Source organism: Pipistrellus hanaki, assembly GCF_964339955.1.
Source record: "Pipistrellus hanaki genome assembly, chromosome: 13".
Taxonomy (NCBI): domain Eukaryota; kingdom Metazoa; phylum Chordata; class Mammalia; order Chiroptera; family Vespertilionidae; genus Pipistrellus; species Pipistrellus hanaki.
This window is the reverse complement of record NC_140515.1, coordinates 45,208,517-45,352,695: the sequence shown is the minus strand read 5'-3', so window position 1 is coordinate 45,352,695 and position 144,179 is coordinate 45,208,517. Positions and strand designations below refer to the sequence as shown.

Below are 144,179 nucleotides of genomic sequence, written 5' to 3'. Positions count from 1 at the left end.
GTTGTTCTATAAAAGACAACTTTAAAGCTATTATAATGCTACACTAATCCTAATGTTCTGAATCGCCGCTAATATCCTATCAGTTATCACTAAGTTGTTTAAAAATGTGTAGGGATATTCCCATTAGTGATGATGGGATAATAAATGACTGAAAATTAGTATACACTCCAGGTCCCACAAGGTCTACTAGGAGGCCTGGCAGAACTCTCCCTAAGGTTCCCTTACAGCATAGTGAATTCTTCTGGACAATTCCAGGGAGAAGGTCTTAGTCTTTGAGTTCCATAGTCTCCTGAATTAAAACATCAATTCTGCCATATACTACTGGCTGTGTGACCCAAGAGTTTGGCAAACATTCTGAGTCTCAACATTCTTATCTTGAAAATGGAAAAAACAAAACTTATGATGTTTTTGTTAAGATTCATGAGCTGGCATACCTAAAATGCTAACATAGTACCTTACTGGTGCCTATTTACCTCTTGTGGAGTCTTTTCCCATATATCAGTGGTCGGCAAACTGCAGCTCTCGAGCCACAGGTGGCTTGTGAGCCGAGGTTTGCTGCTCTGTTGACTAATGAGTGTGCCAGCCACTGCTGTAAGGCATTACCCTCACACAGAAGTTTTGACTTCAGGTTAAAACATCAGTACATTATTAAAATGTTTTTAAGTGTTTTTCCCTAAGGCAGTGGTTGGCAAACTCATTAGTCAACAGAATGGCAAACTGTGGCCCTCGAGCCGCATGTGGCTCGCCAGCACAGTTTGCTGACCACTGGTTAGACCTACCATTTATCAGGTTGTTTCAATGGGTGAGTGCTTTGGTCCCCAGGAAAAATGAGGCAGATGCAATCTCCATTCACTCAAGGACAGGTCATGAAAAAGTGGAATAAATGATCAAAATCAATAGAAAAGAGTGCAAAAATAAGATAGTTTGAGAATCTATAATAAAAGAAGTGTAATATGCTAATTAGATGACCTTCCAGATGAAGCCCAGGTCCCGGGTGCCGGAGGGAAGTTGGTGCCTGCATCCTGGGAAGGAAGGCCTACTCTTGCCCGAATTTTATACATTGGGCCTCTAGTATAATGTATTAATGTTCTCATTAACATTCATTATGTTGACCTTTGCAAAATAGAGTGATATTGACCACATAATTTGTACCATGAGTTTTAATGACTCCCTTGAAAGTTTCTGGATTCTTAAACTATATAGAGTAAGACTGGATGGCAAGGTCCTTCCTTTGTCAACAGCCAGATGTATAGGGTTCCAGATTTCAGCTGTCCTTTTCTGTACCTTTTTTTTTCCCAATTGGTTTGACAGAATAATATTCTAATAATTCCAGTTCTTTTTGCCTTGTCTTTTCTGATTAGGTTGTTTTAGTTTCTGCTGCATGTCACACAATATAGATCAAATTATAGTGGCATTACTCTAATCTGTTCTCCACATAGGCAGTCACGGTGATTTAAAAAGAAAAAAATCAATAGAGGAATCATGTTTCCCTGTGTAAAACCTTCAAATTGATCCACTAGCATGAAAAATAAAATTCAGCCCAGCTGATGTGGCTCAATGATTGAGCATCGACCTCTGAACCAAGAGGTTATGGTTCGATTCCCTATAAGAACACATGCCTGATTGTGGGCTTGATCTCCAGTGTGGGGTATGAAGGAGGCAGCCAATCAGTGATTCTTTCTCATCATTGATGCTTCTATCTCTCTCCCCTTCTACCTTTCTCTCTCTAAAATCTGTAAAAACAAAAAAACAAATAAACAAAAACAAAAACCACACACCATATAAATAAAATAAAATAAAATTCGAACTTCTTATCATGAACATGATAGAGCTTCTCTCTCTTTGACCTCATCAGCTTCTACTCTCTCCTTCAGGCACCACACTCTAGCCACATTGGCTTTTCTCCTCCTGGATTACTTGGTCATACTCATTCTGGATTCAGGCCCTTTGCCTCCATGCTCTAGAGTGGGCTTCCCCAGAGCCGCCCATAGCCAGGTCCTTGTAGTCATTCAACTTCTATGGTAAGAGTTTATGACTTAGAAGGACTTCCTTTAATCTAAAGTAGTCACTCTCTCCCTTTCATTGTTTTATTTTTTTCTTAGGATGAATCAACATGTGAACTTATTTGTTATTATTTTTTTTAAATCATCTGTCTCCTTCTTCCCCTCTGAAATTCAAGGCCTCCCTACCTGGAACAGCATGTGTCACTAATTCAATGAATGAATAAAATGAATGAATTTTTTTTCTTTCTTTCTATTGTAAGCATTCTTGCTAGAGTTTTTGACTTCAGAAAGACTGATTCATAGATACTTAAATCAAAAATAGTCTAGTGAAAGAACAAAAAACTGAATAGTTATCCCAAACTTGTACCGCTCCCCCCCCTACCCCCCATAACAGTTAAAGGGCCTTTGGCGTGAGATCAAAGGATCTGAATTCTAGCCAGTGATCTTGTATGAGTGATTTTAGACACTTCAGGCAAGTCACTTCACGTCTCTACCTTTCTGTTTCTTCATGTCAACGAGGAACCAGAAGATTTCTGAGATATCTTCACTTTCTAATATTTTATCATCGTCAGTGGAAATATTAGATCTGGGTAGTCTGATATACCTAGTAAATATTATAAAATTTTGCATGAGGTTGAAGTTTATGGACAGGCAAACTATTGTTGAAATCTCTAAACTTTGCTTTAGGTTTATGCCATAAAAGTTTTTTAAAAAAATCCTTAATTCCAGAATGGATAAGGGATTCCACCTGTCTCCCATTCTTTTAACATATTTCCAATAATTGTGACCCCAAGCTTTTATTTCACACCATGGCATGCTAAACTAATTGTCTGGGATAAATACCTAGTAGCTGTTCTAATTATCTATTGCTTTGCAGCCAATCATTGCACAATCTAGTGGTTTAAAAGGACTATTTCTTTAGGCTCATGAATCTGCTCCATTAGCTAAATGACTGGCTACATTTGTTTCCCGCCATGTGTTTTAGCAAGTGTTTGGTCTCACTGTGGCATATTTGCCTTATGCCTGCTGAATAAACTTGAGGTTTTTCATATGGAAAGATTTCTTTTGAAACTCTACACAATACACATACATCTGCTACCTGACTCCTGATATTACCACAGGGCCTTGCTAGTGCAGGTACTTCTCCTAACAGGTCACAGTGATGGTGATGGTCCGCTATTGGCATATGTTCATCCCATTGGCTTATGTAAGCACCAGATGGCTCTTATACATAGGTGGCAACTCTAATTCTTATAAAAAAAAGGTTCATGAAAAACTTACGGGTGCATAACACTTATACCAAAGTTCTTACTTAGAGCTCTATTACTTAAAGTTAAAAACTCCTAGGAAGAATGTAGAGTTTATTTTTTTAAGTAACCAAGTAAACTGGGAACAACAGGAGCCTTTATCTCCCTAAACAAATTCTCTGTTTAAATTTTTAGATTGATTAAGAACGTTTATTTATAAAGTGTAAGAGGCATTCATTCTATTTATCATTTATCATCTATCTCTTATGAACTCGCCTCTCCTTTTCACTGATGTTAATTAAATGCCTCATTTACTCTGAAACTTAATATTGCAGTAAAGTAATTAGTATTTATTCTTATCTTAAAACTCTTTTTACATAAAGTGTAACACACAGCATCTTTCTTTTTGCTTTTCTAATTTTCCAGTTCAAGCACAAACAATTGAAAGGAGAAGCTAGGATCTACCAGTCCCAATATTATCTTGGACATTTTAGCTGTATTATTGATAAACCATGAAGAATGTACAATTTGGAGCCTTGATAGATACAATAATTACATTACTCTCATTACCATATTTTACAAGTATTTCAAATGATCAAAAGCACTTAGAAATCAAAAGGAAAATAAGCACACCAAGATCAAACCACTTTTGCCTGGCATACCACCCTGTTTCCCCGAAAATAAGACAGTGTCTTATATTAATTTTTTCTCCCAAAGTTGTGCTAGGTCTTATTTTCAGGGGATGTCTTATCTTTCCATGAGCTAGGTCTTATTTTCAGAGGATATCTTATTTTCGGGGAAACACGGTAGTATACAACATAGGGTACCACTAGTTACTGTTAATCTAGCCATAATATAACTCAGTATGGGGAAAGACTAAACACCAGCTAAAACCCCTGGTAGTGAATGATTTATTATCTTAGTTGCAAAGCTTACGATAAAAAATTAAATATTTCTTTATTTGGTGATAGGCAAACCTTTGGAAGTGCAACTGAAATTTAATATTAACTACATTTTAATATCTCTTGCAGATCTGTATGTTTCCCTCAGATGGAACAATTTCTTTATTCTTTTGACACACCAAATCTGAATCAAATTTTCAAGATACCCCTTCGTTCTTTGATATACAATGAAGTCACATGCTGTTATTGAGATTCTTGGTTAAAAATATGGTAGAGCCCGGCCAGCGTGGCTCAGTGGTTGAGTACTGACCTAAGAACCAGAAGGTCATGGTTTGATTCCTGGCCAGGACATATGCCCAGGTTGTGGGCTCGATCCCCCAGTGTGTGGCATGCAGGAGGCAGCCAATCAAATTATTGATGTTTCTATATCTCTCTCCTACCTTTATCTCTGAAATAAAAAATATATATACATTAAAAAAATAAAAACACGGTAGATTTTTTTTATTTTAAGGGTAAGAAAGTACTTTAAAGCATTGATTTTTGACTTGGGTTTCAGTTGTGATTGGATGGACATATAACCATATATATATATATATATATATATATATATATATATATATATATATATATATATGATGACCCTATTTTTAACTTTTTAAATTTAAACTCTTTAATTTAAATTTTTAAAATTAAATTAAATTAGATATATCATATATATCTCCTTTTCCCCCCATTGACTTCTCCCTGGCCACTGCCACCCCCCAGCACGTGCCCTCACCCCCCTAGTGTCTGTGTCTATTGGTGATACTTATGTGGACTCATACAAATCCTTTGGTTGATCACTTAACCCTATTTTTAAAAATATATATATTTTATTGATATTTTACAGAGAGGAAGGGAGAGAGATAGAGAGTTAGAAATGTCGATGAGAGAGAAACACCAACCGGCTGCCTCTTGCACACCCCCTACCGGGGATGTGCCCGCAACCAAGGTACATGCCCTTGACCGGAATCGAACCTGGGACCTTTCAGTCCGCAGACCGACGCTCTATCCACTGAGCCAAACCGGTTTCGGCAACCCTATTTTTAAGGTAAGAATTTTTTCCTCTACAGTCTAGGTTTTGCTTCATTAGATCATTTTAAATAAATCTCTGTTTTGGTTCTTCTTCTTGACCCTCAGTGTTTCTCAAACAATTGACTTTAAAAAAAATTATACTATTGATTTAGTCCACTGACCCTATTTGACTCTTTCTAAGACTCACTGCATGAGTAAATGTTCAAACTCTTAATGTTTTTCCCTTAAGGCACAAGAAAAACATTTTGTCACCAAATATGTTAGACTCGCGTAGATTAAATAAAACTACACGCTACTGGTTTAAAAAAAAAAAAAAAAAAAAAAAAAAAAGCACAGCTTCCACAGAGAAATGAAGGGCTTTTATGTCTTGAACATGATTTTACAGCAAAGTAAGTCAGACCATTACCTTAGGTCTTTATTCTCTCCTATTGTAAAAACAAAATTCTCTACAGAGAATCCACATAGCACAGCACATCCTCAGATCATGCTGTTTGCAAACCTGGGAGGACTGTGGTACTCAGGATGTCTGAGGACTTTAGCCAACATTTTTTTTTTTTAACTAGAAGCCTCTGTCAAACATGGTAGTTTCATCCAAATGCTTCTCTTTGTTCCATCTCGAATTCCCACTAGAATGACCTAAAAGAAATTAGTAAGAAAGGAATAAGACTACAAGAACAGAGAGAGCTGGAGAGGACAACTGCAGGAGAAGCCCAGGAACATGAAACCTAGCAGTGTACAGGGTGGATATTAAGGAGAAATCAATGTCTTTTCCTCCAACCTGGGATGTTCCAGGAACTGGAGAACCAAAGCAATATGGATAAAGGCATGGGGTTGAAGGGAAATATTAGTTAAATTAATGTATAAGACACTTTCAATTATTTTCTGTGAAATTTTCCCAATATTTAAAAGTATATTTTAAACAATCTGATCATAAACTTTCTCTTCTCTTAACTAGATCACATTTTTATTTCCAGAAAAATAATATTTAAGATAAAAGATGGTGCTGGTCCCAACACTGCCTTTACTTTAAATATATTTTTATTGACTTCAGAGAGGAAGGGAGAGGGAGAGAGAAACATCAATGATGAGAGAGAATCATTGATCAGCTGCCTCTTGCATGCCCCTTACTGGAGATTGAGCCCACAATCCCTGGCATTTGTCCTTGACCAGAATTGAACCTGGGATTCTTCAGTCCACAGGCTGATGTCTATGCACAGAGCTAAACAGGCTAGGGCCTGCCTTTATTTTAAAATAAAAACCTTAGAATCTCTTCATATAAATAGAGGCAGAATCTGAGGGTAAAATAAAACTAGAGGAGGAAAGGAACATCCCTTACTAATACTGGGCCAAGATGTGCACAAGATAATCAGTTAAAAGTCTTTGCAGGTTTTGAGGTTGGGGCAAACAGCCTACCTGGAAAAGACTGATTTATTATGGCCCCAGCACACATAAGACACATCCGATTTTTAGCTGAGAGCAATAGTGTTTTCAGCACATATGCCTGTATTTATTTCTTGTCACTGATTATACCCTAGATTAGAGTTGGGTTATTTTTCATTATAGCCAGGCAGTGTTTCTCTCTCAAAATGAAATTTATAAATTTATTATTTGGATTAGTTGGTGCTTGGCTTGTTTTGCCTCTATATTTTGAGGCAGGATGTTAGATTATTTCATGAAATATTTTGAAGTGTTACAAATGTTTAGAGTTATTCACATCTTCATCATTTTAAGGCTGTTATATAAATTTTTTTTCTTTTCCATTTGCTAAATTAATTGCCTGTTTTGCATTGGAATCATTACTTCAAAAAATAAATAACTTCTCTTAGCTCATTCCAGGTACTTTTCCAGGTACAGAATTATACTCACCCTTCCATTTTTTTTTTTTTTGGCTTAATTTGATATCCCATAGGAAGGTGTGTTTAAAGTGTTTTATTATGTTATTTTAATAACACAATAAAACAAAATCAATGACTCCTCTCCAATGAACTCAAGGTTTTGTGTGTTTTTTAAACCATTCATTACTACTTGTTATGGGTTGAATGTTTCTGTCCCCTCATCCCCAAATTTACATGCTGAAGCTCTAACACTCCAGTGTAACTGTGTTTGGAGATAGGATCTTTATGGAAGGAGTTAAGATTAAATAAAGTCATGAGGCTGGTCCTGATTCAGTCAGATTGGTGTTATTAGAAGAAGAGACAGCAGAGAGCCCTCCTTCTTTATCTTTGGTTTTCTGCAGTTTGACTATGATGCTATTTATTGTGCTTCTCTTTTAATTTATCTAATTTAAGGTTTATATGATAGAATGGGCAACAAGGCAGATGTCACAGAATAAGTAGCTTAACAACAGACCCATATTTATATAGATAGTCCCTTGATCTTATGAAAAGGGTGCCACTGAAGGGGAAGTGGGAACAGGTGTTCTTTTCAATAAATGGTGCCAAGACAATAGAATACCCCTTGAGAAAATGAAATATCGACAGTAACTTATAACACACAAATGCACGCATGCACTCACACACTTGATAATTGGAGCTGCACTATACAGGAATAGCACCTAAAAAGTGGAATTTTATGCTAGTGAGGGGCAGGTGGTGGGGCAGGCCAGGAGTAGATCAGTCCTTTGACAGGATGAAGAATGAAAAAGATAGAGCCAATAAGGTAGAAGAAAACAGGAGAGAGTAAAACATGATCCTTCCACATCCTTCAAGTTTTCATTAAAGTTAGGAAATTCTGAGTATGATTTAATACCTTAGGGGAAATGGCTACAGGATTTACACCCGTCTACTGGTTGGCATGGGTCTGAGACAATAAGAGTGCAATGATGCATGAATGCAACCTCAGAGAAAATGAGGAAAGAAGTATTGGAAGTTATTGGAAGGATTCTGAAATGAAATTGCAATTGAGATTAATTAAGTTTTCCAATTACACGAGGCTATAGCAGATGCTCAGATTTCATTCATTGCCCAGTTCCTATCACATTAACTGGCACAAGGTGGGCAACTCAATGTAGGTATGTTAAATTGAGTCACTGCTGAGAAACAGTAAAATAAAGCATTCCATCCTCTTTTACAATGATCAGTGGATTCTGTAAAATGAATTGTTGAATGAATTCATTCTCTCTTAGTCCCTTTTAGTGCAAACAAATAGTGCATCTGCTGATATAACATCCTTAAAAAACTGAGTGTCAGTCCTAATGACATTTTCTTCTTTCACAATTTAAGAAAATTTGCAATTCATGCTACCTTACAGTTTGATTGGATTCATCTACTTGGTTATATTCTGAATTATTTTTATTCCTAGCTATGAGGGCTATACAACTCATATCTGTGTCTGATTCCACATATTTCTAAAATCTTTATAATGGCATGAACAAAAGAGGTTGGGGCTGTACAGACAGAGAAAAGGACTTAGGAAACTAGAATCAGAGTCTAGTTAGCTAGTTTACCCTGAGGGTGTTTTTACTCTGTCAACCTCAGAACCACTGCTATATTATGAAAACCCATCCTCTTTTCATTCATACAAACATCCCACATTGACACAGTTAGTATTGGGCCAAACCAGATACAAACCTAGTAATGACTGCATCTAAAATGTGTAGACTTTGCCTCCAGAGAGGAACACATCATTGAGGGAATGGGAGATGGCAGTGACAGTGAAAAGAGAAAATACATAGAAAATAGAATCTGGAAAATGAGATGCTCAATGCTTATAGACCTTGCCTAAAATTCAGATTGAGGGGAGTGTGTGTTGTGCCTCTGTTTCACACTGTCAATGGGAAAATAATACCTACTTCATAGGTTTACTATGAGGATTAAGTAAGCAGCTATATTCAAAGCATTTGCAAGCATGCCAAGTGTGTAACGAGTGCTAGACAAATATTCATGATGAGTCTTATTTTATTGGAGCAATGGTGGACACAGGTTGAGTAGAGAATGTTAACTTTAGGCTAAAGGGTGCTGCTGTGGATTTTCCATTGGCCTGTCTCTGGACCATGAGGCCATGATTAAATGAGCGTCAGTTGTGAATTTAGTTGCACTCCATTAGAATGAAAAATGTGCCAGAATTATTTCCACTGAGCCTGGATCCTTATCACCTCTCAACAGTGCCTCTTTTCTATGCTCACAGCTTTCTTTGACTCAGAAATTAAAAATCCAAACAACCACAATAGCAACCAAAAGTGAGCTGTGTCCCAGAAAAATATAGAAACTTAGTGGCCAAAGAATAGGAGCTGAGTGGCTGAAGGTATCTTTTTGTTTGTTTGTTTTTAAGATTTTCAAATTGATTTTTAAAGTGAGAGGAAGAGAAAAAGCGAAACATCAATGTGAGAGGGAAACCTCAATGCAAAAACCAAACACCTATTGCATGCCCCCCACTGGGGATCAAACCCAAAACCTGGGCATGTGCCATGAGCAGGAATTGAATTGGCAACTTTTTGGTGCAGGGGATAACACCCAACCAACTGAGCCATATCAGCCATGGCTGTAGGTACCTTGATCTGCTCTGTCAGCTCCACATTCTGAGGCCCAGAGATAACGATGAGTTGCATTTTCATTTTCCTTGAGGTTTGCTGAGAAGTTGAATCTATAATTCTGGCTTCTGTGGAGCAGGTTCTTTTAGCATTAAGCATGTTTTAATTGTGACTCATCTTGAGTTAGCAAATTATTAGTGAGTATGCAATAAAGCCCTTGTTCTCTGAGGGCTGGGTCTAACATTTCTGCCCCTTCCTGAGGCTTGACCAAGTGGGAGGTTTGGGAATGGGGATCCAGGAGCGCCATCTGGCCAGCCAGCTCTCTCTTTTATTTCTCTTTGGTGGGGTTTTCCGTTGTGTTCCTTGTTGCATCTGCTTGGTGGGTGAATACTGATCCCAGCCAATGTCTCCCTATTCTCTTACAAATGCCATCCTCATTATCATGTTTAGCAGACAAAGGCTACTGTTCTAGGCCAGAAGTCCATGCCTTGTCATCCTGCCTTACACAGATGGTATGTGGGCATAGATTCAGAATTGTTGTGTTAGAAAACACCGGATCCATCATCTCTACCAGCATTGTTCCAAAGAACTCTCTGTGATGATGAAGATGGTTTCTAATCTGTGCTATCAATATGGTAGCCACTAGCTACATGTAGCACTTTAAATGTGACTGATGTTACTGAGAATGGACATTTGCATTTAATTCACATGTAGTTGGGAGCTATTGTGTTGGCCAAGTCAAAACTCTTCTTATTTTATAAAGGAGAAAGCTAAGACCCAGAGAGAGGAAAAGTGACTGGCCCACAGTCACAGAGCTGGTGAGGGGCAGAGCTAGGGGACAGGAGATTAGGTCCCCATACCTCCAGCTACTGCTGTCCCATTTTATCCTCTGGAAGCCAGGAACACAGTTCTGGAATCCCACTGGCAAAAAAGAGCCCAGGATCCCTTACTGCTGTGATATCTAGCTCCCAGGAGACAGATCTCAATCTCCTCCATCCTCCTGACATGCTTTCCAAATTCTGTGTCCGTCAGGGCTGATAGGACAGCGTCTCCGTTAATTCTATTGAGAGACTTGATCAAAGGCTGGGTCATATGAAGCACTTGCTGACCTCATTGCAGCCTGATAGATTTTCTTTTTTTCTTCAGAAATAATGTGAACTCATTCACTTCAGGCCCTGCATCTGGGTCCTTGTGGAGAGTTCTAGATGGTGAGATGAGATCGTGGTCCCTAATACTTTCCCCACAGCATCTTCTGGGGTTTGTCAGCCTGGGCACTTCCCACCATGAATACAATCCTGATTGTTTGGCAGATGTTTTCTTGTCAAGTTTCACTCGCCTCTGGGTAGTTGCTTCTGAGAACATCCATATTTGTTGAAAGAGCCATTTTAAAATACTAGCAATTGGCTAAGGGCTCCATCTCAGGAAGGTTTCAGCTGCTGAGTAGAGAAGTGCAAAATAAATCAGAAAACAGTTTTTTAAAAGATTTCTTTCTGGGATTAGATATACATCCTCCCCGAGGTGGAATATTTTTCAGTTATCATGCTCTCTGGGGCACAAAAACCTTCATTCAGGATCTTTGCCCCTTAAACATGGCCCCTGCACCTGCCTTGAGGTTGATCAGCATTGACAAGTTGACCAGCACTGAAAGGCACTGAGTCCTCACAATTCACACTCCTCTTCCTGATTCTTGTTCTTTTGATGGCAATGCAGAGGGTCCCTGCAAACAAAAGCAACCACATCTCACACTTCCTGAGTTTTTATTGCATCATTTTTTTTCTTCCTGGAAACGTTTTATGGCCAAACCTATTTCCCCACCTTGGCATACAGTAAGTTCTTGGTAGAGCATTTTAAAATGTTGAACGCATGCAATTATTCTGTGTGTGTTTTAAATCACTTTCTGGGAAGTGGGGTGCCTGGCAAAGAGTAAGCATGCTTTGTGGAATTTCTTTCTCAACAAGCAGTTCCTTAGCGCCATAGTAGACTCTGAGGGTCTCTCCCAAATCACCTTGAGCCAAATGGAATGTTCTGCAAAGGCTAATATATAGGGAGTTGTTGCTCAAGGGACATAAAACTTCAGTTATACAAGATGAGTAAGTTCTGAAGATCTGCTGTACAACATAGTTCCTATCGTTAATAATCTATAGTGCACTAACAAATTTGAGAGGGCAGTTCTTGTCTCAAATTTCCTTCTCCCCCCGCCCCCCCATCCCCAACAGACAGAAGGAAATAGTGGTGGCATTCAAATTTCCCTAATTCTTACCCCTTTAGCTCAGGCCCTGAGAAGTATGAATTTCTAAGAGCCCTCCGGGGAAGGCCCCATACATTCCAGAATGCATCTGCATCTCCAGGCATTTTCTGGAATCTGTCATGTCTCTACTAGACCTAAGAGCCTCAGAATGACATGGCTGATGTGACATAATAAATCTTCAGCTTTCTTTAATACATGGATAAAAATAGTATCACACCTCCCATCAAAGTTGCCTAGATGGGTGAAAATCAATCAAATAGTCAAATCATCTTAGAATTTAGTTTTGCAAATGGATATACTCCTTTTCTCATGCTTCCCCATGGTGATGGCATTGCCTCCCACTAGAATCCTCTGGCATCTGTTCTATTGTAGTAAAAGAAGAATTGCTGCTTCTTTTGTGCTACACACTGTTAGAGCCTCACACAGTACTTCTCAGGTCACAGAGCTTCTAAAAAAAATTAGCCATCTTTACATACAACTCACACATCAACAGAAGGTCTGCTGCTACAGGACCATTGCACATACATGTGATTTAATACACAGTCCTAGTTGGTGCCATTCTCATAGATGATGATGTGAGTGGAACACTGTGGATTGTGCAGGGTACAGCCTGCCCAACTGTGCACAGTGCTCCTGCATGGGGCATGGACAAAAAGCTCCCCTCTCCTTTCCAAGATCTGTCCATGGTAACTATACACAAACCTCTTTCAAACCAATCTTATTCCGAGTAGAAATCAGTCCATGCAAATAGATGCTCAAGAGCTGATATCCCTAGTGTCTCCATGGACATAGAAATGTCTTACTACCCTCTACTACCATGCCAGTAAGAGTTTTGAAACCAATTTGCTCCCCCATTACCCAAAGAGAGATCTTAGCTGGTGATTCACAGATAAATGTGGCCTAAAGATAAGGCTTGTTTTGTCAACATAATGCGCACACATACATATACAAACACACAATCCCCCCAACCCCCCTCCCTGCAATTGGGAGAAGTTCATGGGGTCTTATGCTGTACTGTAGCATTCTATAAAATAAAAATGTTCACATAATATTTGCTCAAGGTAATAGTTTAAGGAGTCTATGTTTTAAAAACTTGACTATTGGAAATTTCCTTTAGATGCTTGGCATTGGACTTATATCTCAAAAGGGATTGATTTACAGGTTTTCCAATCCCCCCTACAGCATTGTAGATTGGAATACACATAATGAATTTTTTATAAAGCCAGTACTTATTCTGTACTTATTAGGGAAGGGAACTACTAGCTAATATGTATTGAGTACAAACTGTATGTCAGACTCTATTATTATATCTAATCTATGAAATAACCCCAGGAGTTAAGTACAAACTTACCCTTATTTTATACAAAAGTAAACAAATAAACAGAGTTTATGAATTTGCCTAAGTTCCCATCCTATCTATTGTAATAAAGAGGGAATATGCAAATTGACTATCACTCCATCACAAATATAGTGGTGCCCATAGCCACAAGATGGCGGCGTCCAGTCCCCTCAGCCCTACTGGAGTCCCCCAGTCCTGGGGCGGGGGATGGTGCGGCAGGTGGGCGGCACAGCCGGAACACCACCTGGCAGTCCAGCTATGCCACTTGCCTGCTGCTGGAGTTCCCCAGTCCTTTCAGTCCCGCTGGTAGCGAGCAGGCAAGCATCAAGCAGGCAGGCCCCTGCAGAGAGCAGAGAACCACAGGGAGTGGGTCTAAGCTGTCAGTAGGACATCCCCTGAGGGATGGGAGAGAGTTCAGGTCAGGTTAAGGGACACCTCCGACTTGTGCATGAATTTTGTGTACCAGGCCTCTAATATTAAGCATATAAGATGAAGCATATAAACCTAAGCAGTCAAATTCTAGAACCATGCTCTTAATACCAATGGTTGTCAGACCCTATTTTTATATCAGCTCATTTTCTTCAGAACCACCTTTAATGGTTCATTTGACTGCAGTCATTCTATACTTTAGGAAAATTAAATCATGCATCCAAATTCTATGTGCATAGTGCTGATCCAGAATTGAAACCTAAATCTGATTCCTAAGTTTGGACTCTTAATCACAGTGAGATATCCCTTCCTCAATCTCTAGACCTCTGTTTTGAGTCTGCCATTAACAACACATGGAAGAAGTGTCTCCCTATCTCATCTAGAATCTGCTCTGGCCTGTAGAAACAGAAGAGAATTTTTTTTTTCTTTGCTTCCCCAAAGTCATTCCAATAAACATGGAGCTTTGGAGGAAGTGAGGTGTCTCTAAAGAATAGTGGAAGAATAAGTGTGCAAAGGACATCTTCTCTTATTCATGCCCCCACACCACCCAGTGATAGAGTAGAAAGAATAATCTATCCACAGTGTGACATATCTGGGTGTGAATTTCATCTTAAACTCTTACCAGCTATGCAATGTTGGAAAAAAAAAATTCTAACCTCTCTGAACTTCAGGTTCTGTATCATACAGCTATTCCCTACATACTTTGTAACAAAACTCAGTTACAACAGAGAGTATTTATTCTAATGTTCATTGCCTGTAGTTCCACTGTGGATCGGCCAGGCTCTTTTGAGTGCTTCTGTTTCAAGTTTCGAGCTGGGCTTGCCTCCTCCCTGTGTCTTAGAATTTCTCTACAAGGGTCAGTTGTGAGACCTAGGCAGAAGGCACAGCAGCTATTTGGGATAAAACTCTTCACACGAAAATCGGAAAGGCACAAGAGGCATGCCCATATCACAAACTTGATTCATGGCTTTGCTTACATCACAGACAGTAAACATTTCATTGGCCAAAGCAAGACATGTGACCAATTCCGATATCAATAAGGATGAGATATATAAGAGAAGTTAAATATTTGACAGATAATTAAAACAATCATGGCTTCCTTTTAAATAAATGGGAATGATAAAACTAATTTTAAGAAATATGAGCATAGAGTGAAATAACATACATCAATAGGTTTGTAAGGCACAAAGAATTATTTAAAAGCCAAATATTGCAATTATTTTTCCAATGAGAGGCGTTGATAATGTCTGCAGAATGTATTTCTGTCTTGGGAGAAGTTGATATTTCCCAGAGCAATAGAGCAGCTAGTGCCTAAGCGATGATAGCTGCTGAGCCCTTTGAAGTAACTGGTGAAAATGCCATTTATAGACAATAGGCTGTGTCTGCCAGGCTTGGCATTTTAATAGTTCTTTTACTTTTTAGGGCAATTAAATGCTGGCAGTAAATATTCACACATTGCAGTGAACTGGCTAGATGATTGAAATTTAAAATTAGCCTTAGGTTAGATTGCAGGGAATCAAATTTGAACTTGCGCCTCGGTGTGCTGAGGGTGTTGGAGTAGCTGAAGATGAAGACATGAAATCAAATGGATTAAATCAAGTCTTGGTAGGGAAGATAAAGTAAGTGGAAGAATGCACTGCTTTCTCCATGAATCTAGCGGCCTCCATCAAGTTCTCTGATGGCTCTTCTGGCATTTCCTCACTTCCTCTTTGGGAACATCTTTCTGGATGATGAAACTGATGTACAAGGAGATTGACTTCTGAAACTCTTAAAGAAAATGCTTCCATCTTTCCTGCATAAGATTGGGGGAACCCTTTTAATGGGGAGAGAGAGAGTGGTTTCTGTAGGTCCTCTGAAGATCTGAGCCTTGGGCTGGCTGGGTTCTTGCCCTGTGTCCCTATCCCCAAACCCCACCTTATACCTACAGCATCCTCCATTCATTTGAATTTTGTCAAATGCTTTTTCTGTGTCAATTGATATGACTCTGTGATTTTTATCTCTCAATTTGTTATGTGATGTATCACATTTATTGATTTACGAGTATTGTACCATCCTTGCATCCCTGGGATAAATCCTACTTGGTCATGGTGTATGATCTTTCTGATGTACTGCTGGATCTGATTTGCTAGAATTTTGTTGAGGATTTTGGCATCTATGTTCATAAGGGATGTTTGGCCTGTGATACTCTTTATCTGGTTTTGGTATTAGGCCTCCATTCATCTGCAACCGGAGGACAACTGAATTGGGATCTGAGTTTGGGCTCCAGTTTCAGATTCGTATTTATACAATACATGTTGTGGGGAAAGTTCATAACTTCCTAGGAGTTTATACACACAGTTGAGGGCTAATACTAACCTCAAGGTTGATCAGTGCATATGAAAGTGTGGGGCTACTACTGTGTGCCTTCAATATGTGGTCCAGGAACCTGCGTGGAAGGTAGGGCCGTTTGATGGAGCGTTATGTCATGCCTGGGCCCTGTGGGGGCATCAGAACCCCAAGAGCCCCTTGCTGGTGGCCCCTCACCAACTCTGGAGGCCAACAATGTTGTGACGTGTATCCTTGCCTGCATGTCACCTCAAAGCCCGGCCACAGCAGACCTCACGAGGATGCAAGCCAGCATCCTGCCAGCCAGGTTTTCTAGGCTGTGGGCACTTTTTTATGATGTTCTGCTTCTGTTATTGTTATGACTTTCATTTTTAGTGTTTTTTATGCCTCCCAATGCTCTTGAGCAAAGGGCAAAGAGGAGCCTTTAAAAAAATGTCAAACCTCATATTTGTGGCAACATAAAAGAAAGACGACAGGAAAACAAACCCTGGTGATGCTTCGACAGTGCTTCCAGCACAGTCTCAGGGATTCATTTGGGACTTTGGCTGCAGAGTGTCTTAGTATGTCCTCCTTCTCCTCCTCCTCCTTCTCCTCATCCTCTTATTCCTCTTCCCCTCCCCCCCTGCCCCACCACTATTTTCTTCTCTCTCTGCTGCTTTCTCTTCTTTCATCCTTGTGTCATTTCTATCTTCCTCCAACAGGGCTCTCGTCCCCACAGTCCTCTGTTTGTGCCAGATCCAAAGCTAAACCATCAATTCAGTGCTGCAGAAAACTAACTCAAGCTCTTTACTAAATTATCAGCTAAGCAGCACCCCCTTCCTTGGTCCAAAGTTTTTCTGACCTCCTCTCTTTTCCATCACTTCTTAATATAGTAATAAAAATAAAAATTCATGCTTATAAGGGCTTCATGTGCATTTTTTCTTTTTATTCTTCACTAATTTAGTATAAGAAAAGCATCCTTTTCTCATTTTCAATTCAAGGAAGTGAAGGCCTGGTGTATATACCGAATAGCTTTAAATATTTGCTCTGTTTCATTAGTTAAAAGTTTTGAAGGTTCCAATTATGAATATGATGGATTCTTTAACTTTATTATTTTTCTCTGCAATCTATCTTACTCTTTCCTTCATTTCCATGTCCTTTCATTCAATGTTCTTATTTCTATCCTTTAGTTGTCCCCTGTGACTTTTGCAGAGTCTGTTTTCCATTTGCTTCTTCCAATTCCAACTTCATTTCTGTAATGGTTCTGCTTTGCTCTGTTTACTTCTTTCTTGAGCCCTGTCCGATCGCATCTCATTTTCTCCTTTTGCCTCAACATTGACTGAAGACTTCCCAGAAAGAGAGGTTCTGGGAAAGGAACTCTCCCTCTTTCTGGAGCTCCTCACCGGCCATCCCAGAATTAAATCCAACTTCCTTTCGCTCAGAGGTATACGTCCACCTAATCACCTAGAGTGGGACACCCTAGAGCAAAACTTGGGATCCTTGTTGGCTTCTCCTCCAGGGCAGCATGAGGGGAACTCCTGTGGGAAGCCACGGGACCCTCCAACACTGCTGTGAGGGAGATGGAGTAGAAAGCAAAATGCTAAGGAACTGCTCACACCTGGATTGATTTTTGTCTTTCAGCATTGAAGCTTTTTCACAAGTTAAATTCCAAGAGAGAATATAGACAGTGTGCAAGCCGTAGTGGAGGTTAAATTAGAGACAAAGCTTCCCCAACATTGAGCAATGCTGTTGTGAGGATAGGACGAGTTCCTGGGGTACTGAAGGAGAAGGAAGAAGTAATCCCCTAGCCTTGCGAACAAAACATTTGAGTACCAGCCTTTCAGAGTCATTCCTATTCTCTAAGACTTTAAATAATACTTTCTGAAAGTGAGGCGCCATCTATCTTTGCAACAGTAAATGTAGGTGCTTTTCTCTTTTCGGCTTCATTGTTATGTAAGATTGTACAAGTTTTCAGGATGCAAAGTTCTCTGAAAACTTTCTTGAATTCTGGCTCTGCCTGCTTCAGTGTCTGCATAACCTCGTGTGTTCATCTCTCTGAGACTTATTTTCTTCACCTGTAAATTAGGGAAATATTAACAGCCTCAAGGACTTTCTTTAAGGTTAAATGAAGAAAAATATTTCTTAAGGGGTTGCCTAATGATTCTGTGGCAGAGATGTCTCAGGGACAGTAATTGATGGAAAATGATTATCCATCAGGGAGTACATTTTCCAGCTCTCTTGCATCTAGAAAGAATGATAGGGTCAGTTCTGCTAATAGTAAGTGATGGGTCCATCCTTGGTCCTGGGCAGTTAAACATACCTGTGTACCCTCCTCACACTTTCTTCACTTCGTCTTGGGCTGGTCATGCCCCAGGAACATTGGAGCTTCAGGGTGGAAATAAATGTGTTCCTGAGTCAACCCTCGCATGATCATTACTCAAAAATTTTCATCATAATGGGCTTTTCAGAAATGAGAAGGAAAAAAAATGCCTTAAAGCGCTGAGGTTTTCAGGTTATCTGTTATAAAGTTAGCATACCTTGATTAATAGGAGTTATTATTCCACAGGGGAGTCACTAATCTATTATCCACGTAGTTACTAACATCATTTCACATTTTCTCACACAGGTAATAAGCTTTAACATACTTTAATGTTAAAAAGAGCTACCAGTAGGTTTTTCACTAAATATCAGAAAGAAGTTTAAGAACACTATACATTTTATGAGGGAAAAACTCATGTCATCTCTTCTTTGCCATCTTATTAGAGCCTAGTATAGTGAAAGTGCTTAATAAATACTTATTAAATAATGTATTAGGGAGGATAACTATTAAATAACAACATTCCTAAGATTTCAGTGTCTGACCCCATTAGAACTTTTTTTCTTCTTTGCTTATACATAATTCACGGGATCTTTGGTGAGCCACTTACCATGTGGAGATTCAGGGGAGCAGGATCCTTCCACAGTCTGGCTGTAGTGCCTCATAGAGTCTTAGAGATCTCTGCTGCATCATTTTCATAACTCTAGCAAAAGGAGATCATTAAAGATCACTGAAATGAAAATAGACTTTACTCCCCACAAAAAAATTCTGACTACATAAACTTTGCATACATATATAACTATATTACAATCATAAAATAAAAGGACTCTCTCTCTCTACTTTATAATATTAGAGATATTATATAGAAATCATTATATATATATATATATATATATGTGTGTGTGTGTGTGTGTGTGTGTGTGTGTGTATACACACTTAACAAAACAAAAAATACACACCTCATTTGACCTTTTCCAAATGTTTGGTTAAATCTGAATGCAGTGGTTCTTTTTCATTTTTGTAAGGATGCCATGATGGAGTACTCTTGCTTGAGGCTGTTAGTCACTGACAGCAGAAGCCACTGTGGCTATTAATCAGAAAGAGAGATGAGATGGTCGTAAGCAGTAAACAGGGATTCAGGTTTAGATGTCACTCAGTGCAGAACAATGCAGCCAAATGGATCAACCCATACCCAGGAGCTCTCTACTAGGAGCATCACTGCTGACTCCCCCTACCAGTCAGCAAGATGATGCCAAGGACTAGACCTTGAGCTGTCCCTATGGTCTACAATAACCATATATCTGCTAGCCCCAAACTGGGTCTTTCCATTGTGGGACACTGCTTTCATTTTCTCCCTTGACCTCTAAGACATATGACCTCTAAGACAACTAAATTCCCCTGAATTTAGTTCCCCTGTTTTAAAATGTAATTTTTACTTTGTCCAATTCTAGCTTAGGAAAGCAAGCTAGAATCTGTGTTGAGAAAAGCAATATATAGTATAAGCCATAAATATAAAGTTTCCCTCTTTTGGAGTCTCACCCCCTATCCCTAAAAGTAAAGAATTTTCTAAGCATATAAAGGCACGTACCTGGCATTATGTGCTTTTGCCAGGATGGAAGGTCAATACTACCAATAACATGGACCCTGGGTACCCTTGACCCCTGCCAGATCCACAAGGATTCTGTGGCATCTCTGTGAAACAGTGACTGGATACTGTTTCCACACTGAAAGGTTCTGTCTTCATTGCAGTGCAGGATTGTGTTCCTCTCAGTCCTGAAATTCTGAAAGCAGGAGGAGAGAAGAGGTTTGGGCCCCGATGGTGTAGAATACACGTGTCATAGGGTGCATTAGGAGAGCAGCCCATGGCAGCTCAGAAGAGCCTGCATGTGTTCTTCCCTCTGATTTCCTGTTGTCAATGAGGCCACAAATCAAGCATAACTCCTGTCAGTGAAATGGAGGGATCAATCATATTCATACACATTCATAGAACACTCTTATACTTATCAAGCACTTTCTTAAGACTCTTGGTAGGCAGTTGCAAGGGAAGTCTTTGATTTCAAATAGTGAATAGCTACTTGAAGGGTAGAGTAAGAGCATAGTGGTAAGTGCTGGTGTAGAATTAATGCATAGCATTTAGTGTAAACCAGTCAACATATTTAATTGACCAGAATAATTCCTTCCTGGATAATTCTACATAAAAGGGAGATTGGCTGTATCTTGACCCTGAATTGAGCTATTAGCTCTTGGCTAAGTTGGCTGCAAGAGTAAAACTCTACCGTGATGGGTTTTCCAGGAGTGGCCACTGTTTCCCCCAGTGGGTGGCCTGCAGTTGAGTGATAATAATATCTATTCTTGGACACCCGGTCCGTCTCCAAGAAGAATGCTGTAGAGTTCCAGAAGGCTCTTCAATGAAAGCGTTTGCCCTTGAAAGGGCATTAGTTCTACAAGATTGCAACAAATGCTGCGGATTTCTTTCTTCTTTAGAAAGTAAATGGATCAATCTTTGTCCTCCTGAAACTTTCAAAGTGATAAAAATCGTCTACAAGTGGAGCCTTGGACTGGTAGCATCACGGCTAAAAATAGCCAACTTCCTGCCAGTCAGTTTCCATTCTTCCCCCTCATCTGCAGCTCCAAAGAACCTGAGAAGTCTTGAAGCATCCTGTAACCCAAGTGCCACATTTCTTTGTAAAGGAGATGTGATTGCAGGAAAAGAAGCTGTTGCTTTGAAATTTCAGGAGGAAAAACATTTTTTCTCTAGAAATTACATATGGAATATGTGCTAATGTGTCTCTGTACATCATGCTATTGCAAGGTTTACTTTCCTTTCTGGGTTTGCAAGTGTGGACACCTTGGAAAAACTATTTCTCATATTTGTTAAACATTGTCTTTCTTAGGAAATAATAACTTGGAATTATAATGACCAAGAAAATATTCAGATATGGTAAAGCATCTCATATTACGATGACAATGAGACTCTCTAAACCCAAATCACAAGCCCTTAATCTCTAAAAAAGGCTCAGTCAACATCACGGAGAATTTCTAACTAAAGGAAGGAATTATATGCTTCAGATTATTTGGAAATAGCGAGATATTAAAACAAATTCATCGGACATAAACAGATGAAATTGTATGCTTGCTTTAAAATGAAATCTCTATTCCAAAATAATAACTAGGGAATAGTGTGTGTGTGTGTGTGTGTGTGTGTGTGTAGCTTAAAAATTGATACTCAGAAGCTATTTACATCAGCCATAAAACATTTGTAAATTGCCTGTATATTTCCTATCTATTATGGCAGTGGGATAATTTCTCAAGATGTAACTTTTTTTTTTTTTACTGTGAAGGTTAACAACTCTTTTTTTAGGTTTCTAATGAAATTTTGTCCATTAATCCAGACTTTTAAGACTATATTTCAAATTCTAATTCTAATATTTTGACACAGAACCACACCTACAGAGTAGAAGAGAAAGAATTGGCTTCAGGTCTTTTCCTAAAAGCATGACTCCTGTTTTTTTTTTTTTTTAATTCCATAATGAGATTTTTTGCAAGTTTGAAAGGAACCATTATTTTCCTTTAGTGATCGTATTTTATGTCACATTTCAACTCCTGTGCCTCAGATATTTGTCACCTCAATACTGCTTTGTCAAGTCTTCATTGTACCATGGCTCCCTTTTTATTCTGCACATAATGAAAAAGAGCATTGAGTGGAAACTGACACTTTTCATGAGTTTATCCTGAGGTAGGAATTCATTTACATTATCTCAAGGATATTTTAGCATCACAGTGGGTACACTAAATTTCACAGATGAGAACATTTAAAATTAATAATGCTGCTGTTCAAAAGAAAGCTAAATGGGACACAAGTGCTGCCTCTTTTCACAAGATGTCCTTTGATTTAATTTGCACGCATAGAAGGTGATTTGTTTTAAAGGCTCACAAGCATTTCCTGCAGGACCTCATGTGCCCAGTCATCTACATTTTTTGCTTCCTTCTTCTGGAAATAGGGGGCGAGGAACAAAGAGGATATTCTCCAACGGGCACACACAGGCATGTGTCCACCCTGTTCCATTCCCAGCTGACTCCTTGTTTTATCCTCATTTCCTTTTCAGATCTTTATTTTTAATTAAAATATATATATATATATATATTTATTGATTTCAGAAGATAGGGGAGAGGGAGAGATAGAAACATCCATGATGAGAGAGAATCATTGATCGGCTGCCTCCTGCACACACCACTTGCAACTGAGCTTGCAACTCGGGTATGTGCCCTGACTGGAAATCAAACTGTGATTTCCTGTTTCATAGGTTGATGCTCAACCACTGAGCAACACTGGCTGGGCTCAGATCTTTTCAGAATCCATCCCCCACTTTCTTTAAGGAGCCACCAACAACTCTTACCACATTGAGTCCCTCCAGCTCCACATGTTTTTGGATTTGGTCTCTTTAAGTTTAAGGACCACGTTTTAAAGATTTTACTCTCCTCTACTGCTAGGTGCATAGTAAATTTGTTTTCTCAGCATTTATTCAATCAATAATTCATGTTTGCTGAGAGCCCTCTAAATGTGAGACATCACGCTAAGTGCTATGAAGGCAACAGTGAACAGCATGGTCACTGCATCTTACTTAGTGTAATAACTGAACCTGCAAAAAGAAGTGTTCCTTGGGAAGTAGTAGTGACTAGCAACTGACAAAGTGTTGTCTCCATTGACTTCTTGGAGGTCCTCTTTACACTCCAGCTTCTCCTCATCTACCTGGGGTTATATGTTCAGGCTCACAGGACAGAAAGCTCCCAGAATGCTGGGACATAGCCAACAACAGAGCCAGGATGCTCCGACACATCCCTCAGATGGTGCCATAGGATCTCAGTGGGGCAAAATACCCTAGAGAGAATTATAGTCACTATGGAACCTGGTATTTTTTATTTCTATTTCCTATATATTATGGGTCACATGAAGCAGAAGTATAGAGGCCAAAGGCCCCCTTAACTTCTCCCTCTTTTTGGTCCTTACTCCCAACCCTTAGTTCCAGTACCCAAATGTCAACTTCCAGGTGAAAAAGTACAGAGGAAGCCCACCTCTCTGCTTTGGGAAAAGCAACTTAAAGGAATTTCTTAAGAGGCAGGAGAACAATATTAAGGTTTAGTTTTTAATTCTGATATCATTTACCATTTATTATTTGCATTGTTAGGTATGTGTTGTGATCATTTTCTCTTTACCACATTGGTAAGAAAGAGATTTTGCCCTACAAGGATGGCCAAACACAAGACATCCAACATTGGACAAATAAGGTTGACAACCTTTATTAGTTGCATGTACTCACAGCACAGAGGACACACGCTACGCAAGGTTACACAGGGGATGCCCTTGGGCACCGAGGAAACAGGGGCCATGGGCAGGCTTTGGAGGAGTAAGAGACTAGCTGCTCACTGGTTTGCATGGAGGAAGTGTTTGACTTGTTTGAATAATTCAGTGGCTGGCAGGAAATTGAAGTGCACTCCTCAGGGATAATCAAGGACTGTGCCTGGTTCCATGATAAAGGAGGATTGTTTGGTAAGGGGTTCTTATCCAGGGGATCAGAGCGTTCAGAAGGAAACTTATCAGTTGGTCCACTCATTCCTTTCCAATGTCACCAGATGTCAAAGCAGCACATAATAATGAACCTAAATCTTGGGTCTTATATCTAAGCACTCTATTATGCACTTGACACACAATATTTCATTTAACCTTCATAACCCCAATGGATAGTTATTATTATTTCTCACTTTATGGTCCAAAATCCTTAAGTTCATAGAATTTAAATCACCCCAGGTGACTTCCCAGGAAATAGAAAACCGAGGATTCAAAGCTGGATCTGTCTTACTGGATAGCTGTGACATGTGTAGTGATACCGTTTGTGAGGGATTTTTTTATAGGTCATACCAGGCCGCACTTTGGACTAGCAATGCATTTTGACACCAGGATGTGAATGAGGAAGCGAAGTGAAAATTCTTGGTGTTCCTGCCACCTACTTAGCATCTTCTCAATGTACTTTGGTTCTTAAAGTACTAATTACTTTGCAAAACTTCAACATATTTCATTCCGGTGGATTACCTGTTCTTTATGTTTTATGAAGGTTTCAGACAATCTCAAGGAGATAGCCCAGATAAAATATAGACTTATGACTTGGAATGATGGGTCCCAGGTTTAATTCCAGCCAAGGGCACATGCCTGGGATGCGGGCTCGATCCCCAGTGTGGGGTGTTCAGGAGGCAGCCAAGCAATAATTCTCTCTCACCATTGATAATTTCTAACTCTCTCTCCCTCTTCCTTCCTCTCTGAAAGAAATTTTAAAAAATATTTTTAAAAAAGTCATTTAAGTTAGATAGGGCTAAAACACTAAAAAAAAAAAAAAAAAAAAAAAAAAATTATATGGCAATTACTTCATCCCCAAAGCTGCTATTTTTCTAATTTTTGATTTTGGCTTCTTATATGAATCCCAAAGTTGTATTTTGGACATATCTCTCTTGTTTAAGAAAAAAATAAAAAACTAAATTTATGTGTATTTCCCTTAAGAAAAGAGTATACCTTATGGCTGACATACCCAATGCTGTGATAGAAAAGAGCAATTGGGATTCAGCATGCACTTATAATGTGATCATTGTAGTTTATTGTCTTAAGCAAGACATTTTACAGAATATTAGTACTGGCAGTGCAATGTAGTATAGATGAAAATCAAACATTCAGGTAGTTATTAAATTGGATAGTCTATTACTTAGAATGACCAAGAGTTATTAAGCCTGGCAGCGTGGCCAAGACATACAGATAATTAACACTGAAGAAGTTCAACATCCCTTAATTTACAAAATGCTCAGGTATGCCTCTCTATGACAGGTGGTAGCTAACTTCAGGAGTGACGGCCAGATTTGGGATGGGACATGTGATGTTGACATAAGGAGATGCAGCACAGAACTTTGAGTATCAGAAGATTGAGGTCATGGTCCCTGCTCTGTCTTACTAACTCAGGGACCTCAGAGAGTCATTAAAGGTTTAGGTTGTATATATAGATTTTTACTTAGAGAATGAGGATGATAATGATGCATAGTGTTCTTGGGCTTAAATGAATTAGCCCACATGTTAAATATTTTGATGGTGAGAATGTAGAGCCATGTTCTCCTAAAGCTGCAGTTTGGCCACATGGCCCCTGGAGTTGGATTGCTTACACTGAAATCTCTTCTGCACCCAGAGGAGGTGTAACCTCAGGTGAATTGATTATCTCTCTATGCTTCATTTTCCTCCTCTGTAAAATGTGAAATATAATAGTATCTACCTCAGAAGTTTGCTCTGAAGAGTAACCAAGGAAGGCATGAAAAGTGCTTAGCATGATGGTACATACTAATTGCTTATGCTGGCAACTAAAACCTAATTATTTTCATTATTTTGTGGTATGTGTTAGATTTCTGCAACAGAAAAGGGCCCCAGAGAGCACTTGATTTTACTGAGTCTTAAAAACAATGCACCTCATTTTATTTTTTGACAACTAGACGTTAACCTTTTACAACAGTTTAGTTGGCCTTTTAGACTTTGTGTAATGGGATTTGAATAGCGGGGAAAGAATATTCCAGTTGTTTTCATCCACCCTTAAAGAACATCTCCTTTTGTGAGCTCAAGGTATAAGCATCTCGTATCCTTGTCTCCTGAATGAATGCTCAAAGGTTGCCCAGACCACCTAAGCAACAGGTCCCCACGTGAATGGAGATGTAGGAGGAGCTCTGAGGGTGAAGATTCCAGCTGATTAGGACTCTCAGGTCAAAGATCCGACAAGAAATTTAATAATCTGCATTAACATGAGCTCAGTTATTTCCCTGCAAGGTGACAAGCGGGTAGTTTTTGATTTAAAGCCTTCATTAAAAGAGGTCATTCAAATAAAACGAACTTCATCCTTTTCTGACAACCAGATCTAAGACCGTTTAATCTCTGATGACTTTTAAATCTATTTTTGGCTACCTCAGGTTAAACTCGACAGTGAAACCATTTTGCCTAGCTAGAGTAATTAGGCTGCTTTCATGAAGCCTCTTTGAGTCCATGTATCTGACTGATTCTATTCTTTTCACGTGTCATCATTAAACTTTAAGGCCATGGGCCTGCCTCCTCTGTGGGCTGCATGGTTTTTATGGAAAAGGCCTTATCTATGTTGGGGACAGCGTGGAAGGTGAAAACTCAGGAAGAGCCTTGCTGGAGTGGCTCAGTGGTTGAGCATCCACCTATGAACCAGGAGGCCATGGTTCGATTCCTGGTCAGAGGACATGCCTTGGCTCTCAGGAGCAGGGCACTGCTCAGGAGGGCTGCAGGGTGGGGACCGGGTGGCTGAGGAACCCCGCTCGGCCAGGGAGTAGGTATGAGCATGCAGGGATGGAGATTTGATGGAGGACAGAGGAGCCAGGGGAGTTTGAAACGCGTGCATGGAATCAGACTCAGTTTTTGCTTCTTTAAGCTTCCCTGTTTCAGAGCCATGAGGTCCTAAACCAAATGAACATTCTCCCACCAGTGTTTAAGACAAGCTGGTCAGGCCCTAGCCAGTTTAGCTCAGGGGATAGTGTTGGCCTGCAGACAGAAGAGTCCCAGGTTCGATTCTGGTCAAGGGCACATTCCTTGGTTGCCAGCTCCATCCCCAGTGTGGGGCATGCAGGAGGCAGCTGATCAGTGATTCTCATCATTGATGTTTCTATCTCTCTCTCCCTTTCTCTCTAAATTAGTAAGAATATTTAAAAAAAATAATAATAATAAGACAAGCAAGTCAGCAAAGCCATGCCAGAGACTCACTATTGAGAAAGATGAGGGAACTCCAGGGCGTGTACTTGGAGAAGTTCCCACCTGTAGGACAGAGAGGCTGCAGCTCAAGAGGCAGGCCAGGCCCCCAGATGGGCTCACCTTTCAGCATGAACGTCTCCGCTAGGACCCAGACCCCACTGACTGCCCCCACCAAGTTTGCAATAGACAGAGAAGCACAGGCCCGCAGGGAAACCTACAGGTCACGCCTGGTTAATTTCTGGGCCACTCCACACCCCCCATGGGACAGGTGACTGCTTAGTAATTTTACCATATGAGCTAAATTAACTGCTGGTTTTGCTTAGAAACAGCTATGAATTTCTAAAAGCCCCCTCTCTGTCACCGCAGGGATACCAGTTAAAATGTTTTAATAAAACCTACAGATTATTCTGAATCAGTATCAATGATGGGCAATACACAAAGGATTAAATATTGAAAGTACTTGTTTTTCCTTAGAGATGTCTGGTTTTAAAAATGACTGTATAGTTAGCAAAATGCAGATGGATCTGGCCGTTCACTGAGCAATCCCACTGCTATTTTATAATATCATGAACAATGATGATATAATCTGCCAACTTTGAGTCAAGATAAATATGAACCTTTTCACCCATCCAAACTGGATATTGTCTTGAACCAGATCATTACTCTTCTTCTTGCTCTTCCCTGAAGTTTCTCCAAAGGCATTCATGTCTCATAAAGGATAAGCGAATAGAGCAAGAGCTTTGTTGTTCAACAGAGCTTCTGCAAGTCCCAGCTCTCTCACTTGTTACCTGGAGACACACCGTGGGTGGGTCACTTAGCATCTCTGAATCTCAGAGAAAATGATGTTATCATACTCTCTATCTTCTTTCAAAGTGGATGGGGCAATCATATGACAAATAGCTATTGGGGGCTGTGGGATTGTGAGGCTTAAACTTGTGTTTGAAACTGAATCTTGGTGATTCAGGGATAATTTCATAGAAAAGATAATGGATATCAAACTTTTGGAACATGAAAGCATGGGGAAACAAATATAAGAAATTAGAACTTAAGCAATATAGAACAGGAAATGAGTCTGGAACAATCTATAAATTTGAGGAAAATGTAAAAGGTAGCAAATAAACAACATTTTTTTCTCTCTGTTTCATTACATAAAGGGTTTGAGGAGTCTTAAAGAGATACTTGTAATAAAATAGAAAATTTCCAATAATGAATTTAAAACAATCAGAATAACTGATGTTGTACATGTTGCAGCAGATGAAAAGTAGAGGAAATTAAACTGTAGCTCGATGAAATACAGCTACTAAGTTAGAAGCTCAGATTTCTTCTTTTTCTCTTTTAATTTCCTGGTATGTGAGAGGCAAAAGAGGAACTTTATCATGGGTTCCTATGACACTCTCCATGATGGACAGCAGTTTACTTTTTTAAGGCAGCAAAAAGTTTCATTAAGCACAATGTTAGAGAAGAAATTTCCAGTAGAGGCTGTCCTATTGATTGCTGATCACTGAGTGACCACACTAAATCTCCAGAGAAGAGAGGAGCCAACAGGAAGCACAGAGACCCGAACCCAACCTTCAGGGATCACAGGTCTGGGTCAGGCATAGGTACCCAAATCTTTCACAAACTGTCTCACTCTGTCAGATCATTAGCCAGGCATGGGAAACATTGAGTGTTTCCCAAAGTGTGGTACACATACCCCCAGGGGTACGGGAAGAGTTTGGTGGGGGTACACGTTGCACCGGAGTTTGGTGGGGTATGCACTGCACGGTGCTTAGCTGTGCCTAATTCTATGCTCTCATGAGTACTAGGGGTACTCAGCGTTAACGAAAAGTATAGAAGGGGTACACATATGTCAAAAGTTTGGGAAACACTGAGTAGGGTATACTTGGTCAGGTATCTTAGTTTGAGTTCTTCCAATTAGTAGAGATTGAGGCAAGTATTTGAGTCTAAAGAATTTATGTGGGAGATAAATATGGGGCACACAGATAATTATATTCTTCCAATTAAGATGCTTTATTATCTATGGCCAAGTTTCCCTTGGAAATAATCTGAGTTATCTGGAAATGAAGCAGCATAAACAGAGCATTGATTCATTTTTGTCTCCTCTGCTCTCATGTATCTGTTGTAGCTTTGGTCTGACTAGTGGGGTCAGACCAAACCTGGGTGGGAGATGAAGAGGATGCTGGTAGGGTAATGTAGAAATGAGACAAAGAAGGAAAGACCCCCCAAATACCTGGTAATGCCTCACTAAACATGTTACCATGATGGGCAAGCAGAGCTTCATCATGCTGGGGAAACTCTGCGTGACATGGGAAAGCAGTTTTATTGTGGGACATACGCTTCTAGGAGCAAAAGAGTAGGTTGTTTATATATCAAGTTCCCAGTAGTCATCAGTTGAAGGCTGCTCCTAGAGGGTAGCAATGTCCTAGCATCTTCAACCTTCTTTGTAAGTGGCCAGAGGAAATCCTCATGCAAATGCATGTAGGAGGTGCCAGTTAGAATTTGGCTGATACGAGTAAGGGTAGATGTGGCTTCCATAAAGCAATGCAGTGGATACCACTGTCACCACCATCCCAGGAGCAACTATGGAACCAAAGGACATAATTTTCATGATTGAGAGCTATCTATCTTCCCTTCCCAAGACCATGGTTCACTGTCAGTAGACATGGGCACAGAGGGATGGGTGTGACGAGAGGATAAATAGTTGTGGTCCCCAAATACCAGGTTCTGCTCACTGGCTAAGTAAGCTAAGGCTTGCCTTTTTCTTTTGAACCTCATGTCTCTCTTGAATAAATTAAGACAAATGTCATACCTTATCCTCCTCCATTTTTTATTGTGGGCCTTAAGATGAGATTTCATAAAACTAAAAGATGGCACATGACTAAGAAGTGTGCCTCAGACGAAACAAAGGTCTTTGCAGGTAGCTGGATCTGTCTTCACTATTGCATATCAGCTGTGTGATTTTGGGCAGAATTCTTTCAGGGTGTTAGTTTTCTCATCTGTAAAATGGGAACAATTATAATGTCTACATGGCAGGGCTATTGTGAAAACCAGGGAAGGTAGGAACAGATGGAAGAAACACTATGCCAAGTGAATGATGACTTTGGTTGGGAAAGGTGAAACCTTTTTCATTTGTAAAAGGTTATTTGTGACTTATACACAGGACTTCCTCAGTTCATGTTACAGTGTGAAGACAGGTCTTGTCAATGGTGAAGTGCTGGAAATGTCAGTTTAAGTCAGTCCTGCTTGTTCCCCCAAAGCCTTGCTTCTGGGTAGCACTTTTCCAAGTTTTTTGTTCTTTGTTACTCATTTTAGATTCTCTTCTTATTACTGCATTTTGGTCCACAGAGAGACAGGGAATTGGCAAGACTGTCTGTGAGGATGAAAGAATTTGAGAGCTGACCAGCATCTTTCATGTTCTTTCATCCAGAAGAAATGTGGGCAACCCTAAGGAAGGTGGATTGGCCCCATCCAACTCACTATGTGCCTTTTAAAAAAAATGTTATTGATTTCAGGGAGGGAGAGAGAGATGGAAACATCAATGATGAGAGAGAATCAATGACCTGCTGCCTCCTGTATGCCCCACACTGGGGATAAAATCTGCAACTCAGGCATGTGCCTTGATCGGGAATCAAATCATGATCTCCTGGTTCATAGGTCGCTGCTCAACAACTGAGCCAGCACAGCTAGACACTATGGGGTATTTAAAGAAAATCTATTCAGCATTCAATGCCAATAACTGGCTTGTTCATCTTTAGACCAACAGCCAGATTTCAGGTTGCCCTCCATTTTACAAACTCTTCTCTGGAAAAATAATACATAAATTATCAAAGCAAAAAATAGAATGCTGGTCCCAAGTATTGTATTCTTTAGGGGCCTAGCTTTTAAGGTCAGATCTAAAAAACTTTTGTCCGTTGGATGCTCAGACATCCACAAGGAAAGAAAGTAAATGCATTGATTCTTTTTTTTTTTTTTTTTTTTTAATAATGAGCAAAATTTAGAACATTTATCAGTCAAAGGAGGAGCACAGCTCAAAAGCATGATCAACTCAGTTGCCATTAGTGAAAAGCATGACATTTTCACTGAACTTGGGAAACATACACACACACACACACACACACACACACACACACTCACACTCTCTCTTCTTGATTCATACTAGCTTTGTTTCTTTCAATATTGAAGAAGTTAGAGCCATACATAGAAGTAGATTTCCTTTTATTGTCACCTCCCTTCTTTGGGTTGGATTGCAAAAGTTTTGGGCCTTGAGATGTTCTCCTTGCTGTGTCTATGTGACCCATTAATTCATTTGGTGCATTTGGGACCATCCGTGTAACGAGTTTGGGCAAATGTAAAATGAGGAATTCAGGTCTTCCTTTTTCCTGAATTCTGATTCACCAGTTTGGCTTTAGGGGAGGACTGGAAGGGCATTTCCAAATGGGTCATAAATGAGTTTGCCTTTGGTTTGCTTTATCAGACCCAGCCAACCTGGTGAATCAATGATGACACTTTAGAAAAGGGCTCTGGAAATGGAAAAGAATATTGCTTAATCGCACTCCCTCCCACCCTGCCAGCAGGGCTGCACTTGACCATTCAGGGTCTATGTTGTTAGTCAAGGGAACAAATGCAAATCAACTCTTCCTCCCCAGAAAGTTGCACCAGGATCATTTCCTCATTCTCTCTGCTGGAAAATGAGATAGTTCACTATTTGTGAAAGGGAAACAGATCCTCTCACTATATCTGAAAAAAATCATGTTTTTTTTTTGTTTTTTTTTTAGAATCATAGCTATTTCTTATTATAGCTCTGTGACAATGTAGAAACCTTAAATGCCTTCTGAATCCTCAAGAAACATCTGCTGATAGCCAGTGATATTTTCATAGTGTATATTATGCCGTTCTGTTTCTCTGAAGATTGGGAAATAGTTTATTAGGAGAGGCGATTGGTTCTCTGAAAGGGATGCTGGAGAAGGAGGAGGACTATGGAGACAACCCATGCCTGCAAGGGTTTCAATTTCAACACTTTCAACACCTGTGAAATTAGTGTGTGAGATGATCTCTAGGACTCTTCCGGTCCTCACATTCTAAGACTTTGCCTGTCTCTAGTACCTTGAACAGTTAATTAAGCAGAGTTTTTCATTCTCTAACTGTGCCAGATAAATGAGCGAACTTACTCTATAAACTGAACGTCTCAAGCCAGTAAGGAAAACCTACCCACATCTCAGACTGCCTTGTGCTTGTTGATGTCAGAACAAGAATTATTGTGGTTAATCAGAGGAGGACACGAAAAAGAACAGCATGTACCTAGCAGAATTTGAATATCAGGGCATTACAATTTGCCAGAGTGTTCTTGAAAGTTAAATCTTGCATTACATAATTTTTTTTAGCCCTTTCTTAAAAATGTTCCAGTTGGGCTGCAATGTTTTATGATTTCCTTTGCTTCACAGTTGAATGTATTGTCAATGATAAGGCTAAAATCCCCAGGTATTTTTTAATGTAAAAGGTTGAGGTTATGAAGCTAAAGGAGAAGTTTGAGCAAAGAAGCTGCTATTGAAAACATTTAGAAAGTAAGAAGGTATATGTAATTTGTGAAAGCGTTTCTAAAGTGAATGTGATTCACCACTCAAATAAATACAAATTATTTAAAATTATAAAGGGTTATCTTAGCAAAGGTTTGATTTTCCTTTTTTTAGGGGTTCAAAGGGGATATATTTAGGTAGGCATCTTCTATGGTAGTATTTACAGAGATATATTATAATGTTGTCCTCCAGGGGGCGTTAAATCTTCAGCAAAGCTCCAAATTCTCTGAAGGTCTTCAAATCCAGTTAGCTTTCAAAGCAGACAGGCTGGCTTCCTTCTCACTGGAATGCAGTAGTTTGGGGCCCATGTCCTGAATTTCACATCTCAGGCTTCTAGATTAGGCTTTACACTGTTTAGAAAGACTAGGGTGAGCATGAAAAGCCAATGGTCTTTGGGGGTGGAGGTAGAAGGGAGGGTGTTGTCCCAATGTAGCCTGGTCTGAAAGCCCTACAGCAGGTCTGACCCTCATGGTTCATGCCAGGAACACTTTAGAGACAATTGATGTGTCTAAAATTATAGTGCTTTCTAAGGGCAGAAATGTGATTCCTGGAGGCCCAAAGATAACCTAATACAGATTAGAAAAGGTGATGTAGGTAAAAGTGGCAAAGGATACTTCCTTCTTACCAAAACCCCTCAAAGGGCTGTGTTAGTTTTTTCTCTTATTTTTTAATGCAACCATAGCTCAGCAGTGTGCAAACCTCTAGGTCTGGGAAGCCAGCAACTTCTATGCAGTGAAGTCTATGACTGTAAAGTACTACAGTACAGTGGTAAAGAGGTCTATAGGTTCTGGATTTGACTGATTGGGCCTCATTACCTGCTTTACTTATTACAAGCTCTAGGGAACTGAATTCATTACTTCAACTCCCGCATCTCTGATTCCTCATTCACAAAAGACTATCTCATAGGGTAATTGTAAGGATTAATTAAGACAACCTCAAAAAAGTACTTGGTACACAGTTAAGTGTTCCATAATTACCATCAGTTACTCTTATTGCTGAGTCTGGAACCGAGATCCCCACGGTCTGCCTCCATTTCATTTCTCACTTCTCCCCTACATTTCTCACTTCTCCCCTTCAGCCCAAATACCTCCCTACACTTTTATCCCCTTGCTCTCTCTGCTTCCTCTGCCTTCCTTGGCTACATCACCATCTGATGAAATCGCACCCAAATATTGAGGATGATCTGTAACGGCACCCTAACATCTCCCGACTCCCTCTAATAACACACACGCACACACAATTCCCTACTCCAAGAACTAAACGTGCTCTCTCCTATTGCTGAACAATATCAGGGACATAATATCTTGAGGTATATACATTTGTTAAACCTAATATGGGTGCATTTTTAAATAGAAAGCTTATATCTCTTTAAACCAACTCAGTAGGAACATAATAAGGCCTCAATCTTTGGAGCAAGGAAGACTTGGTTCAAATTCCGATACTCTCTACCAGGCAAGTCATTGAAACTGTTGTACCCACAGTTTCCTCCTACGTAAATGGGATGCAGTTGTCACTTTTTCATCCTGTAGTGAGGGCTTAGAGACATAGTAGTAGTGTAAGAATGCCTTGCACCGCGCTTGCGCACAGCTGATAGTTATTAGGACCTTCCTTTTTACCATGACTATTTCTGTTTGTCACACATCCCACCTAAGAAAGATATTGTCTTTTTCTTTTCCCCGTTTCTAGGATAGAGTAGAAGTAGTGTGTTTAGTTATAAAAAGACCTTAATAGCTAAACACACCAACTTTTAGATTACAAATACCTGGAGGCATCCCAATTGAGCAAGCCTTTGCAGAATGTGTATTCCCACCTGGGTTTACTAAGGCTCGGTATTCTAAAGTCTGACAGATACTTCACTTGGTAAATAATTCAGCAATGGCTCCCCAGTGTACAGTAGGGTTTATTCATTAGGATAGTTCTTTAGGTTCACCAGAGGTATCCGTTTCTCTTTAAAGCAATGGAATGACTATACTGTTTTCTTGACCAATAAGTCACTCTGTTTTCCATGGTTCAAAGTTAAGCTTTTATTTGGTTTTAAATTAAAAAAATAAATTTCATTATTAAATAGTGAGATGGAGCTAACTAATGTTCAGATAGTAACATTATCTTATAATGTTATAAGTTAGTATATTCTGACTTGGGAATATACCACCGGGGGTACAATTAAGGGGTGGATCATCTAAACTAAAATCATTTGTTGTGTTGTCATGTCTGTTAAAAGACCAACAGTGGCATAATTCAAAAGAAACGGAGATACAAAGTTTTAAATGTTTACAATGGGTAGGAGAAGTAAACCACTTATTCTACTGCAATTGCACATGAATTGCTTTCTCAATGCCAGTCAGTTTGGACACTATACCACAGTGCTAATGTCATCGGGTTCGTCTGCTTTCTTTTGCCTGCTTGGCAGGGATTTCAAGTATTCAAGGTGTCTCCGGGCATCCTCCTGATTTTGCCTCACATAATACACCACGTATGAGATCACCATGGTGAACCAGCCAAACATGGTAACCAGCATGGCATAATCAGTAGTTTTTCTAGGGATGTTACAAAGGTCAGCATCATTGGCAGCATTGAGAAACGGTCTCCCGGCATGTTCATCCAACACAGAAGTCTTACAGATCACATTGTGGGCTGTCTCATGATTGGACGCCATGCTCCTCAGAACTTGCTGTAGAGTACAGTCGCAGTGCCAGGGGTTGTTGGCAATTCTGGCCCTGGCCTTCAGGTTATTGAAGGCATTTTTGTGCACACTTTGAATCCGGTTGTCAGACAAGTCCAGAGTCTGCAAAGTCTCGGTGACTCCTTTGAAGGCATGCTCATCGATGAACTCAATGCCATTTTTGGACAGGTTGAGAACTCTCAGTTGATGGAGGTCCTTAAAAATCTCGTTGGGAATAGATGTGATCTGATTGGAGTCCAGATACAATAAGACTGTTTCAGGAGGAAGATCTCTAGGGATTTCCTTGAGGTTGGCATTGCTGCAGGTGACATTTAAGCCCCCAGAGGAAGAACAAAGACAGCCCTTGGGACACATACTGGCAGAATGAAAGCACAGTATCATAAGAACGAAGCTTTGTAGGAGGAGACACATGGAGAGGGAGCGGGTCAACCACAGGTCTACCAGATTCATGCTGGAATGTCCGCATAATCACAAGCCCATTCCTCATTTGCTCCAACAAACAAGCATGGCAGCGGTTCCAGCTCTGTCCACACCGTTGATCTCCTTCTTGTGTAGTTCAAAAGGCTGCCACTAGCACATGTGTCTCTTCATTATTCCCATCCTCGCTTGGATACCTAAAGAAAGGAAAGGAAAGCAGATGTAATTAGATTTTTTTTGCAAAGGGAGGTACATTGTAATTAAAAGTGCTCTAGGCATCTGGCATTCTATCTGGGCAGGAGGGTTGGTTACACAGGTAATTTCCATTAACACTACTGGGAGTTATCTGTGTAATGGTTGTCTCCTGTTCAAATTCCAGTTGGTGGGGGAGAAAACTGTCAATAAGCAACATTTCTGGATGATGTCACCTTGTTTTAGTTGTGCAGAATTCGAACAGACAGTCCAGGTTTCTTACATCTCTACTGGTTCTTTTCCTGAACCCCTTCAGTTCTACAGTTGTAAAATTTAATTCCACCTTCCTGCCTCCCTGCAACACACATTAATGCAAGTTAGCCCTGCATGTGTGCAGCAATGAGAAATAACAGTACAATTTCACAGGTAATGACCAGTATCTGTCAGGGCTTTTTAATGGGTTTCCAATTTGGAATATTTTCTCTATAGACATATCTTACTTGAATCAAGAAGTGAATAAATGCATTCCAACCTTCACCACAAACTGTTGCTAAAGACTGACAACCCAGAATCTCCATGAGAATTGCCTTTCATGTGACCTCCTGAGATTACATTCTGCCTAGAGGATGTCATTAACTGAATTTCCAAAGAATTCTTTTTCTGTTCTTCAAATAACATATCCCTCTGCAATGGGTTTTCAACTATGACACATCTCCAAGCCCTTTTTAAAATATATGATGAGAAATAAAAAATACTAGCCTTAATGAATTCCCCAATAACCTATTTTTTTTCTTCCCAATCATAAATACATGGTAAGGCAAAAATAAGTTTACAGTTTTTAAATATGCAAAACAGAGCTTATTCTTGTATTATTATATATTTATTATATAATATTGCATATAAACAACTGTAAGTCTACCTTTGCCCCTTTGAGAATATAAGTTAGCCCTCAAACCTACTCTCTTCTGTAGAGAGGACAGATATCTTTGGGGTCAGTATGTAGAGGAGGTGAGTGGATCTTAGAGAGATTATATGACTTGCCCAAGGTCAAATAGCATGAAGGTGGTAAAGAAGGGACTCAAGCCAAAGACTTTGTTCTGACTCATTATTCTCATAACTCTTTCAGCCATCTCCACACCTCTTTCCCAAAATCCATCTGTCCCCTGAGGACAGTCAATATCCAAGTAACATTGCTTGTTTTGATTTTTGCTGCTGTTATATGTTGCAGCTCAATTCCAAATGGAGGACCCCATGGACCTCCACTGAGGACCCCTCTGCATTATGTAGGGAATCCATGCCTGCCTTCAGAGGATTCTCTCTCAAGATTGGAGAAACATTCATTCCTCTCACAGCAGTGAGCAACAAATGTCTTTCAGCATGAGCAACAAACGATTCTCTGCAAACTTATCTTTTCTAAAGATCCCAGATGGATAAATACAGAGGGAAATGACTCCAAATGTTACCAAACTCACATAAGAGAAGATTAATGTGAGATGAAAATATAATGAACTGGGTTGTTAATCATGGAAAATATGAGCTTGGCCAAGGCGGAATAGTGCGAATGTGCTTTTGGAATCCTAAGTCCCTTAAATGCCAGAGAATGTAAAAGAGGGACCCCTATGCTTACAAAGCCATCCATCAATAGCTCACATCATTTACAGTAAAATTTTCTCTTTCTTTCATGTTTTCCTTCAGAATTGCATTGCATGGCATTTACAGTGTCTAGTAATTATCTAAATGGGAGAGATAACAAAAAATAAACAGGTATGAGGGGAGAACATAGACAGGAAAGAGGGCATCAGAACAAGGCAAAGGATGCCAGGAGTGGTAGGTACATCAGGGGGACACAGAAGATGGGAGACATGAATGTGATTAGAAAAAATAAAGGGTGTGCATGTCATCAAGCAATTTCCATCAAGTCTTGCTGAAAGGTGAGAAGCCTTCTTTGGAGGACACTCTACATCTCTTCAGAGACAAGTTAAGGCTCTTTCTGAAGAAAAGTGTACTCCAATTTAGACTACAAGCTTCATGAAGGCAGGGACTTGTTTTGCCCCATGTAGAAACAACAGTTAACAAAAAGTAGAAAAGTACTCTGGGGTTGAAGTACTCTGGGGTTGTATTCTAGCTATAGTTTTTATTAGCAGTGTGCTGCTGAGCAAGTTATCTAAATCTCACTTCCCTTATATTCACATAAAGATTTAACAAGCACCTAATTATAAGGTTGATTTGAGAATTATAGGAGATAATCCACAATGCCTAATAGTTAGTTAAGAGCTCAATACATTTTTAGCTATAGTTACTGTTGTTATCCTAGATATATTCCCAACTCTTACCCTAGTGCTTGACATGTAGTAAGGGCTAAATATCTATTGTATGAATGAACCAATGAAGTACTGAAGAATCTAGCTGTGCCTTTTCTTCCCTGAGGTAATTACTTTTATTATGTTCAACATAAATATTGGCTCATGAAATGTCTATTGGTTTTAGATCTCAACCCAATGGTTTTGGAAAACATCCTGAGTGTAGGCTGCAGATGAAAAGCAGAATAGACTTCTTTCTTAGTAGGCCCCTCTAGACTTACTATGTTTCTCCAGAATAGTCAATCCAATGGTTATGGTCACAGACAAGAAATGGTTAGGGCACATCTTGAGTTCTCCACATCAGTGTGCAGTCCCTCTTGAAATGGAATGTTTCATGCCCCACGTGGTTCACCTATACACTGGATGGAATGCTGATTAGGAATACAAATCCAGAGTATCCCTTTCATTAAGAGGTTCGATTCAGATGAAGAATTTCACTTTCTCTCTATGATATTTGATAAAAGGGGAATACGTTTTGGAAATTGGATAGATTGCTGAGTTGCTATGATTTAGACTCTAGAGTTTCCACCCTCAGTCAAGACAAAGTGACAAGAGATGCAGGATATAGAGAGCTGAGCCCTTGGATGTCCAGGAGGCAGACAGCAAGGCCACCAATAGTGATTCAAACCATCTCCAGCAGGGAGGATGGAAGAGCTGCCTCTCCACACTACTGTACTGAAATACTTTTTCCCAAAGGGATCACCATCTTGTTATTGCCCTAAATTACTGGATAAGTCAACAGTGGCTCTTGAAACAGGAAGGCATGGGGATATATGTCTCAGAGTAAAAAAGTGGCCATTCTTCTGATATCAGTGATGTGCAGCAGAGTACAGAGTTAAAGATGAGCCTGGAAACCTACAATTGATTAGGGTAACAATAGCAGCAGCAACCTACTTACTCCCTGCCCTGATAAGGAACAAGACCCACCAATGGGACAGACCAAATCCTGAGTTGACACTCAACCACTGAGCCACTCCTGGCTGGGTCATTCACAAAGCTGTGTTTTTTCTTTTCTTTTCTTTTTCTTTTTTTTCTCTCATCAGTTTGAATTCTATGTCCTGAATTAAAAGATTCAATTTTGCTTTTTAATCAAGTTATTCTGTTTGGTAGCAGAATTGCATGGGATGTAATTGGAAGAAATTGGAGTGTCTGGTATTTCTCTCTGAATTGTGCTCAATTATCTAAGAAGAGCTTATGAAAGTTTTGGGGTTAGAAGCTTTGAGTGTCCCCTAATGATGAGAAGAAAGAAACAGGAAACAAGACAGGGTTGTTAATCAACCACTGAAAGAACAGCTTTCTCAGGCAGTCTGCTAAGGGCAGTATGCAATCGTAGAGTTTATATGTTTACATACGCACAGACCATTTTTAAATGGATGTAAAACAAACTATTAATAATGGTTAATTCCAAAGTATGGCACTCAGGGACTGGCAGCGGAAAAGGAAGTATCTTTATTTTATATCCTCTGTATAGGTTTTTTTTTGTTTTTATTTATTTTTTAATAGAAATGAACTTTCCTCAACCTTTATTTTTTAGTTCTAAGTATTTTTAATTTTATTGTTTAAAGTATTAAGGTGTTAAAATAGTAGTACATGTTTTTTCCCCCCCTCCCATTGACCTCCCCCTGGTCTCCCCTATCCACCCCCCTGCCACCCAGCCTTTGCCCTCATCTCCCCACCCCCAGTGTCTTGCATCATTTGGTTGTGTTTTAACTTATAGTATAAAGATGTTTAGTTTGTTTTTGTTTTACAATAAAGATTTAATACAAAAGAATGAGGGATTAGCTGGAAACCCAATTCAAATATACAGTCAGAAAGCATCTTTTAAAAATATTTATGTTTTTATTGACCTAGAGAGAAACATCAATTGGATGTCTCCTGCACACCCCTTACTGGGGATCGAGCCTGCAACCCAGGCATGTGCCCTGACTGGGAATCGAACCAGCAACCTTTTGGTGCAGGGAACGATGCTCAACCAACTGAGCCACACAGGCTGGGCAGAAAGCAACTTTTGAGCACATAAAAGAGTTGGACAGTGGTAGCTAAGAGGGTCAGATAAATGTGAAGACAATGAATTTTTAAAAGCTGAACATGTTTCAACAAGAGAGACTGGATAGCCCTGGACTCAGGATTGAAGGGTCCTGGGTTCAATTCTAGTCAAGGACATGTATCTTGGTAAAAGAGATGAATTAAGACTCATTCTCATTTCATTATAAAACAGTTGTCATTCATTTGGCATTTATTGCATGCCAGGTATTAAGCGATGATCTCATTTAACAGGATGGTAAAATTGAAATTCTGACTTGGTTCCTGGTTAAGTGGATATAGAAATCCAAAGTGAGGTGGCAAGTTGCCATGTGAAGGTTGACTGATATGTGTATCGCATCTCCTTGCCTACTCTGAGGGTAAAAAGCATCAAGAGTTACCTACCCTATCATCTCCCCAAGAGAAGAGTTATTACATGACCCCTGGAGCTGCAGGGCAGAATGTCCTAAAATAATAACCATGTTGATGCATTGTTTAGTGGTGGGATTGGGTAATATTTTGATGCTGAGGTGAGCCTTTACTCCCAGACTTTGCCAGACAAGGGATGGCATCCTATTTCCTATAGGTCAGATATGGCCACATGTAAGAAAGATCCCCAGTGGAGAGTCTCTTGTATTCTGTCTCATTGTCCCTTCAGATTCCATGGTAGGACAGAAGGTCCCTGGCAATGAGAAAATGAAGGGAGGAAGGTTAGATTTTGGGTAAGGTGCCATCTGGAATATAACCACTACAAGGGTCAGGGGAGACCTATGGGTAAGAGTTGTAGTGGTGATGGGAGAGTATAAAAGAACCCTGGGAGAGGTTTTGGGTAGAAGAGCAGAGAGAAGAAATCAAGCTACGTACTCGCCACATCCTTTTTCCCTTCCCCCTGAGTTTGGAACAAAGAGGAGGGGAAAATAGTTGAACATTAAAGAAATTCAGAGCACAGGTTAATTCTTGAATGAGACATTGAAATTATATTTAATTTGTACTTTGGTTTAAATTAATTGAATTCATGACAAAGTAATGGTAGGACAATCTACTACCTAAGACTAAGCACAAGATTGTGGGACTGATGGACATTTTCACTCAGAGTCTAGAGGAGGAGGATCACTCACTCAGAGATTGAAGAAATGGTTAGGTCAGTGGTCGGCAAACTCATTAGTCAACAGAGCCAAATATCAACAGAACAACGATTGAGATTTCTTTTGAGAGCCAAAATTTTAAAACTTCTAATGCCACTTATCCAAAATAGACTCAAATAGGCCGTGGTATTTTGTGGAAGAGCCACATGTGGCTTGCGAGCCACAGTTTGCCGACCACTGGCCTTAGGCAAAAGGTGAAGTTGCATTTTATTCTGGATACACATATATCTCCTTACACAATTCTCACAACAGCCCCAGAAGGGCACAATTGTGACCCTTGTGCAGATGAGCAAATTGAGGCATAGAGAGGTTATGCAATCTGCCCACTGTATTAGCTGCTCAGTGACAGAAGCAAGATCTTAATTCAGTCCTTTGGCTTCCAAAGCTTGTATAATCAAAAATGTACCATGAAGCTCTTTACATCCCAACTATAGTGGTTTTCTTTCTCCTTCTCAACTGATTCTACTAAGATGAGGAAGCAGGACCAGGATGCATTTTACATTGGGGGAATCATTGCATGCTGAAAAGAAAGATGGACCGATAGGAGGAGGGAGATAGAAAGGCTTTGGAATGCCTACATTAGATGCTGGAGGGCAATATGCTCTCCTTATCTTTCAACAGCCCTGCCAGTTACCTATGGTAGACATCATGAGTTCTTACTTTAGTACAGTAGGGGGATTCACTGAATGGGTACTGCTCAAAGTGACACAGCTGATGAGCAGAAGGGTGAACCTTCACCTTTTGCCTAAGGCTCATTGATTTATGTAATTCTTATACTGGCCACTTTTTGATATAGTCTGTAAATAGAAGTGCTGAGTTTTAAATGCCAAGCCAGCTCTCTGCTGACAGCTTCCTACAAAGTTTTGGAAAGTCAATAAAAGGAGAGAAAAAACTCCCTTTTCCTGTGAGAATCTCTGAGAAGCCGTAGGGATATAAAACTTTGGTCAAACTAACATGAAATCTATATGTTCCAGATCTTAATTAGTTTCATGTACTAGTTTTCCTCTTTTAAAAACATATTTCCTCTTTTAAAAACATAAAATAAAGCTTTAAACAAACTCTGTGTATTGGAGGGTGGGGGTGAGGGAGGACCACTTTGATGAATAAGTTGCCTCTTTCCTACATGATTTCCAGGGTGGATTTTAAAGTTCTTCCTACCCAGGAGCACACTGGAAAAACCACCACCACCACCACCAACAAAAAAAAATCACATTTTTTGGGACCCACCATGTATCTCTCTGTGGGTATCAGACATAGAATAAAGACTATGTCTTTGCTAATATCTGTGTTTATTATTCAATGTGCCCCATGTTTATAGGAAGACTGAGTGGGAACCCGTCCATCTCAGTTTCTTTCTGCTATCCTATTACTTCCCAGCAAATGTCTATGGTATTAAAAATAGTGTCAGCTCTGCAAACTCGTAACACAGAATCTACGTAAATGTAGCCTCCCAAAAAACTTGCCAGGATCCATAGGCAACTAGAAAGCTACTTTTAGAAAGCACTAACTTATGTTGAATTCTGTTGCATTTCTGAGTAGAATGAGTGACTGCTACCACTTTTTAAAAAAATGGACCCTGCTAAATTTCCCTGGGCATCTACTTTGTGCCCAAATGCTTTAACATGAAGACAAGAGAAATTTTTCCCTAGAGTGTTCCCACATCTGCTTTAGATGACTCAGATGATAAGATTTGAGACTTTTGAGCTGATAATATTTAGAAGAGATTTTGAATTTTGAGTTGTTGCTATAATGGGTTAAGACTTGTGAGGATGTTGGGGTAGGATGGATATATTTTCCATGGGGGATGGATGTGAATCTTTGGGGGCCAGAGAGTAGATTATAGGAGGCTGAAAAATGTCCCCCAAAATAACTACGTCTGAATGCTAAACCCTTAAATGTTATATTTTATGAAAAAAAGAGACTTTGCAGACTATGGATTTTGAGATGAAGAGATTATCTGGGTGTGCCCTTATTTGAGAGGAGAGTTGACACAGAAGAGAATGAGGCGAAATGACTATTGAAGAAAGGATTGCAGTGATGTGGACACAAGCCAAGAAATGCTGGCAGCCTCCAGAAGCTGGAAGCAGCAAGGAATAACTTCTCCCCTAGAGCCTCTGGAGGGATTGGTCTGGTGAAACTGACTTCAAACTTCTGGCCTTCAGAACTGTAAGACAATAGATGTGTGTTATTGTAAGCTACAAAGTTTGTGTTAAGTTGTTACAACAGTTCTAGAAAATGAACACGATAGTAAGTGGGAAACAGAACTCAAAGTCAGTTCTTCTGACCCCCTATTATACTGGGTTAAGGACTTCTGTGGCAACTACATGCCTGGCTTAGCTCAAAGTCTCTTGGCAGCCAAAGGAAGATCAGAATATCAAGTTATAAAATGGTTATTATATAATACAGTAAAAGATTAGTTATTAGCAGAGAGAAACTTTTTCAAATTTTCAGAAATTTTATAAGATCCTTTAAAAAGGGTTACCTTTTTAAAGGATCTTATATAATATATAATATTTTTAAGTTTTCACTGATGATGCATATGTATTCTTCTTTGGCTTTTGGCATAAGGTGAAATCATTGCTCTGTGGAAGACTTTCTAAGCCATAGAAAGCTAAATTATCTTCTAAGGATGATGTATACTAGAGATGCATAATAAAAAAGGAATAAAATAGTCCTAGCCAGTTTGGCTCAACAGATAGATCTAAATATTATCAGCTCAAAGTCCCAAATCTTATCATCTGAGTCATCTAAAGCAGACATGGGAACACTCTAGGGCAAGATTTCTCGTCTTCAAATTAAATCATTTGGCCGAAACCGGTTTGGCTCACTGGTAGAGTGTCGGTCTGCGGACTGAAAGGTCCCGGGTTCGATTTCAGTCAAGGGCATATTCCTTGGTTTTGGGCACATCCCTGGTAGGGGTGTGCAGGAGGCAGCTGGTCGATGTTTCTCTCTCATCGACGTTTCTAGCTCTCTATCTCTTTCCCTTCCTCTCTGTAAAAAATCAATAAAATATATTTTAAAAAATTAAATCATTTGGTCCAGTGCTTTGCACATAGTAGATGCCCAGAGAATTTTAGCAGGATCAATTTTTAAAAAAGTGGTAACAATCTCTCACTCACTCACTCAGGCCTGTGGACTGAAGTGTTCCAGGTTCAATTTTGATCAAAGGCACATGCCTAGATTTCAAGCTTGATCCCAGGAGGTAGCCGATCAATGATTTTCTTTCATTATTGATGTTTCTATATATATTTCTCTGTCTTCCTATCTGAAATCAATAAAAAGTATATTAACAAAAAGATATTATAGAAAATGGGGTAGAACAGGATGGTTAGCCTGTCTTTTATAACATGTGTGTGTGGTGGGAGTAGTTCATAGATTTTATTATACAAACAAAGTCACTGACAGTGAAAAGAAGTACTGGTAACAATTGTACTGGGACAACAGGTTCAAACAGAAACTAATCCAGACAAAATGAGATACGTGGTTATCTTATTATACAAAACACCCTAAGAATGAGGAGAGAGCCTTGTCAAATCTATAGTGTCCCTGTCTAAGATAAAAACAGACTTTTGTGCAGGGCTCACACTCTTCCTGGTCATCAACAAATTATCTTCTGTGGACTATTAACTTTTAATTTTATAAGTAATAATTTAAAACAAATACAATTTTGTAACTTAAAAAAGACTATGCAAAATTCAAACATCTAACAAATCATATGTTTTATTCGTCCAGGCCTTATAAAATATGCATATACACATATCTATACTAATAAGAAAGATGCAAATTGACTGTACCTCCACAATGCCCACTTCAAACTTCTGGCCTTCAATGGGGTAGAACAGGATGGTTAGCATGTGAGTATGCAAATTAACCCAACAAATATGGTGAATTAATTTGCATATGTAGGCACAGAGCGGCCAGGCAGGACCAGATGCCTGCTATGAAAGGGTGGGCAGAGGGAGCTATAGGAGTGGTGCTCTTCCAGGAGCGAGGACTTGGGCAGCTGGGATCAAAGCCAGGGGAAGGAAGGCCTATTCTTGCACGAATCTTCATGCAATGGGCCTCTAGTATTTTATAATTGCGATTTTAGCATAGGTAACTTTTTTTCTTTTTCAAGATTCTAAATTGTCATGACATTTATCATTTTAATGCCTACACATATTAGACCTATTTAAACATTATTCTTTTGTTAGATATTTTGGTCTTCTCCCATATTTTGCTAAAAATGTACCATAAATAATGTGAAATTGAAATGCATGTTTTGAGTCAATACATTTTCCCTGTCAGATTATTTCCTTAATAGAAGTTTCTAAAGGTGACATTACTTGAGTCAAAGGATTCTCAGCTTTTCATCTGAATTCTGTTCATGGTATACATCATTGAAAGGGCCATTACATAACATGATGGACAGTGTCTTTAAAATAACAGAATTGGCCCAACTGTTGTGGCTCAGCAGTTGAGCATCCACAATCAAACCAAGAAGTCACTGATTTGATTCCAGGTGAGGGCACATGCCTGGGTTGTAAACTTGATCCCCAGTAGGGATGTGTAAGAGGCAGCCAATCAATGATTTCCTCTCATCGTTGATATTTCTATCTCCCTCCCTCTCCCTTCTTCTCTGAAATCAATAAAAATATATTTATAAAAACAAAATGACAGAATTGGTTACAACTGTCCAGATTATATTGAATCTGTGTCCATAATGTAAAAACCAAACTATGTAGAGTTGTTCCACGGGGAAAGGGGCAGCTCCAGGAGGCTGTCTCCTTCTCCTAGTTTTAGCCATTGTGGATCTCAGTCAGAATGATGTCTGACAGGACCACTGGCTCAGTCCATATCCTCCTGGCCAGAGAAGCAACATTTGTTGGTCAACATTTGTATTAAAAAAAAACACACCACAAAAACAAACAAACACCTATTTACTTACAGCCCCTTTAACATTTTTTTAATAGTCCTATATATAATGTCCTATATATTTTTTGTTTTTCTGTGCAATAGATATATGTATAATATATCTGTGCAAAGATATATGTATAAGATTGTTATTTCAGTGAGGCACTGTTTGTCAGAGAAAAAGAAAAATAAACTAGAATTATCCTAAAAATCCATCATTCTATCACAAAAAGATTAAAAATAGTACAGCAATACAAAAGAAAGATGCAATCTATAAATTCTACTTTTAAAAAATCTAAAATATATGTTAGGTGAAAAGTGTACATGTAAGATCATACTTATGTAAGACAAACCAGAAAGATCTACACACACACACACACACATAATTCAAAAGTTATAGAAGAACAATAATAATGTATAATAGTCTTACCTCTTTGGGTTGGTTCTGGAGCTAATGATATGAAGAACAATTTTTACTTTATATATTATACCCTTTTCTACTATTGCAACTTTTGGTCATGAGCATGATCATAATAATCAGGCAATAAACAGTTCAAAGCCTAGGCCTCTCTAAGAGTCCATGCAGACTCTTGCTTTTGCTCTTGGAATTGCCCCATCCCCAGTTACCATGTGAAAAATCCATGGCTAGCCTGCTAGATGATGAGTGATCATATAAAGGAAAGGCCAGTTGTTCCAGCAAAGGTACTCCAGCCTAGAGCCAGCCACACTCCAAACATGTGAGAAAGCTCAGCCTAGACCATCACAGCCAACTATCTGATCTGCATTTGACCACAGATTCACGATTGAGCATAGCAAAGGACTAGAATAGAGAACTCACTTGCATCAAGATTCTTTCCTTCTAGAATTTCATAATTTTTCCTTTTCAGAACCCCTATTAAGCCAAGTAGGATTGCTGCTCCTAAAATTTGTTAGCAGGAAACAAGTGGTGTATAAATCATCTCCAAACTTCATGCAATTTGCCTTTTGATTTCACATTTAGATTCTTCATTCTGTTAAGCACTTTTAAATTTCATCTTCTCCAATATTTTGATCATGTAAGATCAAAGTTTACCTTATTTATTTTACCCTTAAAGAAGACAGAATGGAAAAACCAACCAATATCCATAGAAGAATAAAGTCATATGAAGAATGCACTATTGATTTAATTCTATCAGAAGGATCATCAGACAGGCTAGGCTGCCTTCTGTTTATCTAACTATGCTAATGGATGAGTGAGGTAGCTCTTTTTAGATCAATGAATTGGATATAGTCTTGAAATATTCTTGTCTCTTCCTGTTCTCCACCTGTGCTCTCTACCTTCTCAGTTATACATAGGCTTCTCCCAAATATAAGAAACATTCCTTTCATAGTGAAGAAACTCTATAACAAAAAATGAAGTCAAAGTCAGAACTGAGATGTATGGTTTATCTTTTCCATACTGTGTAGTTCATTGAAGTTCCACAAGGAAATGGGCGGTTGGTTTACCTCTGGGAATTGCCCGGAAAAATTAACAGCTACCCAGGGACTTAGCTTGTGTCAACAACAACCCAAATACAACTTTCCAAACTCATTTAAGTGTCTGCATGATGCAATAGGACTTCCCTACCTCCTTTCTCAGACATGATACACAAGTTGATTTTATTTTTTTGATACACCAGTTTACATAAATAAAAACTAAATTGGTATTCTCCATCCTAGCATTTACTTTAGCTCAGTGAACCAACCATCCAGAAAGAGCAGTAAAAAGTAGGACTCAGTCCAGGCACAGCTAAGAAAGCCAAGCAGAGGAAGGAGGGAAGGAGGAAGGGAGGGAGGGAGGGAGGAGGGAGGGGGAGGGAGGGAGGGAGGGGGAGAGAGGAGAGAGAGAGAGAGAGAGAGAGAGAGAGAGAGAGAGAGAGAGAGAGAGAGAGAGCGCGCGAGCGCGAGCCATTTCTAGAAAAAGATAACATAAAGCCCCATTCTGCCTCCCCTAAATGCTTGCACAATTTTTTAAAAAGAAGACCATCACTTCTCACCCCAGCACTTCTTTCCCTTTCTCCCTTTACTCTTCACCAATTCCTACTAAAGTCACAAATGGGAGGGCTGGACAGAACAGCAAAACCTTCATGTGTGGGTGAGCCTGTGGAGAATCTGAATGTGTCAGCCGCGGGGATGCCCACAGCTACCTTGGGGACAACACCACAGTGGATGCTCAGGACATGTTTGCTCCATGAAAGATTGGGTGGCTGAAACACTGCAAAAGCTTCTCAGGAACCTAAGAGCCGGATGGGGTGGTGGCTGAAGTCTTGGAAGTAAGTCAGCCTCTCCTCACCCGTATAGCAGTCCCCATGGAAACGAAGGAGGACAGGGAGCCATTAACTATGAGCTGCTTCTTGTGCAGTCAGGTTCAAAATGAAAACAGAGAGCCCCTCACACTGGGGAAATGAAGAAGGCAGCATCCCATTCATGAAAATCAGCATCAACAAGATCACAAGGATGATGCCACTGTTGCCCACAAACCACCCAGGGATGAACATGGTCACAGGAGGTCATGCTCTGAGATGGCTTGTTATTCAGAGCATACAGTCAAAACATGAAGGCAAAGTGTTTATGGGGAGTCTGGGTGGTATGGCTCAGTGGTTGAGTGTTGACCTGTGAACTGAGATGTCACAGTTCAATTCCCCATCATGGCACATGCCCTGTGATTCCCCATCAGGGCACATGCCCAGGTTTTGGGCTTGGTCCCCAGTGAAAGGCATGCAGGAGGCAATGATTCTTTCTCATCATTGATGTTTCTATCGCTCTTTCCCTCTCCCTTCCTCTGTGAAATCAATTTTAAAAAATCTATTTTTGAAAAAAGTATTTATGGGGAGCAAATGGCGGAGAGAGTGAATCTGTAGTAAGTGGATTTTTCGCTTAAAATTTTTCTCTTTAAATTAGCAGGTGAGCCTGCATCAGCATCCCTGAGGGATGTGGAGCATCTGAGAGTCTACAAAGCCTCCCTGTGCTTAGCTGCTAGAACTCCCTGGAGTGGAGGTGAAGTCATAACCTTGGCCACGTGAAGCCCTCATTCTTCTATCTAGGTAGCAGATAGTTGTCTGTTTAGGGGAGCCAGGTAGGTCTGTCCCTACTGGCCAATAATTATATAGGACAGAGGCAGCTCTTGCCCTTTAATAGTCAGAACTAGGAGGAGTGACTGAAAAGGGTATTTCAGGCAGTAATTATGGGGGTGAGATGGGAATGGTCATTATTCTCTACTGGTGCTGGTGAATATTTCCTAACTAGGCTGGACTTTTGCCCCTGGCACAAAGCAGCAGTAGTTTCTTTGTTCTGTGACCCCTTATAAAAAATGTGTGCCTGTTTTTGCAGGGAGCATTCTCTTATATGCTTACCGGGGAAGGACAGATGCCTGACTATCTGGTTCTGAACATATCTGTAAAGATTACTCCCTTCTCTATGAATCTATCACTGTAACACCCTCCTGTTTTGTCTCCCCAGGTGTACCTTTTCTGAGAAGACCAAGACAGAAGCTTCCATGAGCTGTCTCTATAGTGCCAAGGAATGGACAGAAAGCTCTCCAGAGGCCACTTGCGGAATGTCTCCTTGCTTGGAGGCACTGTCCAGTGGCTGCATGAAATAAAGCTGTGGGGGATGAAGGAGCCAGGGCTAATTCGTGATTATTCAAACCTTGGATTATCTCAATCCCTGGATTCTCACCTCCTCCTGGGTCACTTTCACTGCTTTACTTATCAGCAGCATCAGAGGGAAGGCAGAGAAAACAAAGGGAGATGCAATTCAAATGAATCCACTGTGCTACTTGTTAGCAGCTCAGCTCCCAAATACACAAGGGGAGGCGGCTGCAGCTCTTCTGGGGGTTTCAATTCTTCATGCTATTCTTGTTCCCCCTGCTGCCTGCAAACATCGAGTGGGCTGCATGGAAATGATCTGTGGGATGAAAGAAGAAAGGAGGGGGAAGTTTTCTCCAACAGTAGCTTCTTCAAAGAAAAGGAAAGGGAATTATAAGCTCAGTGGCAGCATGCCACACAGATTAGTCCACATTTTATTAAACAAACTCATGTTTGGAAGCATCTTATCCCCTCAGAACTAGAGGAACAGGGATGCTGAGACCATATTTAGAGCAATTATAATGCAGAGGATGTGCTGACTGTCATAGCAGCACAAAGAAAATGAGAAAGTATTCTTAAAAGATTATGCCAAGGACAGCAAAAGCAGAAATAAGCAAAGGTTGTACCAAAACCTTAAAGGATAATGAAAAGAAAAATACATTAAGATGTTTAAAGTCATTATCACCAATACAGGTAAGATGGTAGAGAGAGAAGAAAAATCTATGGCATAGGAAGGGGTTGGACAATGGTGACCAATGTCCTGCCCTGCTCTGTGGTGGACACTGAGATATACCAACAGGATGCCCCTGCAATGAAGGGTTTATCCCAGCTGCAGGGAATGCTGGTGGTAGAGAATTTTCAGCTATGAGACCCGTTAGGGACCGTCTCCATGGCCAAGAGTTATTTTGCCTTCTAGCCAAATGACTGACCAAGTCCAATAACTGACCTTTACATAGAAAGATAATGGCCTGGCCATCTTGGCCTAATTTTGGGTCAGCTCTGAAAGGCCATTCTAGAGTAGGGCTGCCTGTAGGGATGGCTGAGGCTACCACTGGGTCTGCATCACAGCTTGAATTCTCCCTCTCTCTAATCTGTCCCATCCCAACCACAAATGTTGATCTCAAGGGCACTCCTCAATAAACCTCTTGCATGCGGACTCCCATTTCCAGAGTTTTCTCCCTTAGAAGCTCAGCATGCAGTGGTCACTACTTGTTCTTCATCCTGCCTGGGAAGTATAGCTTCTCATGTTCTCTGAGCTGAAGATTCACGTTTTGTGTATGCTTTGATATATACAAGCAGAGAAGCTATAAAACACATCAAAGAAGAAATGCAAGTTTGTGGAGGAGGGGGAGTGGGGAATGCAGGGGAGAGAAAGGCTTTCAATGAGCCAGATGGAAATGGAATAAAGAGATTTGGCTTCAAATTTAATATTAAAAGAAAATGTTAAAGAAGCCATAAGAATCATGGAGCGCTCAAAGTCACAACTATATCAGTCAAGAAATGTTTATGGCACCCATATCAGGTGCCAAGCATTGGGAAGAGAACAGTGAAGGGGACAGCATGGTATTTACCCGGGAAAGGTAAGGGGCATAGTCTGTGTGAATCCTCTACCACAGCTAAATCCATTAAAGGGCAGGTAACCTTTTTTCGGCTAAGCTTAAGAACATGATTTTCTATTGGGGGAGAGGGAACTGCTTGAAGTTCAATGAAGAGCATATCCTCGGGTGAGAGCGTTTGCCACCAGATAAAGATATCAATAGCAGAGAGACTGGACTAAAGTATTGATTGATCTCGACATACTCCCCCACTGAATGTCATTAGATACAGCCTTTAGACCCTACGTCTGAGAGGAGTAACACAGAAAACAGCTCAATCAATGGAGATATATGAAACCAAGAGCTTCCTGAGTTGTCTTACAAGCATTTTCCATTAATTGACCTGCCTAAGAAATTTAAGATAGAATAATATGCAGCTCTTTTTAGAAATAAAGCAATACACACACTTGTACACGAGGACTCACATACATACATACATACATACATAACATACAGTCTACCACATCTTAATTTTTTTTAAAGCTAGTTGTAGAATAGTGTGCTTTTTAGTATAATTCCATTTTAACCAGCAAATACATATATGGCACCAAGAACTACATCTGACAATTTCACAATTACTAAGTCATTTACTATACATAACCACCCTTCAAGAAATTTACAAATATAGTCCCCATTTTTTTTCAGGTGTAGAAATTGAAATACAGGGAAGTTAGTTCAATTTCCTAAGGTCAAAAAGTTAGCAAGTGGTTAAACCAGGCTGGGAACTGTTTTCTCTCTCATCAGCACATTGAAGCTGACCCTTGCAAGCAGGAAATATAGTGGCATTCCTTAACATCTGGATGATGTCTTAGGATTTAGCATGTGTTTTACAGAGGTGTTATTACAGTGCTTCATAAAATTTCAGTGCTCCTTTTGGGTAGTAGGATTGCCTTCCTGACTGGGGATCAAACCTGCAATCTGGGCATGTGCCTGACCGGGAATGGGGCTTATTTATTATTGCAGCACTATCAAGTCCATCCTCACCATTACAGTTGCTTCACCTCCTTCCACAGAGAAAGAAACAAAAGTTCAGAGAAGTTTAATGACTTGTCCATGGTCACATTAGGAAGATGGAAAGCCCTTTAACAAGCAGAAATTGAGGGTCAAGATCATTTCAGAAAAGAAGAATAACTTAAGCAATGTCAAGAAGGCAAAAAAGTATATTTAAGCAAGTATTAGTGTGTGTGGGAATGTTGAAGTGCTGACCAGGGTAGAATCAGATTGCTGACTACCACATGAATAAGGAGTGCATCATGAACTTATTAAATATGTTTATAGAAAGTTAGCAAGAGAACTGGAGCCAAGGACCAGAAATTGTCAGAGAGGAGATAGAAAAGTGTAAGCACAGATGCAGCTTGTGCCATGGTCAAGGCCAAGATGTCATCAAGATTTTCCCACCCATCTGCCCAATCCCTGATGCTCCATGGTCCTTTCACTGCCATGCAGATGGAGATTCAGCTGATTCTCTGGGAACTAGCTAAACTGACCAGTCCATGCAATCCACAATCCGCTTTTACCTTTGCATCCTTAACCACTATCAGAAAATAAAAACCTTTCCAGAGAGGGCCGGAACTTTCCCAACTTTATTTTAAAGAGAGAGAGAGAGAGAGAGAGAGAGAGAGAGAGAGAGAGAGAGAGAGAGAGAGAGAGAGAGAAGCTTCCAAGGGAATGTTCATCCAGCTATCCTAAGTAACCAGCAAGCCATCTAACCTGGCTTATCCATCAGAATGAATGGGACAAATCCCCAGCAGACAATTCAGCCAGAGCATCCTGAGACAGCATTGAGAGGAACAAGCCTGGAGGCTAAGGATCAGCCAATGTCAGGTATCACCATACCTTATACTCAGAAGAGTCCAAAGAACTGGACCAATACGTGCCTGGCAAGTTGCTGGAAAGTTAGAATAGAGGCTTATTTATATGAAATTCTGCTCTAGGGAATCTAGGAAGAGTGGGTATCCCAGCTCTGCATAAATAAGCAAAGGAATACAAAATGGAAGTCTGGCCAGGCTGCTCCTGGAACCAGAAGAACTGGTGACTACTAGGCTGCAGAGTGGGGGAATCTGTCCTGCTCTGAGCAGGCAGTATTTTAAGAGTGGAATCTGGGATTGCTTTTACTTCTTCAATAGGGCAGAAGTCTCAGGCGCCGATGGGTCCACATAGCCACAGCCTCTCTGTATTGGACCGTCGAAATGGCTTTCATTCCTGATCTGCATCCTACAGCTTCCTGCTGGGGCCCTGCCATGAAGCTCTGATCCTTGGGGATCCAACTCCCTGTATAGCCTTGCCAACCCCTTCTTCATTTCTCTAGACCTTGCGAGACCTTATGCTTCATCTAAACTGATGGAGGCCCCAGGAACTGTGATGCTGCAACTGCTCAAATCTGCCTTTGCCAACGTCTGGGATTCCAGCTGCTGCAACTTACCCGACAGACAGAAAAGATGACTGTGGTGTTAACGTCATCCACATTCAGCCAGTGTTTACCATGCCCCTAGTGGCGTGATCTGAACTGCTATCTCCTTCCTGGATGGAGCAAGGGAAGCCCTATAGCTTCATTCATTTCCCTTTCCCAGATCCTGACTTTTCTTAACCTTCCATTTCCAAAGGGGACAGCTGAAGTATCAGCATGCCTTGGGACTGAGCATGATTAAAATATAACTGATCTCAAAATTGAGTTTCTCTGGTTTAACAGGGATAAAAAAAGAGAGAGAGAGAGAAGACAGATTGCTTTTGCATGTCACTTTTTAAATACATGCTGCAGAATCCCTGTGTAGAGAGACACAGGGTGTAAATTAGGAAAGCTCAGCTCTTGCATTGTTTTGGGTAAACACAATGGAGACGTGAAATAAGAAATAGAGAGCTAATTGATGTAGAAGAAAGTAAAACAGCAATCTTCGGATGCTAACATTTTGTGGGTGAACGCCACATGCGATACTCAACGGGAAGGCAATGAACCAGCCCACTGGGATAATGACACTCTGGTGTGAGAATCATGAAGTGGGGGAGGTGTGGGAGGATTCATGGAGGTCCAGTGGGGCTTTAAAGGGAACAATGCCACCATCAAAGGGAACATTTTATTTTTCTCCAGGCCTGGGACTATCTTTCTGGAGGCTCCTGGCCAGAAAACCTATTTTCCCATCTCAGTGACAGGACTTCCTAGGGAAAATAAATAGCTCTTCCTACCAGGAACAGAGGCAAAAGGCAAGGTAGTCATGCAGTAAACCAGATGACTTGAGAGCAACAAAGAAGTTCTCTTCTGCAGGTGACAATGTGTGTCTTATTTTCGGGGAAACAGGGTAGGAGCCTACTAGGAGCCAGGCACCGATTAAAGAGCTGTGGATGCAGAAATAAATACAACAGTGTAAACCCCTGTCTTTACAAAGCAACAGACTTCACACAAGAAAGAGGGCACCACCTCTGTATCTGACAAATAGTTCCTAGCTCTAAATCTTAGTGACCGCAAGGCATCATGGGTGGCTGGTGGTGGTGGTGGGGTAAATGGTAAGGAAAGTGGGGAGGGAGAAAGAGCTCAAGGTCGCATTCCAGGCTTGGCTATGTGATTTGGGAAGACGACCTAAGTGCTCTGAGAATCTGTGAATGTACCTACAAAATGAAAGCAAGACCATGAGATGTCTCATGCATCTTCTTTAGTCTTCACCTGTTAATTATAAATAAAATACAGGGAGAGGATACTTTCTTGTCCTGGTGAGAAAATCTTCAGGACAATCATTAGAGAATGCTTAACACCATAGACAGAGGATTCTTAACGCTGTCCCCCACACAGTTTTCATTCCCTAGACTCTAGGGCCTAGAGGAAAAGATCACTCACCATCACATTCACTGGCCACCCAGGACACTGAGCTCTTCAAGGAATTATCCAGTCGTGCTAACACTGTACCAAATTCCTAACCAGACTGTCACCTCAGGTGTCTTTCTCCACTATCAGTGGAAACAGAGTGAAAAGGATAAATAATTCTTTATAAATTGATACCCAAATGCATTACGGAACTACCCCCCCCCCCCCAAAAAAAAAGCTCCTATGTTATTTTGGCTCTTTGGCAGAGATGAGACACATGAAAATTGAAAGCATGTAATTTTAAGAGAGGAGGAGAACCCAGGATAAGCGTTTTTTTCTTTACCCCTAAAATATAAAACAACACCTGGGAAAGCAAGGTTTATATTTTAAACTAAAAAATAGTCCCAAAAATGTAAATTCCAGAATTCCAAGTCGCCTGGGTTTTAGTCATTTTACAGTTTCTTTGACATTTGGTAACTTCTTAAAAATAGAAAATAGCAGAGAACTAATTCAAGGGCCATTTTTCTTTGTTGCTCTTGGGTGAGAAGCTGGTTCACACTGGGATCTTTGCCTCTTACCTTCACTTAAGATCTAAAGGTGCAGGCAGGGTGTGGGTGGGACCAGGAGGGCTGGGAAGCTCCTGTGCCCTAGGGTGGCTTTGTTCTTTGTCCTTCCTCCCCTGGGCTGTGGACCAGCAGCCCTTGCATTCCTAGAAATGCAGAGTCTCAGGTCCCACTTGAGATCCACTACCTAAGGATCTTCATTTTCACAAAATCCAGGTGATGTGATGTGCATGAATGTTTGGTTCTCTCTGTCTGGACCCCCTCTGCAGGCTGAAGGAAGAAAGCAAGTGAGCATCGTAAGGAGTATGGTGATGGCTGATGGAGAAAATGCAACAAAGGGATCCCTACTCTCCTTCATGTAACATTCCTTTGCTTTCCCCCCAAACTCAGCCCCTTGATCACTCCCCCTTCACTTATTTGCCTTTTTAATAAATATTTTCTCATGAGCCTCCTATGTACCAGGTTGAAGATACAGCAGTGAACACGACAGACGAGGTCACACTGCTCTTGTAAAGCTACACATTCTTTCTGGTGGAGGAGGGAGGGCCAAACAAGAGACAAAGAAATCATTTAAAGTCAGGAAGCAACAGCTCTTATGAATAATAACAAATCGAAATATAAGAATGGAGCGTGCTTACATGTGATGATGCTATTTCAGATAGGGGGGTTGGGGAAGTCTCTCCAAGGAGGTAATTTTTGAGCAGAGAACTGACTGAAGTAAAGAAATCATCTATGAAGATAGTGAGGAAGGCAGTGTTCAGGCAGAAGGAATAGCATGTGCCAAGACCCTGAGCCACTTTGCTTCTTTGAGGACAAATACTAGTAAAAAGCACACTGCAGTGAAGCAAGGCAGGCAGGAGCACAATGGTTTGGAGAGGTCATCAGAGGCTCCATCACAGAGGACCTCATGATGACAAGTCACTGGAGGACTGTGAGCTGAGAAGCAAGATAGCTGGTTTCTACATGGAAAGGATGACGAGCTGTTGTGATCACACCTAGGCCACCTGCCATTCCTTCTCCTGCAGAAGCACCTATACCACCATAGATTGTCCATCCTGGAGAATGTTATACCCCCATTCAAGTCTTTGATGACTAAATGAATAATTTAATATATGCATAAGTAAATAATGATTCTAGTAGTCAAGTTTTTGCCTAGAGAAGGCAAATAATCCTATGCAACGACATTCATTAAGATCTTATCTTATCAAGCCTATGAACCTGGACAACAGACATGTCAATAGAAAATCCACTCAAACGTTCCTAGAAGATCTAAGCTTCCTAGAGGAAGTCCAGTCTTCACTTTGTTTTCAATGACAGACAATGAGAAAATAACACATTCTTCTCACAGGCAAAACTTAAATATAAGAAAGCAATTCCTAATCCTTATCAGAAAGCTCTTTTGTTTTTACTCTCAAAGGCTTCCATGCTAATCTTCAGCAGACTATTGATTGGGTATTGGATGATGTCCAAAGTAATTTTTTATCTTTTATTCTATGAATCTATGATTTTATGTCCTCTGATGTGGTGTTTTCTCAACCCTCCTTCCAGAACAAGCTTCAAAAAACCAGCATTATATTTAGCACATGGCTTTGAGGAACCCCTGGCTTACAGGTGCAAAATCTGGTTCCTTAGGCTCCAACACTGACCTACAATCTGACAACTTTTGCCCGGCATTCACAAGTTTCACCAAGAAGTCCTCTCTGAGACTTTCATGTACTCCTAACACAACTTTTAAAAAATCCTAATCTGGCTACTCATCATATTGTTCACTCAATTTTGTCTAATAATGAGAATGTGTTTCATGTGTACAATGTGGTTCTTTGGAATTGTAGCACTATCGTCCTTACATGCTCTGAATTAACTTTCAAATGTCTAGGGCAGTGGTCGGCAAACTGCGGCTCTTGAGCCACATGTGGCTCTTTGGTCCCATGAGTGTGGCTCTTCCACAAAATACCACATGTGGGCGAGCACATACAGTGAGATTGAAACTTCATGGCCCATGCACAGAAATTGGTTTCGGCTCTCAAAAAGAAATGTCAATCGTTGTACTGTTGATATTTGGCTCTGTTGACTAATGAGTTTGCCAACCACTGATCTAGGGCATTGGCACAGAGGTGCTCCTAGTGTTTCCCAAACAAATGGCCCACTAGCCAATCTGCTTTAACTCTTACAGACCATCCCTTCTTCATGTGCAAGCCCCTCTAGAGTGGTCAGAGCCATGGTGATGAGTTTGTCCCTGGCAGACATTTTAAGTCTATGACACATACACACTTTCTCCCTCCTTTGGGACCATTGCCTCTCCCTCAGACTTCGCCCTCATGTGGTAGCTCTTGGAAAGTGCAGTCTCTGCAGCATAACCAGTGGTTAAATATTTTTTCTACCAACCTACAGTCCTTGTATGATTAATGCCTTATTTTTGTGTAGCACTGACCCATTTTCAAAGTGCTGCATGAAAATTATTCTCTTTGTTCAACATCCCTGTGAGTAAGGTGAACATGGGTTTTGTCTCCACTTTGAAAATAAGGAGATTAATGACTCATGTTCATGACTAGCCCATGATGGAGCTGGAATGAGAATCCTTCTCTCTGACCCAGGACAAGGGCCACTTCTACTTCCCCATGATGCCTCTTCCAGCTCCTGCTTTACACTGTGGTTCAGAAGCACAAACATCTGCATTCCACACAGCCATCCAGGGAGTGCCTGCCAGTGAATGCTAGATCCCCACCTTCCAAAACCACGCTTCTAGATCCGTGTTCATGGACATGCAGAATTTCAAACATCAACCAGGGACTGATATAGGGTTGCCACATTTTATCTTGCCATCTATCATCATTATTTCCTAAAAGAAGTGACATCTTTTAAAATAGGGAGGGAAACACTTTAAAATAAGGGCTAGTCTTTCCCAAGAAAAAACCGTTAAAGCAGTTCCTCTCACTTTATTTTTTAAAATGATTGAATATTCAAGTTTAAAATGCAGAAAAAGAAAAACCAATTTCCCTTTACAGTTTTCCTTTATTTCAATGGGTTGAAGCCTAGAGCTGGAGAGAAAGCAAGTGCACAGTCACCATGTTTCTCAAAGGCCTGTAAAATGAGTTTAACATAACAATGAGTCATTGTTACTTTATTGGGTTTTCAATTTTCTAGCAAAAAAGCAGATCTTGTGTTTAAAATCAACAATATTTTACCTCTTTGCTCTTTTGTTCAGTTGTTTTTGTGGAGCTCAAGTTTGCAGATACAGAAGGAAAAAATCTCGGACAAAAACTCAAAGTCTCAGAATGTGGTCTTGGATAAACTAATTTGCTTCACATCTCTGAGGCTCCATTTTTCAATATGAAAATGGGGCTAGTCTTGTTATTCTAAATATAGAAATTATTTTTGTAAGATACATGAGGAGAGACCTGGGTCAACCTCTCCCAACGCTGAGAACACTATGTTGAAATTACCAAAGTATATAATGAAGATGGATTAAATAAAAACATTTAAATATCAGAATTCTCTCATTAGTTCTTTCAATATAATAATAATGGCATGGTTATGGAGCTTCTATTAATATCACACTGAACTATTTATGTGGATTATTGTTTTTCTTTCTCTTAACTTAACGAGGTAGTAACAATGATTATCTCTATGTTATGCTGGGGAAACTCAGACACAAAGTTATCAAATGACTTCCCTGAGATCACATAGTTAGTTGGAAGGACTGGGAATTCCTACAAGATTCGTAATCTCCTTCAAAAACAACAACTGGCCCATGCACAGAAATTGGTTTCGGCTCTCAAAAAGAAATGTCAATCGTTGTACTGTTGATAAACAAAATAAACAAAATAAACAAAAATAAATGACTTTTGCCTCCAGCTTATTATAAAAGCTTTGATGCTTCACTAATTCCTGATATTTTTAAGGCACAGATGGTACTTCATGAGATTCCCAACCAATCAATCTGGAAATATCATTAGCTCCATTTAATAGATTAAGGAAAAAAAAATACCCAAAGCTCAGAAAGAAGAAACATTTTGCCCTAAGATGTAAGTGGCAGAGTGAATAAGAATTCAAGGCTTCAGAATAAAAATACAATGAATAGCCAGCCACCTGTGTCATTGACTGGTATTCAAGTAAGTAATGAGACAGGAGGGAGGGGACAGGATTCAAAATCAAATTCCTTTAGCTATTTTGGGAGAATCACTACTAATATGTCTATCCAGATTCTAGGAGACTACATCTTTCATTTCTGGAAGGCAAAGTGATGAAATGACTTCTCTTTGAAACTGAGCATGTACTAGGAAATGTATATTATTTTCTAACTCACCTTCACTTTTCTTGTGGGCACACACAGAATAAAAATGAATAGAACAAAGGAGAGAAATGACTAGAAAGAGGTGGCAAACTCAATCAGGTACAGAAAGGGAAGGAATATTAATTCAAATAACTTTAAGAAAAAGAAAGCTAAGTAGTGTGCATGGGAAGGAAGCTCAGGGAAATATGACTAAAGTTGGAATATAATGGCGGGATGAGGGACTTGATCTTTCACCTGGGAGCCAGTGCCTACTCCCCAAGTAACAAAACTGAACCCAAACAAACTAAACTGAAGTAACTGGCTTGGAAAGGGTATCTGTTAACACATCCTGCTTATGGAAAATCCAAGGAATCACCTTCCACCAGCAGCCATATGACTTTAAGATTCAACTTTGGGGGAAGAAAAGTAATGAAGTGTTCAAAAGTTTTTTCTTTAGAATGGCAAGTGGGAAACCTCTTTTATTTTCCAAGTTATTGGGTTGCTCTCTTCAAATAAGACAGATTTTTAACTAACAAAATAAATCTGAAAGAATAAAAAACAAGCAATTTGTAAAAGATGGGGTTTAGCTCCATGACTTTGAGATCATAATGGGGTAAATAGGTAATAATCATCTTCTCATTTTATAGATACTGGTACATTTAGAGGAAAATACACACACACACACTCACACACACACACACACACACACACACACACATTTTCCTCTAAATGTGTGTGTGTGTGTATATATATATATATATATATATATATATATATATATATATATATATATAATGCATATATATATAATCACCTGAGGATATTTTCCATTAATTTTTAGAGAGAGTGGAAGAGAAAGAAAAATAAAAGACAAATATTGATGTGAGAGAAACACATTGATTAGTTGCCTCCTGCAAGAGCCCTGACCAAAGCCTGAGCTGGGGAGGAGCCTGCAACGTAGGTATGATGCCCTTGACCAGAATTCAACCTGGGACCCTTCAGTCTGTTGGCTGTCGTTCTATTCACTGAGACAAAATGGCCAGGGCTAGACAATATTTTTGCTTCAATAGTCAAATCTTTAATTTTCTGGATTGAGCTAAGACCACTCAGGCTTATTAATCAAACTATAGAAGAAGGGCCACCCAACTTTGGGAGCAATTTCCTTCCTGTTAATGAAAGAAAATAAGTGAAAGGCAAAAGCAAAGGCAATGGTGGTGGTTCCCATCATATCACACCAAAGGCAGCAGTGTGATATGGTGGGAGCAGCAATGACTATGCAAGTCACTCATACACTCATCAAATTTTTATTTCCACCTTCACAAGCTCATGGACCTCTTGGGAATACCAGTGCATCTGTGAGCCTACCACAACATAGTTGAACTTATTTAATATTCATTGACTGAAAAAAAATAACTAATGACAGCAAGGTACTCTAAATTCAGTAGTGCTTTTGAATAAATTTGCATTTTTAAAATCTCAACAAACACACTGAAACCGGTTTGGCTCAGTGGATAGAGCATCGGCCTGCAGACTGAAGGGTCCTGGGTTCAATTCCAGTCAAGGGCACGTACTTGGTTGTGGGCACATCCCCAGTGGGGGGTATACAAGAGGCAGCTGGTCGATGTTTCTCTCTCATCGACGTTTTTAACTCTCTATTCCTCTCAATTCCTCTCTATGTAAAATCAATAAAATATATTAAAAAAAATCTCAATAAACAACATCTTTGTATGTTTACCCAATGTTGAACGTGTGTGTGTGTGTGTGTGTGTGTGTGTGTGTGTATTAAAATGTTCAATCTACAAACAATGTTTGATAAGTGGATGGATTTGAGGACCCTTATAAGTAATCTGTGGCTCCCCAGGAATCTTCAGCTGCCAGATGGGAACTACTAAACCCTTTCTTTCTACTAAAGACTCCCTGGTACAAAAATAGATTTTCAGAAGCCATTCCAGCATGTTATCCTGCAAAAATCTGCAGTCTATATGCATTGAAAAAAAGCCAGAGGATTATACACTGAGATGGTAATAGCATTCACTGATGGCTTAGAATTGTTTGGGGAGGTTTATTTGCTTTTCCATATTTTCCAACTTTTCAAATATAATTATTTGTTCCTTTCACAGTAAAAACAAACAAACAACAACAAAAAAGCTAAACAAAAAACTTAACCAAAGGTTTCCTTGCCACCATATCAGAAATACCTTGGCAATCCTCTATAAACTTAAACTCAGATTCTAGGGAAATGTCCCTAATAGCTGCCCTCACTGTCTCATGGGGATCCAGTCATTCCTGAAAAGCAATGTAGGAAACTATGGAAATCTAAATGTGTATTCTACTACCCTGATATATTTATTGAAAACAAAATCTATGGCAAGAACAACTACATTTTCATCACAAAAGTAACCCTATCATGCTTCTGCCTAAATTCGTCAATGGCTCTCCCATTGACCCATAGGGTAATTTCATGTCCCATAGGGTAATTTCATGCCTCTCTGCTTAGTAACCGACTCTGGACCTGCCATGGTCCTTCAGAGCCATCTTTCTTGCTACTTCTTAAAATAGTCTAGTCAATTCCCAGAGCACATCCTCTAGAACAAAGGCTCTCCACTTCTTTTAATAGCGTTCACTTATGTAGGAGAAAAGACAGCCTCACTATTATATGCATTCCCAAGATAGATTACATAGAAAGCAAACCCATTTTAAAAAAGACTTAACAGCAATCCAGATATACCTCCATCATCTAACTATTTGAAAAATATAGGTCAAAACACTAGTTATGCAAAAATTAATAACAGGTCCAAAACAATGTTGAATTCCAAAAACTCAACATTGATGATGCACTGAAAACTGTAACTCAATTATCCATGTCTATATATGCAGGAGGGGTGTACAACTGCACCAAGTATGGTAGTGACCACTATTTATCTCCCAATTTCCAGTCAATTTTTGCTTGGCACATGACCATCTAAAGTAAAAATCATATATCTCAGTCTTCTTTATAGTTAGGAGTTCCCATGCAACTAAGTTTGGTCAAAGAAATATTAAAAGCAAGTGCTGGGCTATGCTGTACTTCCAGAAAAATTTTACCGGTGAGAAGTCACACCCATTCTTACTCCATCCTATTGCATAAAATGTGGATGTGATGAATGATGAATAGAGTTTTACTAGCCTTTCTGGACCATTAAGATGGAGGCACACTCTGGAAATGACAAAATAGTGAATTAGAAGACATTGGGTCCCTGAATGAATAATTTCTATAGCTCTCATTCCAGTTCTAGATTGCCTTCACTGAATTCTTTCCAGGTGAGAAAAGAATAAATCTTTAAGTGTTGGTATTTGCAGGACAATTTCTTTTTAAAGATCTCTATACTTGTAGTCAACCCTAATCTTAACAGACATAATGAAACTTTGTATGACAACCAGGCATTTTAGCAGAATACAGAATTAGAACTCTTAATAAAATTAATAACTCACTAAGTTCACATGGTTAATTATCATGTATTAGTGATGCTTAGCAATTCATTTAGAAAGATAGCATCCTCGTCAAACCTTCCAGAGGCTGAAAGACCATGGGATTGGGTATATCTGTTTAAACTGAGTGTTTTTCTTCTTGTTTTTCTTTAAAGGTAGACTTTACTAAAAGTGAAAAAAAAAAAATCACAGAGGGAGAGTTCCCAGAATTCAAGGAGCCAAGGCATCACTACAAAACAGCTCAAATTCATTCTTAGTTTTAATGTTGTTGCTGGCAGGAACTATTTGTGATACCCTTCTTTCCAGCCCAAATCCCTATCTTTGAAAAAAATGTTACAGATGATATATTTCTAAAATGTAAAAAATAGTAATTTCTATTCTACAAAATACCTAGCCAACATTCTTCAAAACTACCCAGATCATGAAAAACAAGGAAGGATTGAGAAATTGTCACAGCCCAGAGGAGATGAGAGCATGACAACCAATGGCAATGTGGTTTCTAAACTGGATCCTGGGGAGTGGGCGGGAGGGGGAAGAGGAGCACTGTAGCAGGAAAAATGGTGACATCAAAATAAGGCCTGGACAGCAAAATCTCAGACGTATGCCAAAAGAACTTCTTCACTGATACTGCCCCTAGGGCAATGAAACCTAAAGAGAAAATAAACAAATGGGACTACATCAAAATAAAAAGCTTTTTTTTACAGCAAAAGAAACTATCAACAAAACAAGAAGAATGCCCACGGTGTGAGAGAACATATTTGCAAATAATACCACTGATAAAGGTTTAACATCTACAGACAGCTGACACAACTAAATAAAAGGAAGATGAATGATCCAATTAAGAAATGGGCAATGGACCTAAATAGAATATTTTCAAAAGAAGACAGAAGGAAGGCCAAAAGGCACATGAAAACATGCTCAAAGTCACTAATTATCCAAGAGATGCAAATCAAAACAACAATGCGGTACCATCTCACACCTGTCAGAATGGCCAACATCAACAAATCAACAAACGACAAGTGTTGGCGAGGTTGTGGAGAAAAAGGAACCCTCGTGCACTGCTGGTGGGAATGCAGACTGGTGAGTTTCCTCAAAAAACTGAAAATGGAACTCCCATTTGACCCAGTAATCCCACTCCTAGGAATATATCCCAAGAAACTAGAAACACCAATCAGAAAGGATATATGCACCCCTATGTTCATAGCAGCACAATCTACAATAGCCAGAATTTGGAAGCAGCCTAGGTGCCCGTCATCAGATGATTGGATCCAAAAACTATGGTACATCTAAACAATGGAATACTATGCTGCCATAAAAAAGAAGGAATTCTCATCATTTGCAGCAATCTGGATGGAATTGGAGAGCATCATGCTGAGTGAAATAAGCCAATCAATGAAAGAGAAACACTGCATGACCTCACTCATTTATGGATAATAAAGAACATTATAAACTGATAAACCAAAAGATAGATATAGAGACAGTAAAGCAACAAGCAGACTGTCAATATACAGTGGGGAGGGGAGGGAGATCTGGGGGAGATAATAGATAACCGAAGGACTTGTATACATGCATATAAGTACAACCAATGGACATAAAACTCTGGGGAGGGAGGGTATGTATGTATGTATGGGAGGGAGGGAGGGGGGGCAAAAAAAATCAATAAAATATATTTAAAAACAAACAAACAAACAAACAAACAAAAAAACCAAAAACAAAATAAGGCCTGGAGTTTTGTTGACAGTGATGTACCAATAGTGAAGTTTTAATTATGACAAATAAAGCTAACAGAAGATGTGAATAATCAGGGAAACTGGGTGAGGACACACAGAAACTCTCTGTTCTATCTTTACAACTCTTTTATACATCAAAATCATTCTAAATTAAAAATTTTTATTTACAAAATAGCAATATCTATGAATAAGTGCTTGATGAGAATGGTTGAGATAACAGGTATAAGGCCAGGAGCTTGTAGAAGGGATCCAATAAATGGTAATATCCTTCCTTCCAAGTAAAACCTTAAACCCCAACAACACTTTTGTTATTAAAATTTTTTATATGTACTTCTGTCTTGGTATGGCTGAAAAACTTATTTTCTTATTATAAACATTAATAAATTTGAAGAGGTTTTCCTGCCTTTTTCATCTATACCATCAATTATCTATTTCTTGTTAGTTTTTTTTTTTTTTCATTCTTTCTTAAAGTTTTTCCTATCTGTAATCTTTCTAACTTCCATACAAGATAATAGATTTTGGATCTGAATCATACTAAGTGTCCTCACAAAGGCATCCTACAGTAAGCTTCTTAAGGACAAAGTCCCCTTTTCCTCCCTCCTTCTTTCTTTCCCTCAGTCTCTCATAGATAAGGTTCCCAGTATATTTCTGTTAAATTGATTTAAATGAATGAACATGGACTACAGTGAAATAATTGTTTCATAATTCTTGGGTGATTTATTACCTTTGCAAAATTTCAGCATGATGTCAGATTTAATTGCAACACTAAACTTTTATTCCTCTCCTATTTATTTCAAAGCACCCAGTTAGACAGATCTTCCAGACCATAAGTTACTCTTGTGAACATAAGATGCCCCTGCAAGTTCATGAACTCTATCAAACAACCAGCATGAAAATAGTGAAGAAAACCCTATTTTTATTTTAGTAAAAGAAAAGCATACCTAATGTTTGACCAGATTTCCCACAATTGCCAAAAGATTCTTTGCTTATTTCCAAAGAGCATCTGGTAAATCAGCATGCTATTTTTTAAATTCTAGGTTCTTTCTTGCTCAGTTAGCAAATTTTAATGTCTGATGACAGATTTCTAATACCACATATATTTTATCTTTTGTTGCCTACACTCTCTTTTCTGTAGCCATCAGTAATAAATTCCACCCTTTTCTGATAGATAACAACATTCTGAAGTTTGTTTTCATAAATTATGATAAAAGAGAACACAGAGTCAACTGAGAAGAAAAACACATCAATAAGACAAAGCAGTGGTGCAGCTAGGAAATACTTTTTTTTTTTCTAGCAAAAATGAAAAAACTAAATGAGAAGAGAATGAAAAAAGACAGAAGAAATATTTTAGGGTGTGTGATTTTTAATCACAGTGAAGTTAAGTCTGATTTAGAAGTTAAATACTCAGGTAAGTTGGTCCTCCAAATCCCAGTTGGCCTTGGATGAGAAATGGGGCCAGCAGTTCTCTGCTCTGGGTAGCTCAGATCCTCTTGGGCATTGTCAGGACCAATTCCTGGAAACAGATGCTCTACCCTCATCACCATGGGTCTCTTGGTGGGCTCAAGTACACCAGCTTCTGGTATGCTTTCATACAACCTTCACTCTCATTTGTTGTAGGATGACCCTGAGGGTGCTGTAACCCATTTTGCTTAATCCAGTACTTCTCAAAGTGTGATCCACAGACTAGGAGATTCAGTGTCACGTGGGTATCTGTTGAAAATGCAAATACTCCAGACCTACTGAATCAGAAAATCTAGGAGTAGGTCTCAACAATATACATTTTAACAAGCCCTCCACCTGATCCTGACACATGCTCCATTTTAGCCTCACTGACCACACTTGGAAAGCCAAGTTACTGGGGATTTATAGTTTTGGAAGAGGCAGCCCTTAGCCAATGCCAACAAATGTGGAAATATCAACACCCTGGCTGTCTGACCCCTGGTGGAAACAAAGCAGAGGTGGAACCCAAACTGTAGAACTGAACCAAAACGACCCTCTATGGAATTCTCTTGATGCATAACCTTCCTTGGCTTCCTTTTCTTCACTTCCCTGCCTCACTGCCTTCCTCCCTACAAGTTTTTCCCTAGGACCACATCCTAATAAGTAATTTAATATAAATCTCCAAATCAGAATCTGCTTATAGGGGACTAAACCAAACATACCTCTTTCACTGAAAATTTCAACATCATTGGTTATGGCCCTAAGGTGTAGCATTATATAATCAATTGTTACTAGACTGTATACCAGAGGCTGGATATAACAATATAAATAGGACTCTCTCTGCCCTCAGAAAACTCATGGTTATTGTTAATAGTGGTGGGGAGCAGACACATGCATGGATTTTATCAATATAACAATACTGAAATTCTCAGTAGTACTAAGGAAACATTTCTCCCCAAAATGTCTGAATGAGGCAATAGTTCAACCTAATTGATGAAGTGTGAACTAGAATTAATGAGTCGTAGCATGAAAAGTGAAAACAATATTTCAGCCAAAACCATGAACTAAAATGAGGAAATGAGGAACAGAGAAAAGCCACACATCCTTTGGTGTTCATGTGGTGTCAAGTTGAAAATGAAGATGGGCAGGTGATGGACTTGAAAAAATGGGAAAGTTCCAAGACATAGGAAGATTTCTATACCTTGCTAAGCAGTGTGGGTTTTATTATGTGCATGATGGGTATGCACTGATGAGATTTAAGCATGAGAATAACATGTTTAGATGTGTATAGAAAGATCCTTCTGGCTGAATTAAGAGGGGCAAATCTGTCAGTAGAGAAACCTATTCAAAGAGCATAATGATCATCTAAGCATGACATAACAAGGGCCCGAACTAGAGGAACATAGGAAACCCAAGAAATATTCCCCCCCGCAAGAAATATTTAGATGTGAAATTGGCAAGACTTTGACTGGATGTCAGAGAGGAGTCAGATAAGGATAAACTCGGGTTTTCTGGCTTGAGTGATAAAATTAACTTAGAGTCAATCATTTCCATTTTGCTAGTTTAGCATGATGACTAAAACAGTCATGCTAAGAATTGCTTCCTTATCTTAGAAATGCCAGATACAACTGGCATTCTAAATTTACAGTCAGTAGAAAACTTTGTCAGAGCTGAAAGATACAAGGCAGCTTTGACTAGCATTGATACGGAATTGCCACTGATATGAAGGGGTTAGGGTTGCCAGGATATAGTAGAAATTGAGGGAAGCAATTTCTACTATATCCTGGGGGGGGGGAATTGAGGCTAAATAAGAACCTCTAAATGGGACATAGTGGCAGAAATTATTTATTAGTCCTTACTAATGCATTTCAGTATTTCAACATCTGATATGGTGGTACCATGCATATCAGATAAATACCATCCCTAGCAAACAAGAATGTTTTTCTTGTATTAAATCCTCCAACTCTTAGAATGTGGAGTATGAAAGGAGTCTAAGAGCAGTAATAAATTAAGTTAAATTAAATCAACAAAAACACCAGGTACAATCAATAAGCCCTTTCAGTTAAACACAATTTATGTGTGATTACTTTAAATGAAAGATTATGAAAATGTTCAATATTTCTCAATTAATAAAATTCCAAGTCTGGAGAAAATGAGACATAGAGACATGCAAAAGTTGACTAAAAGAACAAACAATAAAATGAAGATGTATGTGTGTGAGATAACCAATATGAGCTGTCAACATGTCAAACTGCAAAATGGATTCCACAAATTACTTTTGGGAATGAAGCAAAAACAACACCTTACTCTGGCACATAACTATTCCTATCAAAAGTGCCCCTTTCTCAAAGGCAGGACATGATTTATTATTAATCAGTACAGAGCTTTATTTATTAATCAGGCAGAACTATATATTAATCAGTACTAATGCATTTCAATATTTCAACAGATCTGCTGGGACCAGGCATATTAGATGAATATCAGTTCTAGCAAACAAGGATGTTTTCCCTGTATTGAACTCTCTTGACCAAGCTGAAAGATGCCTGCAAAAAAGGGAGAAGCCTGTGGAGATTGCCTGGAAGAGGTTTTATACTGGTGACTTTGTACCTAGAGGGGCCTAACGTACAACCCAGTCTAGTCCCATCCTCTTGCCCCTGATGCTTTGGGAGCAAATGAGACAGAATAGCAGAGCCAGCACAGAACTCAGTCTCTTGATTCTTAGAAAGACTCCGTGAGTAACAGAGATGCACATAGCACACCTCTCTTTTTCCTCTGCTCCGATTGACTTCAACTGCTTGGTATCCAAAATGAGAGAAATCACAACAGGAAAGATCATTTTCAGGCTTTCACAAAATTAAGAGAAATAGCAATGGGCCTCAACATCTCACCATAATCTGAGAAAAGGTTGTCTGTTGGGAAAGCAGGCTGGGTTGTTAGTAAGAGTAAGAGGCAATGGTGGGAATCAAGAGATATCCTCACCATCAAAGGAGTTATTCTCTCCAAGAAATTTATAGTTACAGACTCAAATCCCAGTTTGAATAAAAGAGAGCATAGTGTTACACACACACACACACACACACACACACACACACACACACACTATATCTATATCTATCTATCTACCTATCATCTATGTCTATCAATCATCTCTCTAAAGATATGGACAGAAATTGATCAATATGAACAATGCCATAGCTATAGCAGAATTGAGAAGCTGGATAGTAGAGAGATTTCAGAGGGGGATATGAAATTGCCAGAATATATTGGAAATGGGAGAATGTTAGGGGCTAAATGATAGCCCTTTAAGGGGAAATATAAACAGAAACTACAATATTTATTAATCAGTACTAATGCATTTCAATATTTCAACAACTGGCCTGCTAGCCCAGCATATCAAATGAATATCAGTCCTCGCAAACAAGAATGTTTTTCTTGTACTAAACTCTTCAAATCCCAGAATGTGGAGCCCAAGTAGGGCATGGAAGAGAATCTAAGGTCAGTAATGAATTAAATTGATCATAATGATCTAGAAAACAAAGATGATAGGGCAGACCAGCATTAATAGCTAGAGGAAATGACTCAACTCTCTAACTCCAGAGAAGACTAAAGAGAGACTCTTACTGAAAGATCTGAAATTCACTTTTCCTTAATGGTGAGGTTAATATGAGCAGTTTTCTGAAATGGATACTGGTAAGTAAATGCTGGGCTGATATGTTAAGGACAACAGCATTTCTCAGAACAGCATTTCTCAGAAAGAGCCTCAATACCCGCAGATAATTACTAAGAGTTTTTGAGGAGTCACAGAGATCAGAACCTATAATGTGGAGAACAGGCATGAGGACAAGTTATCTGGGCAAGATGAGTAAACTCTCTTCATTCTAGATTTGTCTGCACTTTCCTAACCTTCCAGCCTTTGCAAGACACAGAAATGGCAGAGACCAACTTTGTCCTTCTGTCTTGAGCTGAAGGAATCTAAGAAAATCAGGAAATGCAGTTAAGAAATTGATGGCAGTTGCATTAAAGAAAAATGATGATGTAATTGTTTGGGTTCTCCTTTTATTAAATCATCCTTAAAGTGTTACCTATTCGCATGCATACAATTCATTCCTTCTTCTTTGTTCTGTCTTAAATGTGCTAATTTATTTAAGAGAGCTAATTGTATCCAACTCTAACATTTATTCTCAAAGAACTGTCATGACTTTTAGCCCAAAAGGAAACAAATTCTGATCTGGCAAAATGAGATGAAATGGAATAAAACTCTGGTTTAAAATTCACTAGCTTCACTGCATGGCTTCTGACAAAGAGAATAGAAAATCAGTCTCTACTTACGATTTTTTGATTGGAAAACCAGGAGGTACCTCTACCACATACATCCAGGAACCAGAAGCACAGAAATAAATCTTGGCCCAAGTAACACGAACAAAGCCCCATAAATTTTTCCCGATGAATTCTTGGGCTGAGTAGGGATGTGGGGATCCCTATTTTATCTTCCACTGAAACTCAGGGGAAGAAAAGTGTGTGCAGCTGGAACATTAAGGATCTAAGAAAAGTGAGGACTTTTGCAGAGTGAGAAATACGCTGGAGTGAGACAAGGCAACAAGAAAAATCATGGACTAAAACTGAGTGTAAAATTCTATGATGAAATTGATTTCATGATGAAACACTTTTCCAAATGAAGAGCTAAATGCAAGAGGCATTGGAGAATCATCTCAGTTCAGATGGGCTAACACTGGAGAGAAGGATCTACAGGGAATAATATTTCACAAAATGGGAATGAATGAAATCAGCGGATGCATCTCCCATTGATTTTTAGCCTCTACAAAACATTCTATTTTCAGAAAACCAAAACAAAGCATATCCAAAATGATTTTTGGGTTTGTTTTTTTGTTTAAGTGTCCAGGCAAAACAAATTCTTCCTGAGGAAGCAGCAAAAATATAGGAATGTAAACTAAAGAGACATAAGTCGTCTATTTACACAATATTCCTTAAAATATCCCAATAATAATCAAGTGTTTCTATCTAGTCCTAGATTCTATCTGTGCAGTTATATATAATCTATACAGTTTTACATGCATTATCTTATTTCGACTTCCCAACAATTCCAAGAAGTTGCCAGGGCATCATCAGGTTCATTTCATAGATAATGGAACTGAGACAGAGAGAGTAGGGGACTTATTAAAGGACAAATACAAATTGTGGAATCTGAACTTGTTATTTACTAAAGCTCTCAACATGCTGAGCAAAATCATTAGTAAGTTAGCATCTGACACCAACCTAGAACCTTAATTGTGTGTGGATCCCGATAAACCCTTGCAATAACAGCTAACCATCCCTTCTGTCAGGTAATTGATTATAGTCATGCTCATCTCATCACTCAGATGGAATGAGATTTGTTATCTTCCTGTTTATTGTCACTGTAGATGCAATCTTCAAGTTGGAACAGACTGACAGCTATCTGGGGGAAGTGGATAGGATGCTGGATGAAAGAAGGTGGAAGGATTAGCTAAAGAACATATATGCACAAATCATAGGTACAGACAACAGTGTGGTGATGACCAGAGGGAAGGAGGGGTAAGGGCGGGTGAGGGGTGACAGAGGAAGGTGGGCAAAGGGGAGTGGGGAGAAAGAATTACATCTGTAATAGTATAAACAATAAAATAAATTTTTAAAGAAGATAAAGAGAATTGGGGTTGCCTAAATTATGCAAACTCACAAAGACCCAGAGAAGGCACTTTGTAAAATACTGTAGATTGAAAAAAAACATTTAAAAAAAACCCCACTTCGCTTCTGATTGCAAATTTTTCTCTATCTCCCAAAGTGCAGCCTGGTATTTACGCCTTATCACAGAGATCAGGTCATCTGAAAAGGTTCTGTATAAAGAATGAGGCCTTGGTAAGAATGGGCCCTGCCTCACCCATTTGCCCACTCTTCCCTTCTTCTCAAAGCGTAGTGGCTGGACCAGGACCAGCAGGACCCAGGAACTTGTGAGAAATACCAAATCCAGGCCCCACCTCAGCCCCACTGCATCAGCACCTGCATTTCAACGAGATCTCAGGTCTCTGTGCTTGTGAAGTTTGAGAAGCACAGGGCTACCTCTCTGCAGGTGGTTTATTTGCAATTTCTCTTTTACTGGAAGGGTCATTTAAAGAATAACAGACTGCTAGTTGTTCCATGGCTGTTAGTCCAGATTAGCAGAAATCTGATAGTCAGAACTGTGGTACACTTTAATAATCGTCTAGAACTAAAGACAGCCAGTCTCTTCCTGATTTTCTCTAATGTCTCTTGTTATTTACTTATTAAAGCTTGAAACAGCAGATGCGGCCTCACCTGCCACAACCCAGAAAAATACAAGAATGAGTCATCCCACTCCATAATTAGAAGAGCAGGCTTGCCTGTTGATTCATAGCTGGATGTGCCCAGAAATGAATGAAAAGCCAGGCCAGATAATCATCTCCCTGCAAAACTGGGCTCAGAAGACAACCTGGAAGGTAATAAACACCTTAGCTGCAATGAAGAAGTTCCAAGGGACTCCAACCAGTGAAAAAAGGGGGCGGGGGGAAGAAAAAAGCTTAATGAATCTAACTCTAAAACTACTGAGGGCAGGAGAGTAAGAATCTGTTTAAATGACTATCACCATCAATTCAGAGAAGCGACTTAGCAGATAAGAAAATTGTAATGGGATCACTCAGGACAAGCCCTACCCTCGAAGAGAGACATGGGAGCTCCAGGTGTGTCCCAGAGGAGTTAGTCACTAACCATTACTGTGCCAGCGCCCTAGTCACAGTCACGTCGTCTACGGCAAGGCAGTATATTTTAAAATTGAATATAATTCAATAAGTGTCAATTAGGCAGCAACTATATACCTAGCGTGGTGGGAATTTCAAACATGGAGGCCATTCAGGCTGTTCTTTAAGTGCTCCGCAGTCACTCATGGTGTGTGTCAATAGTGAGCCTCTGTTACAATTTTGAGAAAAATTACTATTTTTATGCATAAATACTCTACTTCATTTTGTGAGGAGGGGAGGGCGAAGCTGGGAGTGTAGAAAGCATTCTTCAGGCCAACAGGTCCATAAGCAGCAGCCCCGGTGAAAATCAAAACCATAAATTTTAATATCTCTTTGACATTTAATGGTTTTCAAACACTTACACATAGGCTACTGATTTGTAGATACTCTGGATCCCTATAAAGAAGATAAGGGAAGCATTTTTCCTCTGGACTTAACAGAAAAGGCATCTCAGCTCAGAGAACTGAGTGAGTCATGCTTGCATAGAGATAGGAAGGGGCAGAAAAAGAATTGGTCTTGGATTCTATATCCCAATCTAGGTCTCTGTGGACTCTCCCATGCTAAGTCCCAAGTTGCTTGCCAAGAATATCTACACACCTTTCTCCGCTCGAATGTTGACCTTCACAGTCCCTGTGAAGTAGAAAGCAGCAGGGACTGGTGTTCTGATTTTCAGATGAGAAGCTTGTCCAGTGGCTCTAGCAATGGGTCATCAGAAATGAAACTCCAATCTTTGGGTTCCTAGACTGGGGAACTTTTCTCTGCATTCCAGATGTGAATACTCTCTGAAATCCATTTCCTAATCGTCTTGGATACCTGGCTTGACTATATTTCATTGCCTGCCTTGCAATTTGGTTCAGACACGTGACTTAATTCTAGTCAATAGAATGAGAGTGCAAGAGATATGACTCTTCGAAAGCTTGGTCCATAAAAGTGTCATGTGCACAGTCCTCTAAGCCTCCTTCCCTCTCCCTAACTGGAATGGAGTCAACAGTGACACTCTTGTAAGTCATGTATCAACACTAGTAGAGCCACAGTCAGACGCAGTGACTGCAGGGAGCAAAATCACCTTTGTTTTCCACCTCACCACCAACCTCAAATTGCCCTGATCAATGATAAGATTAAGAAATAAACTTTTGCCCTGACTGGTTTGGCTCAGTGGATGGAGCGTCTGCCTGAGGACTGAAAGGTCCTTTGATTTCAGTCAAGGGCATGTACCTTGGTTGAGTGCACATCCCCAGTAGGAGGTGTGCAGGAAGTAGCTGATCGATGTTTCTAACTCTCTATCCCTCTTCCTTCCTCTCTGTAAAAAATCAATAAAATATTGAAGAAAAAAAAAAGAAATAAACTTTTGTTGGGTTGAGTCATGATATGTTTGGGTCAACCTGTTTTAATACTTGGATTATCTTGGCTCTGATACACAAGCAGCCCTGCAATCCTGCTGTTTGGGGCACCAGCAGCAGCCACAGACCTCTTGCTCTGCTCCAGAGACTATCAGATCCATCCCTGGACATCCATTCTTTAGGATGCCCATTAATTCACTGAGTCAAAATAACCCAGGGAGATGAGCAATCAGACACAGCTATTTGGAGACAGGGTAGAGAAGTAGAGATCAGGCTTTGTGGGGGAAAAAATCTCATTTTGAAGTCTAGCTCATTATTTATTAGCTGTGCAAACTATGGTCCCTTAGCTTCTCTGAGTCTTGGTTTCCTCATCTATAAAATGATGATAATAAGGAGCAATAATGAACTTTTGTACTGATATTTAGAGAGAGAGAGTGAGAGAGAAGCATTAATGTGAGAATATTGGTTTCTTCTCATATGTGCTTTGACTGGGGATCCAACCCATAACCTAGGCATGTGGGTGGCCTGACCATGAATTGAACTTGCAACTTTTTGGTGAACAGGATGATGTTACAACCAACTGAGCCACCCAGCCAGGGCTGTTATGTTGAATTTTAAGCCATATCATAACTTATATGATATGCTTGCACAGACCCTGCCACCTAAAGGATTCTTGGTAATTTATAGGCACTTGCTTCATATTTAGCAAGTGCCCTGCTGACCTTTTCTATCACCACAACACAGTTTGATTTGTGGCTGAAGGTATGGCTCGTCAATAATGGATCAGAGGCATGAGTTCTTCTTCATTTGGTATTCTAAAGAGAACACAGCTATGGATGACACTTAAGACAAGGAGATAAAGGTAAGTGCTGAGGTAAGTTAGTGAAATGAACAGAAGCACATTTATCTCCAGCATGACTGGATTTTACTAATCATCCCAGATCAACCTGCCAAGTAAGATCTACTTATCAGCAAAATGCCTAAGTCAGCCAAGTGTAGAAGGTTGCAGATTGGATTTTACCAAATAGTCTACACACACAAAGCAGCATGTAACTCAAGATACAGACAATATTCTGCTTCTAAGAGGCTTTAAGAGAACTCCAGAGAGTTAAAAAGACTTAGATTTCCTTATCTACTGTTGACTGGCTTTTGGATAGGGTCATAATGTTTGCTCTGTGACTACAGGATGATTTCTTTCATTACTATCTTTGCCTAGTAATTTTAAAACTTGACTTTGAAAACTTCCCATTTACCATAACACAGACACAAACATAGGTGGACACCTCAGGGTTTCCATTGCCTTTTTTAAAAAAAATATATTTCATTGATTTTTTACAGAGAGGAAGGGAAAGAGATAGAGAGCTAGAAACGTCGATGAGAGAGAAACATCGACCAGCTGCCTCCTGCACACCCCCCACTGGGGATGTGCCCGCAACCAAGGTACATGCCCTTGACTAGAATCAAACCCGGGACCTTTCACTCCGCAGACTGACGCTCTACCACTGAGCCAAACCGGTTTCGGCAGGGTTTCCATTGCTTTCAACCTAATGAAACCATCGCCAAAATAAAATGTGCCCATATAAAACGATAGCCATGCAGTATATTATTTTCAAATCCTATGCCATTCCAAAGTCTCATGTTATTCAATATTGCATTTTCCAAAGGACAATCTCTAAGTTCAAGTGTATTTAGTGACATCATATGCTACCTATTAAATGCATTCACGTTGAGAGCAAGTACATCCTTCCTGGGATTATCAAACCATCAGGAGCTGCCTTTTATGCAGGCAGAACAAAAGGGGATGATTAGATCTGATAGTGCCTTCAAAGATTCGCTGTTGTGATTTTTATGTGTTTCTCAGCCACGTCCCTTGCCGATATGTTAGCATTGAAGCTGAAGCAAGGTAAACTGGGACTCCATTCGCTGGGGCAACACTGACAAAATGCTCATCACCCCCCTGCACAGACATCAAGGACCACTGGCCAAAGACTAGATGCATCTGCCTCTGAGCCGTCTCCTTCCCATTCCCTCTTCTCAATCCATATGGTTGCCACCCTGCATAGTGCTACTCTGTTCTGAATCCACTTGCAAATGTCCCTTTTCAAGAAGAGACTAGGCAAGTGATAGGCAAACTCATTAGTCAATAGAGCCAAATATCAACAGTACAACAATTGAAATTTTTGAGAGCCAAATTTTTAAAACTTAAACTTCTTCTAACGCCACTTCTTCAGAATAGACTTGCCCAGGCTGTGGTATTTTGTGGAAGAGCCACATTCAAGGGGCCAAAGAGCCTCGTTTAGCTTGAGAGCTGCAGTTTGCCGACTATTGGACTAGGCCTCAAATTCAGAATCACTGGCAGGTGAGCATATCTAACAAGAAATAACTTTGTTTTGTTCTTTATATTATTTCCTAAAACTAAACCTCTATTTATACAAAGTGATACTATTTTTTTCCATTAAGGGCATTATAGAAATATTTGATAGAGAGATGAACAGATAGATATAGATACATATTCTTTAAAGAAATATTTAAGTAAAAATAAATAAAAAACATCAGGCAATTGTACACCAAAATACATAAAGATGTAAGGTAAAAACTAAAGTTAGCAAATGTCATTTTAAAGCAACATTAGCCTCCTCATGTGATGTAGGTTTTATAGTTTCTGTTTTCTTCTAAGCAATTTATTCACGTTGGTGCTGTGTTCATTACTCAATAAAAATAAAAATAAAAATAAACCACCTTCTCTCTCCAATGGTTACCTTTGCCAATGAAGCTAAACACACGATTTTCTCTGCCTGGCATCCAGCCCTTTACAGCATATTCCGATACTCCCTAGTATTCTCCTGCTGTTCCTTTATGCCTCCAGGCTGCAGCCAAAAGAGAACTTTGCACTGACTCACCGCACACTTTCTTACTTCTCTTTTTGCTTAGATTGTCTTTCTGCCAAGCACACCTTCCTTACTCCTCGCCAAAGAAGTTTTTGCTATTTCTCTCGTCTCTGAAGCACTCCTAGGGCATATGCACACTGCTCCTCAGCATTCATTATATCTTACTTTCTTTTACAGCTGTGTATCAAAACCTCCTGGAGGATGTTTTTAGATGACCGATGCTTTAGCCTCAGCCTTAGACACTCTGGTTTAGTGTGTGTAGAGGATAGCCTTGGCCTTGAAGGATTTGAGATGCTCTCCAGGTGTCGCTAGTGGGGATCAAAGTTCAGGACCTATCACTAGAGACATCTGACCTCTCAGCCGGCCCTGCTTTGACCTTCAGCCTTTTCCATCTGTTCACCTTGGTACCCATGGAATGGAGTTGGGAGAACAATCAAGAATCCACTTCAGAATTCTGACCAGATCTGGGCTGGGCTTGCTAAGTCTGATCTGGTCTTGCGCTAGCACAGCCCATCTCTAATGAATTCCCAGCATGATTCTATCACTTCAGTGTGCAGGTTATTGGAGATAGATCACCAGAAACAGGAAGGCAGCATTCAGCCCGGCTTTGGACTGCTTCCGCATCTAGGAGATGTATCATGAAGGCTATTTTAGGTTGTTACTTTAGACATGTCTAGTGCCACAGGCATGGGTACTATGAAATTCTCCAACATCCACACAAGTCATGTCTGTGTGAACTAAATGCCACCAATGAGATGAATCGTTTTCAACGTGGTGTCTTTCAGTATGACTGTGCCTAACATTTCCTGGCACACACTTGGGTGCAGTGTGTTCCTTAAACAAATAAATGGGTAACATCCTAGATCAGTGGTCAGTAAACCACAGCACTCGAGCCTCATGCAGCTCTTTGGCCCCTTGAGTGTGGCTCTTCCACAAAATACCATGGCCTGGGCAAGTCTATTTTGAAGAAGTGGCGTTAGAAGAAGTTTAAGTTTTAAAAATTTGGCTCTCAAAAGAAATTTCAATCGTGGTACTGTTGATATTTGGCTCTGTTGACTAATGAGTTTGCTGACCACTGTCCTAGGTGATAGTAAAATCTAATCCCTGGCCCTGAGCTATAATCAGAGGCATGATTTAAGGGCCTAATACACCCAGCATGGTCAAGAGTTTTAAAGTCTCTGCTGGAATTCAGGTTATCTTAGTGTGATTTAAAGGACACCATCAGCTCTATATTCTGTGAGTTCTTCCTTCTGACAGTTTACAGGTTTTGTTTTATATTCCATCTCTCTCAGCCTCCTAGAGGCTTAAATCAGTGAGAGATGACATGTCAGATTCTCCAAAAATATTATTAATGACAGGCCAATATCTGAACTCACATGTATAACCAAGGATATTTCAAATCAGTCTTTCTGCTGTCTTTGTTACTCTGCCTGTAGAAAAATGTCAGAAATTCTAGATTTCATGGAACACCACCATAATACCACATGAGTTAGCCAAACTTAACGTCAGAGAGATGCAAGTCATTTTCCTTTCATTAATTCCCACTAATAGCTTCTTCTTCCCTCATTTTTCTTTTCTCCCACTTATGTCTCTCCAATTTTTTTTTAAATCAAGTCTTTTAGGCACTATTCTCTCTTCCCTAGTGTATCCATTCACATCTTGCTCATTCTATTGTCTCAAGCTCAGCTTCTGGGGTGTCCTCCCACTAAGCATGTATCTACCAGGGATGCTCTCATCCCTTCACATCCTGTGACCTTGGCAATGCCTTGCACTGATGGCAGTGAAACAGTTTCAAGCACAGTAAGGCTACAGGCTTACACCAAAATAAAAATGGGCATGCATATGGATCAGCCTAAGTTCCCCCCAAAATTAAAAATGTTTTTTTAGAATTGTAAAATTTAGGAAGATGTTTTGTCCACTTTCCTTAGTGTTGTTATGTCGTTAGAACTGAGTTAGTTGCATTTCAGACTTGTAAATAAGAAAGTATGCACTTAAAAAATCTTTGTCTTCATGTCTCTAAAACATCTATAGATTGTTTTTAAAAAGAGGGGTTGTGGGTGAATAGTGCCAAGTGTGAGACAAAATAATGAGTACCTCTGCAGAGGCGTACTCAGTCAGGGACATTTGAAATGGCCCGTCCTCTTCATGCACAGTTGACTCTGGACTAAAGAATTCCTGCACACCCTCCCTTAAGCACCTTTATTCTTGCAGAACTTGAGCCGAGTGTGTTCTCCTGCCCTCTGAAGCCTGGCATTTAGTTCCCTGGCTCCTCTGTGCTATTCCATTTGCTTCTTGGTTCTGCCCCACTTCACAGCTGTGCGATGACATCTAACACTTCCCGGCAGCAGATGCTGGGAGAAGCTGGTGCCAAAGCAGCCGAGACTGTGAGAAACTCAGGCCCCAGCTGTCCTTCCTTCCCGGTCCTGGGGACGGGACAGACCTAGATGTCACACAAGTGTGGCTGTTTTGTCATCTACAACAGGGCCTTTTTGAGAATTTATTGAGATAATACATACATAATTATGTAAACTCTCAATATATGGTCACATTGACTATCCTGCCCCCTCCTGAGTTAGGTTTGCAGGCTAAATAGATGGATAAGAAAGTTTGGGTGATTTTACATCTATTTCAAGAAAACCACATTCTTTAGTGTAGGCAAAAAGTACTTTTATAACCCATTTGCTTAGAGGGAAGACAATCAATGAAAGGTGTCTGTGGAATAGATTATGACACTTCTCTCATTCATTCACTCAACAAGTATTTATTGAAAGGTGACCAGGATACAGCATTGATGAAGCAAATGTCCTGTTTCTATGGAAGCTGAGACTAGCAGAGGAGACAAATACTAACAAGTGAACACACACACAGGCTCATTTATAATAATACATCAGGGGTATTAAGTGATGTGAATAAAAACAAACTGGGATAAGAGTGACAAAGAGTAGGGTAAGTGGGGGTAGGGGTTGATCACGTATTTCAGATGGTGGCAGAGAAAGGAAGCTATGATTGGCCTTGGATTTCACCAGGAAATATATTAGAAAGAGAGGGAGGCCATGGTTGGCCTTGAATGCCAGGTCAAGGAATGTGACTTAATCGATATCTGAGATAAGTAAGTTAGCAAGGAAGTTACCACCTACAAGTGATATTTTGGGAAAATGAATCTGGTGGTAATATGAAGTAAGCACTGAAGTAGAGGAAGAAGGTGAAGAACAAGCAAATCTGAGAACAGGCATAAACTGATAGAGACCCAAACTGAGGGAATTCTCCTTCAGAGTGGGAATGTATGACCTTAGGTCAAACATCACAAATTTAAAACTCAGAGTTTGATTTTAAAAAATATATATAGGGAATATGTGAAAAGAACCTGGAGAAAACCGTCACATAACTGGCATCTAGAAAAATTCTCTTTACTTGTTCTTGTGGTATTCTGAACTAAAGACGAAATGTTCTGAACTGACGTTTCCAAAGAAACAGCACAGAGAAGTCAGAGGGGCAAAGCATTTTCTTTGAACCTTGGAGCTCAAATGTGAGTTTCTTCACAAAGGCCCCAGGAAGCTTTTCATCCTCAAAAACAAGCCAGCACGGAAAAGAATCCCTCATGTGATGTCCCAAGGAAATTCTGTCCGATGGTTGGTCCTACTGGGGGCAGCCTGGCCTTGAGTTAGAGGATACAATATGATACCCTGGAGCCCCTTTAAGATCCACCTTCTATTTCTAATTGTTTTCCTAAAAACATAAGGAGCTTCAAAAATAAATAACAAAAGAGGTATGCTTGAATCCTCTGAATGAGCCGTACTCAGGGCTGCGTTTAATTGGTGATTTCTCCTGTGCTAACTCATTCACCACTCATCTTTAAACAAAACTCCCTACAAGAAATCTTCATTTCTCCAAAAGAATAAAAATTGCCAGTTCTTATTTCTGACTTGCCTAAAGGGAGAAACGCGAGTTTAAGAGAATGTACACAGTGTAATTCATCATTTTAAAGTATAGCCCATATTACAAATTTGATGTTTCCATTGTTCATTCTTTAAGTCACTCAAATAAAAAGTAATATAATGAAAACATTTTGCATCAAAATCCTGTGCTATATATACATCTTTTTCAATAGATATGAGCATTTTGATAAGATTTTTCTTGGATGTTTATTCTAAAAGGTTTGGGTAGGATTCTGCTCCTCTTAGAAAGGAGAGGAGAAAACAGATCGGATGTGGACTCTCCTTTTTTTGAGTCAGTTTACCAAAATTCTTAGACTTCAAAATTGCCGGGACCGGTTTGGCTCAATGGATAGAGCGTCGGCTTGGGGACTGAAGGGTCCCGGGTTCGATTCCGGTCAAGGGCATGTACCTTGGTTGCGGGCATATCCCCAGTAGGGGGTGTGCAAGAGGCAGCTGATCGATGACTCTCTCTCATCGATGTTTCTGGCTCTCTATCTCTCTCCCTTCCTCTCTGTACAAAATCAATAAAATATATTTTTAAAAAAAAATAGAGGGGGAGGATGCATTTTGAGAACCATGGTTGAAGTAATTGTCCTCAAATTCAAAATTTGGTTACATTTTTTTAAACTAGAAATGTCAAGTTCCACTCACCCTACAATGACCCCTTTTGATTTCCTGGAAAAACTAAGATGGGAAGGGGAGAAGGCAGAGCGCCCTTGAATATTGTGTCTACAAGGTGGCAGCGAGGGAGGAGTTTTACCCTCTGAAATCAACACAATTTGCTAACTGATTCAGCCTCTATCAGGATTATTTTCTCACTATAAAACACACATCTTTCTAAACATCATGAATAATGGATTGAGATTTCTGAAAACTCCCCTTCCTCTTCTTCCACAATTTAAATCAAGCTGTTTCAAAGCAGGCATTCTACATGTTGATTGAAGACTGAAAAGGTTATAAATAGTAAAGGTTGAAATTTTTCCACAAAGGTAGGTAGATGGGAAAAAAAAAAAAGTATCCTTCTACTGTCCATGGGGCAAGACGTCCCCGGCAACTCATTATCAGCACTGTCCTCCTCCATCACAGAGCTGCTGTCTTGAAAGAACACAAGGAACAGAATGGGCCATAGCCATGGCCTTGGCACCAGTGTACCTGCCATCAAGCAGAACCCTCCGCATTTATTTCCTGCCTCTCCCAAACCAGGCATATGATGATATGAGGCAGTTTCCTTTAGGCCTGACTTGGCACAGGGAAGCTTTGTGTAGCTTGCATTCTCAATACAGTGTCCCTCTGTGGCTGGGCATTGTGTAAATGCTGCCTGCTCTGTGTACTTACATCTCTAAACTGTTGGCTGAGTACCAATTTCCAAGCTGGAGAATCTTTCATCTCACTTTAAATTCTTCTGAGTTTCGCCGAGACCGGTTTGTCTCAATGGATAGAGCGTCGGCTTGGGGACTGAAGGGTCCCGGGTTCGATTCCAGTCAAGGGCATGTACCTTAGTTGCGGGCATATCCCCAGTAGGGGGTGTGCAAGAGGCAGCTGATCCATGACTTTCTCTCATCGATGTTTCTAACTCTCTATCTCTCTCCCTTCCTCTCTGTAAAAAAATCAATAAAATATTTTTTTTAAAAAAATTCTTCTGAGTTTCATTTGAAAATGTCTGTCAATGAAAGGTATCAGGAGATAAATTATGTGTCAGAAAAGCGAGACTTTTACAGAGAAAGCCACCAAGAATATGAAAAGGGCACTTCAGTATGGGGTGATGGGAAAAGGTGCTTCATGGATGAGGTGGAGAAGACTTCATAAGTGTCTGGTAATTTCCAAATGACTCTCTGAAATCTGTATCATCTAACCTTCAGAACAGCCACACAAGGTTCTTCCATCTCTCAGGAAGGTCCAAATAGCTTCCATGCAACAAATATTTATTGAGAACCTAATATGTACTAGTGTTGGTATACCCACAATACTCAAGACTCTACTCCCACAGAGCTCAGGGTGGAAACTGGGAGGGAGATAATAAAAGCAAACAAATAAATCATCAAGGTAACTAACGACAGTGAGAGGAGCCATAAAGAAAACCCATCAGGGTAATGTTAGAGAGTGGCCAAGTGTGGGAAGGCTGCTCTTGGTGGTGGCATTTGAGATGAGAACTAAAAGTGAGTAGAAAGCCATGGGGTGATCTGTGGGAGGGACATATCCAGCAGAAGGAAGTGCAAGTTCAGAAGCTTTGAAGCAGGAATACACGTAGCATGTTCTACAGACAGAAAGAAGGCCAGGATGCCTGATAGGAGCTGAGGGGCAGAATGGTAAGGGAAAGAAGATGGAGGAGGAGGAGGAAATGGGGCTCAGATTTGTTGAGTGTTTACAATGAGCCAGGCCTTAAGCCAAGTTCACAGTCATAGGTGGCATGGCTGGGACCACAACCAGGTTCTCTGACTCCAAATCCTTTTGTTTTATACTAATACCAGGCTGCCTAGCCCACACCTTGCCATCTGGAAGGCCAGCTTTGGTTCAGCCAGGTAGAAACAGGGGAAAGAGAAGGAACATTGACATTCAGAATCCTATATGGGATCCTTTTTTACCGGCTGGCCTGTCTCCTGAGTGATTTGTATATGTGGGGCATATGTTGACCTGATTTTTAAAAACTGGAATTTCTCTAATGCTAAGAAATATTGGCCTCTGAGCCAGAGAATCAGCTGATGGATTCTATACTCTGGGGTAAACTAAAGCACGGCCAATAGACTATAATTATCAGATGTAAGTGAAAAGGTGACTGAAAAAGAAAAAGATAAAACATATTGAATGCCTTTAAGAAATGAATCCAAATAAGTCTCGATCTGTGTTACAGGAGATTGCAATATAAGTTCCTTCCTCCTGCACTCCTTTAAGTAAGTTTGAATACTCTCTCTCGCTGCTTTCACATGAACTCGAATTACTTTAGAAACCTGTCATATTGAATTAGCCAAAGCAGATAGTAATTCAGAGGGGTGCCAATGTGGCATTATTGAAAATTGCTGGTTGGAAGGCTTCCTTGCAGCATTATTCAGGAACAATAACTCACTTTCATCACCATGTGTCAGTATGAGCAAATGATGAGCTTTGCGTGGTTTGTGAATTAAACTTCCTTAAAAGTCCATCATAAAAGATGAGAAGTACACAGAGAACTCCTGCATTTGTCAACAAGAGCACAGGGGAACAAGAGCACACTTGTGCGTCAGCCCCACTCTGTAGTCGCATGGTGTGAAATACACCAGAAACACTGACCCTGTGGCAGCCCAGCAGAGCAGTCAGGCTTCAGAAGATCCTTGACCTTGACATCAGGGGCAAGCTCAAAGGGTGGGGGAATTAGGAATAAACAGCAGAGACATTGAAAGCAAAATAGCTCTTCCTTGTGATATTAATGATCCATCAGCTCCTCAGAGAAGCCTTCCACAACACAGCTTCATCACTCCCTGTCACATTACTTTCATACTTTCTTTTACTTTACAAGACTTGGCATTTTTTTATATCACTTGATTCATCTCAGTACTGACTTGGCTACTTCTATCTCTCTCACTCCAGAACATCATCTCCATGAGAAGAAGATCTTAACCATCTTCCTCTGCCTTAGGAACAATACCTGGACCATAGTAGACACTCAATAAATATTTATTGAAGGATTTTTGAATTCACAAATGTCTTATTATACCAGAGCAGAGACTATTCTGTAATAGTGTTGCTTTAATGGCTGTAATAGATAGGACTATGCAAGCTAGAACCCAGGAAGTCACCATGAATTGTTTGTCTTCAGATCTGCTGCCCGGAGTCCAGCTTTATGTTTAATCGTTACTTGGTTGGTAGAGGGAGTTTTAGTGGAGGAATAGCTGTGGAGCTGTTGTGGGTCTCTGCTCCAATGTAAGCATGCTTCTTAGTGGGCTCAAGAAAAACGTTATCCCAAACCATCAACAAAACCAAAAGACAGCCTACTGAATGGGAGAAGATGTTTGCAAATAATAATCTGATAAAGGGTTAATATCCAAATATATAAGGAACTCCTATAACTTAACAATAACAACAACAACAAAGCAACCCAATGAAAAAATGGGCAGAGGATCTGAATAGACATTTGTCTAAAGAGGACATACAAATGGTCAACAGATATATGAAGTTTAACATCACTAATTATCAGGGAAATGCAAATCAATTGAAAATTGGTGCAGTTAATATGGAAAATAATATGGGGTATTCATCAAAAAACTAAAAATAGAGCTACCATTCATGCCAGCAATTCCACTTCTGGGTATTTATCCAAAGAAAACAAAAATACTAATTCAAAAAGACATATGGCCCCTCATTATTCACAAAAGCCAAGATATGGAAGCAACCCTAGGTGACCACTGATAGATGAATGGATAAAAAAGAGGTGGTACATATATACAATGGATTTTTCAGTATTAAAAAAATCTTGCTATTTGCAATAATATGGATGAACTAGATGTTATGCTAAGTGAAATAAGTCAGAGAAAAAAAGATAAACATTCTATGATCTCACTTACATGTGGAATGTAAAAAATGATAAATAAACAAAACAGAAACAGATCCAAAATAATAAAACAATTTGATGGTTGTCAAAGTGGAAGGGGAGATGGGTAAAATAAACACAACAACAAAAATTTAGGCCTGATAGGATTGGGCCTAAATAGCAGTCAGACATCCCTGGAGGGGTCCCAGATTGAAGAGGGTGCAGGCTGGGCTGAGGGACACCCCCCATCTCTGTGCATGAATTTCATGCACCAGGCCTCTAGTTAGCATATAACCCTTTTATTAGTATAGATTGTCATTTCCTTTGGTCTAGAATGGTTCTCCAGACATGGTCTTTTGGGCTTGGTTTGTTTTTATTTGTTTTGGTCCTTTATGACATAGAGATTTTTGTAGAGTCCAGTTGTTTTATAGAATTTCCCTTCATTTTAATTGGCCTTATTGTTTCTCCTAACAATATCTGATTAAAGTCTCATATTTAAAGTACCTAACATGACCAATATAAAGTTCATGTGAAATAACTCAGATTTCCTAAAGAAATTTTTAGGCTGAAATACCAAAACAATGAAGAATAAAACATTTCTGACATATGTTTTGATAGCATTTGGTAAGACCTTTTCCATATTGGTTAAAATCCTCATAATACAATTAAGTTAGTGTTTCCCACATGTTAGTCATTCACATATTCCCTTCAAGAATTTTATTGCATCCAAATTCTACCTGCATTAACATTAATGCAATCATTTAACTCAATTGACTTATTTAAATTATTTCTTAACCTAAGAAATAATATTGATATTAGTGGTTTTGCTATGCTTAGTGTATTTTTCTAATGCATATCAAAGTATACATAAATATCAAAATAAATTTACGTATATCTAAAGCTACCTCCCATACCATAATGGAGTATTTGGGGAAACTCTGAGTAGAGTGTAATCAAATTGGGGTGTGTGTGTGTGTGTGTGTGCACGTACACACACGCGTGCATGTATACATGGACATAGATTGAGTTGACAGAAAAGGGCTGCCTTTTCAAGAACTAAGGAAACAAGAAGGTGCCACGGTTGGCAGGCCAAGCTGGGGACAGCATCCAAACAAATGACAAGACCTGCAGCTCCCGAGAGACCAAATGTCTTTCTATAGTCCCCTGATGTCAGATTGATCGCTTTTCCATTCATTTCCCAAACCCTTAACCAGCAAGACTGAAAACGAGGCTCAGGAAAAGGCTTGTCAGGCAAACTCTGACACTGATGGAAGATCACTCTTTGTGGCTGCAAAATATGCATACTGGATCACAGGATTCCTGATCTTTCACACCCTCTACATTTCTCAGGAGGAGATGGAGGCCCAGAAACAGTTAGTGGGTTGTCCAAGATCACACTGCCAGTTGGTGGCAAACCAGGAACTTCATTCACAAATTCAGATGCTCAGAGCAGTTCATTTCACTTCCCATGCTGAGGCCTATATAGCTATTTATATATAAAACCACCTATACACATACACTATATACATACATAAAACCACATTTACAACACATATATAACCACATACATATATACATATACATATACATATACATATACATATACATATACATATACATATACATCCATCCATCCATCCATCCATCCATCCATCCATCCATCCATCCCATTCTGGTTTCCCGAGTCCATCCTAACTTCTCTTTCAACCACAAATGTGTCCAAGCCTTATCATCTTTGTTAGTCACCAAACTGCCGTCTTTCTGTGTCCCTGTATGTGTAAACTGCAGTTTGAGAGCCACTGCTTGAATTATTTTCTTAAAGCAAACTCATTTTGTCAAGTTGCTCCACCATTTAGAAACCACTGCTGTCCAGAGGATAAAGAGCCTAATGTTTAGCAAGGCCCTCAAGACCATCCATTGCAGCTTTCTCTCTTCACAAGGGCCATTCCCACCTTACAACCTCATTACCCACCCCCATACACCCTGTGCCCCATCCAGCCACCCCCAGTATAGGTTGTCTAAGCCAACTGCATTGGTTTTGTATTGTTCCATTTGACCAGGTTTCCTGGAATTCCCTTACCTGTGGGGTCAAGTTAAGGTTGGCCACAATAGAAATCTGCGTGAAATCTGGAAGCAGAAGTGAAGCCTGGGCATTACACATGAAAGGCACTGTCACAGCTCTTACACGCTGTCACTGATCATCTATCTTACCTAGTTTGTAAGGGCAGAGGTGGACTCACATCTCCCCAGCTCCCATCGGCTTCCACCCTCAGTTCCTGAGTGTGTGTGTGCAGCTCCTGGGTGAAAAGCACCAGCCTCTTCCACAGGCCCAGGTTTCAGTTCATGCTCCCAGGTGCCAGTGTGTCCCTGCTTCCCCTCACGTCAGCCCTATGGCAACGTCAGGTCCACCACCAGCAGCAGAGGCAATGCCTTCTGTCGACCTCCTCATCAGCTCCCTTCATGGTCCCTGCTCAGTGATTTTTCTCTGCTCCTCCACCTGAGCCCTGCCAGACCTCTGCAGCCCAAGCCACTCCCACAACTCTGCCAGGTTTTATCCCTACAGTAAGTCCATTATTCCAGGTCATTCATAATAGCCTCGCTTCCCTGTTCACAATTAATTCATACTTAGGCTCCAGGGATCTTCCCCTCCTATCTAATGGAATACCTATTTTAGTTTAGTTTTAATTGATTTGAAAAGGAGAGAGGGAGAGAGGGAGGGAGGGAGGGAGGGAGAGAGAGAGGGAGGGAGGGAGGGAGGGAGGGAGGGAGGGAGGGAGGGAGGGAGGGAGAGGAAGGGAGGGAAGGAGGAAGGGAGGAAGGTAGAAAGGGAGGGAGGGAGAGAGGGAGAGAGGGAGGGAGAGAGGGTGAGAGGGAGAAAGGGAGGGAAAGAGGGAGGGAGGGAGAAAGGGAGGGAGGGAGAGAGGGAGAGAGGGAGGGAGGGGGAGAGAGACATTGATTTGTTGTTCCACTTATTTATGAATTCATAGATTGACTCTTGTACGTGCTCTGAATGGGGATTAACCTAAATCTTGGTGTATAAGGACGATGCTCTAACAAACTGAGCAACCTAACCAGGGCTGGGGTATAAATTTTATCTTTCCTAAATCAATTCAGAGTCTCAAAACCCTTTAAAACTATTATCACAAGCTCACAACCCAGGTGGATATGACCCTTGTCTTCCTGTGTCCAGGCTGTGTGCAGCACATACATACAGCTCTCCACCTGTAATGCTTTATGAACTGTTTTCCACAGATATGTCTACCTCCTGTGTCTGCAAACTCTCTGAGATCAGAGACAGGATCTCATGATCTATATCTCTGTATCCCCATTCTCTGGGACAAATGCCTGTTTGTTAAATGACCTGAACACAGGGGAGGCAGAATACATGCAGCACTGTGGATTTCTAAATGTCATACGTGGGGAAAGAGGATGGATGAGAAAGGGTGGGGTTGAAAAATTCAATTTTTCTATGCTGGAGGGTCTGCATAGAATCTACAGTTTTTAAAGTCTCCTGGGCATAAGACTTACTAGAAAGCTTGTGAAAGTGCAGATTCCTAGTGCCAAGGCTATTCTGTGAATATGTGGTATTTCAGATATTCTGATGCAGCTGGTTTAGGGCAGGGCCTAGAACTCTTCAGTTTAACAAGACACACCATTCTGACTAAGGGGACCCTGGAAACACATCTTAGGAACCATGAGCACAAAGAATATAGTGGAAGAAGGGCTGCTTAGGGTAGCGACTTTTAAACTGGGCTGTTCTGAATCACCTGGAAGGGGGAGATAGGGAAAGCAAGGAAGACTTGGTAAAAATGCAGTGATCCGGGTCCCACCCAAATCTTCAGAATCTGAGTTGCTCTGAGAGTGGTGGGTGTCCAGTGGGCTGAGGGTCAGGAAACTTGACTCCTCTGGCTTAACTGCTTTATCAAAAGGACTCGGGGCATGAAGCATTAACTTCCTATCTTCACCTGATCATCTAAACTTACCCCTGGACTTTCCATCTACAAAGCAGAGACCATAGGTTGGCCCTGGATATAAACGATGAACATATTTAAGGAAAGGCCCTTTAGGGAGTCATATAAAAGGATCCAAAGGAAATGAGAGGCAACTTTTGGAAAAATACTGAATTGACAAACTCACAATTGATTCATAGAAAGGACAAAAAACTGGAAGATAATCATCCCTCCTAATTTTCCTAGAGAGTTTAACTGCCCCTGCTGTGCCTATTGGATCCCTCTCCAGTTGTTCCCCCATATAATCTAGATCTGCACCACCCCATTCAGTAACTGCTAGGCACACATGTCCCTACTGAGTGCTTGAGATGTGGGTAGTGACACCAAGGAGCTAAATGTTTAACTTTGTGAATAATTTAAATTTAAATCTAAAAATGAATACTCAATTCAGTAACTGGAAAACATTTACGTACAGTTGAAACAACTTGGCTATGTAAGCCTGCCTTTTCAACTGTAAATTTTATGAATTCTAAATACAGGTCAAGTGTTTCTGATGAAAATTCAGTGCTCAGGTTCCATGTGCTGTAGGTATAAAACACACACTGAATTTCAAAGACTCAGATGAGAAAATAATTCAATAAATTTCAATTTAACTATATGTTAAAGTGATAATCTTGGATATGTGAGGTTAAGTAAAATATATATTACTAAAATTAATTTTATCTTTTTTATTATACATGTCTAATGTGGCTATTGGAATTGTTTAAATGACACGAGTAGCTAGCATTATATTTCTATTGGAAAGTTCTACTGAAGACTGTGTAGAATGTGACTATCAAATATTGTCACTAAATATTTTGAAATCATCCTGGAATGTTACTTAATGGATGGAAATGAGGGTTACAGGCTGATTCCATGGACACAATTTGGAAATGCAATCCTTTCAGGGTCTCATCCCTTCCCTCCTCCACCTACTATGGAGCAGCCTTCAGGCAGCTGATGAGCTCCTTCCAAAAACTAGCCTTAAGATTTTCAAGTCCCAGTCTGGTATTTGCACACTTTGACCACCCTCTTCATTCAGCAGCCTTACTTCAAATGACTTTGGCTTATTGAAAAACACCTGACCCACTCCAAACCATTTGAGAATTAACATTGATGAGAATGTTCAAAACATTTCACTGTGGTTTCTGAAAAAAATACCCAGTGCTATTTTGAATAGAGGCAAGAGCCTCTTTCCAAAGGGGCCAGTTTTAAAGCCAGCCACACTCTGTAAGTAGAATTCTGGCATGTTTGTTACATAAATTATCAAAAAAAAATGTCATTCTTTTATAATCCCTTCTATGGGTTTCATCTATCTGAAAGCTGCTTTGGATGTAATTTGCCATTTTATCAGGTGTTGACTTGCACGTTGAAACAGAGGCTTTTAACTCAGGGTCCATAGTCCTAGGGTGTCCATAGCTAGAATGCAGGGAATCCACAACTGTGGAATGCATTTTCTGATTGTTTTCCATTGATCTCCAAAGATAATCTGAGCCCTAGCTGGTTTGGCTCAGCAGATGGATAGAGTCAGTCAGCTTGTAGACCAAAGGATTCTGGGTTTGATTCTGGTCAAGGGCACGTGCCTTGGTTGCAGGCTCTTCCTTGGCCTGGGCCCTGGTCAGGGCTTGTGCAGGAGGCAACCAATCAATGTGTTTCTTTCACATCCATGTTTCTCTCTGTCTTTTCCTCTCTCCTCTACTCTCCCTAAAAATCTATGGAAAAATATTCTTGGGTGAGGATTTACAAAACAAAACAAAACAAAAAGGACGGGGGGAATCTGACATTTCCTTTCATTTTAAAGACAAGTAACAGATTACACTACTATTATCGGTATCTATCATGTCACCAATAAAACTCACAGTTTTTTAAAAATATGATAACACAGTTGTCCTAGAAATCCTAAAATATAATTTATACACATCATAACTTTAAGAGCATTAGAATTCATTCTTCTGACTATAGACTCTCACAATACACAGAGGCAACTATTGGCCACCTTCTCATCTGGTCGCAGAGTGGGCAGCTGCATCTTCTCACTGTGACCCCCACATCTAAGGTGCTTTGCGGTCTTCCCTGCCTGCTCTCATCTATTCTTTATGGTTTCATGGAAAGAAGTCAGCCATTTAAATTATTTGTTGCAGTTTTGCAAAACTAAACAATACCAATGAGAATTTTTAATTCTCCTAAGTTATCATTGTCTTTTGAAATGTGACAGGCATGTGGGCCCAAGTCTAGACCAGGCGAGTTCAAACACATTGGGTGGGTAAGTTAACTACTGAAGTTATTTAAAGTAAGTTCTAAAAATATTTTTGACAGATTGGGCAGAGATGTAGGTCATGCAAAATACTGTAAGCTCTGTGAGACTCAGTGTGTTTTGTGTATTTTTTGTTTTTGTTTTTGTAATCCTATATACTTAGGAAAATATAGGATCCTATATACTTTACATCTAAAAACATTTTTACATTTAATGTAAACAACTTTTTAAAAATAAGAAGGGATACATAGGTTTCTCTAAACTTCTGAAAAGAAAAGCAGTTAAATAAAACCTGCCCTTCCCCTGGCAACGGGTAAGGAGACACCTGATTGGTGGTGCTGCTCTTACATCAATCTGGGGAAAAGCAGACATGCAATCCTTAGTTCATCCTAGCCTGATGCCTGTCTTGGTGGCCAGAGCTGTTTCATGCCTGAGGCACATTAAAAAAAATAAAAATAGAAAAAATAAAACCTGCCCTAGGTATTACATGACTAATCCTAGAACCTTGGCTAGCCACGTGTTTTCAGCTAGAGATGCCTGCTGCATGTGGAATCTGCAAATGTTACCTCTCAGTGGTCACAGTCATGCTCACACTTCCCACTCCACCCACAACTGAGTAGAAAGAAGGCTTCTCTGTATTCCTCCTCTGTTGTCAGCACACACACAAAGGTAGAGAAAGGAACACGAATTTTTAAAAAAATCATGGTGCACAATTTCATATGCAAAAAGATGATGATGAAGATTTAGTTTAGAGGGTTTGAAGCTTGAAAAGCAAGCAGTCACTTCCTAGTAACTTAATAAATTGCCACCAATTTTTCTCGAAACCATCTGACTCTCCCATCTCAATATGAAGAGTGAACTCAAATCTTACCTGTTATTATTACTGAAGCTATTTCCCTCTGAATACAATATGCATGTAGATTAAGAAACACCATACCACCTACCACTTTAAAAAAAAAAAAAAAGCTATGCATGGTTTACACAGTGATATCGGGCCAGGCAGAAGAAAGCGATGCATACTGGAGGCCCGTATTTCTCAGTACTATTACCCCAACATTCAGAAACATCCAGGCATAAAAACAGGGCTGTCGCTTTTAGAAATTTTGTTCTGTTTTTTTTTTTTTAAACACCAAAAACAAGATTCAGCCCACAATTTAATATTGTCAATACATGTTCTTCATTATACAACTGGCACGCCAACTGTTACCTAAGCACTTCAGATTCTTCAAATCCCACACCCACACATTCTGAACTCAACTACACCCAGATATGAATAAAGATGAATAGCATCTTGAGGAAACAGCTTCTCCATTCTCAAATGGCAAAGCCAGGGAGCAAATGCCTCGTGGAGTCTGTGCAAGTTCTCAGGCGGATGAAGAAGACACCTAAAACCACCAGGCTTTCAGAAAAATGGCATCTTTCTATGCAACCTGCCAATCAGGGATTTAAAATGAAAAGGTGCCCCGAAGGTCCTTTTCAATATTGAGCTGCTATGATTCTCCCATAAATAAAGCACCTTTTTATTTTGCTAAACTTCAATTAATTGGGTTTTGGTAGGTCAGCAGACCAACTCAGCCAGCATCATTGCTTGCATGCTGGGTAAACAGGAAACCACACTGACTGTATTTATTTTACTATCATTACATCTCTGTGGGGTGAACTGGTAAAAAAGTGCAAGCTGTTAAAAGCTTGATTTTACATATGCGTATTTATTTACATATACGTGCAATTTTATATATGTTACATATATAACATACACACACACACACACACACACACACAATATACTTAAAGTAATGATTTCCCTTCATCTTAAACCATGATTTCAGGAAATCCCTAACACTTGAATGGTTTTCCAAATGTCTGTTCATAAATTGGATATTTTCATTCCATTTATCAGTATTCATTCATTCATTTATTCATTCATTCAACAAGTAGCTATGAGTGCCTATTATGGTAAACATCAGGTACAGTGCTACAAAAACAGGCACATTTTTGTTCTAAGATATGCTTCACAAGGTGGCTAGGAACCCAATCTAACCTATAATAACTTCCTATATCAGTCAGCCTAGGCTGCGATACCAGAATACCATAGCCTGGGTAGAACAGGAATTTATTTCTCACAGTTCTTGAGACTGGAAGTCTAAGATCAAGGACCAGCTCCTCAGGTTGCAGATGCCATGTTCTTGCTGTTTCCTCACATGGCCTTTCCTCTGTGTTTTAGGTGGAAAGAGAGGAAGCAGGCTCTTTGGCCTTTTCTTATCAGGGCACTACACCATCACGAGGTCCCCACCCTCATTTAAACCCAATTACCTTTCAAAGACCCCCCCCCCCTTTAAATACCGTCACATTAGGAGTTAGGGCTCTAACACTTCCTTAATAACAAAAGTGTTATTTCACTTACTACATGTTAACTCAATAGACCTACATGTTTCCAATTCATCTCAGAATAGTGGGACCTTGGCTCCTCTGGGTCCGGATCCTGCAGTGGATAAGGGGGACAGGGTCCTGGACACCGACAGGGAAAGAGAGCTGCAGGAGCATCAGTCACCTCGGTGCTGAGAGCCCAGGGAGCTTAGGGCTTGGAAGAGATTGAACCAGACCCTGAGGTTCAGGTCATATCCTGAAGCAGAGGTGGTAAGATCTGTGTAGTGAGGCCAACATCCATAACTGATGTGCTTGTGTAAATCAGGTATCTGTACTTCAAGGCCTGCCTGCATCTTTGAAGCTTCTCAGGATCAAGTTCAATCAAGTAATCCAACAAAACACATAATGATAACACAAAATCAGAATGACACAGATATTCAAGCCTGGGTTTTTGCAAAGCTGCAGTTACACTGTGCTTTTAACCAGGTCTGATGGGGTAGGCTGGCTGCACAGCCACCTCTCAGCTGTGTGAATGCTGACATCCACCAAGCTCAGCTTCTCAACTAGAAATAATTTGACTCTTCTAAGGCTGATCATTCCCTTAATAGCCTACATGATCAAAGCCAGCCTGGAATGGAAAGAGATCAAAAAAGGGGAAATTACACAAATGCAGGAGCAGATTTTGACATGAGCTAGGCCCAGGGGTCCTCAAACATTTTAAAGTGGGGGCCAGATCACGGTCCCTCAGAGAGCTGGAGGGCCGGTCTATATGAACTACTAATTCCTACTGTAACACCTCGGCTGCGCTCACTGCCCAAAAAACCTGGCGGGCCGGATCAGACTCCTCTGCCGGCCGCATGTGGCCCGCGGACCGTAGTTTGAAGACCCCTGATAGACTAACACGTAGGGCTGATTTCTTTGAGAATCCCTCCTCACCTCAGAGAAACAATCAACACACACCACACAGAGGCAGCCTGATTCTGGTCCCATGAAGGAGCAATCGATAGCTTTTAGCTGGATCTCTGACATACAGACTTCCAAAACAAATGTCAAGCTTCTTGTGATGTTTTTAACAGAAGGAAGGGGAAAAACAACTCCCACATTTCTCTTCCCCCATCTACTGTTAAAATTAAAAATGCAGGTGAGGACATTCGGGAATATTTGGGTGTGATTCAAATAAGACTTGGTGCTGCACTAAGTGTAGGGAGAACAGACAATTCCAAAGCTTGTGTGATTCTTTGCAGGAGCTTTTATTTCCACGGTCCAAAGGCTCCTCACAGCATGGTATGTAGGACAAGAAATATGATAGCCATTTGGCAGAAAACTAGGGCTCAGAGAGCTTAAGTCTCTCACCTATGGTCATACAGCTAATGGCAGAATTATATTAAAAATCAGGAATTCCAATTGTAGACCTTGTCCTATATATATATATATATATATATATATATATATATATATATATATATGATATCAGAGAGGAAGGGAGAGGGAGAGGAAGAGAGAGAGAGAGACATCAATGATGACAGAGAATCATTGATCTGCTGCCTCCTGCATTACCCAAAGGGATTAAACTTACAACCTGGGCATGTGCTCTAACCTGCAATTGAACAGTGACCTCCTGGTTCATAGGCTGATGCCCAACTACTGAATCACTAAGGCCAGGTTATAGACCTTATCTTTCTACAAGTTTGGAAACCTAGGACTCTACTCTCCCCTGGGGGCTGAATAGAGCCTGTGAAAGTGTTTTGCTATTAATTGAATGAGTTCTATCATTAAACATTAGGAGCTTTCACATAGAAATCTGCATTTCTGACTATTGGGGGAAAAATTCAAAGGTCTGACCTGTACTGGTGCAGGCAACAGAAACAGAGGGCACTGCAGCTCGCTTCCCCGTGGATTTTGTGATAACCCAAATATAATCAAAGACCCCCCTGCTCCCTCCATGATCTCATACTCAGCCACATATAATTCTGTGCTCAAATGACTTCCCTCCTCCTGGGATGCCTCTGTCTGTCCTGCCAGTTTGGTGTGTGTGTGTGTGTGTGTGTGTGTGTGTGTGTGTGTGTGTATGTGTGTATGTCTGAGTGATATCAATCAATTCAGTTCAAATGCCCCCTGGCTTCATGAAGTCAATTTCAATATCTTTGGAAAAACTAACCAGGCTTTGTTTGAGGCTCTTGAACATATTCATGTGCTTGTTTTACTGAACCTCTTTTCACACCACATGAGTGTATTCAATGCTGGGCATATAGTAAGCAATCAATAATATTGTGATAATTCCTAAAACAAAGACTAAGTCATATTTCTCATGTGCCAGATGCCATTCAAAGCACCTTATGCATATTAACTCATTTAAGCCTCACAACTACCTATTATTATACCCATTTTACATAGAGAAAACTGAGGCACATAAAAGGTTAGGAAAATTTCCCCAAGTCACTCACTCAGGTATTAAGTGGCAGAAGAGAAATGAGAACTGAGCCTGTCTATTTCTGATAGATGGGTGGATGGTTAGTGGATGGACAGTCTGTCTATTTCTGGATAGATGGCTGGATGGTTAGTGGATGGTTAGTAGAAGGGAAGGAAAGAAGAAGAGAGAAAGAGAAGGATTGAGGATCAGATGAACCACCAGGAATGGGGAATGGCAAACCAAATGGAGAGAGATGGGAAGGAGCACTTTCTATTATAGAAAATTCAAGTCTTTTGGTGAGGTGGGGCCAGTGCTCTGTGATGGTAAATTTTAAAAACAAACTCTTGATTTGGGGGGGGGGGGGAGCGGAGAAGGGGGAGCACATCTCTGAAACGTCTAATGGTTTCTGTGGTGTAAATCAGATTTCAGCTACCAGAGCTGGAAAGAAGACTCATGAACAATCACTTGTGCTAACCAGCTCTAACACATCAGGGCACAGGATATGCCAAGGAAAATGACAGATGAAGTGACAGGCAGGACCAAGTGAGGAATCAGGGGTCTTCAAACTACGGCCCGCAGGCCACATGCGGCCCGCAGAGGAGTCTGATCCTGCCCGCCAGGTTTTTTGGGCAGTGAGCGCAGCCGAGGTGTTACAGTAGGAATTAGTAGTTCATATAGACCGGCCCTCCAGCTCTCTGAGGGACCGTGATCTGGCCCCCACTTTAAAAAGTTTGAGGACCCCTGTTTAAATCATACCATGGGGTTAATCCTCCTCTATGCAACCAGGAGTCATTTAGAAGTTAATAAGGAGTACATGATTTATGGTTATAAAGAGTAGACACAGGATGGACAGTCGACATTTTAAAAACCCCTATTCCTCTTTTCTACATCTTTCCTGAGCAACAATGATTGCTGCAAGGAAATTTATCAATGGTTCCACTTCTTTCCTACTCTACCTCTTTACCTGTCAGGTATTTTCCCCTTCACCTCCCCACTCCCATCCCCCTATTCTAGGCTCCCACATGTGCTCCAGGTGCTTAGAGTCTTAGACCCTCAGGGTCATAGTGTCTGCCTATCATTTTAGCACCTGTGGCATGTAAGGAGGGCTGGACAGCCTAAGCAAAGAAGTGGGTCTGAACCAGCTTAAACACAGAAGCCACCATATGAGTATAAATAAAACAATGCCAGACGTATCTTTGACATTACAGAGCATAGAGCTTGAATGGGCTTTAGGAAACATTTAGCTTCCAATCATCCTCTTGCTGGGGGAGAGGCAATCAATTTAACCAGCCCAAGGCCATCAAGCTGGTTAGAACCAAAGCTGGAATTAGAACCAGGTCACCTGGTTCCCAGTCAAAGACTCTACAGGCACGTGAAGGGAGTGTGTTCTTAGATCTGGCCTTCCCCCTGCCGCGTCAAAAGCTTTCTTAAAAGATCTTTTTCTTCTATTGAGTAGGTTCCACTTCACCAATTAGAACAGAAACATGATGATATTTGGGAGCAGGGACATCCTGTCATCCTCCCCCAACACAATATGATTGATGAAATCACAGCCCCGACAATTTCATCAACAGCACAGATCAGGCCAAAACCGGTTTGGCTCAGTGGATAGAGTGTAGGCCTGCGTATTGACAGGTCCCAGGTTCGATTTCCGGTCAGGGGCATGTACCTTGGCTGCGGGCACATTCCCAGTAGGGGGTGTGCAGGAGGCAGCTGATTGATGATTCTCTCTCATCAATGTTTCTAACTCTCTATCCCTCTCTCTTCCTTTCTGTAAAAAATCAATAAAATTTATTTTAAAACAACAACACAGATCAGGTATTTTCATACCCTGTAATGATGCCACAGCAATATGTATGCTCATCCCTCCTTCAAAATGATGCAGCCTTTGCTCCCACCATTAGATCTGGACAATATGAGCTGTCTGTTTCGGAAACTCTGCCTGGCCACAGTGCCCTCCCTTTTGCTCAAGGCCTTATTGTCCAATTTAAGAGTTCTCTAGATCTTGGCCTTTTCCATCCACCTGCCTGCACCGATGCAAGTTCCTGATAATGAGGAAGTGGGCAGAGAAAGGGAGCAAACCTTTGAAAGCCATTGTGGACCCTCTGCTTTGAAAAAGCTTGGTAGAGGGAAAGTTACAACTTTTGGCTGAAATGCTATATAGTCTGATAGTTGAACTTCACTATAGATGAAATTGGCGAAGTTCAAAGGGGATCACTGGAAACTGAAATGCAGGTCAATGTTCACCCAGCCAGAAGCCAGAGCCTGCAGCTCCGATGAAGCCCATTTTCTAGCTCTTACAAAGGCATCCCATAGCCTGGCTGTGGCCCTGACATGTGACCCTCTTTCAGCTAAAGCTATTCTCCACTTCCAATGCCAGTCAGTATCCACAAGCATCAACCGTATGAACAGGGCAGAGAGATCCAATTCCTTTGGCCAGAGAAGTGAAAACTGGTCTGGTGAGAAAGATCCCAGAGAGGGACAAGCTGCTAAGAGGACTTATGTCACAGTTTTCCCTGTCCAATTCACACGGGCTGTTTCAGGGTAACAACTGGGATCCCTTTCATTTTCAAAAATACTCCAGCTGTAGATAGTAAATTAGATGGTCACCCCAGTCCAGGGCCCTTGGGCTGGCAGACCTCCAAGACACCTATCAATAGAATTCAAGGGATCCATAAACTCAATTGGAAAACTGTCACAAATTTGTTTGTGAGCACTGAGTGACAATGTAGCATTTCATTGAATGATGAATGCAGGCCAAAACCTCAAATGCAGTAGCAGCCCCGACAATTTCATTGACAAATCAGATATTTTCTTATTATAGCACAGTTCCTGCAATGATCTCATAGCAGTATGCATGCTCACTCCTCCTTCAAATTGATGGTAGTCAGTGGTCCCACAATTAGATCTTGTTATAAAGACATGAATAGGTCACATTGTTTTATATATCCGATATCATTATCTCAGTAAGATTTGTACTATAATCTTCTATATTACATTGCATGCATTGAAACACATCATTCTGGCAAGCCTCAGCCTGTCAGACCATCGAAGGGTACCAATACATAAATAGGATTAAGAGCCCTTGGCCTGGGGATTGAAAAGCCACATTAACAAGGGACAAGGGAACGTGAGAAAGAGACAGCATCCCCTAGCTGAGGGGTCAGCCTACCTTTGAGTTATCTAGACCATGAGGATTTATTTAGCAATGTGTTTTTTTTTTATACACACCTCTTCTTCTTTATCACTCCTATTAGCCTTATCTTCTTTTATTTTTAAAAAATATATTTTATTGATTTTTTTACAGAGAGGAAGAGATAGAGATAGAGACTTAGAAACATCGTTGAGAGAGAATCATCAATCAGCTGCCTCCTGCACAACCCCTACTGGGGATGTGCCCGCAACCAAGGTACATGCCCTTGACCGGAATTAAACCCGGGACCTTTCAGACCGTGGGCCCACACTCTATCCACTGAGCCAAACCTGTTTCGTCTATCTTCTCTTATGCTTATGTCTTTCTTTTTCTTATCTTTCAATTTCAGCTTACTCTCAAACACCTCTTCATTTTCCTGTTCCAATCACTGGTTTCTCTTCCTTTGGATGGTTTGTTTTTCCTGATTGCCTGCCTCTCTCTTCCCTCCCCCTTTCCTCTAATGCCCATCCCCAGCTGCTTCTCCAGTTACTTCCCTGGACTCTCTTGACCTGGTTGGTGATCAGCCATCCTCTTTCATGAGTTTTATAGCAGATACTTTGTGCACAAAGTGTCTATACTATCCCTTCCAATAGAGAAGCGTATTAGTTTTGTTTCTACACTCACCACCAGAATAAAACAACTATAAAACATTAGGGCAGGAGGCCACATAACTTTGTAAACTCAAGTTTGAATATAATTTGTAGAAAGGATGGAAAACATATCTTCTTGTTAATTCCTGATGACCAGTCATATAGGGGCGGTCAGCAGACTGGGCTGGGTTCTTCTCATTGCATAAATTCCCAGTCTAGCAGAAGGAAGCACACTGCTTAGTCACTGCTAACAGGGTGAGCCCTCTGTAGCAGGAATGCTTTTCTAAAGCAGACCTGAGGTTAGAAGATTAGACGAAAGGCCAGTGCGACTTCATGACCTTTGTGTTTTAGCTTTGGACAAATATACAAATGCACTGTACCTTCTCCCTGACTCCAACCAGGGAGATATTTGCCCTTAAATAGCCATCTCTCCCAGCTAGGTACTGAATACTTAAATGTTAAATGCAGACTGAAAATTCTATCAATGACCCAAGAGAGGAAGAAAGAAGGAAAGGTTGAGTTCAGATACTCTGGTTCTTGGATTTTTTCATTTTTAAATATCTAATCAAAACTGAGAATTTTCATCCATACGATGTATTGCAAAAATATACTTATTCATTATGTTCTAAATAAAAAGTTTTCTTTTTTTTATAACCTTTCCCCCCAGAACATGTTGCTTAATAGAAATTGTTATTCCAACTGTCAAAAAACTCATATACATATATATGATTTAAGATACATACCCACAAACTTTTCCCAGCAGAGGTGTGGTATTTGCCCTTTAATACTACTTCACACAGAAGTAAAATAAGTAGATAGTACAAGGGCCCCATAAATAGGATGAGGCTACAGCTAACTCCCCTATCCTCCCTGGAAGAGCTAAGAAATGGAATCCAAGATGTATATCCAGGGGCAAAAAGATTCTCTTACTGTGGTTCCTACAGATAGACCATTTCCTTTAGATTTTGTCATGCTTGATTTCATTGTTACATCTTTTTACTCTAACACCCCGTAATACAACTAAAGAGCATCCCACCTTCACAGAGTATCCTTGTGGGATGATCTGATGGTTAATAGTTTTTCCTGAAGAGTGGGCCAGCTGGTGCATCTGTCCCCCACTTACACTGTAAAGACCATGTTTGTTTCTAATGCCTTTCCTAGAAAGTGAATGCTCTCCTTGAGATAACTGCGGATGTGGGATTCAGATCAGCCAACCCAACTCAGAGGGCAGACTGAGGTGGTGGAAAGCAGGGAAAGGGAGAAGAGCATCTCTTGGGCAGGGTCTCCAAAGCCCTGGGTCAGCCAAACCTCTACTCCCTTACCCCCCTGCCTCCTTGCCAGCACTGCTCCCCCCCCCTTCCCCCCTCCCCTTTTCCTCTTCCACCCCTACTTACTGCTAGAGGGCCTCTAACCTGGCTTGTCACAGCATCTGGGATGAAAATCCTGTCCTGGTGGCATAAATGCACCAAGTTTCCACTATCTGCCTGTAATTCTCACCCCACCCCCAACGTGATTCTGAGAAACAGGCTTTTCCCTCCCTCCTCTCTGTTTACTCTAGCTGACTGTTGATTTATCTCCAGGGGGAGTTCATCTTGGTAATGCAGCCATAGAGAACAGACATGGGAAGTTCTCAGAAACCAGATTTCTGTTCTACAAGAATGCCTAGTGGTACATGGGAACCCCTGGAGAAAGCTCCCTTTGTCAAAGGGGCTCAATGGGTGAGAAAGTAGCAAAGAACTATTTTCCCCCTTTCTGAGCCCCAAGTATGTTTGGACTCAGATTTACATCAGCCTCAATTTAACCCAAGGGTCAGAAATCCAAAAGAAGCAATAACAAATCATTTCATTGGGTTCAAAAGGACCCTCCCCCCCCCCCCCTTTGATGTGCTACATTTTCTCAGCAATGATTGGGAGTGGGGCAAGAAAGATCTACTCAATCTAACAGAATAACTTTGCTAAAATGGTTGGGAGTCCATTTAATTTTTATTTAGAATCATCTAAAAAGGCTGCATGGTTAGTTGATTTAGTTGATTTGAAGATATAAATATTCCACTGCAATCTTTTGCAAAACAGGCAATTTGTGGTGATTTATTCATTATATATGGTGGTGACTTTTTCTGGTTATGCTGATTGAGGCATTTATGAAAAATTAGCAAAATGATCTATATTTTTCACAACCATTTCCCCTAATTAATTTTAAGATGCTGGGAAATAGCAGCAGTGAGCATAATGCATTGATGCACAAACACAGTTTATTTTGACCAGGGTCAGGAGATAGCGGTACCAATACTAGTTACGCTAGGAACACATGGAGTGGCCTTGCCCGTCACTGCATCACCTCCCTGCCCCTGGATTGGAAGGGGGGCTATCTGAGCTCCCTTTAGCTCTAACATTCCGTGAACCCATCACTAGAAAGTGATTCATTTGCAGAATACAGTGTCTGTAGTTTCTGACCACATAATAAATCCCTTCTCACATTTGGATCCCTCCTTCCATTTCTCCTCACATTTCAAAAGGGAATGTCTACCACAAGGTTCAGAAAGGAAGTCCAATGTCAGCAGCCAGTTCCCTAAGTCTGCTTTCAGTATCAGGATCCCAGCCTAGCAAATCCACCCCAACAGCCTCTGAGGGGGTGAGATGTACCATCAGTCTCCCCAGTGCCACAGCCATCGGGGCTCACAGGCAACGGCTGGCACTGACACTGAGCCCCTGGGGTTAGGAGCAATGAAGGGGCTAGAGGCTCACCCGCTGTTCCTTGTGGGCAGAGGGTATTTAGTACCAAACAGGGCAGGGGGCGTGGAACACTCCCAGTGTTCTCTGCTAGCAAGAGAAACCAGCCCCACCACTTCCTAGCTGGATGACTACAAGGCAGATAACTTCTCCCTGGCTTAGTTTCCTCACCAAGAAAATGGGATTTAATTATCTTCCAGGATTGTTGTGAGGATTCAAAATAAGACAGTGGACATACAATGCCTAGAATAATGTCGGCACAGAGTAAAGACTTGATAAATGCTGGCGCTGGTTATTAATATTCCCGCCCGTCTCCTCAGAATAGTTCAACAACCCCATCAAACCACCTTGGCTGGGTCTTCCTTCAAGAGTTCTCAGAGGACATGTTCTGACTTGTTTCTACTGCAAAGGGAAGGGGCCTGGGCACACTTCCAGGTGGTAAGCATCCCCCCAAAAATACCAGATCCTGGGGCATCCAAAGCTAAACCTTGCCCATTGAGGGATTGAATTCTGGGGTCCTACCTCAGGCATGCAGGTAATGCAGAAGAAGCCAACGCTCTCCCCCACTCAGGAGACTCAGGAGCTGCACCCGGAGCCAGCTCAGAGGGAATCCCCGGTCCTGCTCCTTGGGGCTCTGAAGCTTGAGTCTGGGCTACAGGGAACTCCTCGCTCCTAGGAACTCCTCCCAGGAGCCCTTACAAGTAGATGTCTCTTGCGAGAGGGTCTGGCCAAGGCTTAAAGAGAACTGCCTTGAGCTGAGCTTTCTCCCAGCTGGTACAGGAGAGCCCGAGATATCTACCAGGCAACCACAGAGAGGCTTTTGCTCCTAAAAGCCCGCACGTGGTTGGTTTGAACAGGGAGGACCAGAAGGTTTTACAGGCTCTGGATCCAGGCAACCTCCAAATTCCCCTCTTCTAGGTACAGTAGGAACCCAAAGCCGGACTCTCAGTCCCAGGAGGAGTGTGTGCCAACCCAAAAAGAAGGGTTAAATGGGGTGTGTCCAGGCTTTACGCAGAGGGTGTGCTCCCCACCAGGATGAATGGGGTTCCCGAGGGCTGCTCCTGTTTTTTTGTGTTTTTTTTTTTTTTGCAGGGGCAGTCTAGACTTCCTCCTGCCAATACTCCTCCTTTCAGATTACTGGGTTGCAAAGGAGAAAAGAGCCTCGCCTTCCTGCATTGGACTAAAGCGACCGAACAAGCAAAAGCGTCTGCCCAGAAGGGGCTGCAGAGTGGGCAGCTCACCTCCGCTCCAGGACCGGGTCTGAGGGGCCTTCCCTCCCCCAATGCCCACACCCCTTCGCCCTGCACGCCCAGCTCTACTCTGTTCCACCGGGCTCCCCGCTCCCTCGCTCCACCCAGGTGTGATTTGCGGAGGGGAGGAGGGAAAGAAAGGTGGTTCCTGCTGCAGCCTCAGCCCCAGGGCTCGCTTTCCACCGGTTCAGACCGCTGTCTACTTGCCAGGCGCTGGGGATTCTCTTCCTCTCCCGCACACACGTCTCCTGGGGGCCAGGAGTCCCCTCCCACCCTGAGGCCCTGGAGACACCCCTACCTCCCGGGCACCCGCAGGGAAGGTGGGCGTGGGTCCACAGACCAACTCAGGAGATGGAAGGGCATAGCAGCCGGTGCCTGAGGAGGAGGGGACCGCGGTCCTCACGGAGCCAGGAACAGCATCCCTGGTTCATGATCTATTCCAAACCACTCATCCGCCGCCCAAGACACCAACGCATTCCGATCTCGCCAGGGAGGTCTGTCTCTCCTGGAGAGGGAGGGCGCCCCATCCCAGTCACCCGGAAGCTTGGCTTCCCAGGTCCCCAGGCAAATTCCAGGGCTCCATCCTCTTCTCTGAGCCTCCCAGGTACCCAGCCCTCCCCCCCCCCCCCCCCTCAGTATGTATACATTTGGGCCAGCACCTTCCCCTTTCCTGCCCATCAGATGCCGCAGGCATTAGCCGAACCTTTTTGGTTCCCCCTCAATCAGATCTGACCCTGACACTCAGTTTCCTCCCCTACCCCTGCGAGCAACCGTTTCCCTCCCAAAGCCACTCACTTCACCCACCCTGCACTTGGCGTTCCCTGGGTTTCATTACCGCGTTGGGGGTGGCATATGGAAGGACTCCCGCCACGCTGAGCAGAGGACCCCCCTCCCCCGCCGGGGACCCCAGGGGGACCCCGGGTGGCCGCAGCCTTCTCTCACTCCCCACCTCCCCTATTCCGCCACCTGCCACCTGGCTCCGGAGCTGCCCCCACAGGCTGGATGAGCGCTGCTGGGTCTCAAACCCTCTCCTGCCTAGCGGTGGCTGCAGGGAGTGGAAAGTCCACCTTCAAGAACACAGAATGGAACGGGCAGATGTGCACGGCCAGGGAGGGGGCGGGGAGGGGTGCGCGGAGAACTAGACCTAGACGTGCAACTTGCCAGGCATGGGGTGAGCACCGCGCAGGGAGGGGGGGGGGGGCAAAAGTTTTCAGATGATTGCATGGTGACCAGCTGCAAAGAGCAGAGAGAGAGGGTCGACTCCCCCTTCTTCAGAAGGGGTCTCCCCAAAGTCTGCAGGGGTTTGGAGGGACGTGTCTCAGGAGAGGTGTGACAGTCCTCTACTCGCTCGGCCTAGGCACCCGGGCAGACAGAGGGGTGAGCCTGAGCTTAGCGGATGGAAAGCAACAGGCGGCCGCACCTTACCTTGTGCCAGTGCCGGGCTGGGGTGACGGCTCCATCCTGGTGGCACTGGGAGGCGTTGGGTGCGTCTGCCCGGGGTGTGGGCTCTTCTAGAAGTGCAGCAGCTGCCGCTATCTGCTCCCCGCACCCCGATCGCTAGTATGGGGAGGGGGTGCCCACTCCAGACCCGGCAGCGGGCAGTGCTGGTCCCCTGCGGTGGTGGCAGCAGGGTCGGTGCCAGGCGGCTGGAGCAGGCTGCGGGCTGGCGGTGCGGGCTCCGCGGGCGTCCTCTGGTGCCTCCACAGGCGCGGGTGCGCCCGGGCAGGCAGCCGTGCGGTGCACGGCGTGGCTCCAGCTGCTGCGGTGACCGCTGCAGACCCTGCTCCGGGCGGGCGGGAGCCTGGCAGGAGGAGGAGGAGACAAAGACGTGAGGGTGGCGAAGCAGAGCTCCTCCAGATGCAATAGGCTCAGTCACCAGAGGGGAATCGCCTCCAAACCTGGGCTGGAGAGGAGGGAGGAGAGGCGAAAGACTGGAAGAGCAGCAGCCGGGACTGAGCGTGGCAGAGCCCTGCTGCTGCCTGCCTCACCCATGCGCCCTCTCCTCTCCCAGGTTGGGGTCCGGGCTAGAGAGAGAGGGCGGGGGCTGAGCTTTTGTCCTAGGAGGCTAGGAGTGGAGGTGGGAGTGTTAGCACCCTCTACCGCCCTCGCCTTTCTTTCGGACACCCCCTCGCATAGCTTCACTCTCAGGATGCTATGGCCCCATTCTCTCTCCTGTTTTCCTAACTACTGAGATCAGAGCGAAATGCAGCGGGCAAGGGAACCAGGTGGTGCGGGGCTGGGTGTCCTCTATTGGGAAAAAAGGAGAATGCTTAAAATCCACTTGACAAATGATCGCCTACTGGGTGCCAAATACTGTACTAGGTTGTTTGGGGGTGGAGGGAAGATGTGGAAGGTGATATGTGCCCCTGAAGGCTCCATGGACATACCTCAAAGGGATCCCCTGGAGTTGCTGCAGCCCCAAGTTTTGGGGGTGAGTCGCATTCCCTGATCTCTAACCCCAACCAGTTCAGTTTCCCAAAGCAGAAGGTGTTAGGAGAATTCATTTTTTCCCCTCGCCTGTCAGGGATAACGGTAAATGTGCAGCTGAAATGGAATCTATATGCCCCTTACAGTCTGTGTTTTCAGATTAAAGCAAATTATTAGCTTTAGTAATGTTCTTCCTTCATAGTTTAAATTATTGATCAGATTTGCACCAAAAAACAAAACCAATTTGGACCAAAGGAACTGTCCTGCCCAGTCATTACAAATACCTCATTTTTCATAGTCCCCACACCTCACCCTTTACCTCAGGCAGAATTAATCTTTCCCCTTTCTTTGCTCTCATAGTTGTGTTTGCCAATCACTTGCAGAACTTATATTTTTCTAGATTTTAAAAAATAGATTTAATTTCATACATCTGTATCACCGTCTTTCTTCCTTCCTTCCTTCCTTCCTTCCTTCCTTCCTTCCTTCCTTCCTTCCTTCCTTTGTTTCCTTCCTTCCTTCCTTCCTTCCTTCCTTCCTTCCTTCCTTCCTTCCTTCCTTCCCTTACTTCTCTCTCTCTCTCTCTCTCTCTCTCTCTCTCTCTCTCTCTCTCTCTCTCTCTCTCTTTCTCTCTCTCTTTCTCCCTCCCCCCCCACTCCCCTCTTCCCTCCTATGGCACACCCAGCATTCTTTTGTATCTAATGGGTATTCAAGGGAAGCTTAACCAGTTGAAGGTCATTTTCTTCTTTAAACATAGTTAAATCCCAGTGTCTCTAGAATTAATGGGACTCGGTGATGAAATTTTTAAGAGATTTGGGGGGAGGAGAGGACATACATAGTTATATTCACAGCCCCTTTGGCCTAGAAATGTGAAACTATCTAATCTATTTTTGATTCTAGGAAACCTTTTTCTCCCACTGAGCACCCTACCCCTGTTTGTTGACCTTCCAAAGACAAAGGAAACAAAGCTATTACTCAACAGCATAAAGCAAGAGATAGGTACTCAGCTGCCAACCTGGAGCAAACCCATTCCAGGTGAAGAACGACCAAAAAATCTTTATCATTTAGGGGCCTGTGTCAAGTATGTTAAAAGCTGGTAAGGTCTCCTGATTTCCAGTGACACTCTCTTATTCTGGATGAATTTTATGACAGTTAGGGCAATATTTCATTGCTGAGGGGTTAAAAAATGTGCTGTGTAGTTTAGGGCTATTTAAAATCATTTTTTTAAAAATTTGTTCCCAGAATTTCCTATATATTACATAAGATAGAAGATAGATAACCTAAATCAGGATGCTCTATGAAAGGTCCGTAATGTGTAGGATATTGGAAAAATGACTCCTAAGATATCTTCTATTTCTAAGATAATACTGAGATTAGGAGGGTTGTGGTTTGAAGTTTTATTTGTTTTGTTTTGTTTTTGAAAACGTGGTTTTAGGAACCAAATATAGGTACATATGGATGGCAGGTATGTAATTTGGTATAATTTCCCTGAAGAGACATTTGGCATCATTATTGAAAACATAAAATTTTTGTAGGCCATTATCCCAATGACTTGTCTTCTAGAAATCCATCCTCAGGAAATAATTCACTATGTGTAAGATTTATCTACAAGAATATTGATTGCAGTGCTGTTTATACTGGGCAAAATTGAGAACAAATAAAACCAAATTCAAATGTCTAGCAAGAAAGGAATGGTGTAATATATTGAAACACTGTAAATGGAATACTAGTTGGACATTAAACTGTTGCAAGTGAATAGGTGAATATTGTGATGAATGATGATTATAATATAATTTTAGTTTAAAAATTCAGGTACACAAGATGAGATAGAATAGCAAAAATTAAAATCTGGACTAGACAAATTTTGGTTTGGAGCTGGACATTTCTACTTGCTAGCTGTGATCTTGACCTCTAAGACCTCATCTATATAATTGGATTGATGTCATTTATCTCAGATTGCTGTTTTGCTTTAAATAAAATATTATTTATGAAGCACTTAGTACAGTGCTTATTACTACATAATAAAATCTCAATGTATTTTGGGTTTCTTTTGGCAATCATTAAATGTATAAAGCTGAGTTCATGGATAGTGCATTTTTTGTTACATATGTATGTATTTAGCTCATGTCTAGACTAAAATACAACCCAGAGTTAATACTGTTTATGGCTGTTAATTCTGAGATTATGGGTTTCTTTTTAAAAATTTGTCTAGTAATCAAAAGCAGTGGAATTGGTTTTAATTTAGTTTTCCTTTTATTAAAAAGAAAACAATTTCTGACAATTAACACAGGAAAACTGTAGACTTAGATGTTTTCTGCTTTACCAGTAGTTGACTCACATGATCATCAACAAGACTTGCTGACTATTGGTGTCATCCATGCTATAAAAAGGATAAATGACACGGCATGGAGTTTGTCACCTCTGATATAAACTTAGATTTGTTTTGTAGCAACCAGTAGTCAAGTCCAGCTCAGCAAAATTCACTGTTAGAGAGTTGTTTGGCTGCTGCCCTGCTTTGTCTTGACAGCCAATAAAAAAAGAAGAGGAGAGAGGAGGCATCAGAAGCTATAATTGTAACTTTTGATTAGTGAATTAGAGATGAAAGCCTAGCACTGAAAGGTCATGAGATTCAATGACCTTCCCATCTACAGTAGTGCCCTCTGGGTCAGAGATGGAGATTTTGTAAAACTTGGCTGTGTATATTACAATTGTGACATATATAGAGGCAAATACCATTTATTAGTGGTTCTAGTTTAATGTCTTAGAAATGTTTCACGTAAAGAAAATTCTTTAAATGTTGAGATGTATTCTCTGTTTGAAACTCTATAGAGAAATGGAAAAAGCATTCCACTGAGCTCCTGAGTTAAATTTCTGAAATCTCAGTGCTTGGGGTTTCTAAAAACCTTGCTGTCTAATGAATGAATGGAATTAAGGCAAAAAAAAAAGTTACTATCATGAATTCCTTGTGGATGGTGTTCCAATTAACTATTCTTAATAACAAGCCACTCTAGAACTTCTTGGCTTAAAATAATAACAATCTTTTATTAGCCTGAATCTGGAATTGGGACAAGGCTCAGGGAGGAAGGTTCATTTGTGGCCCACTCAGTGTCAGCTTAGGGCCACTGAACTCAGAACTGGAGGATGTGCTTCCCAACTGGCTCACTCTCATGCCTTAGAGACTGGGCTCACGGCTGGCATTCAACAGGAGCTGAGGGCAGGGACCTGAGGGCAGGGACCTCACTGTCCCTTCACCGGGGCTTCTCCATATGCATATCTCTACAGTTTCTCATAGGTTCCCTCACTTCATGGCAGTTGGGTTCACAATAAGAACCCCAATAGAAATAAGACCTTCCCCGAGTAATGAAAACCTATATTGCCCTTCATACAAACAATCTAGTCTTCACTCACTATTGTAAATTCTACTCCAAAACTCACAGGGTAAAAATGAATGAATGAACAAGCTTACTGTTTAAATGATTTAGGCAAATGGATAGAATTTTCTTTCATTTATTGAGATCATACCATGAAGAATTGAAGTCATAGTGGAAACCGATATGCAGGTTTCTCGAAAAATTAAAAAAATAAACCTGCCATATGGTCAAGCAATTGTACTTCTGGATATTTATCCAGAGGAAATGAAATTATTATGTATAATGATATATCTATACTCCTATGCTCACTGAAGCATTATTTACAATAGCCAAGACATGGGAACAACTTAAATGTCCACTAATGGATGCATAAAGAAAATGTGACACACACACACACACACACAAGACTGTTATTCAGCCATAAAAAAAATGAAGTAAATCCTGCCGTTTGTGACAACATGAATGGACTTCAAGGACATTATGCTAAGTGAAATAAGTCAGGCAAAGACAAATATTATATGATCTCACTCATACGTGATCTAAAAATCAAAGTCTATGAAACTAGAAAATGTTTGGAAGTTCCACACTACTTTGGAAGCACTCAAGAACACTAATATGATCCATAAAGATATTATTACTTCTCCAACACATAAATGGTGAATAATCCATTTTAATGTGTTCATTTTTAATATCCTTGACCAATTTGCAGGAAGTAATCTACTCATGGATACCTGTGTGGACTAAGATGTGGCCTCTTCTAGCTCTATTGTTTTGTTCATTTTTCCAGCTTCCAGAGCTGCTATCTTACCTAATAATAGACAAATATGTAAAATTAACCGTACCTCCACTATGCCCACAGCCAATCAGAAAGAGTATGCAAATTAGAAGGCCAAAGATGGCATTTGCCCAGCTGCTCCAGGCTCTGAAAGGCCAAGGTAGGGCAGCATGCCTGCTATGAGAGTGAGGGCGGGGGCGAAGGGATCTACAGGAGCAGAGTGCTGCAGTGAAGACAAGACTTCAAACTCCCAGACTCCTTTTTTTTCTTACATGTTTGTCTATTATTAGGTAAGCTGCTAATAATAGACAAACATATAAAAATGTTTGGAGAAGCTGGAGAAATGAACAACACAATAGAGCTGGAAGAGGCCACATAGGTATCCATGAGTAGATTACTTCCTGCAAATTGCTTTCTGCAGCAAAGACGAAGAAGGCAGACTCTGGCCAGAGCAAAGGCCTGGGTCCCGAGTGCCAGAGGAAAACCGGTTCTGGAAGCCAAGGGAAAAAAAGGCCTATTTCACAAATCTCTAGCTTATACATAAATATATAAACATTTTTTTTTATATTTTCACATCATGGATACCTGCCAGAAGGTTTCCATCATGTGAGAATCAGCCTTTTGGATATTCCATGTCTTGACAGGTCATGTGGGTACTACAGGATTCTAGGAGAGCCCTCTTAGTCCCCTAGCCATATAAGTAATGTGGTAAATATCTTATAACTAAAAAGCTGAATGATCCTATAGAGAATCCCTGTTTCAGGCTGTGATTATCAGAATCTCTTCCCTGTCAATTTTAGACAAACACATTGGGAGTTTTGGGGTATTCACTTTTGTGGCTAAAGCTGCAAGATATAAATTGTTGGAGCTGTGAGCAGGCACACTGTCTTCCATGTGCAGAAAGCCACACTGCAGTGTGTGTGAGAAAGCCGCCACCCAGGGAAAGATGTGAGATGCAGAATGATTCTCTGTAGGGTCTCAGTCCCTGGTCCCAGATGTTTGGAGGGTAAGCCACATGTCTGCTTTTCTCACAGCTTTTTATTCATCTTCTGTTTTCAATAAATTCAGCTTTTCCTTTAAACTAATTTAAATTTGGCTTCTGTCACTTGGGACGAAAAGAATTCCACCTAATGCAATATCAAAGAAAGATTTGAGAAATGCTTCTCAGGATATGTTTGATTAAAGAAAGGTTGGAGAGAGAACGTGTGGGGACATTTTGATATGAAGCTTATATTTTGAGAAGTTAAAACCCAAAGAATAACATAAATTAAACCCTATTTTTCCCAGACAATAAAAACAGGATCCGACATGTACAAACAGGATTCCAGTATTTTGTGATTTACCTGAATGGTGGCTTCATGAGGATAGGATTTTATTTCTTTGTCCCTCTACCCTGGTGACTGTAATAGAATTCTTCATAGTAGGAATGTAATAAATATTTGTTGAATGAGTTAATGCATATTTTTATCCTCACCCAAGGATATGTATCATTGATTGGAGAGAGAGAGAGAGAGAGAGAGAGAGAGAGAGAGAGAGAGAGAGAGAGAGAGAGAGAGAGAGGGAGGGGGGGGGAGGGAGATTGAGAGATGGATTGGTTGCTTCTCATCACACCCTGACTGGAGATCAAACACACCAACCAACAGAGCCACCTGATCAGGGTGAGTTAATGTATTTTTTGTTGCATTTCTTCCTTACTAGCAGAAAGAAATATGAAAACAAAACAAAAAAGCCCCAAACTACTATTTATTGAATTCACACTATAAACCAGCCACTGTGTTGAGGGTCATCATTTGTTACCAGACTGAGAAGTGGAGGTGGGGACAACTATGAATTGAGAGAACTTGTTCTCAGAGAGTAAACCATTTGATCCAATAGTCTTCACACACATTCTATATACTGACATAAGGATTTGAACTCCACACTGTGTGCTGTCTCTTAGCACACCACAATCACATATTAACATATTTCTCCAAGGGGCAGAAATCTCTTAGGGAGCAATAAGCTGAAAGGGGTAGGCTTGGACTGTAATATTGCTTCATATATGATTCTAGTTCTAATTATTAAGGATTTAGTAAACACAGAATTAGTCCTCACTTTATAGACCACTAAGTTCAGGGTTATGGTGCTGCCTCCAGTACTTGCCAGTCAGCTCCTCCTTGGAAAGCCTCATTATCAGGATGGAAGCTTGTAGCTGTTGGTGCTCCACTACATCCCCTAGGCATCACCATTCCCAGACCCATAGCTTCCTCCAAGCACCTGCTACTCTATGCCTCGTCCCTTGCAGGGTAGCCTGGAAGTGCTACTCAGGGGACCTCCAGCCCCACCTCCAGTGACTGATAAGAATTGATGGATAGATATCCTACACTCTACTCCTCTGCTGGTATAACTCTAAGGAATGTTTTGCACTATCTCCCAAAGGTCCTCAGTGTGATTGTGCCCAAATATCCACACACTAACTTCTTAAAAGTGAACTCTTTATCAGCTCCCTTTCCTTCCATGCTTCACTTTCCTAGACCTCTACCAAAACTTTCCAAACAAACTACTGGAACTCTCACCTTTATCTCTAGGGTCTGCCTCTAGGGTAACTCAAGCTACGTCATCTCTCTGGCCCCTTCACTACGATCCTGAAGGGAGTGGATCAATGAGTATGAAAAAAGAAACTGAGCCGGGCCAACTTGGTTCAGTGGTTGAGCTTTGATCTATGAACCAGAAGGTCACGGTTCGATTCCCAGTCAGGGCCCAGGTTGCAGTCTTGATCCCCAGTGTGGGGTGTACAGGAGGCAGTTAATCAATGATTCTCTCATCAGTGACGTTTCTATCTCTATCTTCTTCTCTGAAATCAGTAAAAATATTTAAAAAAGAAAGAAGAAACAGCAATTATTTGTTCTTATTTTTTTGTGTCCCATTATAGCTATTTTATCTATTATTTTATGAAAATGGAATCACTCTATCATATCCACATCCAAGTGTGTAATTGCTGATTTAGGCTTCCCTTCCCTTTAGGTAGCACTCATGGAAACTAGCACAATATTTTTTCTGGTTGGTCTGAAGTCAGTTCTGTGTGTAATTATGGGGTTGATTTTCTTCTATTGTGCTGAATTTTCCTTTACCTCTAGTGGTGTTAGGGATGTGTTAAGGAAACTTCCCCTATTCCTATCATCCCTGGTTTATTGTAAGAAGCCTAGGGCACTGGGAAATGCCCTTGTTGGAGTAGAGGCTGAATTTTCAGTTCTCTCTCCAAATTTAAGGGACAAAGGAAGCCATGGATGAATCAATTAATTCCCCAGGCTTCAATGTTTTCCTCTGTAAATTGAGAGGACTGGCCTAAATCATCTCTAAAGTTCCTCTTCGTCCTGACATTCTCCAAAATGCAAGCAGCATTTTTTCTTGAAGTTTATTGACAAGTAGTTGCCAAACATCAGAGGAGTGCTGATAGGTTGTTAGCTAATATTATCCTTCATCTGTTTGCAGTGTCTTGATGGAAAATAATCACTGAAAAAAGCTCCGTGTTCTGGAGTCTGCTCTGAGAAATGGTTTAGAGAACACAGGAAGGAAGAAAGAAGAAGGAATTACAGAGAGGGTGGGTACCTCCAATGGGAATAGGGAGGGTGTCATTTTGTTATGATGCTGAAACTGATACAGAGAAACCAACGGAAGGCTGGTCTCAGTGCCTGGAAGATGAGTATTACATAAGTGCAATTTTACTTTCTGTGTTAATCTCTGCTGAGGTAATTGCCATCATTCTATTTTCAGTGTGTTGTTGGCAATGCTGCATGGCCAACTGACAGTTGTTCAATAAAAATAGAGATCATACTCCAGAGGAAAGTGCAATATTCACACGTGGCCAATGTTCTGTTTCTATGAGCCACAGCATTCATTTCCTCAAGAGTTAGATGGGGAGAGAGGTTGCCAGTGAGCTTTACCCGGAATCAAGACTGAGCTCTGTTTACAGCTTGTTGGATATGCCTGGCTTGGTACACAAGGAGCCATGCAATAATTTCAGCAAGGGAGATCTTTTCATAATGAAGGAAACGGAAACTCATATTCTTCTCCTTGCTCATTACATATTCGCCACTAAGTCCTATTCACCTTTACCCTCCATGTGCACCACCAAATATGGCTCTTATTGTCTATACCACATTATCCAACCCCCACCCCACTGCTGTCTTGATTCAGAGCATTATTATTTCTTACCTGAGTACTGTAACACCCTCCTAAAAAGTCTCTCTGTCCCCAGCTCTCCACCCACCTTCCTTTTATTCTAAGCACAGCAGCTAGAGTGATCCTCTCCCTAGCCTGCAAAGTCCTTACTCAAAAATTTTCAGCGGTTCATACTAAAATCTTAATTCCATTATACAGCCTACAGTCTAATTATAATCTTTGGTCTATTTTAATAGCACTAACCTCTGCCACTTCTGTTTCTTCTAGGATTCAGCAAGTGAAGCTGCTCAGTCCCCCCAAATTCACCACACTCATGTGCCTCTTGCTGAGATACTGTCCAGCATCTTAACCTCATGAAGCCAGTTTCTCCATAGCTTTTAAGTGTTTCCCACTATATCATCCCCAAATTACATTTCTCCAGGAAGACCTCAAGACTATGACCTCCTCATCCCAAATGTTCTATGTACATACTATCCATAAGACAATAATCAAACTACCATGGTGAATGTGAACTCAAGTCTGATCATTTAATGGCTGGGACCTAGAGTTGTATTTTCAACTCTACCACCAAACCAGATAAGAGATGCTCAATAAATGTTTAAGGAAGAGAATGGAAAGAGCATTGACTAAGACCTTATTAATATATGTCAGGCTCCATGCTTGTGATTTTGGGAGGTGGTAGAAGGTGGGGAAAGCAAGCAGTCTCTGACCCATATCTGACAGAATGATGAAAGTAATATAGTAGTAAAAAAATAATGCATAGTGAAAATTCAGTAAGTCAGAAAGTCCTCTAGGGTAGAACATAGTAAATCATGGACATGAAAGCATACTGAAGTTAATATTAAGGAGATAAAAACTTGGACTCCTAACAGCTTCTAGTCTCAGTGAGTGGAAAGGCCCAAGAGACTTCAGTGTGAAATCCTCCTGGGATATTTGAGGATGACCTTGATGATTAAGCATCTAAGATGTGAAGTAGATCAGAAAATATAGATGTTCTAAATCAGGGGAATCCCAGTAATAGCTTTTCGTGATTTGTGGAGATATTGAAAGGAATTCTTAAGTAGATGACTTTATACACATAGAATTTAATCATCAGTCCTAAGAAAATTACTCTCTTATTTTGTTTTAAATCAGTGACTTTGACTTTTGGTAGGGAGTGTTGGATGGTGAGGCTGGATAAGTAGCAGAGAAGAAATTATAATGAGACTTGATGACTTTACTATGGAGTTAATATTTTATCATGAAGGGTATTGGGACCAAAAAAGAATTTTGTACACACTATATCATAGTCACATTTTCAGGCTAGAAGTCTCTGATTGCTGTATGCAAGATGGACGAGAGGTGTACATACAGGGGCACAATGAGATCATTTAGCATTATATTACAATACTCCAGGTGAGAAATGTTAGTGTTCTGACTCAATACCATAGGAGGGGTGATGGCAAGTCATGAACCAATAGGGGGAGATGGCGATGAGGCAAATTAAGGCATCTGGTACGATCTAAATACCCATACTCTGACAGATTCCAACCATTCCTTCCATGTACTAATGCAGTGGGGTATGACTAGCACTTCAAGATGTTCATGGCCAACAGAACTCCAGCTTCCCATGGAAGATACCACTGGAATCTAACTAAATCACCATTCTCCTCCCCAATATTTTTTCAACAGAGCCCATATATCACTATAGACTCGTTGAAAACTTGCTTTCCCAGAAGCCCTTGCAATGAAGTATGGGCATCAAGCGTGATTCTGATCAATGGAAACAAAGGGGGAAGCTTGCTGCTAGTGCATTTTTAGTAAGGGCCTTTTCCCTTTAATAAGGATTTTGAGAGAGAGAAAAAAACAAAAAACAAAAAAACAACAACACACTTCTCTTCTACTAGTCATGTACTTTTCCATTCCTATGCATGATGCCTAGAACTATGGTGGTCATTTTGAGACCATGAGGGAAAAATCCTGAAGACAGTAGCCATCATATTGAGAAGAGAAAGACTAGAAAGACCCTGGGTGCTTATTGATGTCATAATGAGCCCCATAACCACTTGTCTCTAAACTTTTGTTATGAGAAAATACAATACCTTGTTTTATAAGTTTTTGCTACTCAAAAGGGTGGTCGGTGGACCAACTGTATTAAAATATCCTAGAATGTGTGAAGACTGCAAAATCTTGGATATTATCCCTAAAATACTGAATCAGAATCTGCTTTTCTTACAAGATTCCCCAGTTCTAGTTTAAGCCACTTTTTATTAGGTATTCTGCTATTTGCAGTTGGAAGCATCCTAATTAATATACTTGCTATCTAGAGCCTTTATAAGTGGATTAATTGTACTTTCTTCTGTTACTCTATAATATTCGACCACCTCTCTATCACAGTATTTATTTTGCCATGATTATGTAGTACAGTTAGGAATATCTATGAGAGTCTGACCTATATGACTTCATACATTTCTTGAGTAGGCCTTGTGTCATATTGACCTTTGTATTCCCCTTTCTGCCTCGAATTAAACTATGTGAAAATAAATATTCAAATATCCATGGAACAAAAATAAATAAATAAATAAATAAATAAATAAATAAATAAATAAATGGAATAATATGTTCTTTGCAATTCCTCTGGCCAATGAAAATTTAGAACCTCCTATAAATAGCCATATGGATTCTAAGGTACGCTAGTGATATGCCTTAGGCTATAAATGGACTGTTTTCTTATTCCACCACTTTTTCAGGGAGAGCCCTGTTCCACAGAGCTCTTCAGAGTTGAGATGTCCATAAATCCTGGGCTTTTAAAAAATATATATATCTTTTATTGATTTCAGAGAGGAAGGAATAGGATGAGAGATAGAAACATCAATGATGAGAGAGAATCACTGATGGGCTGCCTCCTATTGGGGGCTGCAAACCAGGCATATGTCTTGACCAGGAATACAACTGTGACCTCCTGGTTCATAGGTTGACACTGAAGTACTAAGCCACACTGGCCAGGTAATCCTGGGCCTTTTACATTGTGGGCCACATCACTGCCATCTTCCCAAAGCTTAACTGCCTTACTGTTATTAGAATACTGAAAGTCATCTCAAGGTTCTCCTCTCAAAGCCACCAGAGCTAGTCCTCTTGGGATCGCTCGCTCTCTCTATATATATATGGTGCTTAATTTAAAGTAATCAATACCACAAATCAATTTACTATTGAGCATCCAGCATTGACCACTGAATATGGCCAGGAAGGAAATCCCTGGCCATCTAGAATTCAGGAAAAAAAACAAAAACAAAAAGGGGCCTGGCTCATTCAGCTGACTCTGCTTTTGTTAAAAGGCATTGGCAGTGGCCAAGCTTAGTGTAGCTAGAATACTGGGATAAATATAGAAAATTGATTTATCTTTCTCATTTAATAAAAAGCATCCACAGATTTTATAAAGTAGAAACCCCACATATAGGTCATCCAAATAGAGGACATACACCACACACACACTAGCTTTTTGCCATTTTATAACACAAAACACTAATATATAGCAATAAAGTTTGACTTACTATTTTATCCATGATTTTGTAAATAAACCTTCATAACCAACAACAGATTTATATGCTGGCCTGCTTGTTCAATATCTGGCAAACAGCAAGCATTGTAGATGTGGTCAGCATAGTCTAAGATCTAAGATGAAGAGACCTAGATTCTGGTCCCAATTCTGCTCTGATTAGAGACTAGAGGTGAGAGGTGAGAGGTGAAAAGTGAGCCTATGTCATGTCAACCTCAGTTTATTCAGATAAGAACCATCCTTTTAATTATGAACACCCCTCATTTTCCCATTATTTAGAGTAGGAGGGGGGAACCTTTTTTCTGCTAAGGGCCATTTGGATATATATAACATCATTTGAGGGGCACACAAAATTATCAACTTAAAATATAGCTTGATATATTTGGTCAAAGATTTAATTAACTCACCCCTAATACCTTGGCAGGACCAGATTAAATGATTTCATGGGCCTTATAGGGCCCAAGGACCGGACGTCCCTCGCTCCTGATTTAGAGGAAATAGTTTCACAAAAATATTGGGATATTTTACAAGGTAATTTAGAAGAGGTTGCTACAATTTTTTTTCTTTTTCAACATTTGTTTGTGGACAGCTCTAATTGGTCAAAGGAGCATATGCAATGTAGCAAAATAATCCCCACCAATTTCTGCCATAATTCAATATTGTCAACCAAAAGCTAGACTTTATTGAACCAAATTGCCCAATAAGGCCCATAGAAAACCATACACAGACAGCTGTCTCAATTGTCCTTTGCAAACAGGAAAGTTGCAGGAGCTATTTTGGAATCTGGGAATGCCTATTAGCAAAATTTCCCTGCTAGTTATAATTGGTGAGGCATTTTTTCTCTTTCAGAAGGAAAACTCATTCTATGTTTATATTGGAGAGATATTTTAGAGACTCTATTCATTTGAAATTCAGGGAAAGTTAATTCCTCAATGAAGCGAACTTAGTTAACTAATAATTTAGAGAGTTTTCAACTTGAGTTTACAGATATCCTACTTATATGTATGATAAACATATGGGGGGAGGGGGAGAAAGAGCCCTGGGAGGTTTGGTGACTTGCCCAAGGTCACTCAGAGGCAGAAACAGGACTATAGCCTCACTGTCACTATTGCTTAAAGCAGTGATTCTTAACTGGTGACAATTTTACCCCTTCCCTTCCCAGGGACATTGGACAATGTCTTGGTTGTCACACTAGGAGTAAGGTACTATAATATTTGTATATACTGCTGGGATAAAGGCCAGAGGGATACTGCTAAATGAGCTACAATTCACAGAACAGCTCCCCAACAAAACAGTGTCAAGACTAAAAATCTAGGGATAGAAGTAATATCCAAATATGAAGGCTTGAATCTCTCTCTCTCTCTCTCTCTCTCACACACACACACACACACACACACACACACACACACACGAAATGCAACAATTACCAGAAAAGGATAAAATAGCTGACTACATTATTTCTAGCATTTGCTTATAAGCAGAAGAACAATAATAGCAAACCTTAGAATTCCCATGAGTCTCTTTTACTCCACTTCTAACAACAGCACATCCAGCCAACACCACTTTCAAACTATATTCCCAAATCAACTGCTTCTTACCACCTCCTCTGACATTTCCTAGCTCTGGCATCATTATCTCTCACCTGGACCACCGCAATAGCATTATAAGTGGTGCATCTTCTTCATTCTACACTCATTCAATCTGTTTTGTACTTAGCAGCCACAGTGACCTTAGCAATATAAACCTGACTGTGTCACTTCCTTGTTATCAAGCTTAGTCCTCCAGGGGGACTAATTCTGTATTCCAGTGTGCTCTTGAAAATGAGTAGGACATATGTTTGGTTGTATAATAAATTGGGTGTTACTAGCCTTTGGTAACTGGGGGCAGAGGAAGCCAATTGTCCTGTAATAGGAGGGATTGTGAAGAACTGACTTACTAAAACTGTTCAGCATCTCTGGTAAGATGCAATAGCCTCATTACTCACCCCACTCGTCATCTTGCTCTCTGTGCTCCTGCTAGTGACCTTGACATTCCTTGAACCTGTCAATCATGTTGCAGTCTCAGGGATTTGGCAGTAGTTGCTACCTGCTTAAAAGTTCTTCCCCAAATATCCCTATGCACTGGTCCTGTTACACTATGTCATAATCTTATCTAAATTAGTATCCCTTTCATTAAGGTGAGGTGTTACTCTGCTAAAGGTTTCTTCCTTTCATTTATCAATGTACTAGAGGCCTGGTGCACAAATTCATGCATGGGTGGAGTCCAGTTGGCCTGCCCCAATCTGGGGAAGGGGAGAGGGATGGTTGGGGGGAGGGGCCACAGCCTACTGGGAGCTCGGGGGGGGGGGGGGGGGGGTCACGGGCAGTTGGCTGGCTGCCCCCCCGGGTCAAACTCCCAGTTAAACTATCGATAGTAGAGGGGACAATATGCATATTAGCCTTTTTATTATATAGGATGATATAATAACATATTTATCAGTATATTCATGTTCTTATTTATCCCCATTATAATGTAAGCTCAAAGAAGGGAGGGATTTTGTCTGTTTTTCTCATCTTTGTATCTTCAGTGGCTAAAATAACACCTGGCACATGGAATACACGTGGAATTAATACCTGGACAAGGTTCCCTCTGAAATGTGTGGCCAGATGAGAGAAAATTCATAAATTTCCTTTTAACTTCATGACTGTGTTTAAAAATGCCTACAATTTCCTGGAGAAAAATCCTATATTCACCAAGGACTGCTTAGAAAATTAAATTTAAGAAATAGTCTTAATTGTTATTTTAATTACCTGCTGACCAAAATCTGTGTTGGTGGACTGGGTAGTAGAAATAGGTGAAGGTATGTCTCAAGAACTTTAGAAACCATGGAATAAGAAGAACAGAAAATAATCAATAAAGTAAAATAATCTTAAGGGATGCAAAGTTTGGACTATTTTGTGCTGACAATCTTAAATGTGTAAATTCAATAAAAAACGATGAAGTAAGGTAAATTTCTCTCCATCAGCTCTGATGGGAACTGGGAATGTGGCAGATCTGTAATTGCCTGGAGGCCTGGTTTTAGGCCAAGGGCACAAACTGCTCCTCTCAGGGAAAAGCTTGAGTTTGGGAAGACAAGCTCCCAACAGTCTTTGGGTCAGCAGATAGGACTTGGCACCTCTCTGACCACACCTTTCTGAGCTCTGATCACCCCTTATGCATCTCCTTTACCCCTTGGCTAAGGAACTATAGAGATGTACTGGGGACAAGGAGAACGTTACCGTGGAGGCTTCTCATGGTCCTTTGGATGTGTTGAGCCCATGTGTCTTGGGTCCTTTTCCATAGACCCAGAGCCCCGGTAGGCACTTTTGTGAAAGTGATTGATTGGGGCTGCTCTCAGGAAAAGAGAAGTATAGGAAGCCTAACAGAGCAAGGGAAGAAATCAAAGCAAGAAGTCAGTCTTAGTTAAAGTCTAGCTCCAGCCTGATCCCATGGGGAGCTCCGGAATATGAAGTGTACCATGGAGCTGGTTCTCCTTAAGGCAAGAGGAATCAGCCTTTCATATCTGTTTGTTGGAAGTCTGGAGGCTTTGTTGTCAGGATGGAGCCCAAGATCCTGGGGGCAGCTGTGTACCCTCAGCAGCAACGATCACAGAAGCTGGGAGTAGGGTACCCCTATTCTGTAGAGGAGATTTGGATGAAGCATCAACAGCATTTGCTTCATGTCTGCCAGTCCCAAGGAGACATGAATCACAGTCTTAAAAAAACAACAACAAACATACCCAAGAGCATGTAGTCTTAGTATCACTGCTTGGCACAGCCTTATTCAGAGTGGCCTTGGAAATCACGTCTGGCCTCTAGAGTTTATTCTGAGGGAATTCTGCTAATGTTGGGCAATGTCAACACTGGTATTTGCAACACCAAAGAGCATTCCCTTTTCTCCTTGAAATGTTCCACACATTTTTACCAACAGCCATTTATAGTCTCAGAGAGCAGTGGAAGTGGTGAGAAATAGATGTCAAAGTAACTGAAAGATTTAAAAAGGAGTCCATTTTACCAACTATATTGACTGAAACCATTTCAGCAAGTCCCTTAGAAATCCTATTTGCATATGTTTTCTTGCTGTTTATTTAAATCTCCGAAGCAGGATGATACAGCCCAGAGTCCTCATCCTCAGCATTACATCCATTTTGGGACAAAAATTTGGGATCTATTTACCAGCATCCTGGCCTCTCTACCTACTACATGTTAGTGGCACCCATGCCCGTCCTCTCCCCCATCCCATTGCCAAAGATCCCATAAAGTGCAAAACTGCCCCTGGTTGATAAAGCAAAAGAAACCCAGGATAATCAGAGTTCTGGCAGGGCTATTGAACAAACAGAAAAGTTATTCCAAGCTTTGGTTTTCTTATAGGTGAAATGCAAATAATATCAACCAGATAGAACTGCTGTGATTTAACTAGAGAACACTGGGGCAGCATAGAAGCCAGCAAATAAGTCAGAGTGTGTGTGTGTGTGTGTGTGTGTGTGTGTGTGTGTGTGTTCTTTTCCTTCTGGACTAAAAGCCTTCCAAAAGTGGTTTGTCTTCTTATTCTTATGGGTAGAAAACTGATTAAAAGACCATTTGATACAAATTAGGACATGAAGCCTGGTTTTACTTCATGAACGTTGGTATCACACTGGTGCACAAAGTCACCTAAGCGAGGTGCTCATAGCCTGTTTGGGGGGTTGTTGGATGGCAGTAAAAGAGGAGGTTTTAAAAATTTATAACACAACATCCTTATAAGAGAGAAAAGAAGCCATTCAAGTCTATCTGAACAATAGGACATCTCCCCAGAGTATGGGCCATCATACAAAAAATGTCCAGGTCCTTTAATTAAGAAAAGAAACCAAAAATCCTCTCTGTGGGGATTTATATTAATATGCAAACGAGTCAGACCATTGGCACCATTCCGGGCATCTAACATTTTCCCTGCTTCCCACCCATGTCATCTTTACTGCTCATTGTGTGCTTTCTAGTACATGTTTTCTCTGTTTTCATTAGAAACTAGTTGTACATCAAATGCAGATGAAATAGGTATTTTATAAAATATATAGATATATACTAAATGTTTCTTTAAATTAAGAACTAGACCTGGCTGGTGTGTTCAGTGGTTAGAGAATCAGTCTGCACACTGAAGGGTATTGGGTTCAATCCCTGGTAAAGGGCACTTATCTGGATTGTGGGTTTGCTCCCCGACCCTGGTCAGGGTAAGAGTGGGAGGCAGCTGGTCAATGTGTCCCTCTCACATCGATATCTCTCCCTTTCTCTCTCTTCCCCCCTTCCTCCCTCCCTTACATGCTCTCTAAAAAAGCAATGGAAAAAAATATCCTCAGGTGAAGATTAAAAAAATAATAATAATAATAATAATAATAATAATAATAATAATAATAAAACCAAACTAATGAACACTGACCTATTACTAATACTGGGAAATCCCAGTATTAAGTGTTTACATGCCTTTTATTCCAGTTAGTCATGTCCCTTTAAGGTATGAGATGTAGTTGACACTTTTTAGATGAAAAATAGGGGTTTAACAGAGGTCACAGAGCTAGAAAGCACCAGTGTAGTCTGTTTGATTTGAACTCTCCAGTATAACTGCAAAACTGTACTAGTTAAATATTTCTGTACAATTACCTAAATCTTAGCAGTTTAAAATAACCAGTATTGATGATCTCACCTGTCTGAGGTCCAGGAATCAGGGGGCATCTCAGATGGAGGGTTCCAATTGAGGGAGTCTCTTAAAGTTGCAGTCAAGATGTTTCCTGGGTCTGTGGTCATCCCAGTGCTTCACTGGCTTAGAGATCTAAAGCCACTCACATGCATGTTGGCAGGAAGCTTATAAATTAGTTATTTTTGTACTCTTCATAGTGCCTTGGAGACCACTGATTGAGTGTGATATGTTGAGGGTAGAAAACCTTCTCAGTATGTGCACACCCATTTTTTATGTGTGTGTGTGTGTGTGTGTGTGTGTGTGTGTGTGTGTGTGTGTGTGTGAGAGAGAGAGAGAGAGAGAGAGAGAGAGAGAGAGAGAGAGAGAGAGATTCCAGGTTTCCAGACTCTCTGGGTGCAGATTCATCATCAGGTTTAGTGCTGTTTTTTTCATATCATGGCAGGACATAATCTTGCCCAGGAACTGAGAAAACCCGATGGGGTGAGAAGGGGAGAAATGAACCATAAATGTTAGAATTATTCTACAGCACCAACAAATGATAAACTCCTGCTGTTCCTCTCATAGATCTGTAACCACAATTGCACTTGTCCCTTTTAAAATAGCAATTGGAGTCAAGTGTATTTCTAAGATAGTAGAGTGCCATCTTCATTTTTAAACATGAATAAGCTACACGAAGCCTGTGGGGCTAAAGCATTAGACAAAAGAGACTCAGAGCGGAGAGAGGGGCAGAGGCCGATTTTATCGGGGGTTCCAGAAAAGAGCCGTATATTCATCCACTCCTTCAACTAGCATTTAGGCAGCCTTTATTATGAGATGCCTCCTAAGCATTGGAGGGCAACTGAAAATGTACAAAATACAGACCCTGCTTTCCAGAAGTGGAATATTACTGATTGATTCTCATAGATTTTACACCCAGACACAGCCTCAACCACTTATTCATTCAGTCATCAAATTTTGCTGTGTCAGGCATTGTGCTAGACACTGATGTGGCAAAGATAAATAAAACATCAGTTCTCCAGAGCCCACAGTCTAGTGAAGGGTCACAAGTCACATCTGAGGTAGATCTAGAATGATAAGGGAAGAGAGAGAGAGAGAGAGAGAGAGAGAGAGAGAGAGAGAGAGAGAGAGAGAGAGAGAGAGAGAGAGAGAGAGGAAGAAAGAAAGAAAGAAAGAAAGAAAGAAAGAAAGAAAGAAAGAAAGAAAGAAAGAAAGAAAGAAAGAAAGAAAGAAAGAAAGAATCTAATTCACTTTGGGGGAGAGGATGGGCAGGTGTTAGGAGAAGTGTCTAAGGGGAAGTGGTACTACAGCTGAGTATCTAAGGGAAAACTTAATCAATCTTTAGATCCACATCTGTATGACTTTCTATCTGCCTGCCCATTAAGGGGTTGTGGCTTAGAGATATAGTCTTAGCTCTGGTTTGACTCCCAGCTCTGACATTTACTATCTGTTTAATGGCAGGTAAATGCACCTCTTAATGCCTTAGTTTCCTCATGTGTAAAATGAGGATAATAATAGAGATTACTTTCTATGATCATTATGAGAACTAAATGAGTTAATGTCTTGCAAAGTGGTCAAAAGAATACCTAACTCAAATAAGCCCTATGTGTGTGTGTGTGAGAGAGAGAGAGAGAGAGAGAGAGAGAGAGAGAGAGAGAGAGAGAGAGAGAGAGAGAGAGGAGAGAGAGAAAGAGAGAGAGAGAGAGAGAGAGAGAGAGAGAGAATGAATATCTCCCACTGGGAATTAAAACGAGGGCTTATAAAAGAGAAAGACAAAATGGAATTTTGAGAGGGGTTCCAAGACATAAGGTAAGGAGTTTATATGGCTGCTGCCCACCAGGAAAGTCAGAGTTTCAAAATTTTGGGTAAGGTAGCACTAGAGCCAGGCATCTCAGATTCTTCACAGTATCAGAGGACTAGAGGAAGAAGCTGACAAATCCATGGACGTTCCTGGTAATATGACTACAACCTGGAGGAGCAGGAGTGCTTTGGTGTGTCCACAGCAGCTTTCTGCTGGGAAGAAGATGGCAAAAAAAAAACAAAAACAAAAAACCAAAAAAAAACAAAAACTTCTGCTGACTTCAATCTCCATGTCTCATCATTTCTAGCCTTTCTCACTTTCTCTTTTTGGGTGGGCCAAAGACTAAACCCACTGGGGAAATGCTGGCTGCAGTTTATGACACCCATCCAAGTAACTGCCCTACAAAACATAGAGTAGGAAATCCTATTGGTAGCTAAAGAAGTAAAATTAAATGTTACAGTGTTTGGTTAACATGGTGGCACATGATATATATGAGTAGTTACAAGTCATTTAGCTCCAAACTAGGTTTCTGAGGAAGCTATTAATATTATTCCCATTTTAGAATGAGTGAGGAAGTATTCAGAGCAATTAATAACTTTTCCAGTGTTAGTATTAGCAATTAGGAGAACTGTTTTTTTGTTTTTGTTTTTGTTTTGTTTGTGTGTGTGTGTGTGTGTGTGTGTGTGTGTGTGTGTGTGTGTGTGTGTTTAATTAATGAAGCACAGGTAACCTGTGCTACATCTTTTAAAAATATATATATATTTTATTGATTTTCCACAGAGAGGAAGGGAGAGGGATAGAGAGCTAGAAACGTCGATGAGAGAGAAACATCGACCAGATGCCTTCTGCACACCCCCTTACCAAGGATGTGCCCGCAACCAATGTACATGCCCTTGACGGGAATCGAAACTGGGACCTTTCAGTCCACAGACTGACGCTCTATCCACTGAGCCAAACTGGTTTCAGCAAGAACTGGGTTTTGAGTCTAGATTTGTATGATTCTAAAACAACTGTTTGTAACTTCTGTGATATGTGGCATCAGAAGTAAGGAGTAATGGAGTTCCAGATAAGGATAGATGACGAAATGATGAAGGTGGCATTTGAGTTGAGAATTAAGGATGAGCAGAGTTTATATGTAGAAAAGGTAAAACACTTTATTCTCAACTAAGAAATGCTAAAGGTAATAAGGACCTGAGAGACATGAACTTCCAGCGGGATGGGGAAGAGTGTGGTATGGCTAAAGCATGGGCATGTGGTGAGAGACAAAGCTGAACAGGGCCAGGTTCATGGAGGGTCATTTGTTCCCTCAACTTGATGGGAATGCAAGGCCAATGAGAGAGGGAGGTGGTGGGCAGGGAGAAGGAGGGAGTGCCCAGTGTGGGATGATGCACCACACTCAGGCAGTTCTATCTCCCAGCCTTTTCCCCATGGTGGATGCTCAGTTTCTGCATCACTGTCTGAAGATAGTGGCACAGAGCCCAGCTGCTGGGACTCTAGACACTGCGAGTGTCCCAGACGTCTGGACTGGACTTGATGATGGGAAATGACCAGCAGAAGAGAGACCAGTAAGAACTGAACTTCAGACCGGAACCTGAAGGATCATGAAGCACAGAGGGTGCCTGGCTATGCAGGAAGAAATCCTCTTTATCTCCTCTAGACAATGATGATGTCCCACAGTGTTGCCAAACCAGCTAGGGCAGCACCCCGCTATCTGGAAGCAGTGAGTATTGAGACTGCATGAGAGATGAAAGTCATTTTAGAATCTGAGGGAAATGTAATCTGCTTCTACAATCATGATCCCTAAGGTGTCCAAGTAACATCCACAGGTCCAGTTACATTTAAATGTGCCTTGAACCAATAGCATAGGTCCAAAAATTCTCCCTCTCCACTGCCTCCCTGGCATGACTAGTTACTATGTTTGTACTTCTGCGGCCTTGAGAAAGTTATTTATGTCTCAGTTTTCTCAGGCTGTAGTATTATTGTGAAGAATACTTAAGATACTACATATAAGGAGAGTATTTTGGCATATACTACGCACTCAATAAATATTAAGTACTGTTAGAATTGTGATCACTGCACCCCATTGCAATCCTATCATTCCTTTACATGGGAGTGGGGGGGTCTCAGCTCCACTAGACCACATGTCCATGGGAACTTGGTTGGAGGAGGGAGTCTAATATATAGAACATAAAGAATAAATAAATCCAGAAGGGCTAACTATCCCACTGGATAGGAGTGGGGAGAGAGCTTGGCAGGAGAAGTCCTTGGAAGAGCAGAAAATGAGGTGAGCCTGGAAGAACACAGAAGTCATTGCCAGGTGAGCAGGAGCAGCCAGAGCACTCACTCTAGGGAGGGGTCCAGTGACTGACAGGAGGGCAGGGCTCCAGCCTAGGTGACAAAGTGACAAGACGCAGTGAGGGCCTAATGAATGAGGCTGGCAAGGGAGGTGGGAATTGGTACTGGAGGCCTTGAGTGGCATGATCTAGTAAATGTTTTCCAAACTCCAGTAAGTATCGCCTTCCCAATTTTTGCCAGATGTGAGTCATGAATTTCCTCTTACCCTCTTAGTTAATATTTTCTTTAAATTGATTTACCTTTTACTGTTATAAATAACAACCCATAAAACTTTGCCATAAACATAAGCTATGGGTGAGACAAATAGTAAAGTAAAAGCAAACTATTGGTAAACTCTTGCGGATAGTTTTTCCTGCAAAGGCTCTGTCTGTCTCTTGTCTAAAAATGGAAATCCGTAGGTTTTTGAGGAGTGTGAAAGCCATCGAGCCCATATGGCAAGCTTTCCATTTAGAAGGATGGAGACGAGCTGGCAAGGGAGTGGGCTTGCTACTGTGGGACCCGATGTAAGGTACGATATCACCAAAGGCCTCTAAGAGCATCTTCAGAGCTGTCAGTGGCAACACTCCCACAATTAGGGAAGCCCTCCTGGGGTGACAGGCACATCTCTGAGGGATTTTAGGCAGGAAATCTACCTGTTTAGAGCATCTTTCTGGCTATATTGTTGGTGTGGATTTATGGAAACTGTGACTGGGAGCTGGGACATCAGGTAAATGAAAACGGCCATACCCAGGTGAGAGGTGATACATGTCTGACAGAGAAGTGCTGTTGAGCTGGGGAAGAGAGAAGTTACTGATGGAATATTCAGAAACAGCGGTTGTGCTTGGGGAACCAAAGAAAGAATCTATGATCACTTCCAAGGGGTCAACTTGGGTGAGTGAGGGAAATGATGGTGCCACGGTGAGGCAGAGAATTCTGCAGGTGATGTTCCCACTTCTCGCTCTTGAACTTGTCTGGTCATCTTCTCCCAGGCTCCAGCATCTTTCTGTTGATTTCCAGATGCTCAGACCTCAGGATGACCCCAGTCTGACCTGGGGAAGAGATCACTGTCCAAACCCTGCCTAGGACCATCCACAGATGATCAGGCTGAAGACCAATCACTCAATATCTCACCATACCCACTTCTCTACTATCCTATAGTTAAGAACTGGTTAAAAGGAAACCAAGCACAGGGGGAAAAGGTTCTACAAAAAATTCTCCGAGAGGATCCCACAAATCCAGGTGTGGATTAAGGAGCTGACCAATTTTCAGTTTACAGTTGGTGGGCAAGTGGGATAGAGAAACTTAGAAGCTGAGTGCATGTGTTTGCATCTCAGATCATTTCTTATTTCTGCTGGAGGAACCCTTTCCTTGGCCCCAGGCTGTCCTGCTTCACTGCTCAGACAGATATGTGTAATTGCTACAGTGGAATTAATGCCCTTTCCTCTGAGGGGATGGAGGTCATCACATCAATTTGGTACATCCTGGAAATGATACTATCTGTCTTATTCTCCTGATCCAAATGAAAACAGCAGCTGGTAGTCACTAGCTAACAAACTAGCTCACACTATGGTATAAATGACTGTGAACACATGAACTATCTAACATTTAGCAACAAATTAATCCAAAGCAATGGCTATCTCATATGCAAGACCTTCAGATCCTTGGGGCTTTATTTGAAGTGGAAAATAAATCTTTTCCTTCCTGTGAGGCAACCCTAAATTAACAGCCACAGGGCATTAAAATTCCATTGATTTGGCGGGGTGGTCTATAAAGGACACAAGAGTGTATTTTCAGACTTTCAAATCTATAATAGTTGTAGAGTCAACTAAGTGCTGAAATAAACTCCTTCTCCTATTTCTAAGGATGATCATATCTATTTCAAAGTGAAAACTCATTTGGTGATGCTTTAAGTGGAAAGCACAGAAAAGGTAGTGAAAAAATGCATAAATGTTCTCTGTGGAAGATCTGAATGTTTCCATTTATCAACTTGATTAGTGAATGGAATAGTGATGTAATATTATATTTCATATGAAAATTCAAACATATTATTATCTGAATTAAAAAATGAAAGGGAACACAGGGGAAAGTGATAAACATTCTAAGAATGAAAGGAAAGTAGTGGTTCTCTTTCTCTCATTTATAAATATGTCAACTTCCTTGAACTGGGCAGCCATTGAATTTGTTCTCGTTGACAAATATCCTACTTGAACCTTTACTACTTATTGACTTGATTTTGAACTTTTCCCACTTGAAAAGATTCAAGAAGATGTTTCAAATTAGGTCTAAAATACACTTTAATCCTGGATGAGAGGTCAATACGTATTGCAAATTGTGGCCATTTAGAATCCATAAGGTCAATGTTAGCCAACAGGTCTATTTCCTTTAACCTTTGGAAGGAGATTGCTATGAGGGAGAATCAAAATTAATGACATGATCTATAGAACATATTTTTTTACTCTACTGAGCCATTTTTTTTCTAACCCAGTAGTGCCTTCTGTGATATAGTACTTGATTTATTCAGTAAAATTATAGACTCCTTAGATAGAAAGGAACTTAAAATGTACATTTACCCTATGCTGCTACATCTAAAATAATGGTTCCCATCCCTGTATGATCAGAATTCCCTGGGGAGCTTTCTGAAACATGCACATGCCTGAATTCCACTTCTGAGCTACCTGGTGGCCCAGGCATTGATATTTTTGAAAGTCACCCTTCACCTCCCTGGTCCTAATAAATAACTAGAGTTGGGAAGCACTCACTTGGAAATCGAACTCACCTTTCTCTCCTTTTCAGAACTTGCTTCTAAGTGATCAAATTCAAGCAACACTGGACTCATGTAAAATGAGCCCTGATGCAATGTTTCATTTGCTTTTCTCTTTCCAGGTACAACATGAATTTTCTCTTTCTTCCATAGTCAAGAGAAGAGAGTTTGAGCAAGGATGAGGTTGGAGGCAAGGTTCTTTCCACAACTACCTCTTGGAGAAAATAGCAAGTTTCCTTTTCAAGGTCCCACCAGCAGCATCCAATGAAGCCTTCTGGGGGATGAGCAGAGAGCATGGAGCCAAATAGACCCTGTGTCAACTCAGTGTGGCCTATACTTGGTGCTCTCTGGCTGCCACAGCCTTGGCTTGCACAACAATGCGTTTCTGCCTGGGGAGTGGGCCACAGGGATCCCTCACAGCAATAAGCCCAGGGGCAACATATTAGCTATGATAGTCCCAAGAGGCACAGCACAAAGCAAAAGCACGTTCATGTAAATTAAAACTTATTCTAGTTTTAGGATATTGGTATAATGGGTTCATTTATTGGCGCCTATACACCCTACACTCAAAAATAAGGTTTTAGCCTTTAAACTGAACAAGTCAGTGGATAATTGTTGACCTTTTACTCTGCTTAACATTGTACCCAGGCAATTCAGTGACCAGAGTATAGGAACTAAATCCTGCCTTCAGCATCTATTTTGTGCACCTGAAAAAAAACTGTGAGTTGATAGACCAGTCATCTCTGGGACTTTGAACACTGACCAAAATAGAAGGAATGAAAAATAATAAAGTTTTACCAAAGTGGGGACACATTAAGAAGAGTCCTGAGAATCCAACAGAGGAAATTACACCCAGGAAAGGGAATCACTAGGGAATTTGGTGGCAAGAAATGCCCTGGAGGTGCTTTGAGGAGCAGTACAAGCAGAGAAGGGGGTGGGCTGCGTGGAATAAGGGAAGCTGTTGGGATAACTCAGGCACATGTGATTGCATGACTTTGTGGCAATGGAACCCCATTTTTGAATGGGAAAATGATAAGAATTCATCTTTGGTTATGGAGAACAAAGAAGAAGGATGGGTCAAATAATATGAACAATACCTAGGGGGGATATGAGAATACACACTTAGTGAGTGATGTTGGAAAGAAACATAAACATGTGTCTGGAACACTGAGTTTACAACCATTCTAGGACAGACAGCTAAATAAAAATCCCCAGTTAGTCATGGAAGATGAGAGATTGGAGCTAGAATAAAAATGGATCTTGAGTTTTAGATTTAAAAAATGATCCACAAAGAGGATAGTTCAAATGATGGGAATGATGGATCTTCAACCCTGGCAATCAATGGGGTGACAGATGTTGCAGCCAGATCGCCCTCACATACCAGACTTTGTAAGATTGAGAATGTATGAGGGGAAAAAGCAAGAGCCACACAGAGTCTGGGAAACAGCCTCAAAAGAAGAGGTCAATAGCCAACTCTCATGTGTGAGAGATATGTTTGTGTAGTGCTGTATTTAAATGTGTAAATACCTCTGATGTAGTTTTATTTAGATTTTTTCCAAAGCAACTCCATCTTATATTATCAACTCACAAATCATTCATATAGAATGACGTTCCTTTGGCACATCTCGAAGAGGAGGAGAATTTCCCCCTTTTATTCTTTAGTTCTTGCAGCTTGACTAGTAATAAAATGATAAAATTGACCCAAGACTAGATGAACAGGAGAGACACCAATTTAATACATAAGCACACAAGAACCATAATACAATGCTCAGAACACAAAACAAAGCTCAAAGAAATGGTCAAATACTTTTTAGGCAAATAAAAAATGAATTTATGAGAAATTGACAGGACAAAGAAAGTTAGTGCTTATAGAAAGGAGTCTAAGCCAGCTTTGAGGTTGGGTATAATATCAGTAAAGACATTACAAAGTTGGTTTATGCAGGTTTTAGGACTCAGGATAGTTTAACTCTTGTGACAAGGTTGTCTCTCAGCTCTCAGGAGCACAGAGGGCACCTGTCATAGGACATTCACTTTCTGCATACAGAGAGGCAGCTCCCACCACCCCTGCTGCTTCTCACATTATTTTAATTTGAATAATCAATAGGCTCTGGGGTGTATCTTGAGGCAGCCTGCCCTGGGATGCACTCACACTGACCAATTAGCTGTAACAGAACATTTTGTCAGATAGAAGAAAAAAAAAAGTTTCTAAAAAAGGGAAAGACCATTACCTTTTAAAAACATGACCTTTCATTTTTCATATTTTATTCATTGTTTCTTACAGGAAAGGTTGAACTCACTGTTACTTAAGCTGCATATCCAATGATCCATTGAATTCATGGGGAAATTCTGAAACTTGATGGTATTAAGAATTTTAGCCATTTTATTTCTGTTAAACTTATTATTTTTTTTTCCAATGGCGAATCAATCATATTCCAGACTGTGAAATATGAAACCATGCAGGGGTACTTAGCAGAGAATCAGTATATAATGAGATTCAACAGGAAATTATACAAAATAATCATTATATTTCTCTGAGTCTTTGAATAATATAACTACCTGGGTCAATTTGACTATATACAATGGGCCTGATGTGAACTGACTTGCTCATCCAATAGGTTTTTCTATGAACACTAAAACTAAAAAATATATCAAACAACATATGAAAGAACTCTCTAAGCATTTAAGCCTGTAGTCATGAATGTTATCACTGTTGTAAATATGATGATCACAATGAAGCTCATCCTCTCTCAGCATTATGGTAGGTAGGCAAAGGAGCATTTAGTGGGCAGATCACCAACCAACTCCCAGGGATGCAGAATGTGGGTTGTCTGAGATTTCTTTGTTTGAGCATCCTCCAAAAGGAGGCACTAAGGCAAGGGATTTTTTTCATGTTATTTATTTGAAAGGGCTGTGAGGGGGTGGGAAAGGGGGACAGGGAGGAAGGACAGTGAAAAAGGATGCACAAATAAGTACTGTACCACTGTGGGCACTAGGGGCTCAGTGCTACTGGGGATCCTCTGAAGGTCTCAGTATAGCACTCCTCAGAATTGTACATTGGAGGGAGGAAGTTCAGGTACTCAGTCACCAATTCCCACCCCATCCAGGAAGGTAACCCCTGAAGCCTAAACTCCCAACACTCCCAGGCTTTGACATGTAGGAGCTGAAGCAAACCACAATATATCACCCCAAAATATATTTCTTTGACATAAAAAATCACTTTGACTTGAAAACAGGAAAAGTTCTCTCCATCCCCTCACCCCCCCAACTCGCCTTTTTTTCTGTCTAAAGTAGGGGTGTCGAACTCAATCAGAGAAGGGGCCAAAATCTAAAATCCAGCCTAAATCGCGGGCCGAATGGTTTACTGAACAGTCATAAACTGACAATGTCAGAAACTGACAGCGGAGTGCAGTGATGACAGCGCGGTGCGGGCCACATTGCAAGGCCTGGTGGGCTGGATTTGGCCCTCGGGCCTTGTGTTTGACACATGTGGTCTAAAGGCAGGATATAAATTCTCCTACTGGTGAGGACACCAGAGGGATCTACAAACAAACTTGACTCCATTAGTTTCCTCCCATATATTTACCTTCTCAGTCTGTCACCATTGGAAGCCAAGAACACTTTTCCTTTACTCTGCCATTTCTCTACAAGTTTATTGCTCTTTGTTGAAGATCTTATGTAACACAGATTTCTGAGCTATCTTTTTGAGTTATTCATTTTCGAGTACTCCCATATGTTATATTTGTGATACACATGTTAATAAACTTGTTTGGTGTTCTCTTGTTAATTTGTCCTTTGCTATAGGGACTTCAGTTGAGATCCTAAGAGAGGTAGAGGAAAAAAATTTTCTGCCCTGCAGAGCTAAGCACACTCACTGTGGCTAGAGAGCACCTTCAGATAGAGTTGCAAGAAAACATGGGGATGTACAGGAAAGAAAGTAGGTGGCATACAGCGTGGCCCAGGGTCACAGGGGAGGGGCCCTGAGTATCTGCTTTGTAGCCAGAGATACTTGGTTTTGAATCCAGGGTCTGCTCCCCATAAACAGTCCTACCTCAGCTCTTTACTCAGCTTTCCTGGCTTCATTTCCCCAGCTGTAAAAGGAGGACAACAATAGTTACCTTGCAGAATAGTAACTAAATTAATATGTATCCATTTTATGGTGTATATAATAGCCAATGTTATAAAAAAAAATGAATGTCCTGGGGAAAGCTCATGCTATAGAGTTAAATGAATATAGGAAATCATGTATATTTGTAGTATGAGTTCAATTTTGTAACATAAGGAAAATAAATGGGACAAAATACACTTAAAGATTAAGGGTGGTGGTTATTAAGATTGATTATGATTAATTCTAGGTGGTGAAATAATAGGTAATTCTATTTTTTATGTATAATTTTATTCATTTTTAAAATTTTCTACAAAGTATGTATTATTCCATCATCAGAAAAAGGCCAATTTGATAGAACCCATTTTTCAGGCTCCTGTGAGGATAAAAGATAATTGTACAAAAAAGGTATTTGATTATAGTGCATCACACAGAATACGTGCTAAATATATGACATTTTAAATATACTACTAATAAATATTACTAAATGTTCACTATGCATCAGACACTGTGCATAACACTTTACATTTATTTTCTTTTTTAATTCTTATAAGGTCCTGGCCTTACCACTATCGTAGAGATGATGCTTATTAAAGAAACATTTTGTATGCCTCAAAACCCCTCAGAATGGCTTGGGCACTTTTAAAACAAACCATTCAGAATAATATTCACTCCTTTACATGTTTTAAACTTTGGAGACTGAATATAGTTTTAATAATTGCTACTTCAGATGAACAACGGTTAAGTTTAAATGTCAAAGAGTAGCCCATAGCCAGAGCAGGGTCTGAGCAGACTATGTGGTTATAAGAAATGGACCAGCCGCTCAGCCTGCAAAGTAATATTTCTCTGCATCTCTATCAACAACAACAAAATGCTGGAGACAGCATTTCAGCCTGTAAAGATCCCATGTTCCAAAGATGAGAACAAAAGAGGCGGCTTTGAGGGCAGCTCTGTAGCAGGCTACATAACCAAAAAACCCACCCAGGACATACCCGTTATGAGCACAGAATGAGAAATAAAAGAAGGAAGATTCCTACTGGACAGACTGGTGTTACTTTATTTTATGTATATATTTTGCTGGCAGTAAAACCGAGGCCCTTCGCTTTGTCGTTGGTGGTATGCTACGTTCTTTTGAAGCAGTTAGGATTTAATTAAAATAGTTTAAACAGCCATAGTCTGTCAAGCTTATAATTCCCCTTCAAAACCTCTCTGTTCTCCCCTTAGTGAATTTCATTATAAGAGAATCAAAGAGAAAGGCTCTGGAAATGGTGGCCAGGAAAATAAATGAGAAGAGGGGTGGTGGGGAGAGAGGTGGAAGTGCCTGCGTTTGTTTGAATAACAGCAAAGCCATTTCTATTTTTCAGCTTAATTCACTTCAGATGACAAAGGGCTGCAGCTGCTGTTTGTCAGAGGTGTGGCCTTTGAAAATACAGAAGGAGCGCTAAGTCCATTTATCCTCCCAGCACCTCTCTGACACCGTTTCTTGGATTGGGAAGGGGAGGAAGAGCAGCAGCTTTGCTTATTATGGCTGTTTTGATTTGAGCTGGAAAGCCGGGGAAGTCTTTGAACATGTGCTCCCTTTAATTGGAAGGAGGGTCCCATGTGAATGAGCAAAAGACCTCATGTCCCCGAGAGAGAACAGATGCCGATATCTAGGGGACACAGAGACCAGACTCCCACTAGTGGGTTCATAATTGAATTCATCCCTTGTGGTGTTAAGAAAACTTAGAATTAAAATGGCCTGCTGCATTGATTTTAACATCATTCCTAGCTTCATTTTGTGACACTTTTCCTAGATTTTACTTGCATTTCCCCTCATCGTTTTCTAATGTCTATTCTCTTGTATTTTATACATTGTTGTGAGCTACCTGAAGTTGTTTTTGGAAGAGAGCGATGTCAAAAAACATTATAAAAATTGTTTGTAGGCAATAGTAAGGAAGCTACTCAATACTTGGAAGAAAGGTTGTCCCCCAGGAGTGAAAACCAAGGGAGCCCACAGCATGGAGGGGATGCTGTGTAGATGACTGTTTCATCTGAAGAAAGAATGTTTCAGTTGAAAGGAGTAATGGATAGAAAATTGGGCTGAAAGATGCCAATGTGATAGTCCACCATTGTTGTAGAGAGAGTCCCTAATCCTATCTGGTGGTCACAACAATTCTGGCCATTAGTCAAGGGAACTGATATTGGAGGAGGTCCATCAGACCTCACGTTAGCCTGGACAAAAAGCTTCACATCATCCACTTCCTTTGGTTCTACATCATTGCCATCCTAGCATTTTCTTATTCCCATCATCCATCCATCCATCCATCCATCCCATCCCATCCATTCCATCCATCCATCCATCCATCCATGGAATGGTCACCATGTACCAGGAAATTTGCTGGGCACTAGAGATTCACTGTCACAGCCCTCTGGGTGCTCCATCTATAGGCTACTGTTTCTCTAAAAATTCATGGGTTTGCCTCAGGTTTATCAGCTACCATATACATAGCAAATGCAAAGCTGGTTGGAAAGCTATTTGCATACCTAGCAAAACCCTGAACAAAAAAGGAAAATGTTAAAATGAAGGCAGACTCTCTACCCAAATGCACAGAGACACAGCATTTTATCAAAAGCCAATGAACCTGTCTCAAACTGATGTTTTGCACTGACCTAATGGTGCTAGCAAAAAAGTAAGTCATTGCCATACTTCTAGTGCTGAATGTTTTCTTGAAAAGACTACTCAGTTTTGACTTTATACATGCTCTCAGAAACAATACATCCCCAGAGGTTGTGAATAATTGTGTGCTGTGCTCAACATGCTCTCCACTCAGGGCACGTAATGCCTTTAATTTATATGAAGATGGTGATCATAGTCATCAGACCCAAGAGTAATATTCTCAAAACTCAAGAGCATAGTCAGAGCTGAGAATTTGGAGGCTTTGCTATTAATTTCCCCAGACTATGTTGTCCTCCCTGAATTCAGGATTAATAGTGAAGCCATTAAACACACACACACACACACACACACACACACACACACACACACACACCCTTAATCTGTCTAGTGTCCTTCCCCTGACATCCTCACTCTCAGTTTATATACTTCTTTCATTTATCACTTTGGGGAATGTAATATTAGAATTGAGCTCAAATATCATGCCACTTTTTTTTTCTTTAAATTACCGGTCTTTCTCTTTATTCTGATTTCTTTTTTCTATCCTAATACCCCTTTATTTTAGATGATACTGATGGGTACACACTCATTTATGTAATGTGCATGGTTTTCTGAAAAAGATCAATAAGTACCACCTAGTTAGACATTTTAACAGTTTTTCTATGCCACCATGCTAATATTTTATGCCATTTTTATATACTTAAAGGTATATTTGACCCAGCTGAAAACATTTAAAGTAAAATTGACTCTTTAACAACACAGGGGTTAGGGATGCCAAGCTCCATGAAGTAGAAAATCCACATAAAACTTTTGTCTCCCCAAAACTTAATTACTATACAGCTTGATGTTTGACTTATATATACAATTGAAAATAATCACTCTAACAAATATAATGAACATTATCTTTTATATCCAAAAGCTTCTTTTATAATTCTTCCCTTTGCTTCTCTCCACCAACTTATGCCCTATCTGCCGGCAACAACTCATTTACTTTCTAGTACTATAGACGGCATTTTCTACATAAATAGAACCATACACTAAGTACTCTCTTGATCTGGCTTCTTCCACTCAGCATAATTCTATAATCTCTGGACATGTGTACATGACTGTGTTTTATCCTTGTTATAGGTAACATTTTCCTGCTTCTTTGCATAGCTAGTAAATTTTTATTAGATACTAGACATTATAAATGATATTCTGCTAATGAATTTGTTGCCTTCCTTCACAGACTATTGATTATTATTTTATAAAGCATATATTGTGTTTTTTAAAGATTTTTAAAAAATGGATTTTTAGAGAGAAAGGAAGGGAGAAGGAGAGAGGGTAACATTAATGGCTCCTGCATGCCTCCTATGGGGGAATCTAGCCCACAAACTGGTCATATGCTCTGTCTGGGAATCAAACCAGCAACCTTTTGGAGCACAGGACAATGCCAACGAACTGAGCCACACTGGCCAGGGAGATTTTTTAATTTTTTAAAGCAGGAAGTTAAGTTACTTAGGGAGCAGTCTGAATCTCTGATGCTTGTTTTTAAACTTTATGGAAGCCTCTTCTCTAAGCTAATTTACCCCTATTTTTAAAGTGTGACCCTATTGCTGTCTTTACTATGTGTCTCGGGCATTTAATGAGCTCTCACCTCTCTGGTTGAACAGCCCTGTGTAAATTCTGGAAATTGTTCAGTTTGCAGGTCTCTGGTAAATGTTCTTTTCTAAAAGTTGTTCTTTAATCAATGGCGGAGGAGGGGGGTGGATAGAAGAAGGGGGATATATGTAATACTTTCAACAATAAAGAATATTTGGGGGAAAAAAAGTTGTTCTTTAGCTAGTAGTTGTTCTGGCCTCATGTGATTTTACCCATCATAAAGACTTGAGGGGACCCAATTTCAGATTTCTGGGGCTCTTTATCTATATAGATCCTTTCTCTCTGGTTCTCTGCTTATGCAAGTTCTATTCATCCCAAACTCCCTGAACTATGATCTCTGCCTCCAAAACTCTAACGGACTGCTGTGCTATGCTTGTGCTTCCTCTTCCTGCCTAGCATTCTCCCAAATGCCTTCATGCAGAACTCCAGGGCAACAAAGGGTCTCAGCGCCTCTACTTCTCTTCTCATAAGGATCACTTTCTCTTGCTTCCTGTCGTCTAATAGAGTCATTTTATTTATTTTTCTATAGTCAATGGGCAGTGCTTATAGTTTGCTAGCTTTGCCATAAAATAATAACAGCCTGGGTGGCCTAAATTTTTAAGTTTGAGGTAAAGGTTTGGCAGGTTGGTTTCTCCCAAGGTCTCACTTCTTGGTTTGTAGGTGATCTTCTTCTCATGTCTTCACATGGTCTTCCCTCTCTGTGTCCATGTCCTAGCTCCATCTCCTCTTCTTATAAGAACACCAGTCATAATGGACCACAGCTTACTCTAATAACTCATTTTAACTGAATTATTTGAAAGAACCTATCACCAAATGTAGTCATATTCTGAAGTATTGAAAGTTAGGATTGCAATGTATGAAATGGGGGGGGGGGTGAAGAGTGGGGGTGTCACAATTCACCCATAAAACAATCTAATAATGGCTACTTTTCATGCCAGATGAATTTTGGAATACTTGCTATTTGCCATTTGTTTTATAAGCAGACCTAACTCATTTAATTATTCCAATATTTCTATCATATAGGTATTATGAATTCTATTTTAAATCTAAGGACGCTAAAGCTCAGAAAGTTAAGTAATTTACCTAAGGTTCTGTAGTGAAAAGCCTGGATTTGAATCTGTGTACTACTCCAAAGCCCTTTTTCTTAACCACTATGCTTTGCTTTTTTTTTTTTTTTTTTTTTTAGGACATGCATGAAAGGCAGGGATAATGTCTCAGGATTATTCTCTTGGAACTGTGGACAGATATTTCTGGAATACCTAGACTTTGAAGCTTGACTGGATACAGAGTTTCATTTCTTAGCAAGCAAGACACAAATTTCCCCATGTCAGAAAACAGAAATACTAGCATATACCCCATCACTCAAATGTCAAACATCTTTCATTTTGTTCCTCTCTCTCACCCAACCTCTTACTTCATCTACACTTATATAACTTTCCTTATAATAATTTTTAAATAAGAAAAATGTTAGATTTTTATATAAATGACGTGTCAAATACCAAATGATCCAGCATAACCTGAGTAAGGTCTGTTTTCTATCTAACTTACCAGTTCTATACAGGTAGCTGACAAAGTAACTCATCAATTTGGGGGATAACAATATATTCATCAAATGTAAGAGTTCATTTAGTCATGCAGAGAAGAAATTGGACATTGTTTAATATTCTTCTAAGAGCCCATTTCTGTCAAGGATAACCAATGATCATCATAAATGTATTATGACATCATTGTTTTTTTATTCTAAATACTAGATTAGACTAACACTTGGCACTCAATTTCAGCTTTAAGTTGTATTTGAAGACAGCAGGAAACTTTGGGGGAAAATAGTTAATATGTGAGGCAGAAATAGTAGTATGTAATAAGAATTCCAATGTCAACATGTGAATTTGGGTACTGCAATGTGATTTCTAAGCAGTGAGTTTTCATGTGTATCCATGTGATTGACTGCCAAATGATAATGAGCTCCAAAGAGTCCTATTTGGTTGGAGTATCTCTTGTAAAACTGGTCCTGATTTTAAATACAAATATTTGTTCCTATTTTCCTTGCTCAAGTAATTTTTTAACCCATGACTAGAATGTCAAAATTCTATTTACTGTCATTTTATTTTTGTTTAACTTTTTCATATAATTTTAAGTTATTTCAAAAAGTTCAAGAAAAAATTACCAAAACATTTTTCAGGCATCTATCTTTGAAAGAACCCTCCATGAACCAAAGCTCTTTGCTCAACTTATTTTATAGACCCACTCATTATATAGCTGCTGAACTTGTTTAGTGCTTGAAAGTACAGACTCTCATGTGGCAATGATGAGAACTGGGTCTTGAGATAAGGACTAAGATGTACTTAGCTGTATTGGGAAGGTAATTTCCTGGAAGCAAGGATGGGGAATTGGAAAGAGGGAGAGAAGTTATCAAAGGCAATCAAAGTGTATAAATTATTTGCTTACAGTGTACACTGGGACTCAGTCTTGCCAGGGAACCGCTAAGGCATTACATAGAATGTGCCTTAGAATTTTCCCTCTGAATGTAGGTAGCATTTTCTGTCATCTCTCATTCTCTATTCATTGATGGTTGCCTGAAGGAACATTATGGTAAATACCTTTCACTATGGTCTTTGCCTGGTCACTGGCCATGGGGACTTCCTAGCATTTAGAGAAAGCTCAGAGATAGGAAACCAGAAGCAACCTGGAGGGGGGATGGCATCCATGTCTGTGCACGGGTCTCTCTGAGATCAGTGTGGGATGTGGCATGGGGCATTTAAAGCATCTTCCACAAGTAAGGTGTTTGCTTTATTTTTTAAAAGTGGGATCCCTTTCTAAGGGTGAACTTTTTCCTGATGAGCATGCTTCCCTCCAGTAAGGCATAGAACACCTCTGAGCAGGGGCATTTGTCCAGTCTTCTAAAGACAGATGAGAGTGGAACTCCACACACAGTGCCATCTGGACCTGGGTTTAATGACCTAAAATGAGATCTTTAAAGCATTAATCCCAATGCAATGGCAAAGGCACCGATATAAACATGAGTGCAAATTCGAGGCTAAAGAGTCTTTAATGACATTCCTTTTAGGAGAGATCTGCAGTGAGTAATTAAATGTGACCTTGTGAACAGATAAAATAGGTGGCCATTTAAAATTTACATTTTGAGACCTGCCATACCTGGGAGAGAGAGGCTCTACTGGCATTTTTCCCATCCTTAAATCAGGGGAGATCCCATCATAATGACCTTTTAATAGCTTTAACTAACACAATAAACTGCATATGTTTATGCTGTACAGTTTAACCAGTTTTGACATGTGAATGCCCTTGGAACCCATCACTAAGATGAAGAGAGTGAACAGATCCATCACCTCCCAAAATGTCCGTACTATGTCCTTTGGGAATTCCTTTCCCATACCATCCTCTCCCCAGGCAACCACTATCTATCACTTTCTAACACTATACATCAGTTTGCATTTGATACAATTGTGTACAATAGACTCCTCTAGTAGGTGTTCTTGTTTTGTGTGGCTCTTAAAATGCAGAATAATTATTTTGAGATTAACTCATTCTATTTCATGTATAAATACCGTGTTTCCCCGAAAATAAGACATCCTCTGAAAATAAGACCTAGCACATGAAAAGATAAGACATCCCCTGAAAATAAGACCTAGCGCAACTTTGGGAGAAAAAATTAATATAAGACACTGTTTTATTTTTGGGGAAACAGGGTAGTTTATCCTCTTTTTAGGACTGAATATTCCCTATTGTATTGATGGGCTACAATTGATTTACCCACACCTACTGATGGACATTTCAGACTCTGGCAATTACAAATAAACTACCCTGAACATTCACGTA

General features: G+C 40.5%; 1 protein-coding gene across 3 annotated transcripts; it reads right to left on the bottom strand.

The window, feature by feature from the left end:
* Positions 1-34,694: 34,694 nt before the first annotated feature.
* On the bottom strand, positions 34,695-125,161 carry LRRC3B (leucine rich repeat containing 3B). Of its 3 annotated transcripts, XM_084902998.1 has the most exons (3): positions 125,060-125,136; positions 106,525-106,900; positions 34,695-35,986 (listed from the first exon to the last, which is right to left on the bottom strand). In XM_084902998.1, the coding sequence occupies exon 3, from the start codon at positions 35,820-35,822 to the stop codon at positions 35,043-35,045; it is 780 nt and encodes a 259-aa protein (XP_084759124.1). In that variant the 5' UTR covers positions 35,823-35,986; positions 106,525-106,900; positions 125,060-125,136; the 3' UTR covers positions 34,695-35,042. The 3 variants fall into 3 exon arrangements, with proteins under 3 accessions (XP_084759124.1, XP_084759125.1, XP_084759126.1); XM_084902999.1 differs by lacking the exon at positions 106,525-106,900 and having other exon boundaries at positions 125,060-125,161; XM_084903000.1 differs by lacking the exons at positions 106,525-106,900; positions 125,060-125,136 and adding an exon at positions 104,372-104,476.
* Positions 125,162-144,179: the final 19,018 nt, after the last annotated feature.

Coding starts and splice junctions, on each gene's coding strand:
- LRRC3B (XM_084902999.1), bottom strand. CDS start 35,822: ATGAATCTGGTAGACCTGTGGTTGACCCGCTCCCTCTCCATGTGTCTC.